The 135,377-nt window shown below is 45.3% G+C and overlaps 1 protein-coding gene and 1 long non-coding RNA gene across 2 annotated transcripts; both read right to left on the bottom strand.

Moving 5' to 3' along the window:
- Window positions 1-13,683: 13,683 nt before the first annotated feature.
- Window positions 13,684-61,434, bottom strand: LOC136629071 (zinc finger protein 665-like). Its single transcript, XM_066605194.1, has 5 exons — window positions 61,330-61,434; window positions 60,862-61,041; window positions 60,656-60,779; window positions 56,478-57,674; window positions 13,684-14,980 (listed from the first exon to the last, which is right to left on the bottom strand). Exons 1-5 carry the CDS (start codon window positions 61,405-61,407, stop codon window positions 14,199-14,201), a joined length of 2,361 nt encoding a protein of 786 aa, XP_066461291.1. The 5' UTR covers window positions 61,408-61,434; the 3' UTR covers window positions 13,684-14,198.
- An 8,399-nt stretch (window positions 61,435-69,833) lies between these two features.
- Window positions 69,834-70,810, bottom strand: LOC136629085 (uncharacterized). The gene is made up of 3 exons (XR_010792911.1): window positions 70,559-70,810; window positions 70,042-70,221; window positions 69,834-69,959 (listed from the first exon to the last, which is right to left on the bottom strand). It is a non-coding gene; the product is annotated as an uncharacterized lncRNA (long non-coding RNA).
- Window positions 70,811-135,377: the final 64,567 nt, after the last annotated feature.

The raw sequence follows: 135,377 nt of genomic DNA, 5'->3' as shown, positions 1-135,377 counted from the left end.
ATACTGTCCCTTATATCGGCCCCTGTAGTAATAGTAACCCCCATGGCGGACCCAGTAGTAATAGGGTCCCATATTGCCACCCCAATAGTGATAGGGTCCTTCATTGCTGCCCCAATAGTATGAGGCACCCCAATTGCTGCCCCTGTTAGTTCATGTAAATATATATATATAGGCAGCAGCTTTTATAGAGACACATGCCTCGATAACAATAATTCAGATTTATTATAATTCATTTATTACTATTGGTCAATGAAACATAAACACAATATGAATAGGCGAGATAAAGAATTTAACCCTTTCCAATCCATTTATTTTTTCCCATCCATTCTCCCCAGCTCCAAATAAATTGGAGCTGGAGAGAATGGATGAGAAAAACAAATTTCCCTCTACTCTCCTAATCTCCCAGAGTTGTGGAGGGTGCAGGTGGTCACTACACCGTGATGGGAATGCGGAAGTAATACTTCCCCATTGTCCCTTCAGCCTCCCGTCTTGGCGTTCATGTGACAGTTGGGGGTCAGGTGACACCCGGCGGTCAGATGATCGCCGCCGTGCGGAATGCGGAAGTAATACTTCCGCATTTTCCCTTCAGCTTCCCAGCTCGGTAATCACGTGACTGCTGGGGGTCAGGTGACACTGGCAGTCACATGATCGCCGGCTGGAATCTCTGTGCATTACATAGCGCTAATTGAGCGCTATGTAATGTGTAAAGGAGAAGGCAGAAAGGGTTAAAAATCCTTAGGCCTCCTTCCCACGAGCGTGACGGGCTCCGCCGCGTAATATTCCGCAGTGAAGCCCGTCACGGCGCCCCCCAGAGCCCCTATACTTACCTGCGGGAGATAGCGTGAAAACGCTTCCGCGCCCACCGCCGCCGCGTCACCGGCCGTGTCACGTGGCGCGCCGGCCACGTCATATGACGCGCGGCGGTGGGCGGGAAAGCGTTTTTTCACGCTATCTTCTGCTGGTTACAGCGGGAGATAGCGTGAACGGATGGCTTCCATTGACTGCAATGGAAGCCGTCAGCGCGTACACCCGCAGCACATAAAGCATGCTGCGGGTGAGGACGGGAGAAATCACGGTGCGTAATTCCGCGGTGGAATTACGCATCGTGAGCATTGTGCTGTTAGGTTCAATAGAACCTAATAGCAGGGTGCAACGCAGCGGATTTTTGCCGCGAATTTACGCGGCGTAAATCCGTTCGTGGGAAGGAGGCCTTAGGGGGTCCTCGATGAGGATCAGTGCAGGAGTATCTGCACCCGATTTGTCTGACGATCCGGTGCAGATGCACTCCTGCACTGCAGTGTCGGGCCTGTCCCGGAAAATTATGATGTCGGGGCAGGCCCGACATTAGATTGCAAAGGGTTAATATCTAAAACGCAGCGCAGGCGCAGTAGAGTCTACATGATTGGCTTCTCAGAACACATAAGTACAGTAATGGTGTGATAGACATGATAATTAATTAGTATAAAATGTCTATCGATTTGCACTAGACGTATTATGTGTGTTTTGTGACTTCAGCCTAATGTGAAACTCTGCTGCATAAGGAAAGAGTTAAATCACAGTGTTATATGTTTTTGCTTGAGTGTTTTCCCAGTCCTCCCCATCCCCCACACAGAATCTTCTTGAACAAAGAGATATGTACTTTCAGTTTCAGATTCGAGCACATGTTTGTGAGACAAAGACTTGCTTATACATTGGACTTGAGAGAAGGTGGGCAGGAAGGAGGGGGGATTCTATATGATCCGACAAATGAGAATCATATATGTTACTGATGTAATCTGTTAAACGCCCATAAAGGGCAGGTGTTATCCTTTTCAAATAAAAGGCCCTGTCTGGCTGTTTCTGGGCAGAGAGCCATTTTGGATATGAGATTGATCAGCTTGTATCTAATTTGCTCGGCGATGTGTGCACACGATACAATTCGGAAGCTACAAAATACCCCAAAACCTGCTGGAGAAAATCGTAATCCAGATCAGTGGCGTCTCCTGGGTGGACCGAGTTAAGAGATTTTGATTTCTTTCATTCTGGAAAAATACAGAGATCGGCAGATAGCACGCAGAACTCAGGGGCCCGAAAATCTACAGAACACGGTAAGATTGCTTTATGTAATTCTACCGATGTGAGCTGAATTCTGACTGCTATTCTGCCTGTTTCTGATCCAGAGCGATAAATCAATGAAAGGCAGGTAATATAGTTCTTTCTTACTCGGAAAAAAAGACCACCATTTTAACCTGCTTAAGGGGTATTTTGTATGCTGTGTATATTATGTCTGAGACGGTTAAAAATTGTGTATACAAGACCAAGAGACAAATTCTGTGAGGGTTAATGTGTCAGAAGGGCGGACTCGGCTGTTTAAGTCTGAGGGAGCACGCCGGAGAGAGAGACACTTGCTCCTAGGTAACTGGTGTGAGGTTAAGATTTATGATACACATATTTACCTTTTATGATTGAGCGTGTTATGTTCTCATATGTGAAAAGGTATATACGCGGGAATATAGCCGTGCTTTGTGACGGCTGACTCCAGAAACTCTTGGTCATTGAAAATAATCGTCAGTCTCTGTGTATAGCTAAAATGTCCTGTCCAGATGGATTACTAGTAGAGGTTGGTTGTTATAAAGGTAGATGAGATATATACCTTGAGCCGTTGTGGGTATTCTCCAGTAATCCCGTGTGTTTGGTATTATAGAAAGAATGTGCAGTGTTTATTATTGGGGGAGGGCTGCTGATAAGAGAGTGAACTGAGAGCTTTTTCCAATTAACCTTTTCTGTTCCCTTTGTCTTGGGTTTTGTAGAATTATTGTGTATTGTGATCTGAGTGGGAAAGAGAGGTTATATTGGAAGGATTTGAAGAAAGCAGATTTTACAAGAGAAACACTACTGTGTCCAGAAACTTCGAATAGGCTAGAATAAGCAGGTAGAATAGAGTTGAGCAGATTGAGAAGGTTAGGCATAGACGCAGGTTGTTTAGAGAATGAGGGATCAGTACAGGATGTTTTGGAATATTCAAAACATGTAGAAACGTTTTACAAAGGAAAAGTTGCAGAAAGAAATGTCAGGTCATGGACAGATAAGATAGACTGTAGAAAGTTTTCAGAAGATGAGCAGGAAGCCCAGCAGAAAGAAAGGTGTTTTTAGATTGCTAGGAGGAGGTATAACGTAGTTAAGAGATTGAAGAGGGGAAAGCATGAAGGGGGGTATGTGTATTGCTTATGAACAATGTAATGTCTTTGTGTTGACTACAGCCCCTCCCTGTAATGGCGGCCGTGCTTGCAATGTTTACAATCCAACATAGTGTGACTCTGCAGTAAATGTAGTGAGGCCTGCCCCCACCCTGAAGTTACTTCCCCCCATGTGCTCACTTTCAGGGTGTGTGATGTTACTTCCGGTCCCTCCCCATCCGGGACAGGACCTGGCCCCGCCCCTTCCTCCTCCAGCGGCCATCTTGCCTCACCTGGAAGTGCTGCTACTCCTGGCCCCGCCCCTTCCTCCTCCAGCGGCCATCTTGCCTCACCTGGGAGATCTGTAGCCCCGCCCCCTTCTGCCTCTGGCGGCCATTTTGCTGCATTTGGGAGGCCTATATTCCCCAATGCCACTGTATCCAGTGCTAACATCATGATTGTCTGAAGTAAGGTTTTGTTTGACCAGACTTTGTTACGCTCCAAGATGTGGCCACTTTGGATGTGTGATAAGTTCAGGGAAACAAACCTTTGTGGAGATGCAGCTTGGGACATAGTAGATGACTAAGCTGGTTTATAGTGCATGGAAGATTGGAGTTGATGCATGGGGGGCAGAGACCAGGAATACATGACAGGGGACGCTCTCTCATGTTCCCAGGGGCTCTGTTTTCCACTGCCCGCTTCTCCAATGGATACTCAGACCGATGATGTTATGGAAGGCTCCTACAGATGAAATAATTTCCCTATAGTCACCCAGCAAACTTTTTCACGCAATTTGATGAAGTAATTTTACTTTTTATGTGAAGAAAGAGGGACTGAATTGCCCAGAGTAGGATGTTAATTCATCCGTATTCTTTAGTTTTTCCTTAAAGGAGATGTCCCGCGCCGAAACGGGTTTTTTTTTTTTTAAACCCCCCCCCCGTTCGGCGCGAGACAACCCCGATGCAGGGGTTAAAAAAACCACCCGCACAGCGCTTACCTGAATCCCGGCGGTCCGGTGACTTCAATACTTACCGCTGAAGATGGCCGCCGGGATCCTCTATCTTCGTGGACCGCAGCTCTTCTGTGCGGTCCACTGCCGATTCCAGCCTCCTGATTGGCTGGAATCGGCACGTGACGGGGCGGAGCTACACGGAGCTACACGGAGCCCCATAGAGAACAGCAGAAGACCCGGACTGCGCAAGCGCGGCTAATTTGGCCATCGGAGGCCAAAAATTAGTCGGCACCATGGAGACGAGGACGCTAGCAACGGAGCAGGTAAGTAAAAAACTTTTTATAACTTCTGTATGGCTCATAATTAATGCACAATGTATATTACAAAGTGCATTATTATGGCCATACAGAAGTGTATAACCCCACTTGCTGCCTCGGGACATCTCCTTTAAGTCTTTTGTATATTCTAGTGTCAGTCTACACTGAAGCTATAATTATATTCCGACATGGAGAGTGAAAGTTAAACCTGGACGTTCCCTGAAATACTATTACACTGGGTGACGTAAAATTTTACTTGTGTTGCGCCCCCTTGTGTTAAAAAATGCTAACTGCGACCTGAAAGGAAAAAATTTTTTTTTGTAAGGAGATTTTTGCTCAGACTTCGCTGCATACAATGTCACCTTGACCTACAAAGTGCTTGTTTTTGTGCCTCTTGGTTTACTAGTTTGAACGCAATTACTCTTTTTCCATTGAGTATTCCGGTTCAAAAGGGGGGAGGCATAGGTGATCTGGGTCATAGATGATCTAGGTGTTGTAGATCAGCTATTGGGCTTTTAAAAAAATAAATAAATGGAATAAGATAACAAGATTCCGAGCCATGTGAAATAGAACATCAGCACGATTATTTAGTACTAATTCAGTAAGAAACTGCAGGTATGCAAACACTTATCAGAACCTCTGTTGATAATGCATATGTTGAGCTTTTTGCAGATGGTACCAGGGTGAGGATTGATGACTCCACATCGGATATGCAGTGGTCACACAACAAGATGTCCTAGAAGCAGAAGTTCTGCCTCCGCATGTCTCCGTACAAGAAGCGGAATTAAAGGCCATCACTAAGGCGTGTAGAGTGGCGAGAGGTAAGACGGCAACCCTTTACACTGACTCCTGGTATGCATTTGGCATAGCTCATGATTACGGCCCAATATGGAAGGCCAGACAGTTTTTACCTTAGCAGGACAACCAATTGAGAATGGTGCAGCGGTACAGAGTCGCATGGAGGCCTACTTCTACCTGACAAAGTTGAGAGTTCGCACCGATTCCTACACTGGAGAGGCGAGAGACGACACCCTCGCTGACAGCGCAGCAAAGGCAGCGGCCCTCAAGCCGTGGAAGAAAGAAGAAAAGATACTGACGGCATGAGTCAGTGGTAAAAACTTTGGACATTGACAAAAATTTGGACTTTGATATGCTAAAGACTTTTACAGTTACAAGCCAACAAGGAAGGAAAGAATAAATGGGCTAATATGGGAGCAGCAGAAACAGGACAGCGTGTGGTGAACAGTAAACAGCACTTGCCCACCACAGTTCCTGTATCCCATGATGATACAGCTGATGGACGGAAAGACCCACCTAGTAAAGCAACAATGACAACGATGCTTGAAAGAGGATGGGCGACTTCTAGGTTCTCTGTAGCTGCTGCATCATTTGTCCGGTTTAGCATGATTTATGCCATAGGTGAGTCAGGGCAGAAGTAAATTTGCCACATCACACTTGCCGGGACCACTCTACCCATTTCAGGGATTGCAAATTGACTACGTTCAGCTCCCACTTGTTGGGAAGTATGAATACGTGCTTGTTGTTGTTGATGTCTTTGCAGGTTGGAGGCTGACCCTGTTACCAAGGCAAACAAGTAGGTAACCGCAAAGAAGCTCATGAACGAGGTAAACTGTGAATATGGGGTACCAGAAGTGATTCAGAGTCAGACAGAGGTATAAACTTCGCAGGTGAATGTAACATGTCATGTCTGCTCTGGGTGTATCCCAGGCCTTTTACATACTCTACCATCTTTAGAGTAGTGTAAAGGTGGAGAGACTTAGTGGCACGCTAAAAGTAAGATACTTAAAAATGACGCCACTTTGGAAAGACTGTCATCCAATATCCTTATACAGTGTTAGATATGAACCCAGGGGGGATTATACATTATCTCCCTACGAGATTGTTTGGGCTAGCCCCAAGGCTAGGTTGTTACTATCCTCAGTAGTTACAATTACAATCTGATGTGTTGACTAAGTATGTGATTTCCGTTGTTAAAGAACTAACCAAAGCCTATGCACAGGTGTTCTCTTCCAGACTCAGAGGCAGACACTGGGACACATATCTTGCAGCCTGGGGATTGGGTGTGCGTCAAGAAGTTCCTCAGGAAGCACCCTCTTGAACCCCTATTTGATGGCCCCTACCAGGTGCTTCTGACTACTGCCAAAGCTGTGAAACTAGCCGAAAGACTTACATGGATCCATGCTTCATACTGTAAGAAAGCTTCAGATCCGGGAGACCAGTCTTAGTTGTGCCGAAGACATTACTCTGGTTAGGGCTAGTGAGAGAGGAGGGTGGCAACTGGAATCCTTAGTCGGAAGAATATGAGGGTATGGTTACCTTCTAGTATAACTCGTCCAATGCTCAAGTAGCCGCATATTCCTTCGACTATTGTACTGTGGTCCCGTGTCTAGGCACAAGATCCCACCGCAGGCCAGATTTAGCTCGGTCCAGCTGGTTATATGACTTATATACCCGGGGAATACAATATGTTTGCGCCACTGATAACGTCTGGGGAGAAGACTGCCGTTATTGGGGATTAGTGGGATGTAACACAGGAACAGACTGGTCCTATAAACCGCGAAGTGCCTTAAATAAGAAAGATAAGAGCGGGAAATCCCTGATTAGTCGTATAACCCTCCTTGAAAATAATAAGGACAGCAGGTATTGGAAGGCTGAACTTAGTATGCTGCTTGGTTTTAATGCGGTTTTTGCACTAACCATGGGAGATCCAAGCCCGGGGGACGGGGGGGACTTACAGTTTGGGGACATACCGGTACGGGAGGACAGATCCCTTAGGGAAGTTTAAAATAAGGGGTATGGTAGATGCACCCGAATGGAAGCCTTCACTTAGTCCCGTGCCCATAATTAACCCCCTCTGCCGTAAGATAAAGACCTTGACGAACATGATGATCATAGCCGACCCTACCTTTTGAGGACACCTTGACAGTAGCGACTGGCTACTCTGACCAGAATCTCTGGTTGGAGTTGATGAGGTACAATGCTAACAGGAGCAACAAGTCTAACTGTTGCGTGTGCGGTAGTGCCCGACTACACTCGGGGATGGTCCCCCTGAATCTCCCTGTAGATGCTGAAGAGTGGTTTATTAGTCTCTTCATGAACATTTCCGCTAATTACACTGTCCGTGAGAAATGGAAGAAGGAATACTCTATAACTACTTAAGTGTTTTGCACCGGAGAGAGTATTACTGACTACCCTGGAAACTACACCTGCCAGGCAAATAGGCAGGGTGGAGAAAGATTTTTGGGGAACTCACCAACGGGTATTGCTCCTCCTATGGTACGATAGGAGGGGAATGGATGCAGAATCAGGTCCAGTCCTTAGGAGACGTTTACTGGCTTTGTGGAGACATGAGGTAGAGGACCCGCCTGGAGGGTAATTGGACAGGGGAGTGTGCCTTAGTAAAGCCCTTATGCTCCTCCACATCCTGTCAGACAACATTGAGGACAATGAGGTTACCCCCAATAGTTAATTTATCTCGAACCAACTCAGTCTGTGTTTTGTGGTTATCCTGTCATGTGGTCTATCCTTGTTTTCCGCATAGGTACGGCGGTTCCTTCCAGTCACTAGGTAGTGTAGGGTCAGGCGACCTGGACGTGTTCGCCATTAGGACTATCTCCAGGAGGGACATTGGTGTGGGTGAAGATTAGGGAGTCCCAGGCCGTGCGTACCTGTGCACACTACTAGTATTGTAACATTATACTAGAGCGAGAAGAGAGACCCCTGGTGGTAGTTTTGATCTACACGTATACATTGACGTCATAGGATAGCCAAGGGGGGTACCTGACAAGTTTCAAAAATTAGAGACCAAGTTAAAACTAGATTCGAGTCCATTTTCCTGGATCGCGGTAGGGAAAGTGTTCACATAGTGAGCGCGCTCCCTCTGTGACTTCAGCCGACTCTCGCGATAACATCTGCCGTCTGTCGGAGATCCCTCAGTGGGCCCCTTCCTCACAGCCCCTATAGGACTCAGTGGCCAGTGCAGGGTTACAGTGATTAACCCTTAAGGGTCTCTCACTCTGGCAAGAAACTGGCAAGATTTTCTTAAGATGCGAGACAAGGGGGCGACAAGGGGGCACGCTCTACGTGCGCAAACAAGTACAGTACAATGCGCAGACACGCACACAAAAGCGCCTTGTTCGTGGAGCAAATGCGTTGTGCTGAAGCGCCTATAAAAACACATGCCGCCCTTAGTCTACAGACGCTCCATGTGATTTACGGCTCTCTGGTTCTTCTGGCGATGAGATCTCTGAGTTTCTATAACCAGCAGCTGGGAGGCGGAGGTCACCATCACAGAAAGGAGAACCGAAAACGGAACTTTTATTGGGATTGGAGTAAAAAGAACAAATATCTGCACTCCATACAACCCACCAAACCCACGGATGGGCGGGCTTAGGCCTCATGCCCACCCGCACGTGTGATCCGCAGTTCAATCACCCATAGACAGCCATTGGGCATCCGCAGGTAATTAAATACCCGTGGAGGTCATTTTTCCCAAAGTGTGGATCACACGGGGGGCGGGCTGGGGGGAAATCACAGAATGCTCCATCTATTGCGGATTCCCACACAGACAGCTTCCATTAAAGCCGTCTGATCCAATCCGCCGCAGACTTGCAGCTTGCACTGCGGACTTGCTGCAGATCCGCAAAAAATTAAAAATGCGCGCTGCGCCCGCACACATTCATCATGAGGAAGAAAGAAGATCTGGCTGGGGCAGAGAGGACCCTCACCGCATCCGCACAGGTAAGAAAGTGCCCATTGCTTACGGGCACAGGCGGATTCCACTGCGGGATTTAGCACTTGGAATCTGTGTGTGCCGCGGACATGAGGCCTAAGTGTGATAATCAGGTCTCACCCACGGACCGTGGACAGTATAGTGTACTGGTGGATATAAAGAACCGTTCACACTGCGTGAGGGAAAACAGCATTGGTTTATCGATGTTACCCACAAGACCAACGGGACAGGAGATGTATGGGACTTATTCCATGGGACATATGCTTCGGTTCACCACAAACTCTCAATGTTTGCAGATGATCTGCTAATGCTCACATATCTTTCCCACACACTACCATATCCAACCTAATGGCGGAACTATCCAGATTCGGGTCAATCTCTGGCTTAACAATTAACCATACAAAATCCAAAGCATTTAACCTCACGCCATCTCCTGAGTCAGTAGATTTGCTTCAGATGAACTTTCCCTTTCAGTGGGCAACAGGCTCTTTAGGCTACCTGGGCATCCAATTGACAAACTCCTATACATCCTTATATAGTCAAAGTTACATTCCCCTCCTCCGCAAGACAAGGGTACTCCTGGAGAGTTGGAGCCGATACCACATTTCCTGGATCGGGAGAGTTAACGCCTTAGAGAGGTCACTTTTCTCTAAACTATTATAGTATTTTAGAGCGCTCCCAATACGGGCACCTGGATACATGCTGAAGACTCTTCAACAGATGTATCTTCGATTTGTATGGAGTGACTCAGTCCCAAGGGTCTCGCGATCCACCTTATATAGACACAGACGGAAGGGAGGTTTGGGAGTACCTAATTATTTGAAATACTACCAGGTGGCTCCGCTAGCTCTCTTGCACTCCTTCTCTAACACTCCTCTTTGGGTGTCCTTGGAAGCAACTGAAATACACCCCCATACTACCGACTCCATTTTATGGATACCACCCAAACATAGGCCCCCAATCAGCAATCCCATCATTAGCCACTCCCTTCATATCTGGGACTCTATAAAGTATTCAGGGAAGCTAATATCTCCTCATCTACCTCTTACGCCACTTTTGTGAAACCCTTTGTTTCTGCCGGGAATAGAATCGCCCCAATCGTTTGGGAATTGGACAAGTCAGGCCTCATCAAACTGTATCATTTGCTTCCAATAAATGGACGCATCTCTTTTCCTATCCTACAGAAGAGATTTAACTTACCGCCTTGAGACATATTCCGATACCTGCAGCTAAACATGTTATATCCTCTCTCCTTACGAACACGAGCGCTCCACTGACCTCAACTCCATTTGAGAGATATTGCTATAAATACCCACCCGCAGCAGGCCTCGTTTTGCAGACTTACATGGGACTGGTGCATTCCCCCTATCATACACAATTACCATACATAGTGCGCTGGGTAAAGGACCTCGGCGAAACTCTCTCTGAGGAAGATTGGATTCAGATATGGGAGTCTAATAACAGTAGCACCAGAAATATATTAATGCTAGAAACTTCATGTAAAGTATTGCTTAAAGTATAACCCCAGATCGAGTAGCCCATGCACTACCTGGACGTTCTCCCAACTGTTTCCGTGGATCTTTAGTTTCGGGAGATATGCTCCATCTGGTGGTCCTGTCCTCGGGCTAGGAGGCTACGGATTTGAGTTTACTTCTTATTATACTCAGGCCACAACATACGCAAAAACCCTTGGGAGGCGCTGTTAAGTAAATGCATGAGTAATATCTCCCCCACACACTCCAGGAAACTAATCTCCTTCCTTTTTCTGGCCACGAAACAAGTTATTGCCCGTTTGTGGGCAAAACTTCCTTGGTCTTTACTGAGGTTAAGCGCAGGGTGGACTGGTATCTAATTAATTAAAAGGTGACCTCCATTCTAGCCAATAGGCTCAAGAAAGTTTTGATAATATGGGCCCCATGGCTAGATTACTCCCTTCCCTCGCAAAATAATAGATTCCTAACCTCCCTGTAAAAAAGAATAATAATAAATGCCTACTAAATCCCCATCCTATAGCCGAGACTGTCCTCTGCAGTGTCCACCCCATGGGAAAAACTCCCCCTGTCTCAGAAGTCACCCCTCCCCCCTTTCCCTATCTTTTCCTAATTCTGCCCTTTTTCCCCCTAAATTCAGGTTGGCCCTGGCCAGCCCGTTAGTATTCTGTTACTCTCAATTAACAGTCTAGCTTCAAGATTGGACCGGGACACTAAAAGAGAAGACTACTCTAAATTTGCCTTTCAGACATGTTTTCTCCTCTTTCCCTCCAATCTATATCACTGCAATGGCTTTTGTTGCATATTAATGAGACTGGGACGCATTTCAGTTAAATGTTTATTACATTATTGTAAAATATGAAAATCTCAAATAAAAATTACAGTAATAAAAAAAAAAAAAGAAAAACCAGTTTGTAACCGACAGCGTTCATTTATACTGAGCAATAAGAATTTGAACAATTGTCAATCGAGTGAGAAACAGACAAAAGGCGCTGCAATGGGCACTGCAATGGGCGCTGCAATGGGCGCTGCAATGGGCGCTGCAATGGGCACTGCAATGGGCACTACAACGGGCACTACAACGGGCGCTGCAACGGGCGCTGCAATGGGCACTGCAACGGGTACTGCAACGGGTGCTGCAATGGGTACGTGCTTCTTGCCCAGTTCCGCAAACCCCATGTGGGAGAGTTTGTAAGGAAACACATATCATCCCAGCACCATTGGTCACCTAGGAATTTATATAGACACTACATTCACAGGTCTTTTTACATTTTACTCCGTACCTTAATACTAATGACTGGAATCCTACATTTACCGACCAAGACTCTGATCTATTGACTATTTAGTGTGAGTCACGAAGAAGGGAGAATTATTACAAAAAACATTTTTTTAAGCGGACAGTAACCGCCTGTTAGACTACAAAAGGGTCCATATCCAAAAATGAAAAATTCCCATCCCCTCTGTGCAATCCTATCGCTTCAGATGCAATTGTACAAAAGACGAGGATTTCCACAATCAAATTCCCATCATCCTAGGAATAAATGGAGCCGATGAAGTTTCCTGGCAGCGGAACAAGTGAGGCCGGGTGAGCCGTCATTCTTTATGCTTGTGGGGAAAACATTGAATTTATGGTTTTGATTTCTCCCTTTCTTCCTAAACTTTAGGGTTTTTACCCGCTAGCGGTTTTTTAATGCTGCGATATCGCTGCGTTTATTTTACTGCAAACGTCAATGGGACTTTCCAATGTTAAAATCGCAGAGCACAAAAATCGCAAGTTTGTTCTTCTGCGATTTTAACATTAGAAAGTAGTAAATTTGTAGTAGTAAATAAGACATTTGTAGTAAAAAATAAAAAAAACAGCATTTCCACACTTGGTGCATTATTACTTTGTCATGCTGGTGTAATTTATATAGAATGTTATCCTTTACCACAGATTCCGATTGCAGCGATACAATAAATAGTAACAAAACATAGTAAATCCACGGAGTTCAGCCTATTACCCCAATATTGATCTACAGGAAGGCAGATATACCCAATGAAGTCTGTTAGCCAGATCAGCGATCCAGGGGATCACGACCTCTCTGAAGCAAACTAGTGACTATAACCGGGGATCTTGTTGCACTCAAGAAAGCTGTCCAGGCCCCTCTTGTACTCTTCTAGTGAACAGCACCACATCATCAGGCAGAGAATTCCACAGTCTCATTGCTCTGACAGTAAAGAACCCTTTCTATGTTGTGTAGAAACCTTCTTTCCTCTACATGTAGACCTGGTAACAGTCCAAAACACTATTGCCTGTCCGGGTATAACTGATATGCAATCTATTACGCCATGCTTCTAGCTGACTTGGAGGGGTTTGCCAGGCCTGTGGCTGCCACTGGTGCTCATCAGCTCCTTATAATCACCTAATGGAATCCTGATGGGCTACTAGCAGCGCCCCTCACTGGCTTAGCATTGAGGTGGTTCAGCATCTAGGGGAGTGTGTGGCAAAGATTGAGTTTAGCGAATTAGGAAATGCCCGTTGTAGAGATCCCATTAAGACCAACCGCCTCCCCCTTTCTGACTCAGCTGAGCTCTTAGTCATGGCTTGTCAGATGTCAGGTGAGCCAAGAGGTTTATACATAAGTGGTAACTTGGAAGAGCCGGTCCGGCACAATAGTCCATATCAGGGAGCGAACATTTACATTCAACACAGAAAGTGAAAATATAAATCCGAGATCGGGCAGATATTGTCAGAACAAATACATAAGATCAGACTTAGAATTCACGCCTAACAGAACCCGGGCACACAACTCCATAATCCAGGAAACTCATGTACCAATAGTTCCCTGTGCCAATCCCCTCCCCAGGAAGGAAATGGCTATAATGTACAAAGAACCCATATTGCCTGAATGACATCACAACATTTCATCCAAAACCATTCAATATGTCTTCTAAGGGTTAATCCTCCCTCTCAGTGAGGTGATTGGCACAGAAAACCTTTCCTACGTGAGTCTTACTGGATTACGGAGATGTGCGCCCGGGTTCTGTTAGGCTTGAAGTCTAAGTAAGATCTTATGTATTCCTGTTGGCAGTATCTACCTGATCTGTAAATGTTTGCACCCTGATATGGGCTATTATGTCGCAGCAGATTTCCCAAGTTGTCACTTATGTATAAAACTCTTGGCTCTCCTGAAATCTGGTGTGTTCAGAGCTCATCTGAGTGTGAAACATGTAGGGGGTTTGTTTTATCGGTCTGTGCGCCCCAAGTTGTATAGTCCTGTATAAATAAAGTCTGATATGTTACACTGAAGTTGTAGAACCTTTCCCATGTGATCACAGCTGTATATTACTGTGTGCGACTCTTCCTAGTATATGACCCTATAGTGATGAGATGGAGGGGAGACGCCCTTGCTGGGCTCAGTGGTGGAAACATCATCTAAAGGAAGAAGAAAGATCGGCCCAAATACAAACATGTAAGTTACACAAGTAAACTTTTATGAACAGTCAGAAACAAGTTTAGAGATGCAGTTATATGTATCAGTGTGAAATATTCTATGTACACGGCTGATATAAAGGTGGAATATCATCTGGATTGTATTTGCTTCTGGATAACAGATGTTTATCAGTGTGAACTTTTTGATGTCGCAGTAAATGTGATTTACGAGTAAAACATTTCCCACATTCTGAACAGGGAAACGGCTTCTCTCCTGTGTGAGTTCTCTGATGTGTAACAAGATGTGATTTCACTGCAAAACATTTCCCACATTCTGAACAGGGAAACGGCTTCTCTCCTGTGTGAATTCTCTGATGTTTAACAAGGAGTGATTTTGCTGCAAAACATTTCCTACAATCTGAGCAAGAAAATGCCTTCTCTCCTGTGTGAGTTCTCTGATGTGTAACAAGGACTGATTTCTGTGCAAAACATTTCCCACATTCTGAACAGGGAAACGGCTTCTCTCCTGTGTGAATTCTCTGATGTCTAACAAGCAGTGATTTCTGTGCAAAACATTTCCCACATTCTGAACATACAAACGGCTTCCCCCCTGTGTGAGTTTTCTGATGATCAACAAGGAGTGATTTTGCTGCAAAACATTTCCTACAATCTGAGCAACAAAATGGCTTGTCTCTTGTGTGAATTCTCTGATGTGTAACAAGGACTGATTTCTGTGCAAAACATTTCCCACATTCTGAACAGGGAAACGGCTTCTCTCCTGTGTGAATTCTCTGATGTGTAACAAGATATGATTTTGCTGCAAAACATTTCCCACATTCTGAACAAGAAAATGGCTTCTCTCCTGTGTGAATTCTCTGATGTCTAACAAGGAGTGATTTCACTGAAAAACATTTCCCACATTCTGAACATGAATATGGCTTCTTCTTTCTGACAGCTCTTTGATGTTTTCTCTTTCTGTGACATTTATTCTGCTTATCGGTCTGTGATGAATCAGAAGATGGGACCTGTATAAGAGGATCAGATGGTGGATCTTTGCTGTGAAGGGCTGAGGAGAGATCTGGGATAATGGCAGGTTCTTCATATGTATCTTGTGTGATACTGCAACCCTCTGCTTTACAATCTGCAGATATCAGACGTCCCTCGGAGCTCCTGGTACCGTCATCTGCCAAGATAATTTTTTTTCACATTATAGATCTTAAAATGATCCTGACATTTTATAACATTTCTATGAAATAACAAGTCATGTAGAAAAAAGGTAATCATCATCTAAGGGTGCTTTTACACAGTGGCTAGAATAATCAATGAAAAGGGTCATTGCAAACAACTCGTTATGAAAATTTGTAGAAAAAACGCCCGTGCTACCCAGACCAAACCACCAGGATCAGGCTCCACACAGTTCTTGTTATGGTCATCCGTTTATTGAGGCAATTTTCTGTGCAACGCGTTTCGTCGCCATGCAGGGCAACTTTTTCAAGCACACAGATCATTAAAAATCATATCCTATATATAGAGACCTTACTTGTATGGTCTATAATGGCAATATCCCGTCTGCTCCCCTCTTCCGGTGGGCGTTCCCAGCGTCTGCATGGAGTGAACCGCCGTATAGTTTTGCTATGGGCTGTAACTGGCCCTTCCCCGTGTCAATCTCCAAAGTTTAATGACGTAGACATTGAGGCGTCACGTGAGTGCCCGTCGTGGACTGTGAATGGTCCATTTAGTTGTCAATCTATGTATGTTCTGACGTCAGGCGTTTTTATGTCGTCATCACGTTCGTCACGAGGGGCGGACTGGCGCCGTGCCCTCCTCCCGGCCGGCACAAGTAGTATGTAGTCCCACATTACTCTACGTTGGTCACGTGTCTGACGTAGTTACGTCAGAGATAAAGTTAACTGTTTTAAATTCACTGATGCGCTAATGGGGGATTATACTTGGATTAAAGCTATAAGGGCTATTATAACCTTTCTTAATAAGTCTAATGCCTATGTAGAACCAAATAATGCTTGTATATTACTAGATCTTAAATACCGGGATAGAGATGGGATAGTCATTTACAAAAATCTATATATAAAATATGCATATTAAAACAATATATCAAGTAATTAAAAATAAACAATTCGCAAATATATTAGTATCACCTTCCATCATATATTTGTATAAATATTTAAAAGGTTTCTATAGATCAATTCATAAGCTATCATATGCTATTTCATAGTATATCATGAATATTTCATCATAAATGTAAACATTGGTATACCTTTTTCTGTATATAAAAATATAAATATATATAAAACTATGTAAGCATATATTAAAAATATGTAAAAATATATATATATCTATAACTATAAAAACTTTATCAAATCTTCTCTAATACCTCATTTAGACCATTAGGTGTCAGTGTGTTTAGCCTGAATATCCAAGACATCTCTTTTTGTCTTAGTTCATGTACGGATTTAGAGCCTATATATTCTAATGGGGTGATTTTTAAAACAGTGTGGCCTTTATCATGTACATTTAAAAAGTGACGAGATACACTAGGTTTTAAAAAGCCGTTTTTTATATTACTCCTGTGTTTATTCATCCTATCTCTCAAAGCGTTGATAGTCCTTCCCACATATCTCAAATGACAAGGGCATTCCAACAAATAAATCACTGATTCTGTCTTACAAGTTAAACGTTGTTTTATTACTATAGGTTCTCCTTCTTCCAATTCAATCTCTGTTCTTCTATTGGTGATACTATCACATCTGCATTTTTTATCGCCACATTTATAGACTGCTTTTGGACCTTTTTGAGTTTTCTCAGTATTATGTCTCTTGTTTTTTTCTTTTTTGGGACATGATGGTGCTAACATATTTTTCAGAGTTCTGTTCTTCCTAAATATACATAGTGGATTATCTGGTATAGCTTTACACAATAATGGATCTTCTTTTAATAGTGACGTTATTTTTTATAATTTTCTTAATGGTACTAAACTGTTTACTGTATTTAGTTGTAAAAGCTACTTTGAATGTATTTTTAGACTCCTTTACCTTTTATACTATTTTTCTATTTGTATTTGTACCCTGTTCGGAGGAAACTTTGTGATTTTCCACCACTTTGTTATAAGCTGAATTGATCACATTTGCCGGATATCCTTTGTTATGGTGTCGTGGATTTCCTTTTGTGTCCACCAACTTGATCAATTAGGAATGTTTACACCCTTCCAGATTAATTCTGAATTGATTATGCGCATAAGAAGATTTCACACTGACACAGGTTCAGCATGTATAAGCTTCCTCAATTCTCCTTTATTTGTGGGCGCCCAGCCTCTTTTAAAGAGTTTAACATATCTGCCCATCTGGGCAGGTCAAAGATTACATAGATACAACGTATTGTTTAGTTATTGGATAAGCATCTTGAAATTCTTCCATCCTCCGGTCATCTGTAATTGGCCATCAGGTGGTGAACGAGATGAGTGGGTTGTCTTTGACCCACGTGTGGTTCCTTCGATATGATTGGATGTTACAGCTTGAACTATTAATTGCACAAATCTCCCATATTATTTGCATAAGTTTCCAGTAAAACTGCTTGGGTTATTATTGTGGTAGCTTTTTACAGACTGCAGTTATCTATGTCTGAGCTTTACCTCTTCTAAAGTTGCAAAACAGATGGAAAAATATAGCGTGTCTATGTTAAATATTATCTTGTCAGCAAGTTTATGGAATAGAAGTTTCACTACAGGAAGTAGAGATATTGCATAGATGTAAGAACATATATCTATATTTGTATCAGAACAGAAGGCAAACATGGTAAAGTACTGTCATTTGTTATACAGAATAAAAACAGATTCACTGTCCACTACAAAGGTCCACAGTCCAGAATATAGATATATTGGGTTTCCACCACAATGGAATCTCTTTTTTATTATCGCAGCTTGGTTCTCAAAGTCCTCTGTGTCTGTACAGTTCCTCCTCACCCTTTGCAGTTGTCCATACGATACATTTAACTTCCATTTTTATAGTGACAACTGCGAAAATCTAAATAGCTGTTAGTGTCCACAGCTTTGAAGTGGGTACGAGTAATTATCTTTTGTTCTTTCACCATTAGTTCCAAATCTAGGTACACTATTCTATTTGGGTCTGTTATGTGTAAATTTGAAGCCAAATTCATTCTTTGTTAGGTCTTCAATAAACACCTTTACATCTTCTTCCTCCCCATCCCAAATTAGTAGCAGGTCGTCTATGAATCTTTTGTATAAGATTATACGGTTATATGAAAAACGATTTTTCTCAAAAATGTCCATGACGCAGTTGGCATAACTTGGGGCACAAATCGTGCCCATTGCGGTCCCCATAATCTGCCTGTAAAAAACACCATTATATGTAAAAGAGTTTTTATTTAATATGAAAGAGATAGCTTGGAGTATGAACTCTCTCTGCTTTTCAGGCATGAGAGGATCTTCCCTCAGAATTTTATCTATGGCTGAAATGCCCTTATCATGATCGATGTTTGTGTACAGAGCTTCAACATCCATTGTACACCATCTGTACGTTTTTTCCAGGGTATCTCTTTAATGATGTCCAATAAGTGTCCTGAATCCTTTAGGTGTGAAGGTAAATTTTTTACATATTTTTGCAATTGCAAATCAATGTACTCGGATAGCCGATTGGTTATAGATTGCATACCCGCTATAATCGGTCGGCCCGGGGGATTAAAAATATCTTTATGTACCTTTGGGACATAATAGAAGTAAGGCATACCTACCGGAGTTTCAAGAATATATTTGTATTCCGATTTCATGATACAATTGTTGGTATACGCTGCTTTAAGTAATTTTTTAAATTCTATCCTGGTTGTACTTGTGGGATCTTTTTTCAATTTCTCATAATATTTTGTATCGCTTAGTATCCTTGTGGCTTCATTATTATACTGATCATAGTCTAGAATGACTATACCCCCGCCTTTATCGGCATTTCTAATCACTATGTTTTCCTCTTTAGTAAGATTATTGAGTGTAGTTCTTTGTCTCTTGGTGAGATTGTCTGACCTATGGGGTGCTTCTATATTCTTTTGACACATCTCTTTAAACTCCTTCATCACCCTTTGGTAGAAGAGCTCGATATACTCTCCTTTCGTTTACACTGGGTAGAACCTACTTATGGGTTTTAGATCAATCGTTATCGGGTCATCAATGTTAAATACATGTTCCGTATACTCTTCATTAGATAGTCTCTCTGTCCTTTTCATCTCTTGGATGATAAAATATCTGTTGAGGGTTAGTTTCCGTATAAAGCTGTTCGGGTCCACGACGAGGTCAAATAGATTAGACGGGGTGGTGGGGCTAAAGGATAACCCTTTAGCCAATATTTCCATTTCCTTCCGTTTTAACATGTATTTGGATATATTAAATATACCCCGACTTCTAGCTTCTTCAAATGTTACCGTCTTTTCATTTGAGGATTCACTTTTGTTCTTGTTCCTCCCTCTCCCACCCCTTTTGCCCCTTCTCTTTCTCCTCCCACTTTTTTCGTTGATCTTGTTTGTTCTTGTATTGGAAGGTAGAACTGGAGCCCAAGCTACAGGAATAGTATATTCCATACAGATGGAGTTCGGCCATTTCTGCACCAACATTAGTTTCTGGTTTTCCATAAAGAACTCATATAAAATCTCCCATGAAGCCGGATGTCAGTAACACACGGTGTGCAGCAAATACAGAACTGCTCATCTATAAGACAGCTTGGTACATACAGTAATTCTATATTCTGTCACCTCAGACCAGGACTAGGCCGGGGCAGGGAGGCATTCTGAGTATTGCTCTGGGGCCCCATGGCTTCTTTGTATGACCCTGGAGCCTATACACTTCATAGTTCCCGGTCATGCTGCAAAATAAATTCTCTGGGGCAGAAAAAGTTTATTGTAACCAAAAGGAAAAGGCCCTTCACAGAATAGACATATACCTAAAATGTATCCTTTATTAGTATACATTAAAATGTTATTGGCTACAAACACAGACTGCAGGTTCTTACAACAACCAGAACTGCAGTCAGAACAATTAACGGGATTAGATGACAGACCGATCAGAAATCCGCTACTGTCACTAAATCACTTATCTGTGAGCATAAACCGCTACCATCTAGACCTCACATATACAAGTCATAGATGTACAGATGGTTTACATAAATGCATTACCATCAAGACATCCCATGTAAGGGTCGCGGGCGCGGTAGAAATCTCTATAGGAGTTTGATTTTGAGATGGAATGTCAATTGTAACCAGGAAATTATTCATCTTAACCCCTTAGTGACGGCCACATCGGGATTTGACATCCTCACTAAGTGGGCTTTAAATCCTAGAGGACATAGAAATATGCGTCCTCTTAGGATTAATGCCCACTTAGCTGAGGACGTGACAGCTCCATGCTGTCGGTGCCTGCAGGTAGCCGACAGCATGGAGCTGTCATCCTGGGCTGCGGGCAGTCCCCCCCCCCCCCCCCCCATCATTGCGATCGGCGCTATCCAATGGATAGCGCCGATCGCAATAAGGTAAACAAAAGTGGTAATAAAGTTAGATATTCAGCTGCTCTGAATTCAAAATCTCCTGGCTACCAGCCAGGAGATGTGAGCGGTCCCCGAGTCCGCGATCACCGCTAGCGGTGATCGCGAAAAAGTTAAAAAAAAGTTTAAAAAAGTTCCAGTTTCACCTCCCCTCATGGATGCGAAAATACTCACCTCAGGTCCTCCGCGATGTCCCTGGTATTCCGGGACCCGAAGTCCCCCTCTGCGCATGCGCGCCCGATGTCAATCGTCGGGCGCATGCACAGAGGGGCCCGAGCCCTGGGAAATTCAAAATCCCTCTGCTCCTGGCTGCCATGTGTAGCCAGGAGCAGAGGGATGTCACTCAGCATGTGATCAGTTAAAGTTTAAAAAAAGTGTAAAAAGCTTACGTTTCATCTCCCCCCACAGATCATATCCATGAGGGAGGATGAAATGACATACGTAAGGCCCCTGGATTTATCAGCGGACCTTACCCTAGCTTTTGCGCACGCGCCCGTTGCCAAAATGGCGGACGCATTCTCAAAAGTCAAAGATTGACCGGGAAATTCAAAATCTCCCTGCTCCTGGCTACAAAATTTAGCTGAGAGCCTGGAGATTTCACGGAGAGCCGCGGTGAGCGGTTCCTGATCACGGGTTCGCCATTTTCCAATGGATAATAACGATCACGTAAAAGTAAAAAAAGGTGAAGCTTCATCTCCCCTCCCTGATGTGATCGGTGAGAGGAGAGGAAACTTTTTAGAGGGGGCTCCGTATTTGCAACCCGACGCGATCTTTCTCCGTGAACTTTCCCGGATTCTGCACATGCGACCACCGGCAAAACACCGGACACATGCGCAGGAGTCGGGGAGCCCAGGAAATGTAAAATCTCCTTACTCCCAGCAACCAAAGGTCGCCGAGAGCCTGGAGCAGTGACCTTGTTGAGCGGTCGCCGGTCATGTGATAAAAAGGTAGCGATCTACCTTAGGCCGGTCTCACATGACCGGATAGGAATTACGGATTCCGCATGCATCTGATCCGTGATAATACATGGATCAATCGCACTGGATTACACCATTCCGCTCACATTAGCGGGTTGGAATTAAGTAATCCACTGGCAGAAAAGAGAACGCAGCAGGTTCTATTTAACTGCGGATATCCGCAACATAAAGCCCATTGTGCTCCGTGGTCGTGGATATACCCGCTGCCGACACGCAACTACATAGTGTACGGGCTGCGGGTACCCGCGTCATCGCTAAGCAACGGTGCGGGAAATACAAACAAAAAAAAGTACTGCGCATGACCGCCTGTGTGAGTAGGCAGTTATGAGCAGTAGATTACGCGGTTGTACGCAGGGTCACAGCCGTGCTCACAGCTGGGATCCGCTGCAGGCCTCCGCAAGCGGATTCCACCTACGGCTGCGTGAGCCCGGCGTTATTCAGATCGCTACTTGTAATACGTATTTTACAAGAGGCCCCGGGAACGCTCGCCTTCGTGCAGTTCCTGGAGCAGCTTGTTGAGCGCCTTCTGTGTGAGACCGCCGCACCTCGGCAAGCTTATGAAGACTCACAGAGCGCCACTTTTTACACCCCATCCCTGCGGCTGAGGTCACAAAATACCCCCCAAAAAGCATGAGAGGAGGGGGGGGATACCCGGTTTTATTGCCCGATGCACCCCGTTGTGCATCCAGACATAAGATTAGGGCCACAATGGGCATGTCTCTGAACACAGGACAAACAGGGGGATCCATTTTGGGGTATCAATCCTCATTTTCATGTGCGCTATAGAAAAAAAATAGGTCTTTAAAATGACATATTATGAAATTATATTTTTTTTCTCCTCTAAATTGAATTAATTCCTGAAAAAAAACCTGTAGGGTCAAAATACTCATGACACCCCTCAGTGGATACATTAAGGGGTGTAGTTTTTAAAATGGGGTCATTTGTAGGGGTATCTATCATTCTGACACCTATGAGCCTTTGCAATCTTAGCTTGGTGTAGGAAAACAAAGCGTTCTTCAAAATGCTGAAAAGTACCGTATATACCGGCGTATAAGGCGACGGGGCGTATAAGACGACCCCCCAACTTTCACCTTATACGCCGGTATACAGAGGAGAAAAAAAAATCCTTACTCACCTGCCCCGGCGTTCTGTCGCGCTCCGGCAGGATGTCGCTCGCTCCTCGTCCCCGGCGCAGCGTTGCTTTCTGAATGCGGGGCTTGAAATCCCCGCTTCCAGAAAGCTAATACACACGCCGGCAGCCATGACAGCATTGACGAGGAGCGAGCGACATCCTGCCGGAGTGCGACAGAACGCCGGGGGAGGTGAGTAATGATTTTTTTTTTTTTACACTTTTTTTTTTTTTGAATTACCGGCGCATAAGACGACCCCCGACTGCAGAGCAGATTTTTCGGGGTTCAAAAGTCGTCTTATACGCCGGTATATACGGTAATGTTAAATTTGTATGGCTCCTAAATGGTTAAAAAAAAAACACAAGTTTTTCAAATGTGCATTCAGAATAAAGTAAACAGGTGGAACTATATATCCCATCAAAACTTTGTACAGTATGTTTGGACATATTTGAGATATTACAGTTGAAAATGTGAAAAAAAATGACAATTTTTTCAAAATTTTCCCAATATTGGTACTTTTAATAAATATACATAAATACGATCAGTCTATTTTTACCAGCTAAATGAAGTACAACATGTGGCGAAAAACCAATGTCAGAATCACTGGGATATGCAAAACCTTTACGGAGTTATGCTATGTTGAACGACGCATGTCAGATTTCCAAAATTTGGCTCCATCACTAAGGCGCAAACAAGCTTCGTCACTAAGGGGTTAATGTGAAACTGTACAAAGGCTTTCCTGACACCCAGATAGGTGATATCCACAACACAACTTTCATCCACTGTTTCTGTGAAGGGGAATGCATTGTGGCTTGCAGTTTGCCCCCCGCCCCGACAATTACAAGAGGTCCAAACTAGCCGGGCTTCATGTAATTGTAGGGTCACAGCAAACTGTGATACAACCGTACTGACCGCCATTACATTCCAATGAGAAAAGTATTGTGGCCAGAGTCTCCATGTAGCCACAGCCGTACTGGTGACCCCTTCACCAATTTAGGGGGGTTCTACGAATTACTAATATGAAACTAAGAGAACAATAAAGGCAGACAATGATATTTTACAAGTCCCACCAAGCAGGATTCCCACTCTGTAGATACAACCTAGCAGCTCTTACTGGTGATGCCAGATCCCTCCTCCTCCGGTCCTGCAGGGATTAAATGCAAAGCGGAGGAGCTGGTGGGGATAGTTGGGGGGACGGGGTAGCATGGGCCAAGGCACCTCTCCAGCCCTGCACCGCCGCCTACTGTAGTAGTAGGGCTGGTGGAGCAGACATCTTCTATAGACACATTCTGTTTGATATAGCAGTCATCCACCATATAGTCGCTGACTAGTGTCACTGTAGGACCGGGATGCTTACATATCAGCAATTAATAAGGCCGCCTGCAGAGAATTGTCGCAGCGGGACCTGAGCCCCTGCAGGGACCAGCGCGGTTCCGGCTCTTTGATGTGCCGGCTGCCGGCCAGCAAGCACATGCCGGAGCGGAGCCGCCAGCCGGGTAGTGACATTTCTGTGCGGGGCTCACAGAACCGCGCACAGAAATAGAGCATACCGCGATTTGTTTTCCGCACGTGATTTCGCACGGACAAATGGCGGCCGTCTGCACAGGATTGTGTTTTCTAACACAATCTTATGGCAGCTTCCACAGGTGTAAATTCTGCGGGAAATCCTGCTGCGGAATATCCGCCATGTGCCGGGGGCCTAAATGTGTGCTGGTGATATGTAGGCCTTCTGATTATACACTGTCATTAATCAACAACTGTGTAGTGAATGGCTCTACTAATCCAACTAGCACAGTGTCCTGCCTGGCTCACACCCCACTTCCTGCCTACAAGCACCAGGGGCACATGCCCCACATCACCCCTCCACAGCTATGATCCTAAATACATCCATTACCTGGTGATGGGAGCGGCTGGCGGGTCTCCATCATGGCCTCCTTGTACAGATCCTTGTGTCCTTCTAAATACTCCCACTCCTCCATGGAGAAATAGACAGCGACATCCTGACACCTTATAGGAACCTGACAACACAATATACAGTCATTACCCAGAAGCCTCCAGTGCTGTTAGGCCTCCCTCACAAAGGGCGCTTTCAGCAGCGTTTTCAGACGCGTTTTCAGCCGTGTTATAAACGCTCTACAAGGCTCCCATTCATTTCAATGGGGCTGCTCACACAGGGCTGAAAGCGCTGCGTTTTGAAAGCGCTGCATGTTCTACTCTTGGGCGTTTTCAGCTGAGTCTCCCATTGAAATGAATGGGCACAGCCTCTTCAGCTGGGCTGAAAAGGCAGCTGAAAAGGCAGCGTTTTGCAAACGCCCTGTGTGAGGGAGGCCTTACTGTATAATGTCCCAGCATTCCCTGCAGCGTCACCTCTCCAGTCAGCAGCTCAATCATCTTCTTGGTGAGTTCTAGAATCTTCTGTACATTGATGTCTTCATGTATCAGGGGGTGAGGTGGGAGCCCCATGATTGGGCTCAGGGGTCTTCCCCATTCATCACACACAGGGGCCCGACAGTCATCACTAGAGGTCTTCCTCATTACTGTGTAATCCTGTATATGGGGAGACAATAATAAATATCACTACAGACATTTCCAGAGTCCATCACCTCTCCAGTGACATCATCTGTTATTACCATAGATAGGAATGATGTAATGTGACATCACCAGAATCTCTCCCCCCTCCAGTGACATCATCTGTTATTACCATAGATAAGAATGATGTATTGTGACATCACCAGAATCTCTCCCCCCTCCAGTGACATCATCTGTTATTACCATAGATAATAATGATGTAATGTGACATCACCAGAATCTCTCCCCTCTCCAGTGACATCATCTGTTATTACCATCGATAAGAATGATGCAATGTGACATCATCAGAATCTCTCACCTCCCCAGTCAGCTGGAGGAGTATCTCTAGGGTGAGGTTGAATACACTCTCCGCCATCTTGTTTCTGTCGTCCTCCATCTTTGATGAATGAATCCTGTAGGGACCTGAATGGAAACAATATGAACCGATGTAAAAACCACAAAAACCAACATCTCCAAGTTCAGCTGCTTTTTACGGGGTTTTCTCTGAAGCGCTGCAGTGTTTTAGCGCACAATATAGATGTCTGCAATGTACATGCGTGTTGGGATGTATGTGTGACATCGGACAGCAGAATCCTCCGGACAGCCTCCCGTTAACCCCTTCCTGCAGCCATTTCTCATCCCCACCGCCCAACGACAATTGCTATTATATCTGCTAATAAAGCTGGATGAGCGCCGGTATTGTGAGGGACAAGTAGGATTTTTAATAGCAGCATTTAATGTGGGAGAACCTTAGAAATACTTTATTAGGAATTCATTTAATAGGAAATTTTATAAAAACATTTGCTGGAATCCTTTAACCCCTTAGTGCTATAGGTAGTACATGTACGTCCTGCAGCGTCGGGGTAAGTATGAACGCGCGGCGATCTCCCTCCATACAGCGTGAGCGCCGGCTGTTTACTGCGGCTGTCAATTCTGATAGCGCCATTTAAATGCAATGAGATCGCAGGGAGCCGTGCAGGTGTCATGGCAGCCGGGGGCCCTCTGTAACGCCCCGGGGCTGTCCTGGCAGAATGCCTATCAAGCCATGCCCGTGGCTCCTCCAGAAAAGGCGTGAGAAGATGAGCCCATTCCCATCTAATTACTTCTCTGTACTAATTACTTACTGACTCCACGACCTAAACGTTTACTAGCGTCCGGATCGCGGCATCCAATAATGCGCACAAACCTCAGTAAAGTTTACACCGCCCTATCCCGCCTGGGCACAATCTGTAGCAGAAAGTAGGCCGACCGCTTCTATAGCGAAACCCGTTACACGCTGCCGTCACAGAGATAACAAATATCACTAGCGAGGAACGGCTAATACATTCCTGATGACAGATGGAAAACATCCTGAAGGTCATACAAATGGCCACCAAAATAAACCTGCAGGGGGCGCCCTCCAGCCTCACCCTGCCCTGCAAAGGATTGCATCTTCTACACCCTGGTGATCAGAGGCATCTCGTCCTTCATCTACTAGGACTTACTATTCTTATACAGAGGAGTCTACATCCTGTTTGTCAAAGGGATCTCGTCCTTGAGCCGCTAGGACTTACTATTCTTACACAGAGGAGTCTACATCCTGGTGGTCAGAGGGATCTGGTGCTTCAGCCTCTAGGACTTACTATTCTTATACAGAGGAGTCTACATCCTGGTGGTCAGAGGAATCTGGTCCTTCAGCCACTAGGACTTACTATTCTTATACAGAGGATAAGGTACTGGACAGACCCCGTTGACCATAATGAGTTCTGGATGGCAGTTTCCTGGATAAGTAGCACAGTGTGGTGTAGGACTTCAGGCTGTCAGACATTGTTATGTCAGGCCTTGGGCCTATCTTAGCTTCCATGTTATGGTTGTCATTTGTCAGGCCCTGGGAAAGCTGGATGAATTCAGTGTTCTAATCTCTTATTCCTCTCCTTTGTATCTGGTAAGCCTTTGATCTACAGGAGGACAGGAAGCCCTTTGTCCCACTGGCTACTGACAAGGAGATGCTAAATAGGCCCCTGCTGGCATGGATTGGCACCTTGGATGGTTCAGGCAGACATCCTGGTGCCCAATTTTACATTAGAAGGAAATCATTTAATAAATGATATTTGGGCGAATGAAGGTCTTAGCCAGATATGAATTATATTTTGAGAATCGGGCTGACCAGCTGAACAAAACTCATCTACAGGCATTGAAGTCCAAGGCTCAGAGCACCCAGAACTGCATATCTGGGGAAATATGGATGTCAACCCATCCGTGCGTGGGCTCAAACCATATGTAAAATCAAGACTAAGAACATGCCACGCCCAAATTCACAATCGGAGGCTCTCCTGCCGAGATATGACTGAAAACGGGGAATTATGATTTTCCACCAGGAATACAGGACTCCACCCCAACTCTCCAGTGACATCAGAGGGGGCGGGGTAAGGAGTGTTCTGAGGGTCCTTTTATAATGTGGGACCCTACAGACCCCAAATTATCAGATCCTACAGATACGCCTCAGCATAAGGCTTCAACCCCTTCCCGCAACAGGGCGTAAATTCAAAATCCTTCTGCTCCTGGCTGCCATGTGTAGCCAGGAGCAGAGGGATGTCACCCAGCATGTGATCATTTAAAGTTTAGCCGAGAGCCTGGAGATTTCACGGAGAGCCGCAGTGAGCGGTTCCTGATCACGTGTTCGCCCTTTTCCAATGGATAATGGCAATCGCGTAAAAGTAAAAAAAGGTGAAGCTTCATCTCCCCTGCCGGATGTGATCGGTGAGAGGAGATGAAACTTTTTAGCGGGGGCTCCGTATTTGCAACCCGACGCGATCTTTCTCCGTGAACTTTCCCGGATTCTGCACATGCAAAACACCGGACACATGCGCAGGAGTCGGGGAGCCCAGGAAATGTAAAATCTCCTTAATCCCAGCAACCAACGGTCGCCAAGAGCCTGGAGCAGTGACCTTGTTGAGCGGTCGCCGGTCACGTGATAAAAAGGTAGCGATCTACCTTAGGCCGGTCTCACATGACCGGATAGGAATTACAGATTCCGTATGCGTCTGATCCGCGGTAATACGCAGATCAATCGCATTGGATTACACAATTCCGCTCACATTAGCGGGTTGGAATTACGTAATCCACTGGCAGAAAAGAGAACGCAGCAGGTTCTATTTTACTTCGGATATCAGCAACACAGAGCCCATTGTGCTCCATGGTCGCTGATATACCCGCAGCCCATATGCAACTACCTTGTATACGGGCTGCGGGTACCCGCGTCATCGCTAAGCGAGGGTTCGGGAAATGCAAACAAAAAAATATATACTGCGCATGACCGCCTGTGTGAGTAGGCAGTTATGCGCAGAACATTACGCGGCCGTACGCAGGGTCACAGCTGGCTCACAGCTGGGATCCGCTGCGGGCCTCCGCAAGCGGATTCCACATATGGCCGCATGAGCCCGGCGTTATTCAGATCGCTACCTGTAATACGTATTTTACAAGAAGCCCCGGGAACGTTCGCCTTCATGCAGTTCCTGGAGCAGCTTGTTGAGCGCCTTCTGTGTGAGACCGCCGCACCTCAGCAAGATTACGGAGACCCACAGAGTGCCCCTTTTTACACCCCATCCCCGCGGCTGAGGTCACAAAATAGCCCCCAAAAAGCATGAGAGGAGGGGGGGATACCCGGTTTTATTGCCCGATGTACCCATCCCAACCAGCCTCCGTAATTACCCCAGTCTTCGGAAATACCACACAGTTCATATTATTACTTTTATCTACGATTTGGGGAACGCCAAAAAGGGCGGGGGGGTGGGGGGGGGGATTTTTTTAACGTGGTGATTTTTATTTCGTACAAGTGGGCAATGGGGCCTGGAATTTATTCAGTTGTGCCCTGAAATCCAACGGTGTTCCCTCCATTACAGGCCTTGCCATGTTTCCTGTAAGTAGATTAGGGCCACAGCGGGAATGTTTTTTAACACGGGACAAACAGGGGGATCCATTTTGGGGTGAATGTCTTCATTCCTATGTACACTGTACAAAAAAAAACTGTTTTTAAATTGACAAAAAAATGAAAATCGCAATTTTTTTCCTTCTGCTTTGCTTAGATTCATTCAAACACTGTGGGGTCAAAATACACAGTACACCCCTAGATGAATTCGTTAAGGGGTCTAGTTTTCAAAATGGGGTTGTTTGTGGGGGTTCTCTATGGTTTTGGCCGCTCAAGGGCTCTACAAGTGGGCAATGGGGCCTAAAACGCCTTCAAGCAAAATGTCTGTTCTGAAAGTCACCGATTACTCCTTTCATTTTGGGCCCCGTTGTGCATCCAGACATAAGATTAGGGCCACAATGGGCATGTCTCTGAACACTGTACAGACAGGGGGATCCATTTTGGGGTGTCAATCCTCATTTTCCTGTGCGCTATAGAAAAAAAAAAGGTCTTTAAATTTGAATTCCTGAAAAAAAACCTGTGGGGTCAAAATGCTCATGACACCCCTCAGTTGATACATTAAGGGGTGTAGTTTTTAAATTGGGGTCATTTGGGGGGGTATCTATCCTTCTGACACCTATGAGCCTTTGCAATCTTAGCTTGGTGTAGGAAAACAAAGCGTTCTTCAAAATGCTGAAAAGTAATGTTAAATTTGTACGGCTCCTAAATGGTTAAAAAAACACACAAGTTTTTTAAACGTGCGTCCAGAATAAAGTAAACAGGTGGAACTATATATCCCATCAAAACTTTGTACAGTATGTTTGGACATATTTGAGATATTACAGCTGAAAATGTGAAAAAAAATGAAAATTTTTTCAAAATTTTCACCATATTGGTACTTTTAATAAATATACATAAATACTATCAGTCTATTTTTACCAGCTAAATGAAGTACAACATGTGGCGAAAAACCAATGTCAGAATCACTGGGATATGCAAAACCTTTACGGAGTTATGCTATGTTGAACGACGCATGTCAGATTTTCAAAATTTGGCTCCGTCACTAAGGCGCAAACAAGCTTCGTCACTAAGGGGTTAATGTGAAACTGTACAAAGGCTTTCCTGACACCCAGATAGGCGATATCAACGGCACAACTTTCATCCACTACTTCTGTGAAGGGGAATGCATTGTGGCTTGCAGATTTCCCCCTGCCCCGACAATCACAAGAAGTCCAAACTAGCCGGGCTTCATGTAGTTGTAGGGTCACAGCAAACTGCGATACAACCGTACTGACCGCCATTACATCCCAATGAGAAGAGTATTGTGGTCAGAGTCTCCATGTAGCCATAGCCGTACTGGTGACCCCTTCACCAATTTAGAGGGGTTCTATGAATTACCAATATGAAACTAAGAGAACAATAAAGGCGGACAATGATATTTTACAAGTCCCACCAAGCTGGATATCCACTCTGTAGATACAACCTAGCAGCTCTTACCGGTGATGCCAGATCCCTCCTCCTCCGGTCCTGCAGGGACTAAATGCAAAGCGGAGGATCTGGTGGGGATAGTTGGGGGGACGGGGTAGCATGGGCCCAGGCACCTCTCCAGCCCTGCACCGCCGCCGGCTACTGTAGCACTAGGGCTGGTGGAGCAGAGATCTTCTGTAGACACATTCTGTTTGATATATCAGTCATCCGCCATATAGTCGCTGACTAGTGTCACTGTAGGACCGGGATGCTTACATATCAGCAATTAATAAGGCCGCCTGCAGACGACCGGGTCGGATCCTGCTGCGAGAATTGTCGCAGAGGGACCCGACCCGAGCCCCTGCAGGGACCAGCGCGGCTCCGGCTCTTTGATGTGTCGGCTGCCGGCCAGCTGGCACATGCCGGAGCGGAGCCGCCAGCCAGGGAGTGACATTTCTGTGCAGAGCTCACAGAGCATACCGCGATTTGTTTTCCACACGTGATTTCACGCGGACAAATGGCGGCCGTCTGCATAGGATTGCGTTTTCTAACACAATCTTATGGCAGCTTCCAAAGGCGTAAATTCTGCGGGAAATCCTGCTGCGGAATTTCCGCCCGTGTGCCGGGGGCCTAAATGTGTACTGGTGATATGTAGGCCTTCTGATTATACACTGTCTTTAATCAACAACTGTGTAGTGAGTGGCTCTACTAATCCAACTAGCACAGTGTCCTGCCTGGCTCACACCCCACTTCCTGCCTACAAGCACCAGGGGCACATGCCCCACATCACCCCTCCACAGCTATGATCCTAAATATATCCATTACCTGGTAATGGGAGCGGCTGGTGGGTCTCCATCATGGCATCCTTGTACACATTCTTGTGTCCTTCTAAATACTCCCACTCCTCCATGGAGAAATAGACAGCGACATCCTGACACCTTATAGGAACCTGACAACACAATATACAGTCATTACCCAGAAGCCTCCAGTGCTGTTACTGTATAATGTCCCAGCATTCCCTGCAGCATCACCTCTCCAGTCAGCAGCTCAATCATCTTGTTGGTGAGTTCTAGAATCTTCTGTACATTGATGTCCTCATGTATCAGGGGGTGAAGTGGGGGCCCCATGATTGGGCTCAGGGGTCTTCCCCATCCATCACACACTGGGGTCCAACAGCCATCACTAGAGGTCTTCTTCACTACTGTGTAATCCTGTATATGGGGAGACATTAATAAATATCACTGCAGACATTTCCAAAGTCCATCACCTCTCCAGTGACATCATCAGTCATTACCATAGATAAGAATGACATATGACATCATCAGAATCTCTCCCCCCTCCAGTGACATCATCTGTTATTACCATAGATAAGAATGACATATGACATCATCAGAATCTCTCCCCCCTCCAGTGACATCATCTGTTATTACAATAGATGAGAATGATGTAATGTGACATCATCAGAATCTCTCCCCTCTCCAGTGACATCATCTGTTATAACCATAGATAAGAATGATGTAATGTGACATCATCAGAATCTCTCCCCTCTCCAGTGACATCATCTGCTATTACCATAGATAAGAATGATGTAATGTGACATCATCAGAGTCTCTCACCTCCCCAGTCAGCTGGACGAGTATCTCTAGGGTGAGGTTGAATACACTCTCCGCCATCTTGTTTCTGTCCTTCTCCATCTTTGATGAATCAGTCCTGTAGGGACCTGAATGGAAACAATATGAACCGATGTAAAAACCACAAAAACCAACATCTCCAAGTTCAGCTGCTTTTTACGGGGTTTTCTCTGAAGCGCTGCAGTGTTTTAGCGCACAATATAGATGTCTGCAATGTACATGCGTGTTGGGATGTATGTGTGACATCGGGCAGCAGAATCCTCCGGACAGCCTCCCTTTAACCCCTTCCTGCAGCCATTTCTCATCCCCACCGCCCAACGACAATTGCTATTATATCTGCTAATAAAGCTGGATGAGCGCCGGTATTGTGAGGGACAAGTAGGATTTTTAATAGCAGCATTTAATGTGGGAGAACCTTAGAAATACTTTATTAGGAATTCATTTAATAGGACATTTTATAAAAACATTTGCTGGAATCCTTTAACCCCTTAGTGCTATAGGTAGTACATGTACGTCCTGCAGCGTCGGGGTGTGTATGAACGCGCGGCGATCTCCCTCCATACAGCGCGAGCGCCGGCTGTTTACTGCGGCTAATACCAACTCCGATAAGCTGTCAATTCTGATAGCGCCATTTAACCCCTTGAGTGGCACGCCCGGAAAATTTCCGGGGACGAGCTCCACTCCTCATGGTGACACATAGCCCGGAAGATTTCCGGGCTATGTATCACTATGGGAGCTGCAGAGCACAATGCCACAAGCTGTGACAGTGTGCTCTGCCTGCACAGACCCACACAGAGCAGTGCAAGGGCTTTGAAAAACCAGCAGAAGATATTGCCGACATGTCGGCAATGTCCTGCTTTGTTTACAGGTTGCCATAGAGACCATCGGCTTGTCAGAAGCAAGCAGATGGTCTCTGTGGCAGGGAGAGCTGGTTGTTAGCTGTCAGAGGACAGCTAGGTACTAGCTCTTACAGCAGAGATCAGAGAAAACCTCCGATCTCTGCTGTGTTAACCCTTTACATGCTGCAGTCTATGTGACTGCAGCATGTAAAGGGTTGTCACTGCAGCATGTAAAGGGCTGTCACCATCGGACCCCCGGAATGTGATCAGGGGTTCTGATGGGTCCCTGTGGAAGTCCCCTAAAGGGACAAAAAAAAAAAAAAATTAAAAAAAATTAAAAAAAAAAAAGTAAAAAAATTAAAAAAAACACTTGTCTCCCTTTACTTTGTAAAAAATCAAAAATACAATCACACATGTGGTATCCATGTGCGCCGTAATGACCCAGAGAAGGAAGTTAATACATTATTTAACCCCTTAATGACATGGCCCCTTTTTTTTCTTTTTTCCCCCATTTCTTTTTTTCCTCCCCCCTGTTTAAAAAATCACAACTTGTCCCACAAAAAGCAAGCCCTTATATGGCCATGTCAATGGAAAAATGAAAAAGTTATGGCTCTTGAGACGCAACTGCAAAACTAGTTGAAATTCAATGATTAGACCATTTTAAAAAACCTGCCCTGGTGGGCACGACAGGGTGGTAGGAAACCTGCCACTCAAGGGGTTAAATGGGATGAGATCGCAGGGAGCCGTGCAGGTGTCATGGCAGCCGGGGGCCCTCTGTAACGCCCCGGGGCTGTCCTGGCAGAATGCCTATCTAGCCATGCCCGTGGCTCCTCCAGAAAAGGAGTGAGAAGATGAGCCCATTCCCATCTAATTACTTCTCTGTACTAATTACTTACTGACTCCACGACCTAAACGTTTACCAGCGTCCGGATCGCGGCATCCAATAAGCCGCACAAACCTCAGTAAAGTTTACACCGCCCTATCCCGTCTGGGCCCAATCTGTAGCAGAAAGTAGGCCGACCGCTTCTATAGCGAAACCCGTTACACGCTGCCGTCACGGAGATAATAAATATCACTAGTTAGGAACGGCTAATACATTCCTGATGACAGATGGAAAACATCCTGAAGGTCATACTAATGGCCACCAAAATAAACCTGCAGGGGGCGCCCTCCAGCCTCACCCTGCCCTGCAAAGGATTGCATCTTCTACACCCTGGTGGTCAGAGGGATCTGGTCCTTCAGCCGCTAGGACTTACTATTCTTATACAAAGGAGTCTACATCCTGGTGGTCAGAGGGATCTGGTCCTGCAGCCACTAGGACTTACTATTCTTATACAAAGGAGTCTACATCCTGGTGGTCAGAGGGATCTGCTGCTTCAGCCGCTAGGACTTACTATTCTTATACAAAGGAGTCTATATTCTGGTGGTCAGAGGGATCGGGTCGTTCAGTCGCTAGGACTTACTATTCTTATACACAGGATAAGGTACTGGACAGACCCCGTTGACCATAATGAGTTCTGGATGGCAGTTTCCTGGATAAGTAGCACAGTGTGGTGTAGAGACTTCAGGCTGTCAGGCATTGTGTGTGTCAGGCCTTGGGCCTATCTCAGCTTCCATGTTATGGTTGTCATTTGTCAGGCCCTGGGAAAGCTGGATGAATTCAGTGTTCTAATCTCTTATTCCTCTCCTTTGTATCTGGCAAGCCTTCGATCTACAGGAGGACAGGAAGCCCTTTGTCCCACCGGCTACTGACAAGGAGATGCTAAATAGGCCCCTGCTGGCATGGATTGGCACCTTGGATGGTTCATGCAGACATCCTGGTGCCCAATTTTACATCAGAAGGAAATCATTTAATAAAGGATATTTGGGCGAATGAAGGTCTTAGCCAGATATGAATTAGATTTTCAGAATCGGTCTGACCAGCAGAACAAAACTCATCTACAGGCATTGAGGTCCAAGGCTCAGAGCACCCAGAACTGCATATCTGGGAAAATATGGCTGTCAACCCATCCGTGCGTGGGCTCAAACCATATGTAAAAACAGGACTAAGAATGTGCCACGCCCAAATTCACGTTTGGGGGGCTTTCCCACTGAGATATGACTGAAAACGGGGAGTTATGATTTTCCACCAGGAATACAGGACTCCACCCCAACTCTCCAGTGACATCAGAGGGGGCGGGGTAAGGAGTGTTCTGAGGGTCCTTTTATAATGTGGGACCCTACAGACCCCAAATTGTCAGATCCTACCGATACGCCTTAGCATAAGGCTGTCCCATTCACTTCAGTGACTGTGCATGTATTGGAACATTGGACCAATATCCAAATCCGATATCTTTCTTTTATTTTCCCCAGTTTAAAAAAAAAAAAATCTGTCTTTTATGTATTCTACTGTATTTCCTTCTGTCCCGTGAACAACCTTTTTATATTTTTGTACAAATCAGATATATTGCACTGCGAGGCCTTTTCTAGATTAAATCTGCAATTTAAAAGTCAGCCTTGTCCGTTTTACAACAAACCATAACGGTGAAGATTGTGTTCATAATGCGGCTTCCAGTTTACCGATGCCAAAGCTGGTGGTGGCAGCGTTATTTGTAGGAGTATTGTAGAGCTCTGGAGTGCGATAGAACGGATCAGGTGGATGATTTGAGCTTTTGCTTCACTTGCGTGCAGAAGCCCGGGAAAGCTGTGTATAAATCAGCCTGTATTCTAACGACTTTAAACTTGCAATACTGCAGAGTGATCGAGGACAGAGGCGGGATCGATAGGTATTGTCCCTTCTCCTCTCTCCTCCTGTCCACTACATGACACACAGCATTGTGTGAAAAACATGAACCGCTAAGAAGCTTGTAAAATAAATAAAAAACACATGAAGTTTTTTGTGGCCTGTAAACTTTAAGAGATTCTGTCATTATAAAAAAAATAATAAAAAAGATTCTTTACTCACCTATTCCTCCCCAGTCAGTCTTCTTACCAGATCCTCACCTCAATGATCTTCTCCTGGCTCCTCCAGCCGGCCGGATCCTCTTCTTCCTGTGACGTAGCACACATTGCCAGCATTCTGCTTCCTGCAGCTCAGTGTACCCAGTCACTAGTGACATAGAGTTCACTGCCTAGCAGGGAATGCTGAATCCTTGGCAGCCTGCTTTAGCACGACTGCGGATGTGTAACGTCTCGCCGCTAGTGTATCATATACTATACTGTATGAAACACTAGTGACGAGATATCGTGAATGTACACTAAAGCAGGCTGCAGAGGATTCAGCATTCCCTGCTAGGCAGTGAAACCTACGTCACTCATAGCATTCACTGCAGCTAATGGACGCTCCAAAACAGGAAGTAGAGGATTCAGCGGGTGGAGATGATGTGAATGGGGGGACTAAAGGAGCCAGGAGAAGATCGGTGAGGAGAGGATGAGGTAAAGAGACTGAATGGGGAGGAATAGGTAAGTACTGATTTTTTTCCTAATGAGAAAACCCCTTTAAATGGAGCAACCAGCGACAAAAGAGGTCTAGGGGCGCATGAAGAGAACATTGTTCTTCCTCTTTACAAGTCACTGGTCAGACCACACATGGGATATTGTGGACAGTTTTGAGCTTAGTCCTGTCCTTGGTGGGAGGGGCCGGAAGTGATGTCACACACCCTGGAAGTGAGCACATAGGAGGAAGTGACTTCAGGATGAGGGCGGGGCTCCCCACATTTGCTGCAAAGTCATACCATGTGGGATTTTCAACATTGCAGGGGGGAGCGCTGACAGCAGGAAGCCTGCACAGGAGGTGAGGGGGGGAGTACTGACAGCAGGAAGCCTGCACAGGAGGTGAGGGGGGAGCGCTGACAGCAGGAAGCCTGCACAGGAGGTGATGGGGGAGCACTGACAGCAGGAAGCCTGCACAGGAGGTGAGGGGGGAGTACTGACAGCAGCAAGCCCGCAGAGGGGGTGAGGGGGAGCGCCGAGAGCAGCAAGCCCGCAGAGGGGGTGAGGGGGAGCGCCGAGAGCAGCAAGCCCGCAGAGGGGGTGAGGGGGAGCGCCGAGAGCAGCAAGCCCGCAGAGGGGGTGAGGGGGAGCGCCGAGAGCAGCAAGCCCGCAGAGGGGGTGAGGGGGAGCGCCGAGAGCAGCAAGCCCGCAGAGGGGGTGAGGGGGAGCGCCGACAGCAGGAAGCCCGCAGAGGGGGTGAGGGGGGAGCGCCGACAGCAGGAAGCCCGCAGAGGGGGTGAGGGGGGAGCGCCGACAGCAGGAAGCCCGCAGAGGGGGTGAGGGGGGAGCGCCGACAGCAGGAAGCCCGCAGAGGGGGTGAGGGGGGAGCGCCGACAGCAGGAAGCCCGCAGAGGGGGTGAGGGGGGAGCGCCGACAGCAGGAAGCCCGCAGAGGGGGTGAGGGGGGAGCGCCGACAGCAGGAAGCCCGCAGAGGGGGTGAGGGGGGAGCGCCGACAGCAGGAAGCCCGCAGAGGGGGTGAGGGGGGAGCGCCGACAGCAGGAAGCCCGCAGAGGGGGTGAGGGGGGAGCGCCGACAGCAGGAAGCCCGCAGAGGGGGTGAGGGGGGAGCGCCGACAGCAGGAAGCCCGCAGAGGGGGTGAGGGGGGAGCGCCGACAGCAGGAAGCCCGCAGAGGGGGTGAGGGGGGAGCGCCGACAGCAGGAAGCCCGCAGAGGGGGTGAGGGGGGAGCGCCGACAGCAGGAAGCCCGCAGACGGGGTGAGGGGGGAGCGCCGACAGCAGGAAGCCCGCAGAGGGGGTGAGGGGGGAGCGCCGACAGCAGGAAGCCCGCAGAGGGGGTGAGGGGGGAGCGCCGACAGCAGGAAGCCCGCAGAGGGGGTGAGCGCCGACAGCAGGAAGCCCGCAGAGGGGGTGAGCGCCGACAGCAGGAAGCCCGCAGAGGGGGTGAGCGCCGACAGCAGGAAGCCCGCAGAGAGGGTGAGCGCCGACAGCAGGAAGCCCGCAGAGAGGGTGAGCGCCGACAGCAGGAAGCCCGCAGAGTGGGTGAGGGGGAGCGCCGACAGCAGGAAGCCCGCAGAGGGGGTGAGGGGGAGTGCCGACAGCAGGAAGCCCGCAGAGCGGGTGAGGGGGAGCGCCGCATAGTATGAAATTAGCTGCACATACATGGCCAATTTTCAGTCAAACTCTGCACTGTCTCATATATCATCCCCAGAAGTAACAGGGACCCCAACATCATCATAACCCACATAGTGGCCCGAGAGGTGATCGGGACCCCCCTGAAAAAATTATACTTACTACTTGCAGGTCTAATAAACTCCACCGCTCGACTCACTCAGGACTGCAGAGCCACGAGCTTCCGGGATTGTCATAATGTCACTGTTATGTGATCACAGATGTGGGAGGAATCATTGGTCACATGACCAGATGGGATCAGTGTCTGCAAGAGTCTGCCGCTGGATGTAGCAGAGCTGTATGTGTAATGTACACGCTCCTGTACTGTATGTGTACTATGGATGTAGCAGAGCTGTATGTGTGTAATGTACACGCTCCTGTACTGTATGTGTATTGTGGATGTAGCAGAGCTGTATGTGTGTAATGTACACGCTCCTGTACTGTATGTGTATTGTGGATGTAGCAGAGCTGTATGTGTGTAATGTACAGGCTCCTGTACTGTATGTGTATTGTGGATGTAGCAGAGCTGTATGTGTGTAATGTACAGGCTCCTGTACTGTATGTGTATTGTGGATGTAGCAGAGCTGTATGTGTGTAATGTACACGCTCCTGTACTGTATGTGTATTGTGGATGTAGCAGAGCTGTATGTGTGTAATGTACACGCTCCTGTACTGTATGTGTATTGTGGATGTAGCAGCGCTGTATGTGTGTAATGTACACGCTCCTGTACTGTATGTGTATTGTGGATGTAGCAGAGCTGTATGTGTGTAATGTACACGCTCCTGTACTGTATGTGTATTGTGGATGTAGCAGAGCTGTATGTGTGTAATGTACACGCTCCTGTACTGTATGTGTATTGTGGATGTAGCAGAGCTGTATGTGTGTAATGTACACGCTCCTGTACTGTATGTGTATTGTGGATGTAGCAGAGCTGTATGTGTGTAATGTACACGCTCCTGTACTGTATGTGTATTGTGGATGTAGCAGAGCTGTATGTGTGTAATGTACACGCTCCTGTACTGTATGTGTATTGTGGATGTAGCAGAGCTGTATGTGTGTAATGTACACACTCCTGTACTGTATGTGTACTGTGGATGTAGCAGAGCTGTATGTGTGTAATGTACACGCTCCTGTACTGTATGTGTATGGTGGATGTAGCAGAGCTGTATGTGTGTAATGTACACACTCCTGTACTGTATGTGTATTGTAGATGTAGCAGAGCTGTATGTGTGTAATGTACACGCTCCTGTACTGTATGTGTACTGTGGATGTAGCAGAGCTGTATGTGTAATGTACACACTCCTGTACTATATGTGTATTGTAGATGTAGCAGAGCTGTATGTGTGTAATGTACACGCTCCTGTACTGTGTGTGCATTGTGGATGTAGCAGAGCTGTATGTGTGTAATGTACACGCTCCTGTACTGTATGTGTATGGTGGATGTAGCAGAGCTGTAAGTGTGTAATGTACACGCTCCTGTACTGTATGTGTATTGTAGATGTAGCAGAGCTGTATGTGTAATGTACACGCTCCTGTACCGTATGTGTACTGTGGATGTAGCAGAGCTGTATGTGTGTAATGTACACGCTCCTGTACTGTATATGTATTGTGGATGTAGCAGAGCTGTATGTGTGTAATGTACACGCTCCTGTACTGTATATGTATTGTGGATGTAGCAGAGCTGTATGTGTGTAATGTACACGCTCCTGTACTGTATGTGTATTGTGGATGTAGCAGAGCTGTATGTGTGTAATGTACACGCTCCTGTACTGTATGTGTATTGTGGATGTAGCAGAGCTGTATGTGTGTAATGTACACGCTCCTGTACTGTATGTGTATTGTGGATGTAGCAGAGCTGTATGTGTATAATGTACACGCTCCTGTACTGTATGTGTATTGTGGATGTAGCAGAGCTGTATGGGTGTAATGTACACGCTCCTGTACTGTATGTGTACTGTGGATGTAGCAGAGGTGTATGTGTGTAATGTACACGCTCCTGTACTGTATGTGCATTGTGGATGTAGCAGAGCTGTATGTGTGTAATGTACACGCTCCTGTACTGTATGTGCATTGTGGATGTAGCAGAACTGTATGTGTGTAATGTACACGCTCCTGTACTGTATGTGCATTGTGGATGTAGCAGAGCTGTATGTGTGTAATGTACACGCTCCTGTACTGTATGTGTATTGTGGATGTAGCAGAGCTGTATGTGTGTAATGTACACGCTCCTGTACTGTATGTGTATTGTGGATGTAGCAGAGCTGTATGTGTGTAATGTACACGCTCCTGTACTGTATGTGTATTGTGGATGTAGCAGAGCTGTGTGTGTAATGTACACGCTCCTGTACTGTATGTGTATTGTGGATGTACTAGAGCTGTATGTGTGTAATGTACACGCTCCTGTACTGTATGTGTACTGTGGATGTAGCAGAGCTGTATGTGTGTAATGTACACGCTCCTGTACTGCATGTCTATTGTGGATGTAGCAGAGCTGTATGTGTGTAATGTACATGCTCCTGTACTGTATGTGCATTGTGGATGTAGCAGAGCTGTATGTGTGTAATGTACACGCTCCTGTACTGTATGTGTATTGTGGATGTAGCAGAGCTGTATGTGTGTAATGTACACACTCCTGTACTGTATGTGTACTGTGGATGTAGCAGAGCTGTATGTGTGTAATGTACACGCTCCTGTACTGTATGTGTATGGTGGATGTAGCAGAGCTGTATGTGTGTAATGTACACGCTCCTGTACTGTATGTGTATTGTAGATGTAGCAGAGCTGTATGTGTGTAATGTACACGCTCCTGTACTGTATGTGTACTGTGGATGTAGCAGAGCTGTATGTGTAATGTACACACTCCTGTACTATATGTGTATTGTAGATGTAGCAGAGCTGTATGTGTGTAATGTACACGCTCCTGTACTGTGTGTGCATTGTGGATGTAGCAGAGCTGTATGTGTGTAATGTACACGCTCCTGTACTGTATGTGTATGGTGGATGTAGCAGAGCTGTAAGTGTGTAATGTACACGCTCCTGTACTGTATGTGTATTGTAGATGTAGCAGAGCTGTATGTGTAATGTACACGCTCCTGTACCGTATGTGTACTGTGGATGTAGCAGAGCTGTATGTGTGTAATGTACACGCTCCTGTACTGTATGTGTATTGTGGATGTAGCAGAGCTGTATGTGTGTAATGTACACGCTCCTGTACTGTATATGTATTGTGGATGTAGCAGAGCTGTATGTGTGTAATGTACACGCTCCTGTACTGTGTGTGCATTGTGGATGTAGCAGAGCTGTATGTGTGTAATGTACACGCTCCTGTACTGTACGTGTACTGTGGATGTAGCAGAGCTGTATGTGTGTAATGTACACGCTCCTGTACTGTGTGTGCATTGTGGATGTAGCAGAGCTGTATGTGTGTAATGTACACGCTCCTGTACTGTATGTGTATTGTGGATGTAGCAGAGCTGTATGTGTGTAATGTACACGCTCCTGTACTGCATGTGTATTGTGGATGTAGCAGAGCTGTATGTGTGTAATGTACACGCTCCTGTACTGTATGTGTATTGTGGATGTAGCAGAGCTGTATGTGTGTAATGTACACGCTCCTGTACTGTATGTGTATTGTGGATGTAGCAGAGCTGTATGTGTATAATGTACACGCTCCTGTACTGTATGTGTATTGTGGATGTAGCAGAGCTGTATGGGTGTAATGTACACGCTCCTGTACTGTATGTGTACTGTGGATGTAGCAGAGCTGTATGTGTGTAATGTACACGCTCCTGTACTGTATGTGCATTGTGGATGTAGCAGAGCTGTATGTGTGTAATGTACACGCTCCTGTACTGTATGTGCATTGTGGATGTAGCAGAGCTGTATGTGTGTAATGTACACGCTCCTGTACTGTATGTGTATTGTGGATGTAGCAGAGCTGTATGTGTGTAATGTACACGCTCCTGTACTGTACGTGTATTGTGGATTTAGCAGAGCTGTATGTGTGTAATGTACACGCTCCTGTACTGTGTGTGCATTGTGGATGTAGCAGAGCTGTATGTGTGTAATGTACACGCTCCTGTACTGTACGTGTACTGTGGATGTAGCAGAGCTGTATGTGTGTAATGTACACGCTCCTGTACTGTGTGTGCATTGTGGATGTAGCAGAGCTGTATGTGTGTAATGTACACGCTCCTGTACTGTATGTGTATTGTGGATGTAGCAGAGCTGTATGTGTGTAATGTACACGCTCCTGTACTGTATGTGTATTGTGGATGTAGCAGAGCTGTATGTGTGTAATGTACACGCTCCTGTACTGTACGTGTACTGTGGATGTAGCAGAGCTGTATGTGTGTAATGTACACGCTCCTGTACTGTGTGTGCATTGTGGATGTAGCAGAGCTGTATGTGTGTAATGTACACGCTCCTGTACTGTATGTGTATTGTGGATGTAGCAGAGCTGTATGTGTGTAATGTACACGCTCCTGTACTGTACGTGTATTGTGGATGTAGCAGAGCTGTATGTGTGTAATGTACACGCTCCTGTACTGTACGTGTACTGTGGATGTAGCAGAGCTGTATGTGTGTAATGTACACGCTCCTGTACTGTATGTGCATTGTGGATGTAGCAGAGCTGTATGTGTGTAATGTACACGCTCCTGTACTGTGTGTGCATTGTGGATGTAGCAGAGCTGTATGTGTGTAATGTACATGCTGTATGCTCTACCATACATAATGCGTTGGGTAAAGGACCTCGGCGAAACTCTCTCTGAGGAAGATTGGATTCAGATATGGGAGTCTACTAACAGTAGCACCAGAAATATATTAATGCTAGAAACTTCATGTAAAGTATTGCTTAAAGTATAACCCCAGATCGAGTAGCCCATGCAATACCCGGACGCTCTCCCCACTGTTTCCGTGGATCTTTAGTTTCGGGAGATATGCTCCACATCTGGTGGTCCTGTCCTCGGGCTAGGAGGCTACGGATTTGAGTTTACTCCTTAATATACTCAGGCCACAAGATATGCAAAAGCCCTTGGGAGGCGCTGTTAAGTAAACATATAAGTAAGTAAAAAGGAAGGGGAGAGGAAAGGGAGGATTATGGTTAGTCGGGGGATGGGAGGGGGGGGGGGAGAGATATGCAAAATGGGCCTCGAGGCTCACTCCATTGAGAAAGCAGAGTGGGCGTCCAACCAAATCCCCCCTATTTTGCGAAACTTGGCTGGGCAGCCTCGGTGCTGGTAAATAATTTTCTCATAGGAGGTTACGGTATTTACCAGTTGGATCCAGTGTGGGATTGAGGGGGCTTCTGTAGCCATCCATTTCGTGGCTATCACCTTACGGGCTAGGAATAATACTTTCTCAAGAAAGGCACGGGTGTGGTGTGGCCACACCTCCTCCTCCAGCAGGCCAAACAGCACCATCTTAGGGTCTAAGTCGATAGATAATGGGGACGGTAGTAATGAGTTTATGAGATCAGTAATATTTGACCAGTACTCGTTAACTGGGGGGCATTCCCATATTAGGTGCCAAAAATTTGCCTCTGGTTGGCGACATCTATGACAGGAATTTGAGGATGTGCTGCCCATTTTGTGTAAACGGCTGGGGGTAAGGTAGGCTTGGTGAGTTATGTATAACTGGATTTGTATGTTGTTGACGGCCGGGGAGACTGACAAGTGGGATTCAGAGATGTCTTGCCACTCTTCGGGTGTGAGAGATGGAATGGCTTGCTTCCATTTGTCATATGCTGGAGGTGGGTTAGGGTCTATTTTAGCCGAGAGAAGGTGCGTGTATAGGGCAGAGATTAGCCCTTTAGGTCCTTGAGACTTGAGGATGCCAATTGTGGGGAACTTGGATATGCGGGTTGAGGTGGGTGGGAATTGGGAGTTCAGTGCGTGTCTTAACTGGAAAAACCTAAATAGCTGGAGATGCGGGGGCTGCAACCTGTCGCGTAGTTGTGTGAATGTGGGAAGTGTTTCATCTATGTATATGTCACTCAGTGTGTGTACTCCCTGAGCCATCCAGTATTGTGGGTCTGGGATTGAGTGTAGGGCGGTGAGACCAGGATTGTCCCAAAGAGGGAGCTCGGGTATCGTGTTTTGGTATTGCTGCAGTGTCTTCACCTCCCTCCACACGCCAAGAGCTAATTTATGAAGTGGGATTGTATCGGTGAGGTTAGTGCACTCTGGAAATTCTAGGAAATTTAGAAGATTGTTACCTTTTACTTGTTTTGCAAGCTGTTTATCTGCTATGGGCATTTCTCTGTCCAAGACACATGTTCGTATATTTCTCAACTGTCCTGCCAAGTAGTAGAGTCGAAGGTCCGGGAGGGCCATTCCCGCTTGTTCTTTGGGCCTTTGTAGTGTAGCCAGGCTTAGCTTGGAGCGGGAGGAGCTCCACATAAATGTGATGATAAGGGAATTTAAGGATTGGAAGAAGCGCTTGGGGACGCGTACTGGCATAGGTTGCAGTATGTATAGACATTTGGGTTGAATAGCCATTTTGATGAGATTTATGCGTCCAGCCACGGAGAGCGGTAACTTAGCCCATCTCTTCAATTTATGTTTGATGTTCTCCAACAGTGGGATTATGTTTTCTGCTATGGCGTTGCTGTGATCGTATGACATAAACACCCCCAAGTATTTAAATGTTGAGACCGGTTTTAGTCCGTACCTAGTGACACAGGGGTCGTTTTTTGGATTAAGGTCGGTATAGAGGATTGTTGATTTGGACCAATTAACATAGATTCTCCTACTTCTCGGGATTATATCTATCTATGTGAACCATAGCTTGGGAGAAGGAGTGTATTGGGTCTGATAGAAAGAGTATTGTATCGTCCGCATACAATCCTACTTTACTTTCAAGGTCTGCCCATTTAATACCGTTCACGTCGGGGGTATTTCTCAAACGGATCGCTAAAGCCTCGATGGCTATGGCAAATAGGGCCGGGGATAGAGGACATCCCTGTCGGGTGCCTCTTGCCAGTTGATGGCAATGCCATTTACAATTACATTTGTGCTCGGGGATTTATAAATGGTATTAACCCATTGTTGGAATTTAGGTCCAAATCCAAACCGAACCAGACAGGCCTCCAGAAAGACCCACTCTAGCGAGTCAAAAGCTTTTGCCATGTCAAGCGAGACCAAAGCCCAGGGCATGTTGTATTGCTTGCCTAGTTGGATGGCTGTTTGGACTCTGCGGAGGTTTATTGTCGTGGATTTCCCGGGCATGAAACCCGTCTGGTCCGGATGAACAATGGACAGAATTACCTGATTTAGGCCGCCTGCAGACGAGCGGAAATCCCGCCGCGGGATTTCCCGCGGGATTTCCGCCGCTGAAAGTCTGCATAGGAGTGCATTACAATACGCACTCCTATGCAGACGGCCACGGTTTGGCCGCGCGAAATCTCGCGCGGCAAACAAACCGCGGCATGTTCTAATTTTGTGCGGAGCACGCACTCACCTGGCCGCCGGCTCCGGTCTGCGCATGCGCCGGCTGCGCGGCAGCCGGCACATCAAAGAGCCGGGGCCGCCAGGCGCGGGTGAGTACGCGCTCGCCCCTGCAGGCTCTGGGGTCGGATCGCGCGGCGAGATTTCTCGCTGCCGGATCCGACCCGCTCGTCTGCAGGCGGCCTTAACCTGGTAGCCAGGATTTTAGTTAAGATCTTGTAGTCTGCGTTTACCAGTGAAATTGGACGATAGGAGCGGCAGTCTATAGGGTCCTTCCCGGGTTTCAGTATCCCCACTATAGAGGCTTTGTATGGTTCAAAAGTTTTTTATTTTGTCTGTTATGCAGATATGAAAATTACAAAATTGTGGTGTCATTTTCATCAAACATTCTTACATTTTAACCTCAATTGTCTTCCTTTGTCTAGTTTTCTGTCTTATTCTTTGAAACAGACTCCTTTTTTTTTTTTTTTAAATACAAGTATGAACTCTGCTATCAACATTCATAGCTTATAACCTCTCAGATTAATTTCTGGTAACTCTAGCTTCAGTTACTGATTGGTTAAACTGAGAAAAAGAAAACTTAAACATATCTAATATAACAGCTTCTTATGAAGAAAGATTGAGGAAAGAAGGGGGGGAAGTAAAGAGGACTATAGAGGCTTTGTAGAATGAAGGCGGGAGTGTTTTGTCTATTTGGGCCTGGTTTAGTGTTTCAGGTAGTAATGGGGTTAGTTGTTCACTGTATTTGCGGTACGTCTTTATCGGGAGGCCATCAGGGTCGGGTGACTTGTTAAGGGCCATGTCCTGAATTGTCTGTTTGATCTCTTCCAGTTTTATTGGAGCTTCCAGGACTTCAACCTGTTCTGCGGAGAGGGTTGGAAAATTTAGGTCCTCTAAGTAGCTTAGGATGTCTGTCACAGTGTTCTGGGAGAAAGAGCTATATAAGTTGGTGTAGAATTCTTTAACCCCTTAACGACGGCCCCATCGGGAAACTACGTCCTGGCCGGCTGGGCTTTATTCCTAGAGGACGTAGTTTTATGCATCCTCTAGGAATGACAGCCCTGCAGGCTCAGGACGTGATAGCTCCATGCTGCCGGTTACCGGAGGTAGCCGACAGCATGGAGCTGTCATCCCGGGCCGCGGGACCCCACCCCCGGTAATGCGATCGTCGGTATCGACCGGATACCGGCGATCGCGTTAAAGTCTATGAAAAGTTCAAAACAATTAAAGTTTCAGCTCCCCTTACAGATCGGTTCTGTAAGGGTAGCTGAGAGTACTCACCCCCGATCCTCCGCAGCGTCCGGATCCTTCTGTCTTCTCCCCGGCACTGTCGCCGGCGTCTGCGCATGCACGCCAGACGAATTACGTCACGCGCACGCGCAGAGAGCCGGGAGGCCCGGGAAATTTAAAAACTCCCTGCTCCCGGCTAGAATGAGTAGCCGAGAGCAGGGAGCTGTCACCAGGAACCGCTGTATGCGGCTCCCGGTCACATGATCGCTGCTATCCAATGGATAGCAGCGATCATGTAAAAGTTAAAAAAAAGTTTAAAAAGTGCAAAAAAAGATGATGAAAAGTTTGTTTCATCTCCCCTCATGGATCATATCCATGAGGCAAGATGAAATTAGGTACCTTAAGCCACCAGATTTATCCGCGGACCTTGCCCGGCTTTTGCGCACGCGTCCGTCGCCAAAATGGCGGACGCAGGCGCAAAAGCCGCAGATTAGCGCGATAATTTAAAATCTCCCCGCACCTGGCTACTAAATGTAGCCAAGAGCCTGGAGATTTCATGGGGTGCCATGGTACGCGTTTCCCAATCACGTGATCACCGTTAACCAATGGATAACGGCGATCACGTAAAAGTTAAAAAAAGCTCAATTTTCACCTCCCATCACGGATTGGATCCGTGAGGGGAGGTGAAATTACTTAAATAAGGCCACCGGCGAGGTCCCCTGATGGGATCCTTATCCGCGGACCTTCCCCCAGTTTTGGCGCATGCGCCCGTCGCCAAAATGGTGCACGCCAGCGCAGAAGCTGGGGAGGGCAAGAGAAAATTTAAAATCTCCTTGCTCCTGGCTACTAAAAGTAGCCAAGAGCTTAGAGATGTCACGGGGGGCCGCGGTGAGCGGTCTTCGGTCACGTGATCGCCATTATCCAATGGATAATGGCGGTCATGTAAAAGTCAAAAGACAGTTAAAGTTTGACGCTCCGTTCAGTTTGGGCCCCGTTGTGCATCCAGACAGAAGATTAGGGCCACAATGCATATGTTTCTGAACACGGGACAAATTGGGGTATACATTTTGGGCTGAACGTCTTCATTCCTATGTATGCTGTACAAAAAAAAACTATTTTTAAAATTACATAATTGCCAAAAAAACAAAAATCCTTATTTTTTCCTTCTGCTTTGCTTCAATTCATTTAAAACCGGTGGGGTCAAAATACGCAGTACACCGCTAGCTGAATGCGTTAAGGGGTCTAGTTTTTAAAATGGGGTCATTTGTGGGGGTCCTCTGTCGTTTTGGTCGCTCACGGGTTCTATAAGTGGGCAATGGGGCCTGAAACACCTTCAACCAAAATGTCTGTTCAGAAAACCACCCGCTGCTCTTTCCAGTTTGTGCATACGGACAGAAGATTAGGCCCACAATGGGTATGTTTCTGAACACGGGACAAACGGGGGTATCCATTTTTGGGTGAAAGCCTCCATTTATATGTCTGCTATCCAAAAAAAATGTTTTTAAAATCACATAATTGATAAAAAAAAAAACAAAAATCGTAATTTTTTCTCTCTGCTTTGCTTCAGTCAAAAACTATTGGGTAAAAATTTGCAGTACACCCCTAGATTAATGCGCTAAGAGGTCTAGTTTCCAAAATGAGGTCATTTGTGGGGGTTCTCTATCGTTTTGGCCGCTCGAGGGGTCTACAAGTGACCAATGGGGCCTAAAACGCCTTCAAGCAAAATGTCTGATCTGAAAGCCACCGGCTGCTCCTTTCGGTTTTGGCCCCGTTGTACATACGGACAGAAGATTAGGGCCACAATGGGTATGTTTCTGAACACGGGACAAACGGGGGTATGCATTTTGAGGTGTAAATCCTCGTTTTCATGTGCACTATAGAAAAAAATTCTGTGTTAAAAATTACATATTTGCAAAAATATGAAATTTTATTTTTTTTACTCTAAATTGCATTAATTCCTGAAAAGAAACTGTGGGGTCAAAATACTCCTGACTCCCCTCAGTGAATACACTAAGGGGTGTAGTTTTTAAAATGGGGTCATTTGTGGGGTTATCTATATTTCTGACACCTATGAGAATTTACAATCTTGGCTTGGTGCCGGAAAATAAAGTGTTCCTCAAAATGTTGATAAGTAATGTTAAATTTGTACGTCTCCTAAGTGGTTAAAAAAAAACGAAAGTTTTTCAAACGTGCGTCCAGAATAAAGTGAACAGATGGAAATATATATCTGAGCAAAAATTTGTACAGTATGTTTGCACATATTTGAGATATTACAGTTGAAAACGTGAAAAAATTGAAATTTTTTCAAAATTTTCCCATTTTTTGGGTTTTTAATAAATATACACAAATTCTATGGGTCTATTTTTACCACCTAACTGAAGTATAACGTGGCGAAAAAACAATGTCAGAATCACTTGGATATGTAAAGCTTTCACGGAGTTATGATATGTTAAGTGACACATGTCAGATTTCCAAAATTTGGCTCCGTCACTAAGGCGCAAACAGGCTTCGTCACTAAGGGGTTAAAGCAGTTTGTGATAAATGGGGCATCAGTCAGCTCCACCCCACGCTGATTCTTGATCTTAAGGACCGTGTTAGTGTTGTTTTCGCGTCTAATGAGGTTAGCAAGTAGGTGACTGGACTGGTTTCCCACTTCAAAATAATGTTGCTTAGTAAAGAATAATTTACGCTTGGTTTTAGCGTGTATTTGGTGTTTATGGAGGCGAAATAGGCTGAGCCAGGCTATTTTATTGGCGTCTGTGGGGTTAGTTATGTATGTTTTTTCGGCTTCCATTGTCTGGTTTTCTAATTCTTTGTCGGTCTGGGATGTTGACTTTTTAATGTACGAAATGGCTGACCTGAGGCACCCCCTAACGTAAGCTTTGAGAGTGTCCCATTTCAGGGCGGGATGGGTATTATCATTGTGGGCATCTAAGAATAGGGATATATGAAAAGGTGTTTGATTATCAGCTTCAGCCAGAATGGGTGAAGTTTCCAGGTAGGCACTATGTTTTGTTGGGGGAATTTCAAGGTTAATAGTATAGGGCTGTAATCAGATATGCCTCGCGGACAGTGCGTAATATTAGAAAGGAATAATGCTAGTTCTGCGGAGCTAAATATGTAGTTGATCCTCGCCAGCGCATTATATCCCGGGAAGTGGCAAGTAAATTCCCGCGTAATGGGGTGTCGGAACCGCCAGAGGTCGATCCAGCTGACACTTTCAATTAACTGTCTTAGGGAGGAGCTTGGGGTGGAGGCCATACTAGGGTGTGTGTGAAATCTGTCTACATTAGGATCCATTACCTTATTGAAATCGCCTAAGCAGATCACCCCTGCCGAGGGGTATTGGTGTGCATATGTTATAGCGGTTTGTAAAAGATGGAGGTTGCTATGGGGCGGATTATAGATAGATAGGATGACATAGGGTTTGGAGTCTATTTCGCCATATATAAATATGAACCTTCCTTCGGGGTCCCTACGGACGTTAATGGGGTTCCAATGCAGCGAACTGTGGATGAGAACAGAGACGCCTCTGGAGGAGGAGGTGTGGAAAGAGTGAGCTATCCATTGCACCCATGGCTTTGCTAGGGTATCGGCCTTTTCTTTAGTGAGGTGGGTCTCTTGCAAACTTATAATATGTGGGTTGATTTGCCTGATGTATGAAAAAACTGCCCTCCGTTTGAGTGCAGTACCGAAACCCCGGACGTTCCAACTAAGACATTTTAGAGACATAACTGACTATGTGGACAGGTAATTTAAATATTGCGTCTATACCCATGGGGTGGGGAAGAGGGGAGAGTGTTGGTGGGTGTGGGGAAAGGGGTTGTGTCAGCGCAGACTTGCTAGAAATGTTGATATAGAACAGATTACAACAACTTAAACTTTTAACCTTTGACATCTTGCTTAAATTTCAGCGTAAATGTCAAAAACTAACAGATAGAAAAGTAAAAAACAATTTAGCTACAATCTATCTAGAAGTAGCAGATGTTATACTATTTGGGGGGGGGGGGGAGTATCCCGGTGGCCTATAGAGGGTTATATATGTCCGCCAGGTCCCAAAGGCGATTTAAAGGTGCCGTGGCCTTGCGTTTCACCGTCTATAAGTCAGAGGGGTATCAGTCGCATGAGTTATGACTGGGTTCAAAGTCCTGCCGTAAATGTGGTAAAGTCAATCGTCCTTCGGTGGCTCCGGGTGCATGTCCAGCCACTCCAGGGCCTCGGTGGGGGATTGAAGGAAGATCACTTTTCCTTGGGTTACAATGCGCAGGCGGGCTGGATATGCCATTGAGTATGGGATATTTCTTTCCTTAAATTTCCTCTTTGCTTCTATGAAGGTGGCTCTTTGTTTTTGTAGTTCAGCGGAGAAGTCCGGGAATATGGAAATTGTTGCATTATTGTATTTTAGTGGGCCCTTTAGCCTAGCCTGACGTAATGCGGCATCTCTGTCTCTACAATTCAAGATCCTTGCTAGGAATGGACGTGGGGGGGGGGGGGGGGGTGGGGGTGGGGGGGGGCTCCCGGGGGGGGGGGGCTCCCGGCTGTGGCGGTTTTGCTGGGACCCGGTGGGCTCTTTCCACTGTAAAGTGAGTGGAAAAGGCGTCGTCGCCCAATAGAGATTTCAGCCAGTTTTCGGTAAATGTTTCTGGGTGGGAGCCTTCCGATTTTTCGGGTAGGCCTATTGTGCGCAGATTATTGCGGCGCGACCGGTTTTCCAAGTCGTCCATTTTGGACTGGCAAAATTCTGTTACTCGTATGGCTTTTTTGACCGCCACGGAAAGCAGGCGTAGGGAGTCTTCTGCATTGGATATGCGGTCTTCCATCTCCTGCATTCTACCTCGCATGTTCAGTAGGTCTTGCCTTAGCAAGGAGACATCAGACTTTATCTCTTCTATTTTGTTTGTAAGAGAGGATTTGCAGGTGTTAATTGCATCCAAGAGTTGTCGCATGGTCGGTTCTGGGGGGTGTCCCGTTTCGTCTTCGGGTTCTCTCATCTGGGCGGGTCGCGTCGCTCAGGGGGTGTGATCAGGGGTTTCGGTGCGGGCGAACTCTTTTAACTTTTCCGCTGCCGATCCACTTTTAGCACGTGTGCTCATAATGAAGGGTGCTAGGTTAGTATAGCAGTTTATAGAGATAGATGGTTTCCCCTTTCGTCTTTTCACCCCCCCCCCCCCACTTGAGAGTTTAGATGTTGTTGACTATAAAGTCCTTGTAGTTATGCGGTTACCGTAACTGTTAGAGGGTAAAGGTCTTTGTCTTTTTTCCGGCCTACTACAGTATGATACAAACGGTATTGAGAACTATTACTTGTGAGGTAAGCCGGACATCCTGCGGTCAGTGCTCCGCAGGATGTTCAGCGCCGCTGGCAGGCGGTGGCAGGGTGTTGCAGAGTGGCAGGACTACCGGGTGTGCTGCAGCGCCCGCGTAGTTATTGCGATGGAGGATGAGGTCCGGAGGCTGGGAGGCCGGCTGCACCCCCCGTCCGGGAAGAAGTTGATTGCCTGTCAGTTGCAGAGGGCCTCCAGACGAGCAGGAGACGGGCGGCCGAACAGACCGCGGCTCCGGTCAGGATCCAGAGGCATGTGCTCCTGGTTGAAGGTAGGAGGGCGAGCTTCTCGGCTGGGGGGGGGGGGGAGTCGGGTCCGATTCGGCTTGTCGCTAGGTGTGGGTCGCCGCAGGCAAGCGGTGGTAGAGGGTCTGGAGCGGTGGAACAGCCGGCTAGTCGCGACCCCCGCTTGGATTATATTGTGGCGGTTCAGCTCCTGATGTAAGGAGGCGGGTTGTTCTGTCCCGCAAGTTGAGGTCCGGCTCGGGGGTTCTCTCCCTGTTCGGGTCGCAATCGGCCGGCGGTAGCGGGGGCGGGGGGGAAAGGTCCTGCTCAGGTGAAGTACTTGAGCAGGTCACGGGTTCCGGAGAGATTCTGTCGGGTTGGCTGCTTCTGGGTGAGAGAGGACGGAGTGTACAAGCCCCGATCCAGCTTGCAGGCAGAGGATTAGTGAGGCCGGCGCCAGGTGGAGAGCGGGAAAGGCAGCAGGGCGTTGGCGCGGCTCCTCTTCCGTCTCGGCCCGCTGTCTTGTTATAGATGTCAGGAGGCTATAATTGCTTCCAGCTGCGGTCCAGTGCTTCTCGCAAGGTCTATGGGTCCATAGGTGGTGTTCTGGACATCAGAGGTCCATTATGGCCAGGATTTTGTTCGGATTTTGGCTGTTCCCCTGGGGAGCTCTCCTCACTTGTTGGTCGCTAGCACTGCAATGTTTTTGTTACATATTAATGAGACTGGGATGCATTTCAGGTAAATTTTATTACATTATTGTAAAATATGAAAATCTCAAATAAAAATTACAGTAATAAAAAAACAAAAAAACAAACAGTTTGTAACCGACAGCGTTCATTTATACTGAAGATAAGAATTTGAACAATTGTCAATCGAGTGAGAAACAGACAAAAGGCACTGCAACAGGTACTGCAATGGGCGCCGCAATGGGCACTGCAATGGGCGCTGCAAGGGTACGTGTTTCTTGCCCAGTTCCACAAACCCCTATGTGTGAGAGTTTGTAAGGAAACACATATGATCCCAACACCATTGGTCACATAGGAATTTATATAGACGCTACATTCACAGGTCTTTTTAAATTTTACTCTGTACCTTAACCCTTTGCAATCCAATTTTGGATTCAGGGTTTCCTAGGGGGCTTTCTCTTTCTGCCATTATACAATGGCGCCATCTGCTAGCTAGAGCCAGTATTGCGGTATGTGACATGCGTGAGAGGCCCCCGGCAACAGAGCGGCCAGTAACCTACAGTAAGAATACCCTGCTGGACATCTTCCGGCATCGGAGCTGTACAGTCTTCAATCAGAATGTCTTTAGACGTCAGACAGTGGATTGGAAAGGGTTAATACTAATGACTGGAATCCTACATTTACCGGCCAAGACTCTGATCTATTGACTATTTAGTGTGAGTCACGAAGAAGGGAGAATTATTACCAAAACATTTTTTAAGCGGACAGTAACCGCCTGTTAGACTACAAAAGGGTCCATATCCAAAAATGAAAAATTCCCATCCCCTCTGTGCAATCCTATCGCTTAAGATGCAATTGTACAAAAGACGAGGATTTCCACAATCAAATTCCCATCATCCTAGGAATAAATGGAGCTGATGAAGTTTCCTGACAGCGGAACAAGTGAGGCCGGGTGAGCCGTCATTCTTTATGCTTGTGGGGAATACAATTAATTTTGATTTCTCACTTTCTTCCTAAGCTTTAGGGCTTTTACCCACTAGGGTTTTTAATGCTGCGATATCGCTGCGTTTATTTTGCTGCAAACATCAATGGGAATTTCCAATTTTAAAATTGCAGAGCACAAAAATCGCAAGTTTGTTCTTCTGCAATTTTAACATTAGAAAGTCCCATTGACATCTGTAGTAAAAAAAATTTTTTTAAATCACAGCATTAAAAAAACTCTAGTGGGTAAAAGCCCCTACAGAGAGGTTTTGTGAATAAAAACAGCATTTCCACACTTGGTGCATTATTACTTTGTCATGCTGGTGTAATTTATATAGAATGTTATCCTTTACCGCAGATTCCGATTGCAGCGATACAATAAATAGTAACAAAACATAGAAACATAGTAAATCCACGGAGTTCAGCCTATTACCCCAATATTGATCTACAGGAAGGCAAATATACCCAATGAAGTCTGTTAGCCAGATCAGCGATCCCAGGATCACGACCCCTCTGAAGCAAACTAGTGACTATAACTGGGAATCTTGTTGTACTCTAGACAGGTATCCAGGCCCCTCTTGTACTCTTCTAGTGAGCATCATCACATCATCAGGCAGAGAATTCCACAGTCTCACTGCTCTTACAGTAAAGAACACTTTCTATGTTGTGTAGAAACCTTCTTTCCTCTAGCTGTAGACCTGGTAAAAGTCCAAAACACTATTGCCTGTCCGGGTATAACTGATATGCAATATATTACGCCATGCTTCTAGCTGACTTGGAGGGCTTTGCCAGGTCTGCGGCTGCCACTGGTGCTCATCAGCTCCTTATAATCACCCAACGGAATCCTGATGGGCTGCTAGCAGCGCCCCTCACTGTCTGACTATTGCCTCAGCATCTAGAGGAGCGTGTGGCAAAGACTGAGCTTAGTGAATAAGGGAAAGACCTTTGTGGAGATCCCATTAAGACCAACTGCCTCCCCCTTTCCGACTCAGCTGAGCTCTTAGTCATGGCTTGTCAGATGTCAGGTGAGCCAAGAGGTTTATACATAAGTGGTAACTTGGAAGAACCTGTCCGGCACAATAGTTCATATCAGGGAGCGAACATTTACATTCACTCACCACAGAAAGTGAAAATATAAATCTGAGATCCGGCAGATATTGTCAGTACAAATACATAAGATCAGACTTAGAATTCACGGCTAACGGAACCCGGGCACACAACTCCATAATCCAGGAAACTCATGTACCAATAGTTTCCTGTGCCAATCCCCTCCCCGGGAAGGAAATGGCTATAATGTACAAAGAACCCATATTGCCTGAATGACATCACAACATTTCATCCGAAACCATTTAATATGTCTTCTAAGGGTTAATCCTCCCTCTAAGGGAGGTGATTGGCACAGAAAACCTTTCCTACGTGAGTCTTACTGGATTACGGAGATGTGTGCCCGGGTTCTGTTATGCCTGAAGTCTAAGTAAGATCTTATGTATTCCTGTTGGCAGTATCTACCTGATCTGTAAATGTTTGCACCCTGATATGGACTATTATGTCGCAGCAGATTTCCCAAGTTGTCACTTATGTATAAAACTCTTGGCTCTCCTGAAATCTGGTGTGTTCAGAGCTCATCTGAGTGTGAAACATGTAGGGGGTTGTTTTATCGGGCTGTGCGCCCCAAGTTGTATAGTCCTGTATAAGTAAAGTCTGATATGTTACACTGAAGTTGTAGAACCTTTCCCATGTGATCACAGCTGTATATTACTGTGTGCGACTCTTCCTAGTATATGACCCTATAGTGATGAGATGGAGGGGAGACGCCCTTGCTGGGCTCAGTAGTGGAATACGGTTCTTAGAATTATCATCTATGAAAGGATCATTCTCAAAACACTCAAATTCCACCAAGCCGGGCTCCGCAGTGATTCTCCCCTCACTACTTATACACATAATGGGTACCAGCTCTCCCTCATCTCCATCAGTTCTGAGGAAACATCATCTAAAGCAAGAAGAAAGATCGGCCCAAATACAAACATGTAAGTTATACAAGTAAACTTTTATCAACAGTCAGAAACAAGTTTAGAGACGCAGTTATATGTATCAGTGTGAAATATTCTATGTACAGGGCTGATATAAAGGTGCGATATCTGGATTATATTTGTTTCCGGATAACGGATGTTTACTGGTAATTACATACATTTCTTATTCATCACTTACTGCTCTGAATTGCTTCTCTTTTCTTGTGTATGACATGTCACTTTACTTTTTATACCTTTTTTGTAGTTTGACAAGACAGGTTTAAAAAAATAGCTTCTCTCTGGTGTGAACTTTTTGATGTCGCAGTAAATGTGATTTGCGAGTAAAACATTTCCCACATTCTGAACATACAAACGGTTTCTCTCCTGTGTGAATCCTCTTATGTGTAACAAGGTATGATTTCCCTGCAAAACATTTCCCACAATCTGAACAAGTAAATGGCTTCGCTCCTGTGTGATTTCTCTGATGTTTAACAAGGGCTGATTTCTGTGTAAAACATTTCCCACATTCTGAACAGGGAAACGGCTTCGATCCTGTGTGAATTCTCTGATGTGTAACAAGGAGTGATTTCTGTGTAAACCATTTCCCACATTCTGAACAGGAAAACGGCTTCTCTCCTGTGTGAGTTCTCTGATGTGTAACAAGGTGTGATTTCACTGCAAAACATTTCCCACAATCTGAACAAGTAAATGGCTTCTCTCCTGTGTGAATTCTCTGATGTCTAACAAGGGCTGATTTCCATGTAAAACATTTCCCACATTCTGAACATACAAATGGCTTCTCTCCTGTGTGAATTCTCTGATGTGTAACAAGGAAGGTTTTCACTGTAAAACATTTCCCACATTCTGAACAAGAAAATGGCTTCTCTCCTCTGTGAATTCTCTGATGTATAACTAAATGTGAATTCCAGGTAAAACATTTCCCACATTCTGAACAAGAAAATGGCTTCTCTCCTCTGTGAATTCTCTGATGTGTAACAAGGGCTGATTTATGTGTAAAATATTTCCCACAATCTGAACAAGAAAATGGTTTCTCTTCTGTGTGAATTCTCTGATGATCAACAAGGAGTGCTTTCACTGCAAAACATTTCCCACAATCTGAACAAGAAAGCGGCTTCACCGCTGTGTGACTATTTTGATGTCTAATAAGACGTGATTTCACTGCAAAACATTTCCCACATTCTGAACATACAAACGGCTTCTCTCCTGTATGAATTCTCTGATGTATAACTAGGAGTGATTTTACTGCAAAACATTTCCCACACTCTGAACATGAATATGGCTTCTCCTTTCTGTCAGCTCTTTGATGTTTTCTCCTTCTGTGACATTTATCAGTCTGTGATGAATCAGAAGATGGGACCTGTATAAGAGGATCAGATGATGGATCTTTGCTGTGAAGGACTGATGAGATATCTGGGATAATGGCAGGTTCTTCATATGTATCTTGCGTGATACCACAATCCTCTGCTTTACAATCTGCAGCTATCAGACGTCCCTCTGAGCTCCCGGTACCGTCAGCTGCCAAGAATAAAGTTGATTTTTTTCATATTATAGATCTTAAAATGATCCTGATATTTTATAACATTTCTGTGCAAATAACAAGTCATGTAGAAAAAGGTAATCATCATCTAAGGGTGCTTTTACACAGTGGCTAGAATAATCACTGAAAAGAGCCATTACAAACAACTGTCTGTCCATGTAAACACGAGTCCTGACAGAGCAAGTGAGTGAGGATCATTCACTCATAGAAGTCACTTGGTTTGCAGCTCACTTAAAGACCAAGTAGATTGTAAGTGCAGAAAACATCACCAAAAACTACAGCTGTGAATCGGGACTTACAAGTAACTAATTCTGGTTTTCATCAATAACATGGGGGTCCTGGGGGGTCTGAAAAAGGGTCATGAAGAGTAACTTGCAGCAGAGTCCTGCACAAGCCCCGGGCTCCTGTCCCCGGTAGATCTGCGAGCCCAAGCTACAGGAATACTACATTCCATACAGATGGAGTTCGGCCATTTCTGCACCAACATTAGTTTCTGGTTTTCCATAAAGAACTCATATAAAATCTCCCATGAAGCCGGATGTCAGTAACACACGGTGTGCAGCAAATACAGAACTGCTCATCTATAAGACAGCTTGATACATACAGTAATTCTATATTCTGTCACCTCAGACCAGGACTAGGCCGGGGCAGGGAGGCATTCTGAGTATTGCTCTGGGGCCCCATGGCTTCTTTGTATGACTCTGGAGCCTATACACTTCATAGTTCCCGGTCATGCTGCAAAATAAATTCTCTGGGGCAGAAAAAGTTTATTGTAACCAAAAGGAAAAGGCCCTTCACAGAATAGACATATACCTAAAATGTATCCTTTATTAGTATACATTAAAATGTTATTGGCTACAAACACAGACTGCAGGTTCTTACAACAACCAGAACCGCAGTCAGAACAATTAACGGGATTAGATGACAGACCGATCAGAAATCCGCTACTGTCACTAAATCACTTATCTGTGAGCATAAACCGCTACCATCTAGACCTCACATATACAAGTCATAGATGTACAGATGGTTTACATAAATGCACTACCATCAAGACTTCCCATGTAAGGGTCGCGGGTGCGGCAGAAATCTCTATAGAGTTTGATTTTGAGATGGAATGTCAATTGTAACCAGGAAATTATTCCTATTGGGTCGGCTCGGTTCGACACGTTTCTCTACCGATAGGGTAGTTCCTCGGGAACCGCTATCCCTCTGCACTAGTATCACAGTGCCTTTCTTTCCAGTGCTATAAATAATAGATGATTACACAATTTTCCTGAGATCTCAGATATTTCCCGTATACCAAATACAGGCAGCTGGGGGGATACAGAAAAATTAGTATCAATGTCCTCTACTCCGGGTATTAATGTGGAGCAAACCTTGGAGATAATGGTCTGTCAGACTTATAATAAAGCCAGGTACACAAGAGGCTGGTGATCTTGCCAGCTCACACTCCTCAGTGCTGATTACACCCACTGGGGGATGAAAGACTAGACTCTCACTGAGCAATTGATAATGCTCAATTAGATATGCGATAAATAACTTCATCGCCCATCAGTACAGCCTCTAAGACTCTTTGTGCTCCATAGAATCCTTACAATAAATACATTCCCCTGCCTGCCTAATAGCTGCTAGGAGAAATAAAAGATAAATAGCGAATCAAAGATGAATAAAATGGCCCCTAACCCAGATGGTAGGTTGGAGGCATCAATGACTGACAATTTACAGCTGCAGTCCTGCCCGGTTTATGGGACATCACAGGGACTGCAGCCAATAAGAGCTCAGAGATTCATCTTTATGTGAAACTGTACAAAGGCTTTCCTGACACCCAGATAGGTGATATCCACGACACCACTCTCATCCACCACTTCTGTGAAGGGGAATGCATTGTGGCTTGTAGTTTGCCCCCCGCTCTGACAATCACAAGAGGTCCAAACTAGCTGGACTTCATGTAATTGTAGGGTCACAGCAAACTGCAACACAACCGTACTGACCGCCATTACATCCCAATGAGAAGAGTATTGTGACCAGAGTCACCATGTAGCCATAGCCGTACTGGTGACCCCTTCACCAATTTAGAGGGGTTCTACGAATAACCAATATGAAACTAAGAGAACAATAAAAGCGGACAACAATTTATTACAAGTCCCACCAAGCTGGATATCCACTCTGTAGATACAACCTAGCAGCTCTTACCGGTGATGCCAGATCCCTCCTCCTCCTTCAATCCTGCAGGAACTAAATATAAAGCGGAGAAGCTGGCGGGGATAGTTGGGGGGACAGGGGCAGCATGGGCCAAGGCACCTCTCCAGCCCTGCACCGCCGCCGGCTACTGTAGCACTATAGCTGGTGGAGCAGAGATCTTCTGTAGCCACATTCTGTTTGATATAGTAGTCATCCGCCATATAGTCGCTGACTAGTGTCACTGTAGGACCGGGATGCTTACATATCAGCAATTAATAAAGCCGCCTGCAGACGACCGGGTCGGATCCTGCTGCGAGAATTCTCTTAGCGGGACCCGACCCGAGCCCCTGCAGGGACCAGCGCGGCTCCGGCTCTTTGATGTGCCGACTGCCGGCCAGCTGGCAAATGCTGGAGTGGAGCCGCCAGCCGGGGAGTGACATTTCTGTGCGGGGCTCCCAGAGCCCCGCACAGAAATAGAGCATACCACGATTTGCTTTCCGCATGTGATTTCGCGCTGACAAATCGCGGCCGTCTGCATAGGATTGCGTTTTCTAACACAATCTGCCCATGTACCGGGGGCCTAAATGTGTGCTGGTGATATGTAGGCCTTCTGATTATACACTGTCATTAATCAACAACTGTGCAGTGAATGACTCTACTAATCCAACTAGCACAGTGTCCTGCCTGGCTCACACCCCACTTCCTGCCTACAAGCATCAGGGGCACATGCCCCACATCACCCCTCCACAGCTATGATCCTGCTAAATACATCCATTACCTGGTGATGGGAGCGGCTGGGGGGTCTCCATCAGGGCGTCCTTGTACAGATCCTTGTGTCCTTCTAAATACTCCCACTCCTCCATGGAGAAATAGACAGCGACATCCTGACACCTTATAGGAACCTGACAACACAATATACAGTCATCACCCAGAAGCCTCCAGTGCTGTTACTGTATAATGTCCCAGCATTCCCTGCAGCGTCACCTCTCTAGTCAGCAGCTCAATCATCTTGTTGGCGAGTTCTAGAATTTTCTGTACATTGATGTCCTCATGTATCAGGGGGTGAGGTGGGGGCCGCTTGGTTGGGCTCAGGGGTCTTCCCCATCCATCACACACAGGGGCCCGACAGCCATCGCTAGAGGTCTTCTTCACCACTGTGTAATCCTGTATATGGGGAGACATTAATAAGTATCACTACAAACTTTTCCAGAGTCCATCACCTCTCCAGTGACATCATCTGATATTACCATAGATGAGAATGATGTAATGTGACATCATCAGAATCTCTCCCCTCTCCAGTGACATCATCAGAATCTCTCCCCTCTCCAGTGACATCATCAGAATCTCTCCCCTCTCCAGTGACATCATCAGAATCTCTACCCTCTCCAGTGACATCATCTGTTATTACCATAGATAAGAATGATGTAATGTGACATCATCAGAGTCTCTCACCTCCCCAGTCAGCTGGAGGAGTATCTCTAGGGTGAGGTTGAATACACTGTCCGCCATCTTGTTTCTGTTGTCCTCCATCTTTGATGAATCAGTCCTGTAGGGACCTGAATGGAAACAATATGAACCAATGTAAAAACCACAAAAACCAACATCTCTAAGTTCAGCTGCTTTTTACAGGGTTTTCTCTGAAGCGCTGCAGTGTTTTAGCGCACAATATAGATGTCTGCAATGTACATGCGTGTTGGGATGTATGTGTGACATCGGGCAGCAGAATCCTCCGGACAGCCTCCCTTTAACCCCTTCCTGCAGCCATTTCTCATCCCCACCGCCCAACGACAATTGCTATTATATCTGCTAATAAAGCTGGATGAGCGCCGCTATTGTGAAGGACAAGTAGGATTTTTAATAGCAGCATTTAATGTGGGAGAACCTTAGAAATACTTTATTAGGAATTCATTTAATAGGAAATTTTATAAAAACATTTGCTGGAATCCTTTAACCCCTTAGTGCTATAGGTAGTACATGTACATCCTGCAGCGTCGGGGTATGTATGAACACGCGGCCATCTCCCTCCATACAGCGCGAGCGCCGGCTGTTTATTGCGGCTGATACCAACTCCGATAAGCTGTCAATTCTGATAGCTTATCGGAGTTGGTATCAGAATTAACCTAAACGTTTACCAGCGTCCGGATCGCGGCATCCAATAAGCCGCACAAACCTCAGTAAAGTTCACACGGCCCTCATATCGACACCGGTGCCCTGCCGGCGAGGGAGCCGTAGAACCTCTAAAATAAGCCGCAAATCCAATATACCAATAGCAGAGCGGCTGCGTGAATTTGCTTACGAACAACCTGATGATGGTAGCCACACACCCTCTGCCCCAATAAAACAGCCACCCTCAGCGTTGGGCTCTGGCCCACCTCTGCCTGCCGACGCGGAGCCTACACTACGGCCCAACTGCTGGATGCCATTAAATGTTCCACTACTTCATTAACGGGCAAAATTGAAGAAATTAAAATCGACGTTGGCCTCCTGCGACAGGATATGCAGAACCTTAGGGAGCGGGTCGGAGAGACTGAGGCCCGCATCTCTCAGGTGGAAGATACTCTAACTCCAATACCAGCTAAATTAAGCGAATTGGAGAAGATGGCCGGTCTATAGTCTCAATGGGCTGATGACCTTGAGAACAGACTGAGAAGAAATAATCTTCGTATTTTGGGTCTGCCGGAGCAGGCTGAGGGACAAAATCCATGTAAATTTATGGAGGGGTGGCTGAAAGACCTTCTTCCGGGGGCAGACTTCTCTCCGGCCTTTGCCATTGAACAGGCCCATAGAGTTCCATCTTGACTCCCCCCCTCCGGGAGCCCCGCCTCAGTCGATGCTGGCACGATTACTCAGTAGCAAGGATAGAGGCGCCGCGCTACAAGCTGCTAGATGTAAACGGACACTTAAATTCAACAACACCAACGTCTCCATCTTTCCCGACTTCTCAGCAGCTCTCCAAAAAATGAGGGCATCCTTTGTCAACGTCAAGCGCCGGCTGCGAAAGGCTGCAATCCAGTACTCCATGATGTATCCTGCCTGCCTGCGTGTCATTCACGGCGACAGCACCATCTTCTTCTCTACACTTGCGGAGGCTGAGACCTGGTTAGAGAGACTCCCGAGAATGCCCAGATGTTGACCTGGAACCCCTGGAATTCGAGTTTAAATTCAAGAACTGGTAACATAAGTGTTGCAACCCTGTTGAGAGTCTGCCCTCTCTACTTTGTGTTTATGTTTATCCTTCCCTCCCCCACCCCAACCCTTTCCCCCCCCCCCTCTTACTTCTTCCTCTTCCCTATGTGGATTGGGCAGAACTATATGACAGAGACTTTTGGGACTACTTCTCCCATGCCTCAGGGAATTATTATTACAATGGTTATATATATGTCTTTTTGGTATCCACGGAATGTATGCTTGGTGCGAATTGCGAGACTGTGCCCTATATATCGCCATCTGATAGGTGCACTCTCTCCCCCTTTGTTTATTAGGTTGCATGTACTAAATACCACTGCTCTCCTAATCCTAAGTAATCGGGCACACATGCAACTTCAAGTTCGGTTTACAATGTTTAGTTATGGTTTCTTTCAAGTTTTGCAAAGATTGGTGCAGTATAATATGTGGATACACGGTTGGGAGGAGTATGTAGAGGTCTGGATAATCATGGGCCATTGTCGGATGTCCACTTCTGTTAACCTAGGGGTCATCCTAGTATTACATGTAAATTATTATCTGTATGGCTAATTTCACTGTATTATCCTGGAACGTCCGGGGACTGGGCTCTCCCAGAAAACGCTCTATGGTATTCTCACAAGTGAAGCGCTGTAACCCACATATAGTATGTCTCCAGGAGACTCATCTGACTCCAGAGTCCATATCGTGGTTGCGCAAGCCATGGGTCGAATGGTCCATTCACGCCACTCACACTTCATACTTGAGGGGAATATCTATCCAGGTACACAAACGACTCAGATGGGAGCCTGGTCGGGCCCTGAGAGACCCTGAGGGTAGATATGTCTTTATTCAAGCCTGGGCTGAGTCAAATCCATACGTCATCCTTGGGATCGACCTGCCACCGCCGGCGAACCTGAAGATCCTTCATCAGGCTGCCCAGTTCGCAGCTCAGTTCCCAAACGCTGCGGTTATCTGTATGGGGAACTTTAATATGTTGCTGGACACAACATTAGACAAATTTACTACTCCTCAGCCCGTCTCTACTATCCCACATCCTACAGCACTAGCTTCATTTACTCAGGAGGTGGGCTGGCAGGAGGTTTGGAGAGCTAAACATCCAGCAGATTGGGAGTTCTCATGCTACTCAGCCGGTAGCAACTCCCTGTCACGTATCGATTACTTTTTTGGTAACGCCCATACTTGTACAGCAGTAGCCAAAGTGCAGTATCTCCCTAGAGGAGTGTCGGATCATTCTCCCCTCTGGACTGAATTTGGTAGGGCAAATGGCAAAACTAATAGGCATGGTTGGAGAATACATCCCTTCTGGCTAAGTCTATTTGACCCACATGATTGTATTCCCGACCAACTCACCACCTTCCTGGAAATAAATAGCCCAGACACTGATCCGGCACTGCTCTGGGAGACGCTTAAGGCCTTCCTCAGAGGCTGCCTACGCTCCTCTATATCCTTTATTAAACGTAACACTTCCCGATGCGAGCAGGAGATGGTATCTGAATACTCCAAATTGGAGGCAACTTATTTTGCAGACCCCTCAGATGATAATAGAACAAGGTGGTTGAGTCAAGGAAGACAATACCTCCTATATCTGCAGGAGAAGGCCCGTAGGTCCACTTTCTTTGCTAAGCATAAATACTATGAACAAGGTAATCAATCCCGCAGCTTGCTGGCTCTGCTAGTCCATCAGAATTCAGCATCCCCCTCTATATTACGTGTCAAATCTGATACAGGAGAAGTCCTTATTGACGGGGATCAGATTGGGATGCGATTTCAACAGTTCTACACTGAGTTGTACAACACCAAATTCCACCATTCTCAAGACACCCTGAACGATTTTCTAAATAAACCTACATTCCCGACACTCACACTGGACCAGCAAGCATTTATAGATGCGCTCTTTACTCTGACCGAATTAACGGAGGCGCTTTCGGGCATGTTCAGTGGCAGATCACCAGGCCCTGATGGCATCCCAATCGAGGTGTATGCCAAATACCAAGACATACTGGTCCCTACATAACTTGCTATATATAATGCGGCCTATGAGAAGGGAGATCTTCCTCTCTCGTTCTACGAAGCAACAATAGTACTAATTCTAAAACCGGATAAAGACCCCCTAGACTGTGGTTCTTACAGGCCGGTTTCCCTACTTAAAACTGATTACAAACTTCTTGCTAAAATGCTGGCTAATCGACTCAATACCATAATACTGGATTTAATCCAGCCGGATCAAACAGGGTTTATGCCCGGGAAGTCCACCAGAGACAACTTACGGAGGGCCCAAGTGGTGACACAGGTGGGGGCGGCCGGAGGAGAGGATTGGGCCTTGGCCTCCTTAGATGCGGAAAAGGCATTCGATTCAATTGAATGGCCCTTTCTTTTTCAGGTTTTACAGAGATTCGGTTTCGGTGAGACCTTCATTCGTTGGATCACTCTTCTGTACAAATCCCCCCTAGTAGCTATTTCCATTAATGGGTCCTGCTCTCCCTATTTCCAATTACATAGAGGAACTAGACAGGGGTGTCCCCTATCCCCCATACTATTTGCTCTGGCCATTGAACCGCTAGCTATGTTGCTACGAGAAACCCAGTTATACAGGGGTGTCACAGTAGGAGACAGGGAAGACCGGGTGGCTTTATATGCCGATGATCTCTTGCTTTTCTTGGCGGACCCTTAGTCAACCCTGCCCCATGTGATAAATCTCATTAATATACTTGGTGACTTTTCGGGCCTTCAAATCAACTGGACTAAATTAGCCCTGATGCCTGTTTCCGGGGGAAGCTGTTTGGCAGATATCGACTCACTCTGCGGCCTCCAGATCTCCAATCAGTTTAAATACCTGGGGTTACAGATAAACAATGATGTGGGAAGGTCCCTAGAGCTAAATGTATACCCTCTTATAGATCTATTCAGGTCCAAGTTTAAAATATGGGGCTCCTTGCCGCTTTCAGTGGCAGGGCGCATTAACCTTATCAAACTGATAGTATTACCAAAGTGCCTATATATAATGCAGCATGTGTCGGTACATTTCCTGACCCGCTTCTTTAAATCCATGCAGTGGCTGATGTCTTCCTTTATATGGGGAAACTCCCGCCCCAAATTACGAATCTCGACGCTTCAAAGGCCGAAGCAAGACGCGGGCGCTGCCCTGCCAGATCTGTTCCTGTACTATGTGGCCAGTCAGCTAATTCACTTGAGACGCTGGCTAAGTGATGACCCGCTCCCCAACTCTGAGGCGCATCTAGCACATTACCTAAAAATCCCTAGATTGTGGCCCCTGCTGGAATCTCCTTCTACCCTAACAGGCAAAATGTTACCAATTCATAGGCCAGCATCTCAGGTCTGGCGGCAGGCCAAGTCAATTGGCCGTTTTATGGACATAATAGCTGACACTCCCCTTTTGCATAATCCTGGGCTCCCGGAATTACTCCGATTGGAAGATGCCCAGGTTTGGGAACAATATGGCATCCGGACCCTGGCAGACCTCTATCCACAGAACACCCTGTCTTCATTTGAGCAATTACAGAACAAATACGAGCTACCCCGCTACCATTTCTATAGATTTCTCCAGATCAGACACGCTTTGCAGGCGCAGTTCCCACCGCCCAGACCTGCTATTTCTCATTACCCCTTAATAGGCATCCTTTGCTCCTAGGGCCCTAAGGGACTCATATCGGCACTATACTCCCATCTTATCTCAATACGAGCCTCTCAGGATATACCCTCTGCCCTACTAAAATGGAGGACACAGATACCGACTCTAACAGACGATACATTCCAAGAGCTTTTGGAATCTCCTCTATATGTATCCCCAGCAGCCAATAACAAAATGATCCAGCTGTATATAGTATATCAGTGTTATCTCACTCCAGCAAGATTGTACAAAATGGGCAGAGTACAGTCTACAAAGTGCATTAGGTGTTCCTGCAACTATTCAGATTTTTGGCATATGATGTGGGAGTGTCCTGTTAGTGAAAGTTTCTGGGGGGAGGTCACAGGTTTCCTCTCTGAACTTGTGGAAGTCCCTATTCCACCAAGCCCAGAGATCTGTTTATTTGGAATATTAGATGAAGAAAGCTAGCAACACCATAAAAAGATTTTTCTGTGGGAATCTTTGTTCCTTGCTAGAAAAACTATTGCACTGCAGTGGATGGATCGTAAGAACCCCTCACTCTCAATGTGGAGGAAGCTGGTCAATTCGGTCGTGCCATATAATTGTATAGTCTACAAGGGACGTAAGTGTCCTGGGAAATTTGATAAAGTGTGGGGTCTGTGGTGTGATTCCCCCCTCTCGTTATATTCACCACAATTAATGTCTTCATCTATTCTGGAGCTCCGGAGTACCCCCTAGTGGATGCACATTCTGGAGCGGGACCTGTAGCCTCAGAGATTTGGTCTGCTTATCTGATCTAACTTGAAAGCATTAAATAGTTATTTTTGATGTATCAAAGTGACTGAACCTCCCTACCAATCTAACTATACAAGGTTATGTACTATTTATGTGCTGCACCTGTCTATGACTGTATGTTCCTTATGCTACTTAATTTTCAATAAAACGAGTTTAAAAAAAAAAAGGTCACACCGCCCTATCCCGTCTGGGCCCAATCTGCAGCAGAAAGTAGGCCGACCGCTTCTATAGTGAAACCCGTTACACGCTGCCGTCACAGAGATAACAAATATCACTAGCGAGGAACGGCTAATACATTCCTGATGACAGATGGAAAACATACTGAAGGTCATACAAATGACCACCAAAATAACCTGCAGGGGGCGCCCTCCAGCCCCACGCCTGCCCTGCAAAGAATTGCATCTTCTACACCCTGGTGATCAGAGGGATCTCGTCCTTCATCTACTAAGACTTACTATTCTTATACAGAGGAGTCCACAAACTGGTGGTAAGAGGGATCTGGTCCTTCAGCCGCTAGGACTTACTATTCTTATGCAGAGGAGGCTACATCCTGGTGGTCAGAGGGATCTGGTCCTTCAGCCGCTAGGACTTACTATTCTTATACAGAGGAGGCTACATCCTGGCAGTCAGAGGGATCTGGTCCTTCAGCCCCTAGCACTTACTATTCTTATACAGAGGAGTCTATATCCTGGTGGTCAGAGGAATCTGGTTCTTTAGCCGCTAGGACTAACTATTCTTACACAGTGGAGTCAACAACCTGGTGGTCAGAAGAATCTGCTCCTTCAGCAGCACGGACTTACTATTCTTATACAGAGGAGTCTACATCCTTCTGGTCAGAGGAATCTGGTCCTTCAGTCACTATGACTTACTATTCTTCTACAGAGGAGTCTACATCCTGGTTGTCAGAGGGATCTGCTCCTTCAGCTGCTAGGACTTAATATTCTTATACAGAGGAGTCTATATCCTGGTTGTCAAAGAGATCTGGTCCTTCAGCTGCTAGGACTAACTATTCTTACACAGGGGAGTCAACAACCTGGTGGTCAGAGGGATCTGGTCCTTCAGCCGGTAAGCTCTTACTGTTCTTCTACAGAGGAGTCTACATCCTCGTGTGAGGGTATATGTATATATTGCCATATATTTTTATGCTTTTATACCTGTATGCAAGTTCTATTCAATGCTAAAATGAGAAAAACGTAATACGTCGCCTTACATCAGATATTCCAAAGGCTTTGCAAGGCGAAGACAAAATGTATCTTAAACACCGCAAGGAAGAACCGGATACGAAGGCCGTGTGCTTGGCTGTTTTCCCAGAAGCGCCGTATCTAGATAACGACTGTTCAACTACGTATATGATTATCACTGTCTCAGGCGGAAATGCGGACTTTACATATATGGTTATGCGGTGAATTTGAGCCAATGAGACCATTACCCATTCCTAATGATGTGACCAAAGGTTATGAGACCCCATGTAATCTGTAATAAAGTGCGCAGTTATGTCCCCGTGTGAGGAACTATACCAGACCTCCGTGTCTGGTGTCTCTTCTTTACCGCCGGCAGCGGGGCATTGGGGTGGGCCTGATTGGTACTGTACGCAGAAATTTCCCTAACACTCGTGGTCAGAGGGAACTGGTCTTCCAGACGGTAGCTCTTACTATTCTTATACAGAGGAGACTACATCCTGGTGGTCAGAGGGATCTGGTGCTTAAGTCGCTAGGACTTACTATTCTTATACAGAGAAGTCTACATCCTATATTCTGTTTGATATAGCAGTCATCCGTCATATAGTCGCTGACTAGTGTCACTGTAGGACCGGGATGCTTACATATCAGCAATTAATAAGGCCGCCTGGAGACGACTGGGTCGGATCCTGCTGCGAAAATTCTCGCAGCGGGACCCGACTCGAGCCGCTGCAGGGACCAGCGCGGCTCTGGCCCTTTGATGTGCCGGCTGCTGGCCAGCCAAACATGCCGGAGCAGAGCTGGCAGCTGGGGAGTGTGAGCCCCGCATAGAAATAGAGCATGCCACGATTTGTTTTCCGCACGTGATTTTGTGCTGACAAATCGCGGCCGTCTGCATAGGATTGCGCTTTCTAACACAATCCTATGGCAGCTTCCACGGGCGTAAATTCTGCGTGAAATCCTGCTGTGGAATTTCCACCCGTGTGCCGGGGGCCTAAATGTGTGCTGGTGATGTGTAGGCCTTCTGATTATACACTGTTATTAATCAACAACTGTGCAGTGAATGGCTCTATTAATCCAGCTAGCACAGTGTCCTGCCTGGCTCACACTCCACTTCCTGCCTACAAGCACCAGGGGCACATGCCCCACATCACCCCTCCACAGCTATGATCCTGCTAAATATATCCATTACCTGGTGATGGGAGCGGCTGGCGGGTCTCCATCATGGCCTCCTTGTACAGATCCTTGTGTCCTTCTAAATACTCCCACTCCTCCAAGGAGAAATAGACAGCGACATCCTGACACCTTATAGGAACCTGACAACACAATATACAGTCATTACCCAGAAGTCTCCAGTGCTGTTACTGTATAATGTCCCAGCATTCCCTGCAGCGTCACCTCTCCAGTCAGTAGCTCAATCATCTTGTTGGTGACTTCTAGAATCTTCTGTACATTGATGTTCTCATGTATTAGGGGGTGAGGTGGGGGCCCCATGATTGGGCTCAGGGGTCTTCCCCATCCATCACACACAGGAGCCCAATAACCATCACTAGAGGTCTTCCTCACTACTGTGTAATCCTGTATATGGGAAGACATTAATAAGTATCACTACAGACATTTCCAGAGTCCATCACCTCTCCAGTGACATCATCTGTTTTTACCATAGATAAGAATGATGTAATGTGACATCATCAGAATCTCTCACCTCCCCAGTGACATCATCTGTTATTATCATAGGTAAGAATGATGTAATGTGACATCATCAGAATCTCTCCTCTCTCCAGTGACATCTGTTATTACCATAGATATGAATGATGCAATGTGACATAATCAGAATCTCTCCCCTCTCCAGTGACATCATCTGTTATTACCATAGATAAGAATGATGTAATGTGACATCATCAGAATCTCTCACCTCCCCAGAAAGCTAGACGAGTATCTCTAGGGTGAGGTTGAATACACTCTCCGCCGTCTTGTTTCTATTCTTCTCCATCTTTGATGAATCAGTCCTGTAGGGACCTGAATGGAAACAATATGAACCAATGTAAAAACCACAAAAACCAACATCTCCAAGTTCAGCTGCTTTTTACAGGGTTTTCTCTGAAGCGCTGCAGTGTTTTAGCGCACAATATAGATGTCTGCAATGCACATGCGTGTTGGGATGTATGTGTGACATCGGGCAGCAGAATCCTCCGGACAGCCTCCCTTTAACCCCTTCCTGCAGCCATTTCTCCTCCCCACCGCCCAACGACAATTGCTATTATATCTGCTAATAAAGCTGGATGAGCGCCGGTATTGTGAGGGACAAGTAGGATTTTTAATAGCAGCATTTAATGTGGGAGAACCTTAGAAATACTTTATTAGGAATTCATTTAATAGGAAATTTTATAAAAACATTTGCTGGAATCCTTTAACCCCTTAGTGCTATAGGTAGTACATGTACGTCCTGCAGCGTCGGGGTATGTATGAACGCGTGGCGATCTCCCTCCATACAGCGCGAGCGCCGGCTGTTTATTGCGGCTGATACCAACTCCGATAAGCTGTCAATTCTGATAGCGCCATTTAAAATGGGTTGAGATCGCAGGGAGCCGTGCAGGTGTCATGGCAGCCGGGGGCCCTCTGTAACGCCCCGGGGCTGTCCTGGCAGAATGCCTATCAAGCCATGCCCGTGGCTCCTCCAGAAAAGGAGTGAGACGATGAGCCCATTCCCATCTAATTACTTCTCTGTACTAATTACTTACTGACTCCACGACCTAAACGTTTACCAGCGTCCGGATCGCGGCATCCAATAAGCCGCACAAACCTCAGTAAAGTTTACACCGCCCTATCCCATCTGGACCCAATCTGTAGCAGAAAGTAGGCCGACCGCTTCTATAGCGAAAACCCTTACACGCTGCCGTCACAGAGATAACAAATATCACTAGCGAGGAACCGCTAATACATTCCTGATGACAGATGGAAAACATCCTGAAGGTCATACAAATGGCCACCAAAATAAGCTGCAGGGGGCGCCAACCAGCCTCACGCCTGTCCTTCAGCCACACGCCTGCTCCCTCAGCCACTAGGACTTACTATTCTTATACAGAGGAGTCTACATTCTGGTGGTCAGAGGGATCTGGTCCTTCAGCCCCTAGGACTTACTATTCTTTGTAAGGAGAATTTGTGTTTATCAAAGAGAAGATGATCCCAGATCTCGTGCATCTGGGCCCAGGAGAAATACAAATCACACCAGCCTGTGCGGTATCAGATGATTTCTAATTTATTCTAAGGTGTATTTGGTTTTTATACTATAAATGACATCACAGGAAAAGTACATACCTCCAAGATTAATAAGAATACATAATAGGCTGAAACTAAAATGATTAACATAAGTTACACTTATTGAGGTGTTACTATAACATACAATGAGACCGTTATGAGTTCAGTGAGAAGGAATGCAAGGGAGGCAGTCTGGAGACTCTTATCTTGTCTGTCTACCCTGTAATGGTATAGAAAAGGTTTCGTTTAACCCCTTCACTACTTATACTAGCAGCAGGCTATATCTTTCTAGTCTACAATCCAATAAAAGAACAATTAACTGATACATTGATCTACAATTTTCTTAACATTCCCCACTTTAGATCAATACACCAACACAGTAGAATAGTAAATACACATATATAATGACTCTACCACAGACCCCTGGCTTCCTTCGGCCCGAAGCTTTATTACCAGAAGGTCTGGGTTCACACTTCACGACTAAATATGTAATTATTTCATATAAAAGTATTACATTGATCCATATATATAAAGTCATTCCACCAAATGTATCCACAATTAGGCCCGCCCCCAAGAGAAGCTTGGCCTTGATTTATTATTATCAGATTGATGCTTCTTTCTTCATATATAAATGATTGTCCATCATGATATAAAATCTTACTTATTGAAGTGTCAATCAGTTATTTAGAGCGATCCTCCGGTACAATCAGGACACACTGGAATCAAAATGTCACACTTTAGAATCATCAAAGTAAAATGGAGCTTCCTTCATAGAACTTTCACCCATTACTTGTCATACAGAGGTGGTCACCTGACCCAGTAAGCCATCTTGTTCTCCGTCATCTTGTATATTTTGGAACATAGTTTTGGTGATGGAAGTGTTAATAAGGTTTGTCGCCGTCCTCGGATACATGGAATACGGCAGCAACCGCAGAGTACTAGAATGGAGGCACATACTGACAGACTAGTGTGGAGTATATGACTTGTGACCAGTGTCTGAACAAGCTTTCAACCAGTCCCTGAATGGATCGTCTATGCCAGTTATCAGCTGGTTCATTTTATTATGCATTTAACCCTTCCAGTGCTCAGGTATCATCTGGTGCCGTGTTATTAGGAATGAAAGTACAACAATATCCTTTAATCATTTTACAAACTCTGCTAGTAACATATAACAAGAGCCATTCTATTTTGCCATGCCATAAGTGAGGTATGTCCTAGTTGTTCCTCTAGGCCCCTGATTGCATCTCTAGTGTAATTAACAAATCTCTTTTGGTTATAGTATGTGTAATTAATCCAGTCTACATCTTTATTCACTGTTACCCACCATGCAAGAAGAGACTCAAACCCCCTGCAGCCATCTGATTTCTTGCTCTATACTCGTCCGGTAACCCCCTTGGGACCACGATGGCGTCAGAGGAACCTGTGGGAGAGAAGTTCCTAGTTCTCCAGACAAGGCCCTCGCTGTTGCCCTTGTAGGTCATGAGGTGCATAGGCATTATCAGTTGTACCAAGCACAATCCCGTTAGGGCCTGTACCTGGCACCTGTTCTAGGCCCGGTCACCACACAACCCCCACACGTCTGTGCGTGCTCTCTGTAGCTCAGGCCATATCCCAGAGACAGCGTGCCCTTTACGATTCTCCTTTCCGCACAGTATCCCTCAGGCAGTCTCCCGCAGTCTGCCTTGGTCCCATTACCAGGTAGTGCGAAGTAAGTATAACCCAAGGATCGGAGACAACAGCAGGTATTTGGTCCATGCCCACAGGTGGAAACAGCAAACTCAATGTATAACATGGATCCCTTATCTGTGGGGGGTAGGTACAGTTAAGAAGCTTAATCACACATTTTACGTTCATCACAGCTTGAAGACTTGTCATTAACTTTTATCTATCGTGGGATCCAGTCTTTCTATCTCATATAATTATTAATAACATATTTCTCTATACACAATGTTTACTGCATAACATAAAGATTCACACAACTACTACTACTCCAATCATCTGCAGAGTGGCTTGATCCTCCAACCTTAACAACCCCCCTTCTGGAATTTCTCTTATCAAGGAGAGGTGATGGAGTAAGATAAACAGAGCTTTAACTGTGTCTAGACTCCTACAGCTAGCTGCAGCATCCTTGTGATATTCTTCCCTTAATAGGAACACTCAGGTCTCACATTATCAACAACTTAAAGGGGTTGTCCCGCGGCAGCAAGTGGGGTTATGCACTTCTGTATGGCCATATTAATGCACTTTGTAATATACATCGTGCATTAAATATTGGCCATACAGAAGTTATATACTTACCCCCTTCCGCTGCTGGCGTCCCCGTCTCCATGGCGATGACCAAACTTCTCCTCTGGTCGCCGGAACAGTCGCGCTTGCGCAGAGAGGAATCCTCTTCTGGATGGTCCGGGCTCACGAGCTGCGTCCTGGCTCCTCCCCCTTCTCAGCGTCATCACGTAGCTCCGCCCCCGTCACATGGTGCCGATCAGCCAATGAGGTGGCTGGAATCGGCAGTGGAGCGCAGACAGCAGAAGAACATCCACGGTGCACCATGGGAGAAGACCCGTGGTGCACTGTGGGAGAAGACCAGCAGCAGCCATCTTGGAAAGAAGATTTTTTAAAGTTGCTGAACGCGGATTTAGGTAAGGGAATTTATTATTTTTTTTTAATAACACCTGGCAGCAGTATTCCTTTACAGGTACTGGGGGACTGGGCAAAAAAAAAAATTTTCTTTAGGCGCGGGACAACCCCTTTAATTGTTATTTTTCTCTTACCTGACATTATCACATTGAAAACACCATTTAACAATCAAAATCACTGCAAACCAATCACAGACCTGACATGTACACAAATAACAGCAAGAATGGACGTTCCCTATTCACACAAGTTTATACTAAACTTCATTCCTGATCATCTTCATTACAAGTCTATTCATTTCAAGCAAGCAGAGCATCGCTAGAGTCTGTCACACACCCCCCTCCCTTTTTCTCACTGAACTCTCAGGGTGCGTTCACACGAGCGCATAAACGGCGCGTTTTTGCGACCAAACGTATATACGTGACCATCTGAGGCAATGGTTTCGAATGTATTCGTTCACATGGGCGATTTTACGGCGCGTAAAAACGGCAACCCGCGGAAAAACAGACATACGCGACCGAAATACGTGCCGGCGAATATTCGCTGGCCGAAAAGACTGTTTGAAAAGTAGGAACAAATGAAAATACGCTTTGTAGCGCTGGTCGTGATCGGCGAAAAACGTTCTTTCCGGCGATTATACGCTGTGCTTGTGCGAACATAAATACGTCTACGCTCGTGTGAACGCACCCTAAAGCTGAAAGGTGGGGGTGAAAGTGAAACAAGCATTCCAATGTAACAGATGGTTTAACCATTTGTGAGCTGACCCCACCACACAGAGCAGCACTCAAGCTATTGTCTGTCATCTTCATTTAATACGGCTGTAAACTTTCATTCCTTCACTGTCTCATTTCAGGACTGTCTGCATCATGTAATCATCCCTTCTGTCCTGCTGCCTACTATCCCTGATCCTTGTCAGTACTACCGTCACCCCTAGCAACCTGTCCCCTCACTACCGTCACCCCTAGCAACCTGTCCCCTCACTACCGTCACCCCTAGCAACCTGTCCCCTCACTACCGTCACCCCTAGCAACCTGTCCCCTCACTACCGTCACCCCTAGCAACCTGTCCCCTCACTACTGTCACCCATAGCAACCTGTCCCCTCACTACCGTCACCCCTAGCAACCTGTCCCCTCACTACTGTCACCCATAGCAACCTGTCCCCTCACTACTGTCACCCATAGCAACCTGTCCCCTCACTACCTGACACTTATCTGAAGGAGACCATACATATTCCTCGCTACGACTAAATATCCCGCAGTATCACCCTGAGTATCTTATAGCGCACACTTAAAGGAGATGTCCCGCGCCGAAACGGGTTTTTTTTTTTTTAAACCCCCCCCCCCCGTTCGGCGCGAGACAACCCCGATGCAGGGGTTAAAAAAACAAACAGCACAGCGCTTACCTGAATCCCGGCGGTCCGGCGTCTTCATACTCACCTGCTGAAGATGGCCGCCGGGATCCTCTGTCTTCATGGACCGCAGGGCTTCTGTGCGGTCCATTGCCGATTCCAGCCTCCTGATTGGCTGGAATCGGCACGTGACGGGGCGGAGCTACACGGAGCTACACGGAGCCCCATAGAGAAGAGGAGAAGACCCGGACTGCGCAAGCGCGGCTAATTTGGCCATCGGAGGGCGAAAATTAGTCGGCACCATGGAGACGAGGACGCCAGCAACGGAGCAGGTAAGTATAAAACTTTTTATAACTTCTGTATGGCTCATAATTAATGCACAATGTACATTACAAAGTGCATTATTATGGCCATACAGAAGTGTATAGACCCACTTGCTGCCTCGGGACATCTCCTTTAAGGTAGACAACATATCATCAAGACGCAGAGGACAGTGATGGAGGCTTCTGACTATTCCTACGCAATTCAGAGAAGGCTCGAATCACTGGTGTTGTGTACTACAAGTGCAAGCATTGGGATGCCAGGTAAAAGGTACATCTATGGGATGTGAGAAGCCAAGATGGCGTCTGGGCGGCGGCCGAAGGTATTACAGCAGGTACTAAAATGGCCACAGGCCATGACTAGCACTAAGATGGCTGCCAGGGACGTGGCCTGACTAAGAGTACTATCAAGCCAGGCAAACATCTAGCCACGCCTTACTCCATTGTGTGCAATGCCAACAAGTCCCTCATCTGACACATATCTATAGTAATCTGTATTTGTATAGCGCCAACATATTCTGCAGCGCTTACATAGACAGGCGGGATACAGAAAGACAGAAGTACAAACATTACAGAGCCACGGTTACATAGTAATCAGCTGATGGAAACATTAGGGGTGCGGGTCCTGCTCCAACGAGCTTACATACTACAAATAATGGGGGGATACAGAAGGCAAAGGGGCTGGAGATGTGCCCGGTATGGTGAGGTGGAGATGGGCACGGTATGGCAGGGCTGGAGTGTGAGGGATGTTATACACATAGACAATGGTCAGACATTTGGCCGTGTGATGGCAGAATCGGTATGACTGCAAGAGTGATTTATGATGGCTAGCAGGGATTGCAGTCAGTAGGACAGGGAGCAGATCTACCAGTATGGTGCTCGTCACTCCTTCTATACAAGTTACACTCAGCGCTCCCCCCAGCATCCCCCATCGTGTAGGATCGGGTAATATGATGATGACCTCTGACAATTTCAGGGCAGTCATCAATAGCGTTCCCCAGACTCACCAATACACCAAAAAGAAATGCTATTCCTGTCATTTTGTCCTTACCGAGGAGGCCCTCGGGGAAGGGGTGTGGATTTCTTCACCGGGTTGAGACGAAGACCACCTAATGTGGCTCCCCTTTTGTAGCGGGCTAAACCAGACCGCCTCGGCACACTGCCCCTGCTCTGCCTGTGTCACCTTATTACAGTGTGATTGGTGAATCTAGACCTGCTGTTCAGCAATCCTTATTGCAGTAGGAGTGGTCAGCAGTACCTGGTAAGTACAAGTGGTACCTGGTAAGGTCTTTCTCACTTTGGGGTCTTCCAGTTCTTTTTCTTTATCCCCTTGATGAGGACCCAATCACCTGGTATTACTTCCCTTAGTGATGCTTTAGCCACTGTGGCTGCATTCGCTGACCTGTGGGAAACACTTCTATCCATTTGGCTAAAGCATCCATGATAACTAGGCAGTATTTCTTACCTTCACATTTGTATAATTCTCTGTAGTCCCTACAAATGTGTTGGAAGAGATACTGAGGTGCTGGACAGCGCCCCTCCTTGGTCTTATATTCCCTTGTGCATTGTGTTTAGCTGTAGTCCATATATATGTGTAGGGGCACTGAGGTGTAGGACGGCGCCCCTCCTTGGTCTTATATTCCCTTGTGCATTGTGTTTAGCTGTAGTCCATATATATGTGTTGAGACACTGAGGTGTAGGACGGCGCCCCTCCTTGGTCTTATATTCCCTGTACATTGTGTTAAGTTGTAGTCCATATATATGTGTAGGGACACTGAGGTGTAGGACGGCGCCCCTCCTTGGTCTTATATTCCCTGTACATTGTGTTTAGCTGTAGTCCATATATATATGTGTAGGGACACTGAGGTGTAGAATGGCGCCCCTCCTTGGTCTTATATTGCCTGTACATTGTGTTTAGCTGTAGTCCAAATATATATGTGTAGGGACACTGAGGTGTAGGATGGCGCCCCTCCTTGGTCTTATATTCCCTGTACATTGTGTTTAGCTGTAGTCCATATATATATATATATATATATATATATATATATATATATATATATATATATTGGGATACTGAGGTGTAGGACGGCGCCCCTCCTTGGTCTTATACTCCCTTCTGCATTGTGTTTAGCACAACTAATACAAGACAAATTTTTTTTTTTTTAGAGTAGTTTGTAAACCCCTAGGCTGTGAATACTTTCCATATGAGTGCTACCATCCCCCCTGTTAAGACATGACACAGGCCATGGCTCAAAAGTGCTGCACATCTGAAGAACGATTTAGGTAAGATAGTTTTTCTTTTTTCTACGGAGATGTACAGCCCATCTACAAAGAGAGAGTATTCAGCATCTACCAGAGATACATCCTGCAGATCTGGTCGGGGTAACACCTTATGTGCCATCTCTCCTAGACAGTTGTGTGGAGGACCGTCTGAAGAAATAGGCAGTAAGGTGGATGGATGGAGCGTAGTACATCCCTAGGTTGTCAGGTGTGGCTGTGAGAGCAGTAGTGTCCTGCAGGGGGATGTCTACAAGGACTAAGATATGAGTATAACTAACTGTGTGCGGTATTTTCAGTGTGAGTGGGAGGAACAGCACTATAGTGGCAGAAGGTCTGACTGCTTCAGCTGCTGTTACTACTGCTTGTACGCAGGGTGGGAGCGCTCGGCCACTAGATCTAGTCTGCAAGAGTAGTATGCCAGCGGTCTGTTTCCCACCGTGTTCCTGAGTTAACACAGAGGTCATATATCCTTCCCCTGAGTCAACAGTTGGCACAAAGGGCTTGCTGTGGTTCAGCAGCCCCCAAGACTGATGTGCCCACCAGAGTCTGCTTTAACCTGACAAATCAATAGAAAACAACTATTAGCAAAAAACTTTCTGTGCTCAGAGAATTGAAAGTTTCGACAACTGGTTAATGTCAAATAGCAGAAAGGAGTCACACTTACTTAACTTTCAATGCTCTGAGCGCAGAAAGTTTTTTGCTAATAGTCGTTTTCTATTGATTTTCTTCTTGGGAAAACTTTCTTATGAGAGACCCCAATTATTTCCGCAGCTCTCCCCCTTTGGAGGATTAGAATTGCATACTTTCGTTCAACTGAATGACGATCCTGAGGTGCTGTCTGGGTATTTTTTGCGTGTGAATTTTAAACTGACAAAGGCTTCCTCACAGGGCGCATCCCACTGGATCCTGTCAGCTGCAGCCAGAGGTTCATCACAGATGAGTCTGGTAAGAAGCGCTGTCAGAGATGCAGAATTTGGGATCCAGGCTCTGCAGAAGTTCGTCATTCACAAAAAGGACATCATTTGCTCGTAGTTTTGGAACCTCCAGAATTGCTTGCCCACCTTCATCTGACAGGTTATACCCCAAATATTTAACCATTTGCTGACTGTATTGGAGTTTCTACCTGTTTACTTTATGGCCTTGCTCATAAAGAAACCTCAAGGGTGCAACTGTTTCCCCCCACAATTCTCTTCACTGTCTGCTGCTGGCTACCAACATACAGTAGTAGCTGACTACCTGTAGGAGGTTGGAACTGGGCTAAGTGTGCTGACTTAGCCTGGGAGAAAATTGTAGGAGATTCACAGCAGCCCTGAGGTACTCTGGTGAAGGTATACCTAATTTTATCATAAAATCTCATCTCAACAATTTTACTGGACATATTCGAGACTATATTATGTAACATTTCACAGGCTTATTTGTCTCTAGGTCTGTTATAACTGGTTCAGAGAGGGATTCCTTGTGAGTCCGGCCATTAACCCCTCTTACCATGATATGACTATTACTGCATTTTACATTGGGTACATATTGGGATGTATTAATGCCCTGGTGGCTCCTGTGCCCACCAGGAAAGTAATCATCCGCCCATTCACCTGGAGATCTATCTCAGGCAGTAGAAATTGCCAAGAGATCCTCCAAGTGTTATACAGCCACCGCTCCTAGTCATTTTTCCCCAAGGTGCTTGAGAACATTGTTTCTCAGGGCAATCTCGGGCAAAATCACCAAACTTCCCATAATTCAAACACACATTTAAATCCCCGAGCTGCATCCCACCTCTGCTTCTATCTCTGTCTCTACTTTCACATCCTCTCGCTGTCCAATGACCTCTCTGACTTTCTTGAACCATCGTATCACATTCCTCTCCCCGTATAATAACTCCCACTTTCTCACCCTTTTCTTTGTAAAACTTTTCTGCATGTTTTTCATATTCCAAAACATCCTGCAAGGATCCCATCCTCAAGGTAACCATGTACCTCATTATATAACCTCCTATTCCCTTCTTTACTCCACTTACAAACGCATTCTTAATTGGCTGATTATATGCAGCATTAGGATCATCCCTCTCCCCCTAATTATCCCATGGAAGGGGTCTACCATCTCCTCCCTTCCCATTCTAATTTCCTTCTACAGAACTCCAGTCTGGCTCTAGAATTCTTCTATCTGCTCTCTCTATTTTTCATTCAATTGTAACTCCTCATTAACCCTTTGAATTGTTCATCAAACTGTCAGGGGTCTATTCTTTATATGGGCGTGACAGTTTGGGGCTTCTTTTAACCAGGCTTCCGCAGTGGATAATCCGTATTTCTGCTGATCTTTAGCTGATTTTGTCCGTATTTTATCACATAATTCTTTACAACTAGGAGCTTTTAATTATTATTTTTTTTAAACCCATACTTCTTTTCCCACTTATGTCACAATATTTGACATAGTCAGGATCTAACTTATGCATGTACTTCTTATCCCCTTGAAGGGCTTCCTGTCGTTGGCAACAACAACAGAGACATGCACAGGAGAATGCCTTACAGTTTATATTTCCCATTGTTAGTAATTATGTTCTTGGTGCCGATTTACAAGACAAACATAAAAAAAGCCTCTGGCCACTAAAATGTTTAGTGAAAACGCAGAAGATCCTTACCAGAATCAGTGCTTCGCTATATACACGAAGACTCCTTTTTGCTTTACCGAGTAGGGCCTGTGAACACTGAACACAATAAAGGGCTTGTCCGAAAACAACCTGCACAGCGAGGTTGGTCCTTAATGTGTCCTAGAGGTCAGTGCCCACGTATCGGATCTGCTTATCTCAATCACTCACACATTCGCTTCATGCATTATAAGACAACAATACAAATATTACATTATGTTAGTAGGCGGCCGCCCTCTTTATATTCTTAGTTACTCTATAACACAATATCAAAGAAAAAGTAATAGAAAGATAAGAAGTAAAGTGCCTGGACACCCCTGTGTGCCATGACGTCATCTAACCGCTTCTTTTATGTGCACGGAGTAATTCTTTCCTGTAGCCTTCTCACAATGGCTATGGTCTCACATAGACTACTGCTATTGCCCCTTGACAACCCATTCGTCTATACTTCTCATTTACCTTACACATTTCACATAGACTACTGCTATTGTCCCTTGACAACCCATTCGTCTATACTTGCCTCTCATTTACAAAGCACATTGTAAATTCTACTAACACTAAAGTATACAGAAGAAGAAGAGAGAAGAAAAGTTTAACCATTGTTATACTTACTACACGTTATCTGGGAGGCTTCTAAATTCTCAGGCTAGTTCGGAAAAACGTCACTGTTTCAGACAGGATGCCTGACTGGCCTCTAATGACGTCTAAGCAAGACGGAGGTCTTTTAATGATCAGAGAGTACTTCAGACCCACCTTTTCACAGCCAGGCTGTCCTCTCCCTCTGTAGTGAGTCTTTCCGGCTCGAAGGACGAAAAATGTAAGGAGAATTTATGTGTTTATCAAAGAGAAAACAATCCCAGATCTCGTGCAGAAGTCTGGGCCCAGGAGAAATACAAATCACACCAGCCTGTGCGGTATCAGATGATTTCTAATTTATTCTAAGGTGTATTTGGTTTTGATACTATAAATGACATCACAGGAAAAGTACATACCTCCAAGATTAATAATAATACATAATAGGCTAAAACTAAAAGGATTAACATAAGTTACACCTATTGAGGTGTTACTATAACATACAATGAGACCGTTATGAGTTCAGTGAGAAGGAATGCAAGGGAGGCAGTCTGGAGACTCTTATCTTGTCTGTCTACCCCGTAATGGTATAGAAAAGGTTTCGTTTAACCCTTCACTACTTATACTAGCAGCAGGCTATATCTTTCTAGTCTACAACCCAATAAAAGAACAATTAACTGATACATTGATCTACAATTTTCTTAACATTCTTATACAGAGGGGTCTATATCCTGGTTGTCAAAGAGATCTGGTCCTTCAGCAGCTGGGACTAACTATTCTTACACAGGGGAGTAAACAACCTGGTGGTCAAAACAATCTGGTCCTTCAGCCGGTAAGCTCTCACTATTCTTCTACAGAGGAGTCTACATCCTCGTGGTCAGAGGGAACTAGTCTTCCAGCCGGTAGCTCTTACTATTCTTATACAGAGGAGTCTACATCCTGGTGGTCAGAGGGATCTGGTCCTTCAGCCACTAGAACATACTATTCTTATACAGAGGAGACTTCAGTTAGGCCAGAAATATTTGGACAGTGACACAAGTTTTGTTATTTTAGCTGTTTACAAAAACATGTTCAGAAATACAATTATATATATAATATGGGCTGAAAGTGCACACTCCCAGCTGCAATATGAGAGTTTCCACATCCAAATCGGAGAAAGGGTTTAGGAATCATAGCTCTGTAATGCATAGCCTCCTCTTTTTCAAGGGACGAAAAGTAATTGGACAATGGACTCTAAGGGCTGCAATTAACTCAGAAGGCGTCTCCTTCGTTAACCTGTAATCAATTAAGTAGTTAAAAGGTCTGGGTTTGATTCCAGGTGTGTGGTTTTGGATTTGGAAGCTGTTGCTGTGACCAGACAACATGCGGTCAAAGGAACTCTCAATTGAGGTGAAGCAGAACATCCTGAGGCTGAAAAAAAAGAAAAAAATCCATCAGAGAGATAGCAGACATGCTTGGAGTAGCAAAATCAACAGTCAGGTACATTCTGAGAAAAAAGGAATTCACTGGTGAGCTTGGGAACTCAAAAAGGCCTGGGCGTCCACGGAAGACAACGGTGGTGGATGATCGCCGCATACTTTCTTTGGTGAAGAAGAACCCGTTCACAACATCAACTGAAGTCCAGAACACTCTCAGGGAAGTAGGTGTATCTGTCTCTAAGTCAACAGTAAAGAGAAGACTCCATGAAAGTAAATACAAAGGGTTCACATCTAGATGCAAACCATTCATCAATTCCAAAAATAGGCAGGCCAGAGTTAAATTTGCCGAAAAACACCTCAAGAAGCCAGCCCAGTTCTGGAAAAGTATTCTATGGACAGATGAGACAAAGATCAACCTGTACCAGAATGATGGGAAGAAAAAAGTTTGGAGAAGAAAGGGAACGGCACATGATCCAAGGCACACCACATCCTCTGTAAAACATAGTGGAGGCAACGTGATGGCATGGGCATGCATGGCTTTCAATGGCAGTGGGTCACTTGTGTTTATTGATGACATAACAGCAGACAAGAGTAGCCGGATGAATTCTGAAGTGTATCGGGATATACTTTCAGCCCAGATTCAGCCAAATGCTGCAAAGTTGATCGGATGGCGCTTCACAGTACAGATGGACAATGACCCCAAGCATAGAGCCAAAGCTACCCAGGAGTTCATGAGTGCAAAAAAGTGGAACATTCTGCAATGGCCAAGTCAATCACCAGATCTTAACCCAATTGAGCATGCATTTCACTTGCTCAAATCCAGACTTCAGACGGAAAGACCCACAAACAAGCAAGACCTGAAGGCTGCGGCTGTAAAGGCCTGGCAAAGCATTAAGAAGGAGGAAACCCAGCGTTTGGTGATGTCCATGGGTTCCAGACTTAAGGCAGTGATTGCCTCCAAAGGATTCGCAACAAAATATTGAAAAAAATATATTTTGTTTGGGTTATGTTTATTTGTCCAATTACTTTTGAGCTCCTAAAATGTGGAGTGTTTGTAAAGAAATGTGTACAATTCCTACATTTTCTATCAGATATTTTTGTTCAACCCTTTAAATTAAACGTTACAATCTGCACTTGAATTCTGTTGTAGAGGCTTCATTTCAAATCCAATGCGGTGGCATGCAGAGCCCAACTCGCGAAAATTGTGTTACTGTCCAAATATTTCTGGCCCTAACTGTACATCCTGGTGGTCAGAGGGATCTGCTCCTTCAGCCACTAGTACTTACTATTCTTATACAGAGGAGTCTACATCCTGGTGGTCAGAGAGATCTGGTCCTTTAGGCACTAGGACATACTATTCTTATACAGGAGTCTACATCCTGGTGGTCAGAGAGATCTGATCCTTCAGCCGCTAGGACTTACTATTCTTATACAAAGAAGTCTACATCCTGGTGGTCAGACGATTCTGGTCCTTCAGCCACTAGGAAGTACTATTCTTATACAGAGAAGTCATTATCCTGGTGGTCAGAGGTATCTAGTCCTTTAGCCACTATGACTTACTATTCTTATACAGAAGAGTCTACATCCTGGTGGTTAGAGGGATCTGGTCCTTCAGTCACTAGGACTTACTATTCTTATACAGAGGAGTCTACATCCTGGTGGTCAGAGGGATCTGGTCCTTCAGTCACTAGGACTTACTATTCTTATACAGAGGAGTCTACATCCTGGTGGTCAGAGGGATCAGGTCCTTCAGTCACTAGGACTTACTATTCTTATACAGAGGATAGGGTACTGGACAGACCCCGCTGACCATAATGAGTTCAGGATGGCAGTTTCCTGGATAAGTAGCACAGTGTGGTGTAGAGACTTCAGGCTGTTATGCTGCATGATTAACGCTGTAAAAAAAAACTCCCCAAAAATCTATGGCAGAATTGATGCATTTTCTCTCCCTGCTATCATAAAAAAAATAATAAAAGTTTTACAATATAGTCAATATACCCAAAAATGGCACCGATAAAAACTACAGTTCGCCACGCAAAGAACAAGCCCTTATACGGCCGCGTCGACGGAAAAGTAAAAAAGTTATGGCTTTTGATAAATGGAGAAGAAAATCCGCCAAAAATCGTTGCGTCCTTAAAGGAGATGTCCCGCGCCGAAACGGGTTTTTTTTTTTTTTAAAACCCCCCCCCCGTTCGGCGCGAGACAACCCCGATGCAGGGGTTAAAAAACCCACCCGCACAGCGCTTACCTGAATCCCGGCGGTCCGGCGTCTTCATACTCACCTGCTGAAGATGGCCGCCGGGATCCTCTGTCTTCATGGACCGCAGGGCTTCTGTGCGGTCCATTGCCGATTCCAGCCTCCTGATTGGCTGGAATCGGCACGTGACGGGGCGGAGCTACACGGAGCTACACGGAGCCCCATAGAGAAGAGGAGAAGACCCGGACTGCGCAAGCGCGGCTAATTTGGCCATCGGAGGGCGAAAATTAGTCGGCACCATGGAGACGAGGACGCCAGCAACGGAGCAGGTAAGTATAAAACTTTTTATAACTTCTGTATGGCTCATAATTAATGCACAATGTACATTACAAAGTGCATTATTATGGCCATGCAGAAGTGTATAGACCCACTTGCTGCCTCGGGACAACCCCTTTAAGCCCAAAATAGGCCGTGTCATTAAGGGGTTAACCGGAGCAACCAGCATCAAAAGAGGTTGCATAACGAGAACATTGTTGTTCCTCCTTACAAGGCACTGGTCAGACCACACATGGGATATTGTGGACGCTTTTGGGCACCAGAACAAAAGAAAGACATATCACAGCTTGAGCGGGTACAAGGGCGGACAACTAAAGTAATTACTGGAATGGCCGGACTACAATACCCAGAGAGGCTATCAAAACTGGGATGATTTAGTTTAAAAAGAAGACAGCTGACAGCCTGATGACTATGTATACATATATCAGGGGACAGTACAGAGATCCCTTCCATCATCTAGTTATACCCAGAACTGTAACTAGGGGCGCTCTAATAGCTATTGTAACAGGGTAAGAGGAATGGTCTGGAGTGGAAGGTATGTGTCCCAGAGGTTATTAGCCTCTGTGAGGTAGTCCGGTCCTCTTCCACTCCAGGCCAGATCTGACCACCTGTCCAGCCTGCTCTTTAAGGAGACAGGTGGACGGTAACAGGAGGTGTGTGTCTGGGAATTACAGCCTACAATTGTTTAGTGTGACTTCCCCTGTGAACAGAGAGAGAGACGCTGTGGACGAGGTGCTACGTAATTGCAGCAGGACCCCTGGAGGGGATACGCCTGCCCTTGGACTGGAGCTATAGAGAGTGTGGGCATGAGGACCAGCGGCGCTCTGGACATCCACAGGTCTGTGCACCTCTGAGGACTTGTATGGCTTCCTCAGCTGAGGAGTTTACCTGCGTTACCTCCGGACTGAGGAGGGTTAATCCTGAACAGAGACTTTTTCGTTGTTGCTATCATTTACTGTTTATCTGGAGACCCAGTTACTGTATACAGTCTTTAACAGGCAACATAAATAAACCTAAAGAAAAGACAAGTGACGGTTTGGAGTGCTCTTTAACCCCCGCGGTGCTACACTATGTATACATATATCAGGAGACAGTACAGAGATCTCCCATCATCTATTATACCCAGGACTGTAACTAGGGGGCGCTCTAATAACTATGTATACATATATCAGGAGACAGTACAGAGATCTCCCATCATCTATTATACCCAGAACTGTAACTAGGGGGCGCTCTAATAACTATGTATACATATATCAGGGGACAGTACAGAGATCTCCCATCATCTAGTTATACCCAGAACTGTAACTAGGGGCGCTCTAATAACTATTTAATAGGTATATGAGGGGACAGTACAGAGATCTCCTATCATGTTATACCCAAGACTGTAACTAGAGGGCACTCTCTTCGTCTAGGGCAATGATGGCAAAACTTCTTTGTGTGTCCAAACTGTAACCCAAAAGCCCCTTATTTATCACAAAGTGCCAACACATCAGGGGGCGGGGCTTATCACTATGTATGATGTTACATCTGTCCTAGTAAAAAGGACAAGCAATTGTAAGGAAATTATAGTGCCAGTGATTCTGGTGGTGCAGTGCGCCACACAGCTCTGCTACATGCATGTCACACACACACATACAGCTCTGCTACATGCATGTCACACACACATACAGCTCTTTTTCATCCCATACAAAAGGGATCACAAGCAGCACAGCACCCTGGATGAAGTACCTGTGATGATGTCAACATTATGCTCCGCCCGTGATCACATGACAGTGACGTCATCACAGGTTCTTCATCCTCAGTTAGTGCGCTTACAGAACCTATGATGACGTCAAAGTCATGTGATCAGGGCGGAGTGTGTAACTCGCTCACGGACGAACAGACAGACTCACACTTCATCCAAAAGCTTCCTGCTATCAGCGCTCTGCGGCTCACAGCAGCCTGTAGTGGCCTCACTGACCAGACCGCTGGGAAGAGGAAGCCGGGGAGCGCCGACAGCAGGAAGCCCGCAGAGGGGGGTGAGGGGGGAGCGCCGACAGCAGGAAGCCCGCAGAGGAGGTGAGGGGGAGCGTCGACAGCAGGAAGCCCGCAGAGGAGGTGAGGGGGAGCGTCGACAGCAGGAAGCCCGCAGAGGAGGTGAGGGGGAGCGCCGACAGCAGGAAGCCCGCAGAGGGGGTGAGGGGGAGCGCCGACAGCAGGAAGCCCGCAGAGGGGGTGAGGGGGAGAGCCGACAGCAGGAAGCCCGCAGAGGGGGTGAGGGGGAGCGCCGACAGCAGGAAGCCCGCAGAGGGGGTGAGGGAGAGCGCCGACAGCAGAAAGCCCGCAGAGGGGGTGAGGGGGAGCGCCGACAGCAGGAAGCCCGCAGAGGGGGTGAGGGAGAGCGCCGACAGCAGGAAGCCCGCAGAGGGGGTGAGGGGGAGCGCCGACAGCAGGAAGCCCGCAGAGGGGGTGAGGGGGAGCGCCGACAGCAGGAAGCCCGCAGAGGGGGTGAGGGGGAGCGCCGACAGCAGGAAGCCCGCAGAGGGGGTGAGGGGGAGCGCCGACAGCAGGAAGCCCGCAGAGGGGGTGAGGGGGAGCGCCGACAGCAGGAAGCCCGCAGAGGGGGTGAGGGGGAGCGCCGACAGCAGGAAGCCCGCAGAGGGGGAGCGCCGACAGCAGGAAGCCCGCAGGGAAGCGAGGGGGGAGCGCCGACAGCAGGAAGCCCGCAGAGGGGGAGGCGCCGACAGCAGGAAGCCGCAGAGGGGGTGAGGGGGAGCGCCGACAGCAGGAAGCCCGCAGAGGGGGTGAGGGGGAGCGCCGACAGCAGGAAGCCCGCAGAGGGGGTGAGGGGGAGCGCCGACAGCAGGAAGCCCGCAGAGGGGGTGAGGGGGAGCGCCGACAGCAGAAGCCCGCAGAGGGGTGAGGGGGAGCGCCGACAGCAGGAAGCCCGCAGAGGGGGTGAGGGGGAGCGCCGACAGCAGGAAGCCCGCAGAGGGGGTCGAGGGGGAGCGCCGACAGCAGGAAGCCCGCAGAGGGGGTGAGGGGGAGCGCCGACAGCAGAAGCCCGCAGAGGGGGGTGAGGGGGAGCGCCGACAGCAGGAAGCCCGCAGAGGGGGTGAGGGGGGAGCGCCGACAGCAGGAAGCCCGCAGAGGGGGTGAGGGGGAGCGCCGACAGCAGGAAGCCCGCAGAGGGGGTGAGGGGGAGCGCCGACAGCAGGAAGCCCGCAGAGGGGGTGAGGGGGAGCGCCGACAGCAGGAAGCCCGCAGAGAGGGGGTGAGGGGGAGCGCCGACAGCAGGAAGCCCGCAGAGGGGTCTGAGGGGGAGCGCCGACAGCAGGAAGCCCGCAGATGGGTGAGGGGGAGCGCCGACAGCAGGAAGCCCGCAGAGGGGGAGCGCCGACAGCAGGAAGCCCGCAGAGGGGGAGCGCCGACAGCAGGAAGCCCGCAGAGGGGGAGCGCCGACGCAGGAAGCCCGCAGAGGGGGAGCGCCGACAGCAGGAAGCCCGCAGAGGGGGAGCGCCGACAGCAGGAAGCCCGCAGAGGGGGGAGCGCCGACAGCAGGAAGCCCGCAGAGGGGGGGGAGCGCCGACAGCAGGAAGCCCGCAGAGGGGGGAGCGCCGACAGCAGGAAGCCCCGCAGAGGGGGTGAGGGGGATCGCCGACAGCAGGAAGCCCGCAGAGGGGGTGAGGGGGAGCGCCGACAGCAGGAAGCCCGCAGAGGGGGAGGGGGAGCGCCGACAGCAGGAAGCCCGCAGAGGGGGTGAGGGGGAGCGCCGACAGCAGGAGCCGCAGAGGGAGGGGGAGCGCCGACAGCAGGAAGCCCGACAGAGGGGGTGAGGGGGAGCGCCGACAGCAGGAAGCCCGCAGGAAGGGGGTGAGGGGGAGCGCCGACAGCAGGAAGCCCGCAGAGGAGGGGAGGGGGAGCGCCGACAGCAGGAAGCCCGCAGAGGAGGGGAGGGGGAGCGCCGACAGCAGGAAGCCCGCAGAGGAGGGGAGGGGGAGCGCCGACAACGACAGCAGAGGAGGGGAGGGGGAGCGCCGACAGCAGAGCGCCGACAGCAGAGGGGGTGAGGGGGAGCGCCGATAGCAGAGGGGGTGAGGGGGAGCGCCGACAGCAGAGGGGGTGAGGGGGAGCGCCGACAGCAGAGGGGCGGTGAGGGGGAGCGCCGACAGCAGAGGGGGTGAGGGGGAGCGCCGACAGCAGAGGGGGTGAGGGGGAGCGCCGACAGCAGAGGGGGTGAGGGGGAGCACCGACAGCAGAGGGGGTGAGGGGGGAGCCGCCGACAGCAGGAAGCCCGCAGAGGGGGTGAGGGGGAGCGCCGACAGCAGGAAGCCCGCAGAGGGGGTGAGGGGGAGCGCCGACAGCAGGAAGCCCGCAGAGGGGGAGCGCCGACAGCAGGAAGCCCCGCAGAGGGGGTGAGGGGGAGCGCCGACAGCAGGAAGCCCGCAGAGGGGGTGAGGGGGAGCGCCGACAGCAGGAAGCCCGCAGAGGGGGTGAGGGGGGAGCGCCGACAGCAGGAAGCCCGCAGAGGGGTGGTGAGGGGGAGCGCCGACAGCAGGAAGCCCGCAGAGGGGGTGAGGGGGAGCGCCGACAGCAGGAAGCACGCAGAGGAGGGGAGGGGGAGCGCCGACAGCAGAGGAGGGGAGGGGGAGCGCCGACAGCAGAGGAGGGGAGGGGGGAGCGCCGACAGCAGAGGAGGGGAGGGGGAGCGCCGACAGCAGAGGGGGTGAGGGGAGCGCCGACAGCAGAGGGGGTGAGGGGAGCGCCGACAGCAGAGGGGGTGAGGGGGAGCGCCGACAGCAGAGGGGGTGAGGGGGAGCGCCGACAGCAGAGGGGGGTGAGGGGGAGCGCCGACAGCAGAGGGGGTGAGGGGGAGCGCCGACAGCAGGGGAGGGGGGTGAGGGGGGGAGCGCCGACAGCAGGAAGCCTGCAGAGGAGGTGAGGGGGAGCGCCGACAGCAGAGGAGGGGAGGGGGAGCGCCGACAGCAGAGGAGGGGAGCGGGAGCGCCGACAGCAGAGGAGGGGAGCGGGAGCGCCGACAGCAGAGGGGGGGAGCGGGAGCGCCGACAGCAGAGGGGGGGAGCGGGAGCGCCGACAGCAGAGGGGGGGGGGAGCGGGAGCGCCGACAGCAGAGGGGGGGAGCGGGAGCGCCGACAGCAGAGGGGGGGAGCGGGAGCGCCGACAGCAGAGGGGGGGAGCGGGAGCGCCGACAGCAGAGGGGGGGGAGCGGGAGCGCCGACAGCAGAGGGGGGGAGCGGGAGCGCCGACAGCAGAGGGGGGGAGCTGGAGCGCCGACAGCAGAGGGGGGGAGCGGGAGCGCCGACAGCAGAGGGGGGGGAGCGGGAGCGCCGACAGCAGAGGGGTGGGAGCGGGGAGCGCCGACAGCAGAGGGGGGGAGCGGAGCGCCGACAGCAGAGGGGGGGAGCGGGAGCGCCGACAGCAGAGGGGGGGAGCGGGGAGCGCCGACAGCAGAGGGGGGGAGCGGGAGCGCCGACAGCAGAGGGGGGGAGCGGGGAGCGTCGACAGCAGAGGGGGGGGAGCGGGGGAGCGACGACAGCAGAGGGGGGGGGCGAGGAGCGACGACAGCAGAGGGGGGGAGCGGGAGCGCCGACAGCAGAGGGGGGGGGGGCGGGAGCGCCGACAGCAGAGGGGGGGAGGGGGAGCGCCGACAGCGAGAGGGGGGGAGGGGGAGCGCCGACAGCAGAGGGGGGAGGGGGAGCGCCGAACAGCAGAGGGGGGGAGGGGGAGCGCCGACAGCAGAGGGGGGGAGGGGAGCGCCGACAGCAGAGGGGGGAGGGGGAGCGCCGACAGCAGAGGGGGGGAGGGGGAGCGCCGACAGCAGAGGGGGGGAGGGGAGCGCCGACAGCAGAGGAGGGGAGGGGAGCGCCGACAGCAGAGGAGAGGAGGGGGAGCGCCGACAGCAGAGGAGGAGCGCTGACAGCAGAGGGGGAGAGGGGGTGAGGGGGAGCGCTGACAGCAGAGGGGGTGAGGGGGACCGCCGACAGCAGGAAGCCCGTAGAGGGGGTGAGGGGGAGCGCCGACAGCAGGAAGCCTGCAGAGGGGGTGAGAGGGGAGCGCCGACAGCAGGAAGCCCGCAGAGGAGGGGGAGGGGGAGCGCCGACAGCAGGAAGCCCGCAGAGGAGGGGAGGGGGAGCGCCGACAGCAGAGGAGGGGAGGGGGAGCGCCGACAGCAGAGGAGGGGAGGGGGAGCGCCGACAGCAGAGGAGGGGAGGGGGAGCGCCGACAGCAGAGGAGGGGAGGGGGAGCGCCGACAGCAGAGGGGGTGAGGGGGAGCGCCGACAGCAGAGGGGGTGAGGGGGAGCGCCGACAGCAGAGGGGGTGAGGGGGAGCGCCGACAGCAGGAAGCCTGCAGAGGAGGTGAGGGGGAGCGCCGACAGCAGAGGAGGGGAGGGGGAGCGCCGACAGCAGAGGAGGGGAGCGGGAAGCGCCGACAGCAGAGGAGGGGAGCGGGAGCACCGACAGCAGAGGAGGGGAGGGGGAGCGCCGACAGCAGAGGAGGGGAGGGGGAGCGCCGACAGCAGAGGAGGGGAGCGGGAGCGCCGACAGCAGAGGAGGGGAGCGGGAGCGCCGACAGCAGAGGGGGGGGAGCGGGAGCGCCGACAGCAGAGGGGGGGAGCGGGAGCGCCGACAGCAGAGGGGGGGGAGCGGGAGCGCCGACAGCAGAGGGGGGGAGCGGGAGCGCCGACAGCAGAGGGGGGGGAGCGGGAGCGCCGACAGCAGAGGGGGGGGAGCGGGAGCGCCGACAGCAGAGGGGGGGAGCGGGAGCGCCGACAGCAGAGGGGGGGAGCGGGAGCGCCGACAGCAGAGGGGGGGAGCGGGAGCGCCGACAGCAGAGGGGGGGAGCGGGAGCGCCGACAGCAGAGGGGGGGAGCGGGAGCGCCGACAGCAGAGGGGGGGAGCGGGAGCGCCGACAGCAGAGGGGGGGAGCGGGACCGCCGACAGCAGAGGGGGGGGAGCGGGACCGCCGACAGCAGAGGGGGGGAGCGGGAGCGACGACAGCACAGGGGGGGAGCGGGGAGCGACGACAGCAGAGGGGGGGGGGGGGGGCGGGAGCGACGACAGCAGAGGGGGGGGGGGGCGGGAGCGACGACAGCAGAGGGGGGGGGGCGGGAGCGACGACAGCAGAGGGGGGGAGCGGGAGCGCCGACAGCAGAGGGGGGGGGCGGGAGCGCCGACAGCAGAGGGGGGGAGGGGGAGCGCCGACAGCAGAGGGGGGGAGGGGGAGCGCCGACAGCAGAGGGGGGGAGGGGGAGCGCCGACAGCAGAGGGGGGGAGGGGGAGCGCCGACAGCAGAGGGGGGAGGGGGAGCGCCGACAGCAGAGGGGGGAGGGGGAGCGCCGACAGCAGAGGGGGGGAAGGGGAGCGCCGACAGCAGAGGGGGGAGGGGGAGCGCCGACAGCAGAGGGGGGGAAGGGGAGCGCCGACAGCAGAGGGGGGGAGGGGGAGCGCCGACAGCAGAGGAGGGGAGGGGGAGCGCCGACAGCAGAGGAGAGGAGGGGGAGCGCCGACAGCAGAGGAGGAGCGCTGACAGCAGAGGGGGAGAGGGGGTGAGGGGGAGCGCTGACAGCAGAGGGGGTGAGGGGGACCGCCGACAGCAGGAAGCCCGTAGAGGGGGTGAGGGGGAGCGCCGACAGCAGGAAGCCTGCAGAGGGGGTGAGAGGGGAGCACCGACAGCAGGAAGCCCGCAGAGGAGGGGAGGGGGAGCGCCGACAGCAGGAAGCCCGCAGAGGAGGGGAGGGGGAGCGCCGACAGCAGAGGAGGGGAGGGGGAGCGCCGACAGCAGAGGAGGGGAGGGGGAGCGCCGACAGCAGAGGGGGTGAGGGGGAGCGCCGACAGCAGAGGGGGTGAGGGGGAGCGCCGACAGCAGAGGGGGTGAGGGGGAGCGCCGACAGCAGAGGGGGTGAGGGGGAGCGCCGACAGCAGAGGGGGTGAGGGGGAGCGCCGACAGCAGAGGGGGTGAGGGGGAGCGCCGACAGCAGAGGGGGTGAGGGGGAGCACCGACAGCAGAGGGGGTGAGGGGGAGCGCCGACAGCAGGAAGCCCGCAGAGGGGGTGAGGGGGAGCGCCGACAGCAGGAAGCCCGCAGAGGGGGTGAGGGGGAGCGCCGACAGCAGGAAGCCCGCAGAGGGGGAGCGCCGACAGCAGGAAGCCCGCAGAGGGGGTGAGGGGGAGCGCCGACAGCAGGAAGCCCGCAGAGGGGGTGAGGGGGAGCGCCGACAGCAGGAAGCCCGCAGAGGGGGTGAGGGGGAGCGCCGACAGCAGGAAGCCCGCAGAGGGGGTGAGGGGGAGCGCCGACAGCAGGAAGCCCGCAGAGGAGGGGAGGGGGAGCGCCGACAGCAGAGGAGGGGAGGGGGAGCGCCGACAGCAGAGGGGGTGAGGGGGAGCGCCGACAGCAGAGGGGGTGAGGGGGAGCGCCGACAGCAGAGGGGGTGAGGGGGAGCGCCGACAGCAGAGGGGGTGAGGGGGAGCGCCGACAGCAGAGGGGGTGAGGGGGGAGCGCCGACAGCAGAGGGGGTGAGGGGGAGCGCCGACAGCAGAGGGGGTGAGGGGGAGCGCCGACAGCAGAGGGGGTGAGGGGGAGCGCCGACAGCAGAGGGGGTGAGGGGGAGCGCCGACAGCAGAGGGGGTGAGGGGGAGCGCCGACAGCAGGAAGCCTGCAGAGGAGGTGAGGGGGAGCGCCGACAGCAGAGGAGGGGAGGGGGAGCGCCGACAGCAGAGGAGGGGAGCGGGAGCGCCGACAGCAGAGGGGGGGAGCGGGAGCGCCGACAGCAGAGGGGGGGAGCGGGAGCGCCGACAGCAGAGGGGGGGAGCGGGAGCGCCGACAGCAGAGGGGGGGAGCGGGAGCGCCGACAGCAGAGGGGGGGAGCGGGAGCGCCGACAGCAGAGGGGGGGAGCGGGAGCGCCGACAGCAGAGGGGGGGAGCGGGAGCGCCGACAGCAGAGGGGGGGGAGCGGGAGCGACGACAGCAGAGGGGGGGAGCGGGAGCGACGACAGCAGAGGGGGGAGCGGGAGCGACGACAGCAGAGGGGGGGAGCGGGAGCGACGACAGCAGAGGGGGGGGGCGGGAGCGACGACAGCAGAGGGGGGGAGCGGGAGCGCCGACAGCAGAGGGGGGGGGGCGGGAGCGCCGACAGCAGAGGGGGGGAGGGGGAGCGCCGACAGCAGAGGGGGGGAGGGGGAGCGCCGACAGCAGAGGGGGGGAGGGGGAGCGCCGACAGCAGAGGGGGGAGGGGGAGCGCCGACAGCAGAGGGGGGGAGGGGGAGCGCCGACAGCAGAGGGGGGGAGGGGGAGCGCCGACAGCAGAGGAGGGGAGGGGGAGCGCCGACAGCAGAGGAGAGGAGGGGGAGCGCCGACAGCAGAGGAGGAGCGCTGACAGCAGAGGGGGAGAGGGGGTGAGGGGGAGCGCTGACAGCAGAGGGGGTGAGGGGGACCGCCGACAGCAGGAAGCCCGTAGAGGGGGTGAGGGGGAGCGCCGACAGCAGGAAGCCTGCAGAGGGGGTGAGAGGGGAGCGCCGACAGCAGGAAGCCTGCAGAGGGGGTGAGAGGGGAGCGCCGACAGCAGAGGAGGTGAGGGGGAGCGCTGACAGCAGGAAGCCCACAGAGGGGGTGCGCAGCATAGTATGAAATTAGCTGCACATACATGGCCGATTTCCAGTCAAACTCTGCACTGTCTCATATATCATCCCCAGTAGTAACAGGGACCCCAACATCATCCCCCAAAAGCCCGAGCAGTAATGCGGGGGGGGGGGGGGTTGGGGCACTTAGACTGCATGCTAAGAGGACAAAGTCCACACTACACTGGACTTGAGAGAAGGTGGGCGGGCAGGCAGGCAGGCAGGGAATTCTATATGACCCAGCCAATAAGAATATGTATATGTTAATGATGTACTCTGTTGCACGCCCATAAAGGGGAGGTATCATGTGTTTCAATAAAAACCCGAGGCTCTGTAACTCGAGAGAGAGCTGGTTGAGATTCAAGGCTGATGACTTGTGTCTGACTGGTTTCTTTCATTATGTGTGCACACTATACAATTTGGAAGCTACAGAATACCCTGAAACCTGCTGGAGGAAAATATTATCCAGATCAGAAATTAGCTGCACATACATGGCCAATTTACAATCAAACTGTGCATTGTCTCATATATCATCCCCAGTAGTAACAGTGACCTCCCTACGTAATCCACGAAAAGCCTGAGCAGTGATCGTGACCCCAAACACACATCCTTAGTTTCCCCCTGATACAATTACACTTACTGCTTGCAGGTCTTATAAGCTCCGCTGCTCAACTCACTCAGGACTCCACAGACCAAAACCTGCAGAGCCACGAGCTTCTAGGACCTGTGATGATGTCACTGTCATGTGATCACCGATGTGGGAGGAGTCATTGGTTACATGACTAGATGGGATCAGTGTCCACAAGAGTCTGCTGCTGGATGAGCAGAGCTGTATGTGTGTAATGTACATGCTGTACTGTATGTGTATTGTGGATGTAGCAGAGCTGTATGTGTGTAATGTACACGCTCCTGTACTGTATTTATATTGTGGATGTAGCAGAGCTGTATGTGTGTAATGTACACGCTCCTGTACTGTATGTGTAATGTGGATGTAGCAGAGCTGTATGTGTGTAATGTACACGCTCCTGTACTGTATGTGTATTGTGGATGTAGCAGAGCTGTGTGTGTGTAATGTACACGCCCCTGTACTGTATGTGTATTGTGGATGTAGCAGAGCTGTGTGTGTGTGTAATGTAGACGTTCCTGTACTGTATGTGCATTGTGCATGTAGCAGAGCTGTATTTGTGTAATGTAGACGTTCCTGTACTGTATGTGCATTGTGCATGTAGCAGAGCTGTATGTGTGTAATGTACACGCTCCTGTACTGTATGTGTACTGTGGATGTAGCAGAGCTGTATGTGTGTAATGTATACGCTCCTGTACTGTATGTGTGTTGTGGATGTAGCAGAGCTGTATGTGTGTAATGTACACGCTCCTGTACTGTATGTGTATTGTGGATGCAGCAGAGCTGTATGTGTGTAATGTACACGCTCCTGTACTGTATGTGTATTGTGGATGTAGCAGAGCTGTATGTGTGTAATGTACACGCTCCTGTACTGTATGTGTATTGTGGATGTAGCAGAGCTGTATGTGTGTAATGTACACGCTCCTGTACTGTATGTGTATTGTGGATGTAGCAGAGCTGTATGTGTGTTATGTACACTCTCCTGTACTGTATGTGTATTGTGGATGTAGCAGAGCTGTATGTGTGTAATGTACACGCTCCTGTACTGTATGTGTATTGTGGATGTAGCAGAGCTGTATGTGTGTAATGTACACGCTCCTGTACTGTATGTGTATTGTAGATGTAGCAGAGCTGTATGTGTGTAATGTACACGCTCCTGTACTGTATGTGTATTGTGGATGTAGCAGAGCTGTATGTGTGTAATGTACACGCTCCTGTACTGTATGTGTATTGTGGATGTAGCAAAGCTGTATGTGTGTAATGTACACGCTCCTGTACTGTATGTGTATTGTGGATGTAGCAGAGCTGTATGTGTGTAATGTACACGCTCCTGTACTGTATGTGTATTGTGGATGTAGCAGAGCTGTATGTGTGTAATGTACACGCTCCTGTACTGTATGTGTATTGTGGATGTAGCAGAGCTGTATGTGTGTAATGTACACGCTCCTGTACTGTATGTGTATTGTAGATGTAGCAGAGCTGTATGTGTGTAATGTACACGCTCCTGTACTGTATGTGTATTGTGGATGTAGCAGAGCTGTATGTGTGTAATGTACACGCTCCTGTACTGTATGTGTATTGTGGATGTAGCAGAGCTGTATGTGTGTTATGTACACTCTCCTGTACTGTATGTGTATTGTGGATGTAGCAGAGCTGTATGTGTGTAATGTACACGCTCCTGTACTGTATGTATATTGTGGATGTAGCAGAGCTGTATGTGTGTAATGTACACGCTCCTGTACTGTATGTGTATTGTGGATGTAGCAGAGCTGTATGTGTGTAATGTACACGCTCCTGTACTGTATGTGTATCGTGGATGTAGCAGAGCTGTATGTGTGTAATGTACACGCTCCTGTACTGTATGTGTATTGTGGATGTAGCAGAGCTGTATATGTGTAATGTACACGCTCCTGTACTGTATGTGTATCGTGGATGTAGCAGAGCTGTATGTGTGTAATGTACACGTTCCTGTACTGTCTGTGTATTGTGGATGTAGCAGAGCTGTATGTGTGTAATGTACACGCTCCTGTACTGTATGTGTATTGTGGATGTAGCAGAGCTGTATGTGTGTAATGTACACGCTGTACTGTATGTGTATTGTAGATGTAGCAGAGCTGTATGTGTGCAATGTTCATGCGTCCTAACGAAAGCGTTTCATGAAAGAGACTCTGGTTTCTAAATAGAATGTAGTCTTACTAATGCAACGCTAGCCACATACGGTTCCAAAAGGTGGTCTCAACTCCTAAAACCTACCCTACCCAAGAACCTGAACGAAGCATCTTTTAGGCTGGGGTCACACTAGGCAGATTCCCGCCGGAAATCCCGCGGTTTGGCCGCAGCAAAAACCGTGAGATTTCCGCCGGGAGAAGCGCCGCGTAAAAACCCACGGGGGCTTTGAAGCGGCCCGGCCGCTCGCTCTTCCGCTGCGGCCGCGCTCCCATCAAGGAGAGCGCGGTCGCAGCGGAAAGAAAAAATAAATAGACATGCTGCATATTCTGAAGCCGCAGCTGTGGTCGCCGCAGCCGCGGTTCCAGCCTGACTTACCGCAGTGGATTGGCCGTCCCATGTGGACGAGATTTCTGAGAAATCTCGTGCACATGGCTGGCTAATCCCGAGATTAGCGACCGCAGGCGGAGTTGCCGCCGCGAAATTCCGCGCGGAATTTCGGCTGCAAATCCGCCCCGTGTGAACCCAGCCTTAGCCTACTTATCTCTAACACAGCAACCATGCGCCCCATTCAACCCAGAGCAGCGGAAAATAGCCTAAGCTCGCAGCAGAGTGCTAAACAATCCTCCAAACTGCAGGAGGCCTCTATTTTCTCTGATGAAACATCTCGCTCGTCGATGGAGGACTTATAGCTTCCATCAAATACCAACACTGAGTCCTAACCAGAGCCCTTCAGAGAGTCCTACCTCCATCCTGCCAGCAATTCTCTTAGCCCAAATGCAATCATTATTACAGAAGGAGCTGGCCAAAACCTCCTCCGAAATAACGACTAAACTCTCCAATGACATCCGAGAGCTCAGCCAGAGGACAATCGCTCCTGAAGACAGAATGGATAATGCCACCATAGTCCTAGACTCCCACAAAAAAAGAAATAGAACTCCACGAAGAGATACATTTCCTTCATGCTAAGTGGGAAGATGTTGAAAATAGGGCCCGTCGGGACAACATCCGCATCCGTGGAGTCCCTGAATCCATCGGAGATCTACAATCACCAGTGACGGAGCTGTTCCAGGAGCTCTGCCCCAGCATCCCAATCCATCGGACCTCGATAGAGTTCATAGAGCTTTGTGAGCACCAAACCCAAACGGCTCCCCAAGGGACATTGTGTTATAACTCCACTTCCACAGCACTAAAGAGCAATGGATGTGTGCTGCTCGATCTAACATTCCAGGGCTCTGACTAGCAGTTGTTTCCCGGTTTGGCACCATCTACACTGTCCAAGAGGAGGTGCATTTAAATGATAGGAGCTCGGACGCATCGAGATAAAAGCTTTCTCCTCTCTTTATTCAGTATGTGCCCATCATAACAAGGAGAACACAGACGTCCTGAGGACACGTTTCAACCTTCTCAGGTCTTGATCACCTCATTCACAATATGTTACTTCCTTCCTTAAATAGTAATCTTATTACATTTTCAGCTGTTAATTAACCCTTACATATCCCTGAGCACAAGCACTAAAGCCTGGGCTCCCCGCTCCTATGGGAGTTGCCACTTATATGCATTGCTTCTCAGATTATATTGACCTCGATAACATTCAATATTATATAAGGTTTAAAATAATAAATGTACTCATTATATTAAACAACTGTGGAATAATAATTATATTAACTGCGATTCGGAAAACGTAATATACATGATTTCCTGTAATTTATGCACTCTTCAATATATAGGATGTACTATGAGCAAATTAAGGACTAGAATAACAGACCATGTAAGACACATAAAACATGCCAATATCAGTCATTCTGGTATAACGAAGCACTTTATTGGGGAACTCTCACAGACATTGGAGGGCTTCAGTTATTGTGGTATTGAGAAAGTCACTAATAACAGAAAGCAAAATATAAACCAAACTGAACTATTAAAAATAGAGCATGCCGCGATTTGTTTGCCGCGCGGCCAAATCGCGGCCGTCTGCATAGGATTGCGTTTGTAATCGCAATCCTATGCAGGCTTCCAGCGGCAGAATTTCCGCTCGTGTGCAGGCGGCCTTTCTCATTTCAAGATAAAGTGCACACTATTTTATCCCCTGAGGGTGCCCGACGCTGCTTCAAAGAATTAACCCTTCAACAACCTCCTCCTCAGCCGGGCTCCACAGCTTCATCTCCTACATCCCCCTCACCTCCAAAACCTACACCTGGAGTCAGAGGGGAAAATGCGGCAACTTCCTGAAATGATCCATAATCTCCTGGAGTCGTGGTTATGAAAGACTATTGAGACAACAATACGTCAAACTTTTCTGCCGACTCTTTCTTTCTCACCTGTTGTAAGCATCTCCTTGTATTCAAATGAGTTAAAATCACCTCACGACAATACTCATGAGTTCCCATCCAACAGACAAGGTGAAAGAGATATGACAGACATACTCCTGGGGACAAATCTTTAGGAGATTGGAACAGTGCACCTCCTAAACAGATTGATACCTACAAACAAGTCACGTTCAGGTATCACTGTCAGGTTTTGTTTTGTTCTTTGCTTTTGGTCAGCTTCCCTCTCTCTTCCTCCTGTCTGCTTTCCTCCCTTACCCTCCCTAACCCCCATAGGGTCTTCTCCGACCTTTTCTACAATACTAACCACCCCATTTCGGAGCCAACGTGGCTTTCTACCTGTAAACCCTCCCGTAACAATGAGGAGTCTAGTAGTTGCTGCCGCTAAGGCAGTCCCACCCATTGCTCCCAGAATTAAAGGGATTGTCCCGAGAAAGCAAGTGGGGTTAAGCACTTCTGTATGGCCATATTAATGCACTTTGTAATATACATCGTACATTAAATATGAGCAATACAGAAGTTATTTACTTACTTGTCTGCCGTCTCGCGCTGTCTCGGCGTCCCCGTCGCCATGGAGCTGTCTAATTTCTTCCTCAGCAGTCCGTTTTAGACGCGCTTGCGCAGTCTGTACCTTCCCCACTGTGAACGAGCTGCTCCAGCATGCTCGCGCGATACAGCTCGTCTGCGCATGCGCAGACGAGCTATCACTGCATGGGAGCACGCAGGGGCGGCCATTCAGCTCCCGGCCTCCCTTTAAATAGTGGTGAAGGCGCAGCAAAGGCTTTCACCCAGGACCAGCAGCAGCCAGCCGGGACCAGCAGCCGCCAGCCATACGGGACCAGCAGCCGCCAGCCATACGGGACCAGCAGCCGCCAGCCATACGGGACCAGCAGCCAGCCGGGACGAACACAATCCAAGCCGTGCAGCCGCCTGGGTAAGTGAGGTGTCTGGGGTGCTGTGGGCGCTGGGGGGGACTGTTTTTGCCCGGGACTTTGAATCGGGGTCCCCTGCTGTATTTATGGTTGGCCTACCACTGTGCCCCGGGCACTACCGCAGCGCCCCTGGGGCCAGTTCTGTGGGGCCGAGGGGCCAGTTTTCTGGGGCCTGCTGGATGGATGGATGGATGAGGCTGCATGAATGAATGCATGGCTGGATATGTGTGCATAAGTGCATGCGGATGCATGGATGGACGGATGGCTGGATGGATGAGGCTGGATGGATGGATGGATGGATGAGGCTGCATGGCTGGATATGTGTGCATAAGTGCGTGTGGATGCATGGATGGACGGACAGATGGATGGATGAGGCTGCATGAATGAATGCATGTCTGGATATGTGTGCATAAGTGCGTGCGGATGCATGGATGGATGGATGAGGCTGCATGGATGGATGGACGGACGGATAAGGCTGGAAGGATGGATAAGGCCGCATGGGCGGATGTGTGTCTATGTGATGATGCATGTATAAGTCTGTGTGGATGCATGGATGGATGGGGCCGCATGGGCGGATGTGTTTAGGCCACATGGGCGGATGTGTTTAGGCGGCATGGGTGGATGGATGAGCCCGCATGGGCGGATGTGTTTGTATGTGATGATGCATGTATAAGTCTGTGTGGATACATGGATGGATGGGGCCGCATGGGCGGATGTGTTTAGGCCGCATAAGCGGATGGATGAGGCCGCATGGGCGGATGGATGAGCCCGCATGGCCGGATGTGTGTCTATGTGATGATGCATGTATAAGTCTGTGTGGATGCATGGATGGATGGGGCCGCATGGGCGGATGTGTTTAGGCCGCATGGGCGGATGTGTTTAGGCCGCATGGGCGGATGTGTTTATGCCGCAATCATATCCAGCAATCACCTATAGAAGAGGTAGGAGCTTAAAAGATCGTCTTATGCGGAGCCATTACACCAGACCACCATCTCCGTCCACTGACCACTACACCTGTCCGGTCATGAAGACAACCAAACAATTTGAAAGTGCATCGACTGGACAAACCTATACCATTCGCAATTTTATCAACTGCAGATCGTCATATGTGGTATACTTAGCAACATGCCCATGTCCGAAAGATTACGTGGGCAAGACGATCCAGCAGTTGCGAAGACGCACGCTGGCCCACCTTGGCAACATTAATAGAAACGAACCTACCAGTCTGCCTTGTCATATGAGAGAGAAACATCCCGATCACCCCGAATCAGTGATATTCAGGGGTATCGAAATTATACATGACAATGGTCGTAAAGGAGATTTGAACCAAAAATTACTCCAAAAAGAGGCCTTTTGGATTCATCAATTGGACTGTCTAGCACCTAAAGGTCTAAATGACAACTTATCATTCGTTTCGTTTATTTAATTTTCCTGCCTAAACGTCTCCCTGTGGAATACCACAATAAATTGAGATTTTTGTGCATGGTCTCGATATCATAGGATCTCTTTATTATATAGTTCCACTGTCTTTATCTCGTGGAACTAAACCACTTACCGTTTAAATTGTTATCATCCAACTATCGTATTCCCTATTCTCTTTGTTCTATTGGATGAACAATCGCAATCCCCGCCCTTAGAGGCGGTGCTTTTCTTACATAATAAACCGCCGATTTTCAAATTATTAATTTATCTTCGAGACCTCTCTCTATAGATGAAAAACGAATCCTAAGCAAAGGCCTTTCATTTGTCCCAACATGTCGATATGATCCATTCATATGGAAGAAAGATATTGCACTCTTTTTAAGGAAACTTAAATGGAAAAAAAATTATGCAATCCAGAACCGGAAGAAAAGTGTTGAATTGGGAATAGGTGTCGAAGACATACAGGCCCTTAATGATCTTGAAGAACTCGCACGTGAAGCTAACAAACCACCGGGAGAAGGTCCCTTTACCTCTCTTAAATTGAAGAACACAAGCATGCCACCTATTAATGATTGCCCGTATATCGATATTTTCGAGAAATTAGTGACTGATGAGTTAAAAACTCTATCAGGAAGCAAGAGGCGGTTTCATCACCAAAACCTAAGTCACTCTGAGAAAAAATCACTACTCCAAATCGAAAACGATAAGAGTATTGTGATTAAGCAGTCTGATAAGGGCGGTAATCTGGTGGTATTGAATGATCACTCTTCTAGGGAGATGTGTATGTCCCTATTGAGTGACAACACCAATTATGGAAGATTGGGCCACGATCCTACGTGTCCTTACCAAAAGGACCTTCTTGAAATTCTGTCACGTGCGTTAGATCAAAATCTCATCAGCAGAAATGAATTTAATTTTCTGTATCCGAAACATCCACAGATACCTGCATTTTATGGTATCCCTAAGATCCACAAGGGTCTGTCCCCGCTCAAGGGGTGCCCCATTGTATCGGGCATCAATAGTGTTACGCAGGCTTCTAGCCAGTACATTGAGAATATTTTAAAACCCTTTGTGGAATCATTACCATCTTTCGTGCAAGACACGACCGACGTTTTAAGACGCCTACAAGAACTATATGTCTCCGACACCACACTTCTGGCCAGCATCGATGTCGAGGCACTTTACACCTCGATTCCCCACGTGGGTGGGTTGAAAGCCACCAAATTTTATCTACAACAGAGAGGCAGACACTTTTCCAATCACAATGAGATGGTTCTGGAACTACTCCAGTTCATATTGGAACACAATCTGGGCTACGGACCATCTGGGCTACGGACACCAGCTTTTTTTATTTTTATCTTGTACCCAATCCTTCTCTTCTGTCATTTTGACATCTTAGGAAAAGAGATTCCCACCCAGACCTCTAGACAGCTTCTGAACTATGGAGCTAGAAATCTACTAGTTCTCTTTACAACTGACATGTGGCACTTTGGAGTCCTGTCTCCAATTACCCACTACTATGTCTCCGACATAGTACTATCTTGATACACATGTCTACTTGAAGCAGGAGAAGCAGACTAAAATTGGGGCACCATTATACAGGATCTGAGTGGGTGCATCTATCCTTCTAACTGAGAGGCCGCTCTGTAGAGGTAGAAGACAAAATACCTTGAAGACATCAGCCCAACGCCCCATTACGAATATCGAATGGGACGTTGATGAGCTGTCTGTCTAAGGACAGAGACCTGCAACTCAGTGCTACTCTGTACACTCTAATGGGATGCTATCTCAGTCTTATATCTCAGCCCATGTTAGTGTAAGAGACCTGAGGAAAAATCCATCTAGTTTCCGTCCAAAATCTCAGGACAGAGATCTGCACTCAGTGCTACTCTGCACACTCTAATGGGACGCTACTTCAGTCCTATATCTCAGCCCATGATAGTGTAAGAGACCTGAGGAGAAAAACCCACTCTAGATTCTGCTTACCCTTTGATTTATCTGCCGAAACAGTTGTTCCTCTTATGTCAGGACACTCGTTTCTTCACTATTTAGTCTATTTAGACTCTATAATCTTGTCCATATGACCAAAATCTCCAACCCTATATGCTCCTGATGATCCACGCAATCAAGTGGTGAAACGCGTTGAGCAGAAAACGAATGAGAAATAGAGCAGAAAATGAAAATTGGAGTTTCGGGTCTGCAATCTAACGACCCTTATTAACAGAGGGGAAGTTTCGTCACGCCTTTGAGAACTCTCTTACGGAAGACGTTTTGGCACAAATATCAATCCCAAAACCTTCTTGAGATACTTCTCATAATCAGGACCAACTTCGACTCTTTTTGATAGAAGAATCGAGTTGTTGTAACCAACTCCCCTCAATTGTATTCGCGAAGAAATTCTCACACAAGTCGCTAAAAAGAAACCCACTGATGGTGTTTGGATTACACAACACCAAGAATCAGTGAGAGACCAATTAGCAACCGGAAATATACAATTCCCATGCATTTGGCTGTTCAATAAATAATCTTACACCCACTTTCCTACTAACAACGTCATTAAGTGGGATAAGAAACTTAGTGGTCTCAAGGTTTCCACGTGTCATAACGCTTACGGACCAACAACTGCGTTATTCGACACTGACCTTTAGCAACTGTGTTTTGTGTGTTTTGATGTTTGTTACACCACGTCCTTAACCTTTTTTCATGTGTTGTGCCCCTACGTGTTATATTTTAATTATTTTTCTAATAAAATTAATATTTTTATTCTAAGTCACCACTGTGATAGGGCTTTACAAGTAATCTTTGGAGACTTCTTTCCTGACTGCCTCCTCTGTGAAAAATTTGGAATACAGCATTTAGATGGACTAATTTTTTATATGGCCTTTGTTGAAATAACTTACAGTGTCATATATGAACCCTTTTGCTATTAATGACATCTATAGGTGCTATTGTCAAATACTTGCTCGCACTGTTTCATTAATTATTGACATAGTCCTTATGTGTCATACAAATGATAGATACACATTGTATTTGAACAAATTACTTTAATCAATAAATGTCTTTTATAGCCGCAATTTCAACTTTGGTCCAAAAGATATCACCATGTCATCTGTGATCTATAGAAATTTACCTCTTAAAACAATCTGTACATAACGGCGATAATAAGTAGTGATCGCCGTTCTTTCGCCTCATTCTAAGGTGCATCCGCCCCTTTCACTGTATGCCAAGGGATATTGGGCGGTTCACTTATAGCCCAATACGTCATTCTCTATTATCCTTAATACCTGCTGGGAACGTCGGAGGTCACGTGGTGGTTGCAGCTCACGTGACCCGGCGTCATACAGTGACACGCCCACCCCCTTAGCGGATATGCCGGTTCAATACAATGTATAGACCCCAATCAAACGTCATCTACATCCGCTTCACGTCACACTGTGACGGCCGCTCACGTGACTCGACGTCACACAACGGGACGCACCATGTGACTGCATGACGCTGTAAGGTACTCCGGGATTCCCTATTCTCTTCGTTCTATTGGAGGAACAATCGCAATCCCCGCCCTTAGAGGCTGTGCTTTTCTTACATAAGCGGACTTTCTGCAGACAGCTACCAGGTCTGTCAGACTGAGGTGCTGCCTGTTTGGGCTCTGTTAGATAGATGTTATCAGACAGCTTGTTCTCTACGGTGCATCAACATAGTTGCTCAATCGTCTTTATATCAGTAGCATCAGCCCTGCTGGCACTTCATTTTTGTGCAGGAACCCCCAGGCAGATACAGTGTATGTTCACCAACTACAACAATCTATGCTCTGCCATTCCTTCACGAGCCTAAGACATCAACTAAATACCATACTTATCTCTTCGTCCTGATGAAGCAGTGCTCAACTAGGTTGCACACTGTGGAAACGCGTCGACGACTTTTCCTACTAATACCGGATTTCAATTGTGATTGAAGTCCATTATAGCTCTGTAAATGCAGTGGATCTACAATAGGAGCCACTGCTCAAACTACCTCTCATGAGCAAATGGTTATCTTACCAATTTTATTGGCAATTTGGTTACTTAGTTAAGAAGTTTACTCTGCAATGGAGAGTCGACTTCTTACCCTCTAAGTCTCAATACAAATATAATTAATGTTGACAGGCTAGTTTCTAATCCCTACATATGATCAGGTAGGGTCTCCAACAGACCATTGGTTATTTTTTTTAGTGGGAAGCAACCTATTGTAGCACGTGAATCCACCCACAAGGTATCAGAGTGCTCTCAATAATACCAATAATATACCCGAGTGGATTAATAATATTGGTGACCAACTACCAGTTAAATCATCCACACGGGACATAAATTGTCTTTAACTTTAGCGGTGTAGTTCTAGCGCAGGTAATTGGGTATTGTATCACTCAAGAATATCTTGCGCCACGTATATCTCCGCTATTCTTTTTTACAAGTTGCACTACAAGCTAAGCCACTTACACGGGACTAATTCATCCTCAACCTTAGCGGTGTAGTCCTAGTGCCAGAAATTAGGTATTATATCACTCAAGGATATCTTGTGCTACACATACCTCCACAAATTGCCTATCCCTAATCATCTTATTACTAGATGAGTAATCTTGTACGTCTTTGTCTGTAGTTTTGTGTTCGTATAGTTCAACCATCTTACCAACCAGGAAGTGTTTTTTTAATAATTATATCAATAAAGATTTTTTATTTTAGTTCTAAGGCCTTTTCAGTGATAAGGTTGATATTTGCTCCAAGAGCCTTATTTGCCACAGTGACTTCTGTCTCTATGTGATGATGCATGTATAAGTCTGTGTGGATGCATGGATGGATGGGGCCGCATGGGCGGATGGATGAGCCCGCATGGCCGGATCTGTGTCTGTGATGATGCATGTATAAGTCTGTGTGGATGCATGGATGGATAAGGCCGCATGGCCGGATGTGTTTAGGCTGCATGGGCGGATGTGTTTAGGCTGCATGGGCGGATGGATGAGGCCGTGTGTTTGTGTGTGTGGTTGTGTGTGTGTGTGTCTGTCTAGGGATGGATGCATGTATATGTGCTGATGGATGGATGTGTCTGTCTATCTGTGGGTGGGTTGTTTTTTGTAGCTTAGCATCTCTGTTGATCTACGCCTTCTTGTCTTTAAAATGCAGAGAGTATTCGTCGGAGCGCATCGGTGTCCATTGGCGATTCCCAGGTTTGCACTCGTGATCTTCTTCCGAAGTCACTGCAGGAGGGTGAGTATTTGCACCACATTTTCTTTCCCACACACAGCAGATCACAGCCTCTTTAAAACACAAAATCACAATGCCTAGCTGCGTGGTTCCAACTTGCACCACATACTGGAAGAAGGGAGGTGAAAGTGCTTGTCTTCATGTCTTTCCAACGAATATCAAAAAAACAAGACTTTGGCTACAGCAGGCTCCTCACATCTTCGTGGACGTTGAAGAGTGGCTTACAAAGATTTCCCCCAAAAAAGATTCTTACAGTTATCGGTTGTGCAGCAAACATTTCAAGGAGGATTGCTACATAATAGTCGGCGACCGTAAAAAATTGAAGCCCAATGCTGTGCCAAGTATATTCCCAACAGCGTTGGAAATTGAGACCCGAGCTAACCGGTTAGCGAAGAAAGGTGAACCTTCAAGAAAACGCCAAAGAATTGGGGAGACGCGGCAGCCTGAAAGTTCAGCCGAAGAAACTTCGAGGGAAGAAACTTTGCGCGAAGAATCTACCCTGGTTGCACCTAGCACGGTTCAAGAAATAACAGCCGACGTGTACTTACAAGGTGATGAAACCCAGCTAGAAATTCCTATGACAGTATTCATTGAAGGTTGTGCAGTAGATGCAAAGGTAATCGTCAATTTCAAAAGACAGTTTGAGGAAAGACGAACCGACACCGAAGCAAGCAATACAGAGAGGGGTAAATGCAAGGCCTGTCAAGCAGCAGCAAATAAATCGCAACAGAGGACACAACTCCAGTCAAGAAGCATTGGCATCCAATGCAATGTAATAGAAGCCAGTCCACACCAGAATCCAAGTTTATTTAAAATCCCACAGGGCACTCCGTGCTCTTCAACACCAGTAAAATCCAATATGGGTAATACTGCCGTCCAAGAGATACCAGAAGAGAGCCCAATTTCAAAAACAGCCAATGAGGCCGATAGAATCAATATGCAACCATCAAGTTGCAATATTGCTTCTACTTTGGAGGAAAGCTTTTCCACAGTTTTTTTCGGATGATCCAAATGACTCGACATTTAGAGTATCACAAGCATCGGAGAGTTCCGGTAGTGAGGATGTTGCCATTTCTTCTGATTCCGATAACCCCTTGAGCTACCCCTTACAAGAATTTGAAAGCTTAGCTGCAAAAGAGATGGACCCATCCGCTGAAGAAAAGTACATGGTTTTCAAAAGCTCCTTGATGGCTTTATTTTTAATGATCCCTTGCCCTTACAAAAAGGAATGCTTTCTGAAACTAACCCACGTCAAGATTTTCCCAAAGGGATCAATGGTAATTGTGAAATCTTTCTGCCAAAGAGGCCACACCTGCAACTTGTGGCGAAGCCAACCCCTCATCCACAACTGTCCGGCGGGGAACATTTTACTTGCTTCCAGTGTCCTTCTCAGCGGATCACATTTTGCAAAAGTTAGTAATATGCTACAGATTCTTAAACTTCTAGGAATCTCAAAAACAACTTTCTACCGCCACCAACAGCACTTATTATTCCCAGTGATAGATAATCATTGGATGCAGCAGAGGGCAAATCTAATTGCACAAATGAAATCAACACCCTTGTGTTTAGATGGCGATGGGCAATCCGATAGCCCTGGTTTTTCAGCAAAGTACACCGTGTACACTTTTTTGGAGTTGGAGAGCAAAAAAATTGTGGGCTTCACGGTGGAACAACTTGTTCCACCTGCTTCGTCTGTTTCGCTTGAAACTACTGCATTCCGGAAAACACTACTTGAATTGATCGCCGATGGATTAAACGTTCAAATTGTGACAACCGATCGACATGTCTCCATCCGTAAGGTAATGCGCCAGGAATTCCCAGAAATAACGCACGAATTTGATGTCTGGCATGTGGCCAAAGCAGTCGGCAAGCAGTTGCTTGTGGCATCAAAAAGCACTCACTGCGCAACCATTGCCCCGTGGATATCGAGCCTCAAAAATCATCTGTGGTGGTGTTCGCATGCCAGTAAAAGAAATCCCGATTTACTGGTAGAGAAATGAAAATCGGCAACAAAACACATAATCGACGTTCACGAGTGGGAGAACACTGACCAATATCACCGCTGCAGTCACGCACTTCTGGAACCAACCACCGCTTGGTTAGCCCCTGACAGTCCAGCACACATCAAAGTCAAAACTGTGGTTCTGAAAACAAGTTTACTGAAAGACATCCACCATCTTTCCAATTTTTGTCACACTGGCGATTTGGAGATTTTTCACGCCAGTGTGTTGAAATACAGGCCAAAACGAATTCATTTTTTTTATGATGGAATGGTGGCTAGAACTCAACTTGCTGTTCTAGACCACAATTACAACGTAGGTAGAATTCAAAAGCTCAGAAGAACGCGATCAGAAGACGGGAACGAGGACCAGAAGTCTTACCGAGTGGAGTACTCAAAAGCACGAAAGGAGTGGATTTTGAAAGCTCTTTATGAGCCGAAGTCCATTGAATTTGTATTTGACATCATTCGTGAGATTGTGATGTTCGCTAAAGGTGAGATGTCCATCTCCTGGCATTCAAAATCCTCAGAATTCCCTCCGAATATTGCACCTGTTGTGAAACCCAGTGAAGAGGAATTGGTTTGCAAATTTCAAAGTAGATTTCCAAGGTAATAAAGAAAAATTTTTGGTGGGTATAAAAAAAATTCCAACAAACTTTAACGAAAAATATAGTAACTAATATTTTTGCATCATGTGCATCTATTTTTTCATGTGTCTGTCTATTGTAAATAGGAGAACTCTGTAATTTTCAACGGTACGTCTGTGTCTCTCTATTATTTACATTGTCTTTTGTATAGTTTACATGTGCGTTGCAGTCTTATTTCCATGTGTGTATAGTTTTATTTAAACTTTTGCTCGCTTATCCTTATTTTTTTCCTATGCGCTCTAAGCCCTTTTGTAAATCCCATTAACATCCTTTTTTACTCTTTGCAATCATCTGCATAACATGCCTTTTTTGTATAGAATGTATAACTGGTACAATGTGAAATGTTGCCGGTCTTATCCCCTAAATCCTACGCATTTTTTTTTTTTTCGATTTTTAAATTTTTACTACATCATTTTTGATAATTTTGTATAAACAATTTTTTCGTATATTACGGTAAAATTTTTAGTTAGGGACTTTTTAATTTTTTTAGATAGGTCTCGCAAGAGAATGAGGATCCTTGTCGTGGATTGCGGTTTACGGTAAAATGACCAAATTAATGACACACGTATTTAAATGTATAGCAATAATATGTATAAAATGTTCTTGCACAAAAATTGTTAATTTGGTCATTTTATTAACCAATACCTCATTGCAAAATTTTTTGGGGATGTAAATTACAGTGCTAACATGACATATAAAGTAGGTGCATGTGTTTGTGAATATATATATATATATATATATATATATATATATATATATATATACACAAACACGTGTGAGTGTGTGTATTATATATATACGTATATACACACACGCGCGTGTGTATATATATATATATATATATAAACACACACACACACGAGTGTGTGTGTATATACACATATATACACACATATATTTTTATATATATACACACACGTGTGTGTGTGTGTGTATATATATATATATATATATACACACATACACGTGTGTGTGTGTGTGTGTGTATGTATATATATATTGTGTGTGTGTGTGTGTGTGTGTATATATAAATATATATATACACATATATAAATACATATACACACGTGTGTGTGTATACACACGAATGCGTATACACGCACGCGTGTACTCGTACACACGTATACAATATATATGTGTGTACACGCATATATACACACATATATATATTTAGGTGAAAAACCCTATTTCTTCTATCACAGCATCGATATGGAGAGTGAATTGCAGGCATTACATTACTTTCTTCTGAGACAATTCAGCACTGGACAGCTCCCTGCTATAACGAAGCCTGGCTTCGCTGTGCAGGGGAACTGATCAGCACTGGACAGCTCCCTCCTGCTGAGACTTCAGCACTGGACAGCTCCCTGCTGTAACAAAGCCTGGCTGCTGTGTGCTGGGGTAATGATCAGCTCCCTCCTCCCGACAAGAGACCTGCAAAGGAATCCACAGGCAAAACTGTATTGAAATGCATATGTCTATATATGTGTGTGTATATATATCTATATATATAAAATTGAATGTATGTCTGTGTGCGTGTCTGTCTGCGTGTCTGTTTGTCCTTTATGCGCTACTACACCATTCATCCGATCGCCATGAAACTTTGGGAAGTTGTTGAGTACACTCCTGGGAAGATTATAGGCATAGTACAACTATCCTACGATAAATGGCGCGCGCGCGCGAGCGTCATCGAAAGTTACGACCCCCCCCCACGTAGATCGAATAAGTAAGCCACCTGCTATTGTGATGTCATCACTGATGTCATCAACATCGGACGCCCTTGAACATGCCCCAACATGTTCTATAAAGCTGCATTGTGAGACCTCCTGCTCATATACTAATATATTAAACAGACGACCTCCTCCTCATATACTAATATAACGACCGCCTCCTCATATACTAATATATTACACAAGACGACCTCCTCATATACTAATTCTATGCGCAAAAGAATTAGCGTCCAAATTTTACGTACGGAATCGAATTCTCTCGCTTCGCGATGTAATAGAAACTTGAAATTTGGCACGAGCATTGATTATGTCATAAATAGGAAAAGCTAATCGGTCCCAACTCGATTATTCAATTCTAGGCGCAAAAGAATTGGCGTCCAAATTTTACGTACGGAATGTAATTTTCTCACATAGAAACTTGAAATTTGGCACGAGCATTGAATATGTCATAAATAGGAAACGCTAATGGGTCCCAACTCGATTATTCGAGATTCTATGCGCAAAAGAATTAGCCTCCAAATTTTACGTACGGAATGTAATTTTCTCACATAGAAACTTGAAATTTGGCACGGGCATTGAATATGTCATAAATAGGAAACGCTAATGGGTCCCAACTCGATTATTCAATTCTATGCGCAAAAGAATTAGCGTCCAACATGTTCTATAAAGCTGCATTGTGATATCATTAAGGCTCTATTATGACACGTACAGCTTGGAACCACTAGAGCACGCCAGCCAATTACCATTGGAGTTGGAAGTGGGTAAACAAGTACTAGGATATCTTCCTAAGAAGCCACAGCAGCCGGATAAATTGTATGTTCCACCCAACAGCTATTTTATTCAGCCCGCAAGGGGGAAGCAGCGGCCTACAAAATCTCAGTGGTCGCTGCTGCCGTCATCTAGATATATAAAAACGAATGTATGTCTGTCTTCGCAGCAACGCGCGACGGGTACGCTAGTCTATATACATAAAATTGAATGTATGTCTGTGTGCGTGTCTGTTTGTCCTTTATGCGCTACTACACCATTCATCCGATCGCCATGAAACTTTGGGAAGTTGTTAAGTAGACTCCTGGGAAGATTATAGGCATAGTACATTTATGCTACGATAAATGGCGCTCGTGCGTGCGTCGTCGACAGTTACGACCCCCTCCCACGTAGGTCGTTCGATTTCCATCATTGCCACTAATTCTCTCACTTCCCGATGTTGTAGAAACATGAAATTTGGCAGGAGCATTGATTATGTCATAAATAGGAAAAGCTAATGGGTCCCAACTCCGTTATTCAATTCTTTGCGCCAAAAAAATTAGCGTCCAAATTTTACGTACGGAATCTAATTTTCTCGCTTCCCAATGTCATAGAAACTTGAAATTTGGCACGAGCATTGATTATGTCATAAATAGGAAAAGTTAATAGGTCCCAACTCCATTATTCAATTCTATGCGCAAAAGCGTGCGAAATGTAATTTTCTCACTTTCCAATGTCATAGAAACGGGAAATTTGGCACGAGCATTGATTATGTCATAAATAGGATATTGAGAATGCTGAGGTAAAATAAAAGCTGTGCTGTGATTGGTTGCAATATATTATACCGCTGAGGTAAAATGAATGCTGCGCTGTGATTGGTTGCTGTTTTTTATATTGCTGAGGCAAAATAAAATTTGCGCTGCAAATATTACGTATGGAATCTAACTCTCTCACTTCCTGATGTCATCTATATATATATATATAAATGAATGTATGTATGTCTGTCTGTCTGTCTGTCTGTCCTTTACTACACCATTCATCCAATCACCATGAAACTTTGGGAAGTTGTTGAGTACACTCCTGGGAAGATTACTGGCATAGTACAACTATCCACCGTCGACAGTTATGCCCCCCAGACAAAGATCATTTGATTTCCATCTCAAGCACAAAAACAAAAGGCATTACGAGCAACGGGATGCGTGTTCAACTACAAAATGATGCATCCGCCGAACGTTTCGCAAGACAATTGCTGCATATTGAGAATGCTGAGTTAAAATAAAAGCTGTGCTGTGATTGGTTGCTATCTCTTATACTGCTGAGGCAACATGAATGCTGTGCTGTGATTGGTTGCTATTTTTTATATTGCTAAGGCAGAATAAAAGTTGCGCTGTGATTGGTTGTTATTTCTCTTACTGCTGAGGTAACATGAAAGCTGCGCTGTGATTGGTTGTTATATATTATACCACTGAGGTAACATAAAAAAGCTGCACTGTGATTGGTTGTTATCTAGATATATAAAACGAATGTATGAATGTCTGTCTGTCTTCGCAGCAACGCGCGACGGGTAAGCTGAGTGCACTCCTGGGAAGACTATAGGCATAGTACAAATATTCCATGATAAATGGCACGTGCGCGAGCGTCGTCGACGGTTACAACTCCCCACGTAGATCGTTCGATTTCCATCATTGCCACTAATTCTCTCACTTCCCGATGTCGTAGAAACATGAAATTTGGCACGAGCATTGAGTATGTCATAAATAGGAAAAGGTAATAGGTCCCAACTCGATTATTCAATTTTCAGCGCAAAAGAATTAGCGCCCAAATTTTACGTACAGAATCTAATTTTCTCGCTTCCCAATGTCATAGAAACTTGAAATTTGACACGAGCATTGATTATGTCAAAAATAGGAAAAGTTAATGGGTCCCAAATCGATTATTCAATTCTAAGCGCCAAAGAATTAGCGTCCAAATTTTACGTACGGAATCTAATTTTCTCGCTTCCCAATGTCATAGAAAATTGAAATTTGGCATGAGCATTGATTATGTCATAAATAGGAAAAGTTAATAGGTCCCAACTTGATTATTCAATTTTAAGCGCAAAAGAATTAGCGCCCAAATTTTACGTACGAAATCTAATTTTCTCGCTTCCCAATGTCATAGAAACTTGAAATTTGGCACAAGCATTGATTATGTCAAAAATAGGAAAAGTTAATGGGTCCCAAATCGATTATTCAATTCTAAGCGCCAAAGAATTAGCGCCCAAATTTTACGTACGGAATCTAATTTTCTCGCTTCCCAATGTCATAGAAACTTGAAATTTGGCACGAGCATTGATTATGTCATAAATAGGAAAAGTTAATAGGTCCCAACTCGATTATTCAATTTTAAGCGTAAAAGAATTAGCGCCCAAATTTTACGTACGGAATCTAATTTTCTCGCTTCCCAATGTCATAGAAACTTGAAATTTGGCACAAGCATTGATTATGTCAAAAAGAGGAAAAGTTAATGGGTCCCAAATCGATTATTCAATTCTAAGCGCCGAAGAATTAGCGTCCAAATTTTACGTACGGAATCTAATTTTCTCGCTTCCCAATGTCATAGAAAATTGAAATTTGGCATGAGCATTGACTATGTCATAAATAAGAAAAGTTAATAGGTCCCAACTCGATTATTCGATTTTAAGCGCCAAAGAATTAGCGTCCAAATTTTACGTACGGAATCTAATTTTCTCGCTTCCCAATGTCAGAGAAAATTGAAATTTGGCATGAGCATTGACTATGTCATAAATAGGAAAAGTTAATAGGTCCCAACTCGATTAATCAATTTTAAGCGCAAAAGAATTAGCGCCCAAATTTTACCTACGAAATCTAATTTTCTCGCTTCCCAATGTCATAGAAACTTGAAATTTGGCACAAGCATTGATTATGTCAAAAATAGGAAAAGTTAATGGGTCCCAAATCGATTATTCAATTCTAAGCGCCAAAGAATTAGCGCCCAAATTTTACGTACGGAATCTAATTTTCTCGCTTCCCAATGTCATAGAAAATTGAAATTTGGTACGAGCATTGATTATGTAATAAATAGGAAAAGTTAATAGGTCCCAACTCGATTATTCAATTTTAAGCATAAAAGAATTAGCGCCCAAATTATAAGTACGGAATCTAATTTTCTCGCTTCCCAATGTCATAGAAACTTGAAATTTGGCACGAGCATTGATTATGTCAAAAATAGGAAAAGTTAATGGGTCCCAAATCGATTATTTAATTATAAGCGCCAAAGAATTAGCGTCCAAATTTTACGTACGGAATCTAATTTTCTCGCTTCCCAATGTCATAGAAAATTGACATTTGGCACGAGCATTGATTATGTCATAAATAGGAAAAGTTAATAGGTCCCAACTCGATTATTCAATTTTAAGCGCAAAAGAATTAGCGCCCAAATTTTACGTACGGAATCTAATTTTCTCGCTTCCTAATGTCATAGAAACTTGAAATTTGGCACGAGCATTGATTATGTCAAAATTAGGAAAAGTTAATGGGTCCCAAATCGATTATTTAATTCTAAGCGCAAAAGAATTAGCGCCCAAATTTTACGTATGGAATCTAATTTTCTCGCTTCCCAGTGTCATAGAAAATTGAAATTTGGTACGAGCATTGGTAATGTCATAAATAGGAAAAGTTAATAGGTCCCAACTCGATTATTCAATTTTAAGCGTAAAAGAATTAGCGCCCAAATTTTACGTACGGAATCTAATTTTCTCGCTTCCCAATGTCATAGAAACTTGAAATTTGGCACGAGCATGGATTATGTCAAAATTAGGAAAAGTTAATGGGTCCCAAATCGATTATTCAATTCTAAGCGCCAAAGAATTAGCGTCCAAGTTTTACGTACGGAATCTAATTTTCTCACTTCCCAATGTCATAGAAACTTGAAATTTGGCACGAGCATTGATTATGTCAAAATTAGGAAAAGTTAATGTGTCCCAAATCGATTATTCACTTCTAAGCACCAAAGAATTAGCGTCCAAATTTTACGTACGGAATCTAATTTTCTCGCTTCCCAATGTCATAGAAAATTGAAATTTGGCATGAGCATTGATTATGTCATAAATAGGAAAAGTTAATAGGTCCCAACTCGATTATTCAATTCTAAGCGCAAAAGAATTAGCGTTGAAATTTTACGTACGGAATCTAATTTTCTCGCTTCCCACTGTCATAGCAAAATTGAAATTTGGCACGAGCATGGATTATGTCAAAAATAGGAAAAGTTAATGTGTTCGAAATCGATTATTCAATTCTAAGCACCAAAGAATTAGCGTCCAAATTTTACGTACGGAATCTAATTTTCTCACTTCCCAATGTCATAGAAACTTGAAATTTGGCACGAGCATTGATTATGTCAAAAATAGGAAAAGTTATTGGCTCCCAAATCGATTATTCAATTGTAAGCGCCAAAGAATTAGCGTCCAAATTTTACGTACGGAATCTAATTTTCTCGCTTCCCAATGTCATAGAAAATTGAAATTTAGCATGAGCATTGATTATGTCATAAATAGGAAAAGTTAATAGGTCCCAACTCGATTATTCAATTCTAAGCGCAAAAGAATTAGCGCCCAAATTTTACGTACGAAATCTAATTTTCTCGCTTCCCAATGTCATAGAAACTTGAAATTTGGCACAAGCATTGATTATGTCAAAAATAGGAAAAGTTAAAGGGTCCCAAATCGATTATTCAATTCTAAGCGCCAAAGAATTAGCGTCCAAATTTTACGTACGGAATCTAATTTTCTCGCTTCCCAATGTCATAGAAAATTGAAATTTGGTACGAGCATTGATTATGTCATAAATAGGAAAAGTTAATAGGTCCCAACTCGATTATTCAATTTTAAGCGTAAAAGAATTAGCGCCCAAATTTTACGTACGGAATCTAATTTTCTCGCTTCCCAATGTCATAGAAACTTGAAATTTGGCACGAGCATTGATTATGTCAAAAATAGGAAAAGTTAATGTGTCCCAAATCGATTATTTAATTATAAGCGCCAAAGAATTTAGCGCCCAAATTTTACGTACGGAATCTAATTTTCTCGCTTCCTAATGTCATAGAATCTTGAAATTTGGCACGAGCATTGATTATGTCAAAATTAGGAAAAGTTAATGGGTCCCAAATCGATTATTCAATTCTAAGCGCCAAAGAATTAGCGTCCAAATTTTACGTACGGAATCTAATTTTCTCGCTTCCCAATGTCATAGAAAATTGAAATTTGGCATGAGCATTGATTATGTCATAAATAGGAAAAGTTAATAGGTCCCAACTCGATTATTCAATTCTAAGCGCAAAAGAATTAGCGTTCAAATTTTACGCACGGAATCTAATTTTCTCGCTTCCCACTGTCATAGCAAAATTGAAATTTGGCACGAGCATGGATTATGTCAAAAATAGGAAAAGTTAATGTGTTCCAAATCGATTATTCAATTCTAAGCACCAAAGAATTAGCGTCCAAATTTTACGTACGGAATCTAATTTTCTCGCTTCCCAATGACATAGAAACTTGAAATTTGGCACGAGCATTGATTATGTCAAAAATAGGAAAAGTTAATGGGTCCCAAATCGATTATTCAATTCTAAGCACCAAAGAATTAGCGTCCAAATTTTACGTACGGAATCTAATTTTCTCGCTTCCCAGTGTCATAGAAAATTGAAATTTGGTACGAGCATTGGTAATGTCATAAATAGGAAAAGTTAATAGGTCCCAACTCGATTATTCAATTTTAAGCGTAAAAGAATTAGCGCCCAAATTTTACGTACGGAATCTAATTTTCTCACTTCCCAATGTCATAGAAACTTGAAATTTGGCACGAGCATTGATTATGTCAAAAATAGGAAAAGTTATTGGCTCCCAAATCGATTATTCAATTCTAAGCGCAAAAGAATTAGCGTCCAAATTTTACGTACGGAATCTAATTTTCTCGCTTTCCAATGTCATAGAAAATTGAAATTTGGCATGAGCATTGATTATGTCATAAATAGGAAAAGTTAATAGGTCCCAACTCGATTATTCAATTCTAAGCGCAAAAGAATTAGCACTCAAATTATACGTACGGAATCTAATTTTCTCGCTTCCCACTGTCATAGAAACTTGAAATTTGGCACGAGCATTGATTATGTCAAAAATAGGAAAAGTTAATGGGTCCCAAATCGATTATTCAATTCTAAGTGCCAAAGAATTAGCGTCCAAATTTTACGTACGGAATCTAATTTTCTCGCTTCCCAATGTCATAGAAAATTGAAATTTGGTACGAGCATTGATTATGTCATAAATAGGAAAAGTTAATAGGTCCCAACTCGATCATTCAATTTTAAGCGTAAAAGAATTAGCGCCCAAATGTTACGTACGGAATCTAATTTTCTCGCTTCCCAATGTCATAGAAACTTGAAATTTGGCACGAGCATGGATTATGTCAAAATTAGGAAAAGTTAATGGGTCCCAAATCGATTATTCAATTCTAAGCGCCAAAGAATTAGCGTCCAAATTTTACGTACGGAATCTAATTTTCTCGCTTCCCAATGTCATAGAAAATTGAAATTGGCATGAGCATTGATTATGTCATAAATAGGAAAAGTTAATAGGTCCCAACTCGATTATTCAATTTTAAGCGCAAAAGAATTAGCGCCCAAATTTTACGTACGGAATCTAATTTTCTCGCTTCCCAATGACATAGAAAATTGAAATTTGGCATGAGCATTGATTATGTCATAAATAGGAAAAGTTAATAGGTCCCAACTCGATTATTCAATTCTAAGCGCAAAAGAATTAGCGTTCAAATTTTACGTACGGAATCTAATTTTCTCGCTTCCCACTGTCATAGCAAAATTGAAATTTGGCACGAGCATGGATTATGTCAAAAATAGGAAAAGTTAATGTGTTCCAAATCGATTATTCAATTCTAAGCACCAAAGAATTAGCGTCCAAATTTTACGTACGGAATCTAATTTTCTCGCTTCCCAATGACATAGAAACTTTAAATTTGGCACGAGCATTGATTATGTCAAAAATAGGAAAAGTTAATGGGTCCCAAATCGATTATTTAATTCTAAGCGCAAAAGAATTAGCTCCCAAATTTTACATACGGAATCTAATTTTCTCGCTTCCCAATGTCATAGAAACTTGAAATTTGGAACGAGCATTGATTATGTCAAAAATAGGAAAAGTTAATGGGTCCCAAATCGATTATTCAATTCTAAGTGCCAAAGAATTAGCGTCCAAATTTTACGTACGGAATCTAATTTTCTCGCTTCCCAGTGTCATAGAAAATTGAAATTTGGTACGAGCATTGCTAATGTCATAAATAGGAAAAGTTAATAGGTCCCAACTCGATTATTCAATTTTAAGCGTAAAAGAATTAGCGCCCAAATTTTACGTACGGAATCTAATTTTCTCACTTCCCAATGTCATAGAAACTTGAAATTTGGCACGAGCATTGATTATGTCAAAAATAGGAAAAGTTATTGGCTGCCAAATCCATTATTCAATTCTAAGCGCAAAAGAATTAGCACTCAAATTTTACGTACGGAATCTAATTTTCTCGCTTCCCACTGTCATAGAAATTTGAAATTTGGCATGAGCATTGATTATGTCATAAATAGGAAAAGTTAATAGGTCCCAACTCGATTATTCAATTCTAAGCGCAAAAGAATTAGCGCCCAAATTTTACGTACGAAATCTAATTTTCTCGCTTCCCAATGTCATAGAAACTTGAAATTTGGCACAAGCATTGATTATGTCAAAAATAGGAAAAGTTAATGGGTCCCAAATCGATTATTCAATTCTAAGCGCCAAAGAATTAGCGCCCAAATTTTACGTACGGAATCTAATTTTCTCGCTTCCCAATGTCATAGAAAATTGAAATTTGGTACGAGCATTGATTATGTCATAAATAGGAAAAGTTAATAGGTCCCAACTCGATTATTCAATTTTAAGCGTAAAAGAATTAGCGCCCAAATTTTACGTACGGAATCTAATTTTCTCGCTTCCCAATGTCATAGAAACTTGAAATTTGGCACGAGCATTGATTATGTCAAAAATAGGAAAAGTTAATGTGTCCCAAATCGATTATTTAATTATAAGCGCCAAAGAATTAGCGTCCAAATTTTACGTACGGAATCTAATTTTCTCGCTTCCCAATGTCATAGAAAATTGAAATTTGGCACGAGCATTGATTATGTCATAAATAGGAAAAGTTAATAGGTCCCAACTCGATTATTCAATTTTAAGCGCAAAAGAATTAGCGCCCAAATTTTACGTACGGAATCTAATTTTCTCGCTTCCTAATGTCGTAGAAACTTGAAATTTGGCACGAGCATTGATTATGTCACAATTAGGAAAAGTTAATGGGTCCCAAATCGATTATTCAATTCTAAGCGCCAAAGAATTAGCGTCCAAATTTTACGTACGGAATCTAATTTTCTCGCTTCCCAATGTCATAGAAAATTGAAATTTGGCATGAGCATTGATTATGTCATAAATAGGAAAAGTTAATAGGTCCCAACTCGATTATTCAATTCTAAGCGCAAAAGAATTAGCGTTCAAATTTTACGTACGGAATCTAATTTTCTCGCTTCCCACTGTCATAGCAAAATTGAAATTTGGCACGAGCATGGATTATGTCAAAAATAGGAAAAGTTAATGGGTCCAAATCGATTATTCAATTCTAAGTGCCAAAGAATTAGCGTCCAAATTTTACGTACGGAATCTAATTTTCTCGCTTCCCAATGTCATAGAAAATTGAAATTTGTTACGAGCATTGATTATGTCATAAATAGGAAAAGTTAATAGGTCCCAACTCGATTATTCAATTTTAAGCGTAAAAGAATTAGCGCCCAAATTTTACGTACGGAATCTAATTTTCTCGCTTCCCAATGTCATAGAAACTTGAAATTTGGCACGAACATGGATTATGTCAAAATTAGGAAAAGTTAATGGGTCCCAAATCGATTATTCAATTCTAAGCGCCAAAGAATTAGCGTCCAAATTTTACGTACGGAATCTAATTTTCTCGCTTCCCAATGTCATAGAAAATTGAAATTTGGCATGAGCATTGATTATGTCATAAATAGGAAAAGTTAATAGGTCCCAACTCGATTTTTCAATTCTAAGCGCAAAAGAATTAGCGCCCAAATTTTACGTACGGAATCTAATTTTCTCGCTTCCCACTGTCATAGAAAATTGAAATTTGGCACGAGCATGGATTATGTCATAAATAGGAAAAGTTAATGGGTCCCAAATCGATTATTCAATTCTAAGCACCAAAGAATTAGCGTCCAAATTTTACGTACGGAATCTAATTTTCTCGCTTCCCAATGTCATAGAAAATTGAAATTTGGCACGAGCATTGATTATTTCATAAATAGGAAAAGTTAATAGGTCCCAACTCGATTATTCAATTTTAAGCGCAAAAGAATTAGCGCCCAAATTTTACGTACGGAATCTAATTTTCTCGCTTCCCAATGTCATAGAAACTTGAAATTTGGCACGAGCATTGATTATGTCAAAAATAGGAAAAGTTAATGGGTCCCAAATCGATTATTCAATTCTAAGTGCCAAAGAATTAGCGTCCAAATTTTACGTACGGAATCTAATTTTCTCGCTTCCCAGTGTCACAGAAAATTGAAATTTGGTACGAGCATTGGTAATGTCATAAATAGGAAAAGTTAATAGGTCCCAACTCGATTATTCAATTTTAAGCGCAAAAGAATTAGCGCCCAAATTTTACGTACGGAATCTAATTTTCTCGCTTCCCAATGACATAGAAAATTGAAATTTGGCATGAGCATTGATTATGTCATAAATAGGAAAAGTTAATAGGTCCCAACTCGATTATTCAATTCTAAGCGCAAAAGAATTAGCGTTCAAATTTTACGTACGGAATCTAATTTTCTCGCTTCCCACTGTCATAGCAAAATTGAAATTTGGCACGAGCATGGATTATGTCAAAAATAGGAAAAGTTAATGTGTTCCAAATCGATTATTCAATTCTAAGCACCAAAGAATTAGCGTCCAAATTTTACGTACGGAATCTAATTTTCTCGCTTCCCAATGACATAGAAACTTTAAATTTGGCACGAGCATTGATTATGTCAAAAATAGGAAAAGTTAATGGGTCCCAAATCGATTATTTAATTCTAAGCGCAAAAGAATTAGCGCCCAAATTTTACGTACGGAATCTAATTTTCTCGCTTCCCAGTGTCATAGAAAATTGAAATTTGGTACGAGCATTGGTAATGTCATAAATAGGAAAAGTTAATAGGTCCCAACTCGATTATTCAATTTTAAGCGTAAAAGAATTAGCGCCCAAATTTTACGTACGGAATCTAATTTTCTCACTTCCCAATGTCATAGAAACTTGAAATTTGGCACGAGCATTGATTATGTCAAAAATAGGAAAAGTTAATGGGTCCCAAATCGATTATTCAATTCTAAGCACCAAAGAATTAGCGTCCAAATTTTACGTACGAAATCTAATTTTCTCACTTCCCAATGTCATAGAAACTTGAAATTTGGCACGAGCATTGATTATGTCAAAAATAGGAAAAGTTAATGTGTCCCAAATCGATTATTCAATTCTAAGCACCAAAGAATTAGCGTCCAAATTTTACGTACGGAATCTAATTTTCTCGCTTCCCAATGTCATAGAAAATTGAAATTTGGCACGAGCATTGATTATTTCATAAATAGGAAAAGTTAATAGGTCCCAACTCGATTATTCAATTTTAAGCGCAAAAGAATTAGCTCCCAAATTTTACGTACGGAATCTAATTTTCTCGCTTCCCAATGTCATAGAAACTTGAAATTTGGCACGAGCATTGATTATGTCAAAAATAGGAAAAGTTAATGGGTCCCAAATCGATTATTCAATTCTAAGTGCCAAAGAATTAGCGTCCAAATTTTACGTACGGAATCTAATTTTCTCGCTTCCCAGTGTCATAGAAAATTGAAATTTGGTACGAGCATTGCTAATGTCATAAATAGGAAAAGTTAATAGGTCCCAACTCGATTATTCAATTTTAAGCGTAAAAGAATTAGCGCCCAAATTTTACGTACGGAATCTAATTTTCTCACTTCCCAATGTCATAGAAACTTGAAATTTGGCACGAGCATTGATTATGTCAAAAATAGGAAAAGTTATTGGCTCCCAAATCCATTATTCAATTCTAAGCGCAAAAGAATTAGCACTCAAATTTTACGTACGGAATCTAATTTTCTCGCTTCCCACTGTCATAGAAATTTGAAATTTGGCATGAGCATGGATTATGTCATAAATAGGAAAAGTTAATAGGTCCCAACTCGATTATTCAATTCTAAGCGCAAAAGAATTAGCGCCCAAATTTTACGTACGAAATCTAATTTTCTCGCTTCCCAATGTCATAGAAACTTGAAATTTGGCACAAGCATTGATTATGTCAAAAATAGGAAAAGTTAATGGGTCCCAAATCGATTATTCAATTCTAAGCGCCAAAGAATTAGCGCCCAAATTTTACGTACGGAATCTAATTTTCTCGCTTCCCAATGTCATAGAAAATTGAAATTTGGTACGAGCATTGATTATGTCATAAATAGGAAAAGTTAATAGGTCCCAACTCGATTATTCAATTTTAAGCGTAAAAGAATTAGCGCCCAAATTTTACGTACGGAATCTAATTTTCTCGCTTCCCAATGTCATAGAAACTTGAAATTTGGCACGAGCATTGATTATGTCAAAAATAGGAAAAGTTAATGTGTCCCAAATCGATTATTTAATTATAAGCGCCAAAGAATTAGCGTCCAAATTTTACGTACGGAATCTAATTTTCTCGCTTCCCAATGTCATAGAAAATTGAAATTTGGCACGAGCATTGATTATGTCATAAATAGGAAAAGTTAATAGGTCCCAACTCGATTATTCAATTTTAAGCGCAAAAGAATTAGCGCCCAAATTTTACGTACGGAATCTAATTTTCTCGCTTCCTAATGTCATAGAAACTTGAAATTTGGCACGAGCATTGATTATGTCACAATTAGGAAAAGTTAATGGGTCCCAAATCGATTATTCAATTCTAAGCGCCAAAGAATTAGCGTCCAAATTTTACGTACGGAATCTAATTTTCTCGCTTCCCAATGTCATAGAAAATTGAAATTTGGCATGAGCATTGATTATGTCATAAATAGGAAAAGTTAATAGGTCCCAACTCGATTATTCAATTCTAAGCGCAAAAGAATTAGCGTTCAAATTTTACGTACGGAATCTAATTTTCTCGCTTCCCACTGTCATAGCAAAATTGAAATTTGGCACGAGCATGGATTATGTCATAAATAGGAAAAGTTAATGGGTCCCAAATCGATTATTCAATTCTAAGCACCAAAGAATTAGCGTCCAAATTTTACGTACGGAATCTAATTTTCTCGCTTCCCAATGTCATAGAAAATTGAAATTTGGCACGAGCATTGATTATTTCATAAATAGGAAAAGTTAATAGGTCCCAACTCGATTATTCAATTTTAAGCGCAAAAGAATTAGCGCCCAAATTTTACGTACGGAATCTAATTTTCTCGCTTCCCAATGTCATAGAAACTTGAAATTTGGCACGAGCATTGATTATGTCAAAAATAGGAAAAGTTAATGGGTCCCAAATCGATTATTCAATTCTAAGTGCCAAAGAATTAGCGTCCAAATTTTACGTACGGAATCTAATTTTCTCGCTTCCCAGTGTCACAGAAAATTGAAATTTGGTACGAGCATTGGTAATGTCATAAATAGGAAAAGTTAATAGGTCCCAACTCAATTATTCAATTTTAAGCGTAAAAGAATTAGCGCCCAAATTTTACGTACGGAATCTAATTTTCTCGCTTCCCAATGTCATAGAAACTTGAAATTTGGCACGAGCATTGATTATGTCAAAAATAGGAAAAGTTATTGGCTCCCAAATCCATTATTCAATTCTAAGCGCCAAAGAATTAGCGTCCAAATTTTACGTACGGAATCTAATTTTCTCGCTTCCCAATGTCATAGAAACTTGAAATTTGGCATGAGCATTGATTATGTCATAAATAGGAAAAGTTAATAGGTCCCAAATCGATTATTCAATTCTAAGCGCAAAAGAATTAGCACTCAAATTTTACGTACGGAATCTAATTTTCTCGCTTCCCACTGTCATAGAAACTTGAAATTTGGCACGAGCATTGATTATGTCAAAAATAGGAAAAGTTAATGGGTCCCAAATCGATTATTTAATTCTAAGCGCAAAAGAATTAGCACTCAAATTTTACGTACGGAATCTAATTTTCTCGCTTCCCACTGTCATAGCAAAATTGAAATTTGGCACGAGCATGGATTATGTCAAAAATAGGAAAAGTTAATGGGTCCAAATCGATTATTCAATTCTAAGTGCCAAAGAATTAGCGTCCAAATTTTACGTACGGAATCTAATTTTCTCGCTTCCCACTGTCATAGAAAATTGAAATTTGGCACGAGCATGGATTATGTCATAAATAGGAAAAGTTAATGGGTCCCAAATCGATTATTCAATTCTAAGCACCAAAGAATTAGCGTCCAAATTTTACGTACGGAATCTAATTTTCTCGCTTCCCAATGTCATAGAAAATTGAAATTTGGCACGAGCATTGATTATTTCATAAATAGGAAAAGTTAATAGGTCCCAACTCGATTATTCAATTTTAAGCGCAAAAGAATTAGCGCCCAAATTTTACGTACGGAATCTAATTTTCTCGCTTCCCAATGTCATAGAAACTTGAAATTTGGCACGAGCATTGATTATGTCAAAAATAGGAAAAGTTAATGGGTCCCAAATCGATTATTCAATTCTAAGTGCCAAAGAATTAGCGTCCAAATTTTACGTACGGAATCTAATTTTCTCGCTTCCCAGTGTCACAGAAAATTGAAATTTGGTACGAGCATTGGTAATGTCATAAATAGGAAAAGTTAATAGGTCCCAACTCGATTATTCAATTTTAAGCGTAAAAGAATTAGCGCCCAAATTTTACGTACGGAATCTAATTTTCTCGCTTCCCAATGTCATAGAAACTTGAAATTTGGCACGAGCATTGATTATGTCAAAAATAGGAAAAGTTATTGGCTCCCAAATCCATTATTCAATTCTAAGCGCCAAAGAATTAGCGTCCAAATTTTACGTACGGAATCTAATTTTCTCGCTTCCCAATGTCATAGAAACTTGAAATTTGGCATGAGCATTGATTATGTCATAAATAGGAAAAGTTAATAGGTCCCAAATCGATTATTCAATTCTAAGCGCAAAAGAATTAGCACTCAAATTTTACGTACGGAATCTAATTTTCTCGCTTCCCACTGTCATAGAAACTTGAAATTTGGCACGAGCATTGATTATGTCAAAAATAGGAAAAGTTAATGGGTCCCAAATCGATTATTTAATTCTAAGCGCAAAAGAATTAGCACTCAAATTTTACGTACGGAATCTAATTTTCTCGCTTCCCACTGTCATAGCAAAATTGAAATTTGGCACGAGCATGGATTATGTCAAAAATAGGAAAAGTTAATGGGTCCAAATCGATTATTCAATTCTAAGTGCCAAAGAATTAGCGTCCAAATTTTACGTACGGAATCTAATTTTCTCGCTTCCCAATGTCATAGAAAATTGAAATTTGTTACGAGCATTGATTATGTCATAAATAGGAAAAGTTAATAGGTCCCAACTAGATTATTCAATTTTAAGCGTAAAAGAATTAGCGCCCAAATTTTACGTACGGAATCTAATTTTCTCGCTTCCCAATGTCATAGAAACTTGAAATTTGGCACGAGCATGGATTATGTCAAAATTAGGAAAAGTTAATGGGTCCCAAATCGATTATTCAATTCTAAGCGCCAAAGAATTAGCGTCCAAATTTTACGTACGGAATCTAATTTTCTCGCTTCCCAATGTCATAGAAAATTGAAATTTGGCATGAGCATTGATTATGTCATAAATAGGAAAAGTTAATAGGTCCCAACTCGATTTTTCAATTCTAAGCGCAAAAGAATTAGCGTTCAAATTTTACGTACGGAATCTAATTTTCTCGCTTCCCACTGTCATAGAAAATTGAAATTTGGCACGAGCATGGATTATGTCATAAATAGGAAAAGTTAATGGGTCCCAAATCGATTATTCAATTCTAAGCACCAAAGAATTAGCGTCCAAATTTTACGTACGGAATCTAATTTTCTCGCTTCCCAATGTCATAGAAAATTGAAATTTGGCACGAGCATTGATTATTTCATAAATAGGAAAAGTTAATAGGTCCCAACTCGATTATTCAATTTTAAGCGCAAAAGAATTAGCGCCCAAATTTTACATACGGAATCTAATTTTCTCGCTTCCCAATGTCATAGAAACTTGAAATTTGGCACGAGCATTGATTATGTCAAAAATAGGAAAAGTTAATGGGTCCCAAATCGATTATTCAATTCTAAGTGCCAAAGAATTAGCGTCCAAATTTTACGTACGGAATCTAATTTTCTCGCTTCCCAGTGTCATAGAAAATTGAAATTTGGTACGAGCATTGGTAATGTCATAAATAGGAAAAGTTAATAGGTCCCAACTCGATTATTCAATTTTAAGCGTAAAAGAATTAGCGCCCAAATTTTACGTACGGAATCTAATTTTCTCACTTCCCAATGTCATAGAAACTTGAAATTTGGCACGAGCATTGATTATGTCAAAAATAGGAAAAGTTATTGGCTCCCAAATCCATTATTCAATTCTAAGCGCCAAAGAATTAGCGTCCAAATTTTACGTACGGAATCTAATTTTCTCGCTTCCCAATGTCATAGAAACTTGAAATTTGGCATGAGCATTGATTATGTCATAAATAGGAAAAGTTAATAGGTCCCAAATCGATTATTCAATTCTAAGCGCAAAAGAATTAGCACTCAAATTTTACGTACGGAATCTAATTTTCTCGCTTCCCACTGTCATAGAAACTTGAAATTTGGCACGAGCATTGATTATGTCAAAAATAGGAAAAGTTAATGGGTCCCAAATCGATTATTTAATTCTAAGCGCAAAAGAATTAGCGCCCAAATTTTACGTACGGAATCTAATTTTCTCGCTTCCCACTGTCATAGCAAAATTGAAATTTGGCACGAGCATGGATTATGTCAAAAATAGGAAAAGTTAATGTGTTCCAAATCGATTATTCAATTCTAAGCACCAAAGAATTAGCGTCCAAATTTCACGTACGGAATCTAATTTTCTCGCTTCCCAATGATATAGAAACTTGAAATTTGGCACGAGCATTGATTATGTCAAAATTAGGAAAAGTTAATGGGTCCCAAATCGATTATTTAATTCTAAGCGCAAAAGAATTAGCGCCCAAATTTTACGTACGGAATCTAATTTTCTCGCTTCCCAGTGTCATAGAAAATTGAAATTTGGTACGAGCATTGGTAATGTCATAAATAGGAAAAGTTAATAGGTCCCAACTCGATTATTCAATTTTAAGCGTAAAAGAATTAGCGCCCAAATTTTACGTACGGAATCTAATTTTCTCGCTTCCCAATGTCATAGAAACTTTAAATTTGGCACGAGCATGGATTATGTCAAAATTAGGAAAAGTTAATGGGTCCCAAATCGATTATTCAATTCTAAGCGCCAAAGAATTAGCGTCCAAATTTTACGTACGGAATCTAATTTTCTCGCTTCCCAATGTCATAGAAAATTGAAATTTGGCATGAGCATTGATTATGTCATAAATAGGAAAAGTTAATAGGTCCCAACTCGATTATTCAATTCTAAGAGCAAAAGAATTAGCGCCCAAATTTTACGTACGGAATCTAATTTTCTCGCTTCCCAATGTCATAGAAACTTGAAATTTGGCACAAGCATTGATTATGTCAAAAATAGGAAAAGTTAATGGGTCCCAAATCGATTATTCAATTCTAAGCGCAAAAGAATTAGCGCCCAAATTTTACGTACGGAATCTAATTTTTTCGCTTCCCAATGTCATAGAAAATTGAAATTTGGTACGAGCATTGATTATGTCATAAATAGGAAAAGTTAATAGGTCCCAACTCGATTATTCAATTTTAAGCGCAAAAGAATTAGCGCCCAAATTTTACGTACGGAATCTAATTTTCTCGCTTCCTAATGTCATAGAAACTTGAAATTTGGCACGAGCATTGATTATGTCAAAATTAGGAAAAGTTAATGGGTCCCAAATCGATTATTCAATTCTAAGCGCCAAAGAATTAGCGTCCAAATTTTACGTACGGAATCTAATTTTCTCGCTTCCCACTGTCATAGCAAAATTGAAATTTGGCACGAGCATGGATTATGTCAAAAATAGGAAAAGTTAATGTGTTCCAAATCGATTATTCAATTCTAAGCACCAAAGAATTAGCGTCCAAATTTTACGTACGGAATCTAATTTTCTCGCTTCCCAATGTCATAGAAACTTGAAATTTGGCACAAGCATTGATTATGTCAAAAATAGGAAAAGTTAATGGGTCCCAAATCGATTATTCAATTCTAAGCGCCAAAGAATTAGCGCCCAAATTTTACGTACGGAATCTAATTTTTTCGCTTCCCAATGTCATAGAAAATTGAAATTTGGTACGAGCACTGATTATGTCATAAATAGGAAAAGTTAATAGGTCCCAACTCGATTATTCAATTTTAAGCGTAAAAGAATTAGCGCCCAAATTTTACGTACGGAATCTAATTTTCTCGCTTCCCAATGTCATAGAAACTTGAAATTTGGCACGAGCATTGATTATGTCAAAAATAGGAAAAGTTAATGGGTCCCAAATCGATTATTTAATTATAAGCGCCAATGAATTAGCGTCCAAATTTTACGTACGGAATCTAATTTTCTCGCTTCCCAATGTCATAGAAAATTGAAATTTGGCACGAGCATTGATTATGTCATAAATAGGAAAAGTTAATAGGTCCCAACTCGATTATTCAATTTTAAGCGCAAAAGAATTAGCGCCCAAATTTTACGTACGGAATCTAATTTTCTCGCTTCCTAATGTCATAGAAACTTGAAATTTGGCACGAGCATTGATTATGTCAAAATTAGGAAAAGTTAATGGGTCCCAAATCGATTATTCAATTCTAAGCGCCAAAGAATTAGCGTCCAAATTTTACATACGGAATCTAATTTTCTCGCTTCCCAATGTCATAGAAAATTGAAATTTGGCATGAGCATTGATTATGTCATAAATAGGAAAAGTTAATAGGTCCCAACTCGATTATTCAATTCTAAGCGCAAAAGAATTAGCGTTCAAATTTTATGTACAGAATCTAATTATCTCGCTTCCCACTGTCATAGCAAAATTGAAATTTGGCACGAGCATGAATTATGTCAAAATTAGGAAAAGTTAATGGGTCCCAAATCGATTATTTAATTCTAAGCGCAAAAGAATTAGCGCCCAAATTTTACGTACGGAATCTAATTTTCTCGCTTCCCAGTGTCATAGAAAATTGAAATTTGGTACGAGCATTGGTAATGTCATAAATAGGAAAAGTTAAGAGGTCCCAACTCGATTATTCAATTTTAAGCGTAAAAGAATTAGCGCCCAAATTTTACGTACGGAATCTAATTTTCTCGCTTCCCAATGTCATAGAAACTTGAAATTTGGCACGAGCATGGATTATGTCAAAATTAGGAAAAGTTAATGGGTCCCAAATCGATTATTCAATTCTAAGCGCCAAAGAATTAGCGTCCAAATTTTACGTACGGAATCTAATTTTCTCACTTCCCAATGTCATAGAAACTTGAAATTTGGCACGAGCATTGATTATGTCAAAAATAGGAAAAGTTAATGTGTCCCAAATCGATTATTCAATTCTAAGCACCAAAGAATTAGTGTCCAAATTTTACGTACGGAATCTAATTTTCTCGCTTCCCAATGTCATAGAAAATTGAAATTTGGCATGAGCATTGATTATGTCATAAATAGGAAAAGTTAATAGGTCCCAACTCGATTATTCAATTCTAAGCGCAAAAGAATTAGCGTTGAAATTTTACGTACGGAATCTAATTTTCTCGCTTCCCACTGTCATAGCAAAATTGAAATTTGGCACGAGCATGGATTATGTCAAAAATAGGAAAAGTTAATGTGTTCGAAATCGATTATTCAATTCTAAGCACCAAAGAATTAGCGTCCAAATTTTACGTACGGAATCTAATTTTCTCACTTCCCAATGTCATAGAAACTTGAAATTTGGCACGAGCATGGATTATGTCAAAATTAGGAAAAGTTAATGGGTCCCAAATCGATTATTCAATTCTAAGCGCCAAAGAATTAGCGTCCAAATTTTACGTACGGAATCTAATTTTCTCGCTTCCCAATGTCATAGAAAATTGAAATTTGGCATGAGCATTGATTATGTCATAAATAGGAAAAGTTAATAGGTCCCAACTCGATTTTTCAATTCTAAGCGCAAAAGAATTAGCGTTCAAATTTTACGTACGGAATCTAATTTTCTCGCTTCCCACTGTCATAGAAAATTGAAATTTGGCACGAGCATAGATTATGTCATAAATAGGAAAAGTTAATGGGTCCCAAATCGATTATTCAATTCTAAGCACCAAAGAATTAGCGTCCAAATTTTACGTACGGAATCTAATTTTCTCGCTTCCCAATGTCATAGAAAATTGAAATTTGGCACGAGCATTGATTATTTCATAAATAGGAAAAGTTAATAGGTCCCAACTCGATTATTCAATTTTAAGCGCAAAAGAATTAGCGCCCAAATTTTACTTACGGAATCTAATTTTCTCGCTTCCCAATGTCATAGAAACTTGAAATTTGGCACGAGCATTGATTATGTCAAAAATAGGAAAAGTTAATGGGTCCCAAATCGATTATTCAATTCTAAGTGCCAAAGAATTAGCGTCCAAATTTTACGTACGGAATCTAATTTTCTCGCTTCCCAGTGTCATAGAAAATTGAAATTTGGTACGAGCATTGGTAATGTCATAAATAGGAAAAGTTAATAGGTCCCAACTCGATTATTCAATTTTAAGCGTAAAAGAATTAGCGCCCAAATTTTACGTACGGAATCTAATTTTCTCACTTCCCAATGTCATAGAAACTTTAAATTTGGCACGAGCATGGATTATGTCAAAATTAGGAAAAGTTAATGGGTCCCAAATCGATTATTCAATTCTAAGCGCCAAAGAATTAGCGTCCAAATTTTACGTACGGAATCTAATTTTCTCGCTTCCCAATGTCATAGAAAATTGAAATTTGGCATGAGCATTGATTATGTCATAAATAGGAAAAGTTAATAGGTCCCAACTCGATTATTCAATTCTAAGAGCAAAAGAATTAGCGCCCAAATTTTACGTACGGAATCTAATTTTCTCGCTTCCCAATTTCATAGAAACTTGAAATTTGGCACAAGCATTGATTATGTCAAAAATAGGAAAAGTTAATGGGTCCCAAATCGATTATTCAATTCTAAGCGCCAAAAAATTAGCGCCCAAATTTTACGTACGGAATCTAATTTTCTCGCTTCCCAATGTCATAGAAAATTGAAATTTGGCACGAGCATTGATTATTTCATAAATAGGAAAAGTTAATAGGTCCCAACTCGATTATTCAATTTTAAGCGCAAAAGAATTAGCGCCCAAATTTTACGTACGGAATCTAATTTTCTCGCTTCCCAATGTCATAGAAACTTGAAATTTGGCACGAGCATTGATTATGTCAAAAATAGGAAAAGTTAATGGGTCCCAAATCGATTATTTAATTCTAAGCGCAAAAGAATTAGCGCCCAAATTTTACGTACGGAATCTAATTTTCTCGCTTCCCACTGTCATAGCAAAATTGAAATTTGGCACGAGCATGGATTATGTCAAAAATAGGAAAAGTTAATGTGTTCCAAATCGATTATTCAATTCTAAGCACCAAAGAATTAGCGTTCAAATTTTACGTACGGAATCTAATTTTCTCGCTTCCCAATGATATAGAAACTTGAAATTTGGCACGAGCATTGATTATGTCAAAATTAGGAAAAGTTAATGGGTCCCAAATCGATTATTTAATTCTAAGCGCAAAAGAATTAGCGCCCAAATTTTACGTACGGAATCTAATTTTCTCGCTTCCCAGTGTCATAGAAAATTGAAATTTGGTACGAGCATTGGTAATGTCATAAATAGGAAAAGTTAATAGGTCCCAACTCGATTATTCAATTTTAAGCGTAAAAGAATTAGCGCCCAAATTTTACGTACGGAATCTAATTTTCTCGCTTCCCAATGTCATAGAAACTTTAAATTTGGCACGAGCATGGATTATGTCAAAATTAGGAAAAGTTAATGGGTCCCAAATCGATTATTCAATTCTAAGCGCCAAAGAATTAGCGTCCAAATTTTACGTACGGAATCTAATTTTCTCGCTTCCCAATGTCATAGAAAATTGAAATTTGGCATGAGCATTGATTATGTCATAAATAGGAAAAGTTAATAGGTCCCAACTCGATTATTCAATTCTAAGAGCAAAAGAATTAGCGCCCAAATTTTACGTACGGAATCTAATTTTCTCGCTTCCCAATGTCATAGAAACTTGAAATTTGGCACAAGCATTGATTATGTCAAAAATAGGAAAAGTTAATGGGTCCCAAATCGATTATTCAATTCTAAGCGCAAAAGAATTAGCGCCCAAATTTTACGTACGGAATCTAATTTTTTCGCTTCCCAATGTCATAGAAAATTGAAATTTGGTACGAGCATTGATTATGTCATAAATAGGAAAAGTTAATAGGTCCCAACTCGATTATTCAATTTTAAGCGCAAAAGAATTAGCGCCCAAATTTTACGTACGGAATCTAATTTTCTCGCTTCCTAATGTCATAGAAACTTGAAATTTGGCACGAGCATTGATTATGTCAAAATTAGGAAAAGTTAATGGGTCCCAAATCGATTATTCAATTCTAAGCGCCAAAGAATTAGCGTCCAAATTTTACGTACGGAATCTAATTTTCTCGCTTCCCACTGTCATAGCAAAATTGAAATTTGGCACGAGCATGGATTATGTCAAAAATAGGAAAAGTTAATGTGTTCCAAATCGATTATTCAATTCTAAGCACCAAAGAATTAGCGTCCAAATTTTACGTACGGAATCTAATTTTCTCGCTTCCCAATGATATAGAAACTTGAAATTTGGCACGAGCATTGATTATGTCAAAATTAGGAAAAGTTAATGGGTCCCAAATCGATTATTTAATTCTAAGCGCAAAAGAATTAGCGCCCAAATTTTACGTACGGAATCTAATTTTC

The sequence above is a fragment of the Eleutherodactylus coqui genome, chromosome 5 (genome assembly GCF_035609145.1).
Source record: "Eleutherodactylus coqui strain aEleCoq1 chromosome 5, aEleCoq1.hap1, whole genome shotgun sequence".
NCBI lineage: Eukaryota > Metazoa > Chordata > Amphibia > Anura > Eleutherodactylidae > Eleutherodactylus > Eleutherodactylus coqui.
The sequence above is the reverse complement of the archived record's forward strand: the minus strand, read 5'-3'. Positions and strand labels throughout refer to the sequence as shown.

Excerpts from the sequence above, each read along its gene's own strand:
- LOC136629071 (XM_066605194.1), bottom strand. The coding sequence starts at position 61,407 with ATGGAGGACAACAGAAACAAGATGGCGGACAGTGTATTCAACCTCACC. Across the intron at positions 61,042-61,329 it reads TCCTCCAGCTGACTGGGGAG|GATTACACAGTGGTGAAGAA; the intron begins GTGAGAGACTCT and ends CCCCATATACAG. Across the intron at positions 14,981-56,477 it reads ATGTGGGAAATGTTTTACTC|TGAAATCACTCCTTGTTAGA; the intron begins GCAAATCACATT and ends AATGTTTTTCAG.